At 49.4% G+C, this 120,334-nt stretch overlaps 6 protein-coding genes and 2 pseudogenes across 14 annotated transcripts; 4 read left to right on the forward strand and 4 right to left on the reverse strand.

Annotated features, from left to right (window-relative positions):
* Positions 1-1,005: 1,005 nt before the first annotated feature.
* Positions 1,006-9,151, reverse strand: NYAP1 (neuronal tyrosine phosphorylated phosphoinositide-3-kinase adaptor 1). 2 transcript variants are annotated; one of them, XM_065924946.1, is made up of 7 exons: positions 9,024-9,151; positions 7,668-7,819; positions 5,853-6,211; positions 3,864-5,378; positions 2,799-3,014; positions 2,489-2,598; positions 1,006-1,996 (listed from the first exon to the last, which is right to left on the reverse strand). In XM_065924946.1, the coding sequence occupies exons 2-7, from the start codon at positions 7,733-7,735 to the stop codon at positions 1,739-1,741; spliced, it is 2,526 nt and encodes an 841-aa protein (XP_065781018.1). In that variant the 5' UTR covers positions 7,736-7,819; positions 9,024-9,151; the 3' UTR covers positions 1,006-1,738. The 2 variants fall into 2 exon arrangements, with proteins under 2 accessions (XP_065781018.1, XP_065781019.1); XM_065924947.1 differs by lacking the exon at positions 9,024-9,151 and having other exon boundaries at positions 7,668-8,848.
* A 2,424-nt stretch (positions 9,152-11,575) lies between these two features.
* SPACDR (sperm acrosome developmental regulator) lies at positions 11,576-26,694 on the forward strand. Of its 3 annotated transcripts, XM_065924949.1 has the most exons (6): positions 11,576-12,224; positions 12,728-13,841; positions 16,115-16,281; positions 21,369-21,417; positions 24,072-24,398; positions 26,243-26,645. In XM_065924949.1, exons 2-6 carry the CDS (start codon positions 13,002-13,004, stop codon positions 26,474-26,476), a joined length of 1,617 nt encoding a protein of 538 aa, XP_065781021.1. In that variant the 5' UTR covers positions 11,576-12,224; positions 12,728-13,001; the 3' UTR covers positions 26,477-26,645. The 3 variants fall into 3 exon arrangements, with proteins under 3 accessions (XP_065781021.1, XP_065781020.1, XP_065781022.1); XM_065924948.1 differs by lacking the exons at positions 24,072-24,398; positions 26,243-26,645 and adding an exon at positions 21,853-22,537 and having other exon boundaries at positions 11,598-12,224; XM_065924950.1 differs by lacking the exons at positions 11,576-12,224; positions 12,728-13,841; positions 16,115-16,281; positions 21,369-21,417 and adding an exon at positions 23,393-23,791 and having other exon boundaries at positions 26,243-26,694.
* Positions 26,695-38,390: 11,696 nt separating this feature from the next.
* On the forward strand, positions 38,391-39,193 carry LOC136158594 (small ribosomal subunit protein eS6-like; annotated as a pseudogene).
* A 3,093-nt stretch (positions 39,194-42,286) lies between these two features.
* PPP1R35 (protein phosphatase 1 regulatory subunit 35) lies at positions 42,287-43,553 on the forward strand. The gene is made up of 4 exons (XM_065920413.1): positions 42,287-42,632; positions 42,713-42,965; positions 43,046-43,182; positions 43,289-43,553. Exons 1-4 carry the CDS (start codon positions 42,390-42,392, stop codon positions 43,460-43,462), a joined length of 807 nt encoding a protein of 268 aa, XP_065776485.1. The 5' UTR covers positions 42,287-42,389; the 3' UTR covers positions 43,463-43,553.
* A 598-nt stretch (positions 43,554-44,151) lies between these two features.
* Positions 44,152-49,365, reverse strand: MEPCE (methylphosphate capping enzyme). 3 transcript variants are annotated; one of them, XM_065924952.1, is made up of 5 exons: positions 49,197-49,365; positions 46,575-47,231; positions 45,144-45,362; positions 44,857-44,983; positions 44,152-44,741 (listed from the first exon to the last, which is right to left on the reverse strand). In XM_065924952.1, exons 1-5 carry the CDS (start codon positions 49,236-49,238, stop codon positions 44,689-44,691), a joined length of 1,098 nt encoding a protein of 365 aa, XP_065781024.1. In that variant the 5' UTR covers positions 49,239-49,365; the 3' UTR covers positions 44,152-44,688. The 3 variants fall into 3 exon arrangements, with proteins under 3 accessions (XP_065781024.1, XP_065781025.1, XP_065781023.1); XM_065924953.1 differs by lacking the exon at positions 49,197-49,365 and adding an exon at positions 48,765-48,781; XM_065924951.1 differs by lacking the exon at positions 49,197-49,365 and having other exon boundaries at positions 46,575-48,660.
* A 275-nt stretch (positions 49,366-49,640) lies between these two features.
* Positions 49,641-72,169, forward strand: ZCWPW1 (zinc finger CW-type and PWWP domain containing 1). Of its 4 annotated transcripts, none has more exons than XM_065924957.1 (17): positions 49,641-50,124; positions 57,120-57,181; positions 57,932-58,182; positions 58,661-58,739; positions 59,580-59,673; positions 59,969-60,126; positions 60,326-60,448; positions 65,038-65,154; positions 65,852-65,972; positions 66,812-66,887; positions 67,296-67,400; positions 68,597-68,680; positions 69,291-69,357; positions 69,769-69,869; positions 70,692-70,752; positions 71,197-71,355; positions 71,916-72,169. In XM_065924957.1, exons 2-17 carry the CDS (start codon positions 57,154-57,156, stop codon positions 72,155-72,157), a joined length of 1,866 nt encoding a protein of 621 aa, XP_065781029.1. In that variant the 5' UTR covers positions 49,641-50,124; positions 57,120-57,153; the 3' UTR covers positions 72,158-72,169. The 4 variants fall into 4 exon arrangements, with proteins under 4 accessions (XP_065781029.1, XP_065781027.1, XP_065781030.1 ...); XM_065924955.1 differs by having other exon boundaries at positions 50,112-50,244; XM_065924958.1 differs by having other exon boundaries at positions 50,112-50,244; positions 60,329-60,448.
* LOC136162111 (U6 spliceosomal RNA) lies at positions 64,534-64,633 on the reverse strand (annotated as a pseudogene).
* An 18-nt stretch (positions 72,170-72,187) lies between the features above and the next one.
* PILRA (paired immunoglobin like type 2 receptor alpha) lies at positions 72,188-86,931 on the reverse strand. The gene is made up of 7 exons (XM_065924959.1): positions 86,754-86,931; positions 86,061-86,450; positions 77,581-77,781; positions 74,789-74,819; positions 73,722-73,771; positions 73,469-73,500; positions 72,188-73,295 (listed from the first exon to the last, which is right to left on the reverse strand). Exons 1-7 carry the CDS (start codon positions 86,803-86,805, stop codon positions 73,152-73,154), a joined length of 900 nt encoding a protein of 299 aa, XP_065781031.1. The 5' UTR covers positions 86,806-86,931; the 3' UTR covers positions 72,188-73,151.
* Positions 86,932-120,334: the final 33,403 nt, after the last annotated feature.

The following is a 120,334-nucleotide window of genomic DNA, read 5'->3' on the forward strand; positions in this document are numbered from 1 at the left end:
TAAAGTTTTCCAAAATGTTCTTCATGTCACTTAAAAGACATCTCTGGTATAGGTGATAACAAAGCTGAATATTTGCCGTTGTTTCAGAATCAACATTCTTCCCTCAAAGTCCCTCTCAACCCGGCTTTCCATGGGTTGTCAAACTGACCATTTCCTCAGTCATCTGAGTGCCAACCTAGGGCTTCATGGATTCCCCCTGCAGCTCCCTCATCTCCAACCAGAGGATGTTTTCTTTCCACTGCATCTTGCCATCTGTCCTGTGCCCTCCATTCTTCCAGACTCTCTGTAATCCTCCTCCCTGGATTCCTTCTTGAGGACCAGCCTCTTGGGTTTTGAGGCCCCTCTTTCTGCACCAGCTTCATCAAGGTTGACTCACTGCCATCTGCATATTTAAACACAATTGCTGCCCCCACCCCAATCCCACAATCATGTTGTGAGCATGGGACTTTCTCCCCGCTCATCCAAACCTTACCTGTACTTCTAGGTGCACTGTGCAGGAAGCCTTGTCAGAAGAGTCCAGCCCTCTCCCTCTCTTAGTCCTGGAGCATTGTCTAGTGTCAGCTCAGGAATCTCATGCCCCTGAATAGACTACAAGCTGCTGGAGGGCAGGCTTCTGTCAGAATGTTCCTGCTGCCTTGGCGCAGGGCCAGCACACATCAGACACTCCGTTAATGTCTGCGGAGTCAGTGCACGGGGGCATTCCCGAAGACACCTCCAGCTGCACCTCTCCCGCTCCTTTGCCACAGTAACCCTCCCTGCTCCCACCAACCAGGGGCCAGAGGGAAAACAAAACAGGTGTTTAAAAAAAAAGGCGGAGCGCACTGAAATATAAGAAGCCACTTCTAGGATCGTTAGTCTTTTAATATATTATTTCTGAAAAGAAAGGAATTAAAAAAAAGTTCCTGACATCTCTTCTGGGTTTTTTTTTTTTTAATTTAAATAAATACCCTGCCCACCCCCCACCCCCCTCCACGAAAATGCCCCTCCTTCCCCATCACCCGCCCATCCCTGGTGCTAGACCCTCACCCTGGAGCTAAATAAGATGCCCGGTTCAGAGAAGGCCAAGCTCACTACCCAATACTGGCGACTGGTAAATACTGTGAATGAGCCCTCTGGCCCTCCCGACTCCGACTCTCCAGTCTCAGAGGCCCTCCCTTCTGCGGCTCCACTGCTCTCCAGACCAGTCTGTCCCTGGCTTTGCGGGGAGTGATGGGGCGGGGAGGGCACAGCTGGATGGCGGGGCCTCTGGGTACTGGGGAGAGTGCCAACTTGGTTCCCTTTACTTGCCCGAGATTCCTCACTCCTTGTTCAGGAGTGGATCAGACGAGCCCAGAATTGCCTTCCAAACCGAAATAAACAACAAAATAATCACCACCTCCCCCACTCTCTAAAAGAGCCCCTTCTACCTCTCACTCTGTCCCTCGCTGACCCGCCCCCCTTTCCTCCCTGACCCTTCCCTCCTCCCCCATGCTGACCTGGGGTGGGGAGGTCTACTTTGCTCAGAGGGGAGAGCAGCAGGAGGACCTCACTCCCAACTTCAAGCAACCCCTCCCTCACCTTTCTGGGGTTTGCGGCTTGGGACTCCAAGCCCGACTGGCCCGGCCGATTCCCCGTCCGGGGGCAAGGGTTAGGGTGGAGGGCAGCGGGGGCTTCTCCCCGGCGGCTCTCTTTCACCTGGTCCTTCAAGCGTCCCTCTTTCGAGGCCAGTCTCTGGGAGAGCCGGGGCCCCCCGCCCCCCTCAGATGGCCGTGTCCCAGAGGACCGTGTGCTGCCGGCGGCAGGGCGGCGTGCCGGACTTGCGGGGCTCGGGCCCGCGCCGCCAGCTGGGGAGGATGGGCATGCTCTCCTGCTTGCAGAGGCCGCGGTCGGGCCGGTGGCGCGCCTTGATCTCCTTGCACACGCAGCGCTTGCGCTCGATCACCTCCAGCAGCTTGCCGTCGCGCTCGCGGGCGGGCTGGGGCGGCAGGGGCAGCGGCAGCGGCAGCGCAGGCTGGGTCTGCACCCCCTCCTCCCGCCGCCGGCCCCCAACGGGGTGGGGTGGGGGAGGAAGGAATGAGGGGGGTCAAGGACCTCAGAGTCACCAGGCCCCGTCCCCATCGCCGAAACCCCACCAAGATCAACGCGTCGCCCAGAAACGAGTCTTCTTTTGACCCCAAGGCCTCTCGTCCTCTCCCCCTGCGTCCTGGTGCCAGGCAAGGCCTGTCTCCTCCAGGAAGAGCTTGCCTCATAAAAACCGTCTTCCCAGTAGGACGAATCTTTCCACTGCGAGAAGTCTCTTTCTAAAGGCACCAAGGCCCTCATCAGCCAGTGGTGCCAGCCTGGCTACCCAGGTTCTCCCCCACCCCTCGCTCTCCATCCATCCGGCGGGGTCCGCCCTGAGTCCGTGGCAAGGCCCCACCCTGACCTCTCGCCTTTCCTCCCACACCCGGGCCTTCTTCCCTACCTGCTCCTTCCCAAATAAAAAGCCCAAGCCTGTCTCCCTCCTCACCTGGCTCAGGGCATCCCTGGGCTGGCTGCAGGGCCGGGGGGTGTGGAGCGCGGCCTGCCGAACTCCGGAGGTGGAGGCCGAACGCCCCAGGCGGTAGCCTCCAGTAAAGTCTGAGGCAGAAGATTGAGGAGTGAGAAAGGAAGGGGGCGCCAGGTTCCCCTCCCCAATGACCGAGGACAGGAGAGGCCCCATCAGACTGAGCCTAGCCTCAACGGAGGGGGGATGGAGACCTGCTATTAGGAGGTAGGGCCCGGGCCCTGGGAGATTCCCCCAGCCCACCCCATCTGTGTGCTGGGGCAGACAGTGTCACCTCCGTTGCGGTGGCAGGCGGGGAACGTCTGGCAGGGTATGGGCAGCGCCGTGCGGCCTCCTCCTCGGTCCCCTCCGTGGTGGATCCTGGCCAGCAGGCCCTCTGCCCCCTGGCTCCTCACGGGGATCCCTGACGCCATAGGGCCTCTGTCCTCACGCTCCACCTTGCCTAGACCCTCAGCACTGCCATTCCAGGCCCGGGCACTGTCCTCGATCTCTGCTGGGTGACAAGGAGAGCTCAGAAGCTGCACAATGTGAAGGGTCTTGCTGTCCCCCCAGCTACACGCACCACGACCTCGCTGGACCAGGACAAAGACTTGCCCCATTGCAGGTCACAGCTGGGAAGGGAGGGCCCTGACATCACACTTCACACACACACACCGGAGGGATGCCAGTCCTGGCACCACCCCTGGGCTGAGAATTGTAGCTATTTACTGCTGCCAAACCCTTTCCCTGTTCAGAGGGGTCTCCCCTACCCCACCTTTAACTTCAGAACCCCTCCAGCCCCCTACAGGGCCAGAATGATCTCAAGCGGAGAGCAGCAGGGGCTCTTCCCTAGGCGAGGGGAGAATCCCAAATTCTGAGCTGGGGGAATGTGAAGGGGGGCCTTGGGGGAAGGGCTGCATGTGAACTAAGCTCATCTCTGAGTAGGCCTGGCAGAGCATTGCGTTGCCAGGCAACCATAGGGGCCTCCCTCTCCTCTCCCTCCTGTCTGGATGGGTTGCCATGGTAACAGCTGGGAGGCAGCTGTGTTTAGCTCCTCATGTGCGCACACTCACAAACACACACACCCCTGCAGCCCAGTGGAGGGAGGGGCGGGGAGTACAGCGGGACAGGACAGGAAGAGGAGACCAGGTCCTACCCACTCCCTGCTCCAGGTCTTCCTGCCCTACCAGTGCACCACGCGGGGACCTCACCCCTTCAGCCTGCTGCATGCCCCCATCCCTCCGCTCTGCCAGAAAAGTTCCCAGTTCAGGACAATGGGCTGTGGCTTCCAAGTAACCCCTTCGACACCTCCCCCAGATCATCGAAGACATCCCTGGGCCCGTTCTCCCTCCTCACTCACTGTCCAGCTCTTTTGCCTTCCTCCCTCCATACAGGACCTTCCGCTGCAGAGCCCAGCCTGCCCCAAACGTCGAGGCACCCATCTCCTCTTCCTCCTCTGGCGTCCCCGCACTGGCAATGACGTGGGCACAGGAGATGCTGGCGAAGGCCCCCCCGTCCGTCCCTTGCTCTTGCAGCTGGATCTTGACCATGGGGGCCGGAGCTCCCATCCCACAGCCCTTATTCAGCACCCCCCCGGCCTTGAGGCTCTCATAGGCAGGGGGTCTCTTGAGCCCAGCTGCTGCAGCTGGGTAGGTCCAGAGGGGGGTCAGGGGGCCTGTGGTTGGATCCGGAAGGCTGTGTGGGGAGGCCAGGCAGGCGCGGTGGTGGAGAACCCCAGCTGCTGCACCCAGAGCCCCGCTGTGGGGGCTGGACTTCCCAGGCACAGGGGGCCTCGAGCTGGTGCACAGCATCCCATGGAGGACTGCAATTTCCTTCTCCGTCTTTGGCTCCCCAGCACCCAGGGGCGGGCCAGTTGGCAGGACGGAGTGCGTGGTCACCTTGACTGCTGAGTACACCATGGTGTAAGACACGGCCTTGTCCTTGGGGGCGCTGGGGAGCAAGGCAGCCGGGGCAGGAGGGGCTGCTGGCGCCCCTGCCGCCTTGGGGCAGATCATGCTGTGGGAATTGGGGAGCTCCCGCTCCCCCCGGGGCTGGCCAGAGCCCTGGGGCGGCAACGGTGTTGAGTGGCTCCGGGCTCGGCCCGAGGGTCCCAGCAGCAGCAGGTTGGCAGCGGGAGGCGGAGGCGGTAGGGGAGGCGTCTCCCGCTCCCGGGCAGGCACTTGGGGAGCTGGGGTGGAGCCAGCTGGCTCCTTGGAGTGGCAGAGGACCGGTAGCCTCGAGACCCCGTCGCCGGGGGTTCGGGAAGCAGACTTGGCTTGGGGGAAGGCCAGGAGCGGAGGCCGGTGCTGGAGGAGGTTGGGGAAGGGCGGGGGAATTTCACAAGGAGTGGTCTTAGTGGGCGTGCCATCCCTTCGGCTCGGGAGGGCTGAAGCTGGCCGGCGGTGGGTGAGGGGCTGAAGGGCGTGAGGCTGGTGTGGCGTGGAGGCTGCGGTCAGTGCAGGGGCCCCATTGGCCCGGCCTTCCCCGGCCTCCTCGGGCAGCGGGTACTTCATCTCCTCATAGATGGCCTCACTCTCGTCCGAGTCCGAGTCAGCGCCAGCGGGAGGGGTCGGGCCCCCACCCACCAGAGGGGGCCCTGTCAGGCCTCCTCCACTCCGCCCTCCTCCCTTGAAGACATCGCCCACCATCTCGATGTACACAGGCTCTTCTTCCTGGGCGCCCGCCTCAGGATCCCCGGCCACACAGGAGCCCCTGCTGAGGCGCTGAAGGGGCAGGTTCCCCCCTCGAGGGGAGGGGGCTGGGGGACAGGACTCATCGAAGGACACCGACAGCTGGGTGTTGGGGCTTCGCCTGGGCTTCTGCGGAGGGACCTTCCGGCCGGACTCGCGGCCCTCGGGGGTTGGCTTCTGAGAGCCTGGGCAGAACAGGAAAGAGAACGAGACACCAGGCTCTCAGTTGGGGAAGGAAACCGGAAGACCCACTGTGGCCTCTTGACTCACCTGCAAGGACATTTCTGCCTCTTCATTTCCCCCAGCTTTCCTCAACTCACAGCCCCAGTGGGTTCCTTTCCTACCAGTTGGCCTTGGCGCCTTCTAAAGAACTTTCCAGAGTCTGCAGCTCGCACCCTCAATTCTGCCCACCACCCTCAAGGCCCTTCAAGGCCACCCCTTTCCCGAGAATTAACTTTTCAAGGAGCTTTTCCCTGCCCTTGAATGGTTCATCTCAGGCCCTTCCAAAAAATAACCCCTCCCCCCCACATTCCCTGTGAGAATGGAACCTTCCACTTCCTGGGTTCTTCCCCAATGAACCCTCCAGGCAGGCCTCCCGTGGCCGGCAGTGGATCCTCCCGGTTCCCCCAAGCAGGGACGGGAGGAGGGGGGGGTCTCACCTGCTTTCTTGCTGGGGGGCGTCTCTGCCCCCGACCCCGCCATGCTAAGCTTGGTGCTGGGGTGCCTCCGGGGCTTGGCCGGGGGTCTTCGGGTGCCGCCGTCCTCAGCGAGGCCCCCGCCGCCCGCCCCAGGCGCGCCCCCCACGCTGTCCATGCTGCCCACCGAGTGGCAGGACAGGGAGCGGGGGGCCATGGCGCTGCGGCAGGGGTGAGGGGTGTGCTCCTGGGAGGCGGGCATCGTCATGAAGCCCATCCTCAGTGAGCGGCGCAGCGAGGCGATGTCCCGCACGCGGACGCCTGGCCCCGGGCCGGCCCCGGGCCCCGCCGCCGGGCCTGCGGGAGCCACCTCCTTACTGGAGCTGGGGAGAGAAGACCCAGGGGGAGCCGGGGTCGGGCCTCAGGCCTGGGCCTTCCGCTCCTCTTCCACCTCCCAGGGAGGAGGGCGGGGGGCCGGGGTGGGGATGGGGAGAGGCCGAACCCCGAGGCCTTGAGAAGGGGAGGAGGCCGGGGACAGGGATGAGAGAAGGGGTGAGCCCGTGTGCAGGGGAGCGTCCCTGGAGCTGGCGGGCCCCAGCGTGGGCACCGCACATGTGGACAGCTCGGCACACGGAGAGGCAGGCCGGCCCGGGCAGCCCAGCCCTGCGTGGCACATGCACCTGCCGCCCGAGCTCTGCTCCTTCTCCCCCTGACGCGGGCCCACGCCCGGCCTCTGGCCGCCCCGCGTGTCCGGCTGCTGCTGTGGCCTCCGCTCCCACACCGCGCGGGCGCCTCCTTTCCCAGACCCAGGCTGTACCGCCTGCCGCATCATCAGAGAGCCTCCCCCGGCTGATCTCTCTTTCCTCCCTGCCTCTCTCTCTCTTTCTTTCTCTCCCTCTCCCTCCATTGCCATCCTCTCTCTGTTACCGCCCAGGCTCACCCCAGTTCCCATTCACTGTCCCTGAGCTTCTGTGTGAGTGAAGGGGGTGGGGGGCGGCTGGCGGGGAAGAGGGGCGAGTCTCTGTAGGGTGGGCTCTCATTAGGGCCCTGTCTACTAACCCTTCATTAGGGAGAGATCACTGCAGCGATAGCTCTGATTAATCTAATTAACAACAAGAATTAAACTCCACAGTTTCGAGGGGGGAGAAGGGAGCAGGGAGGTGGCTCTGACTCAGGCTCCAAGAGGCTGTGCCCTCAATGGGAGTGAAAAACAGAAGTGACAACACAGGGGAGGCCAGGCGTCAGGTCCCCGGGGGAACGAGGGGAGGGGGAGAGCAGTGGAGGGGCTGGGTGTGTGTGTAGGGGGTCAGTTCCAAGCCCTGGCTCTTCTGCAGGGCCCAGCCTGCATGTCCCCCACCACACACACACACACACACTCACACACAATCCTGTCACTGGGAAGGGCCAAGTGGATCATCTCTGGTGCCCCTCAGATGACTCCATCCTGGACCATGAGGGCAGCAGGGCCTGCCCCTTCCAAGGTCAGGTGACAGGGGAACCAGGAGCCAGCCCCACACTGTCAGATAGGAGATCACAGGCCAGAGGTGATCAGGAGGGAGTGACCTGGGCCTCTGGGGATGGGCAAGAGCCAACAGGGGCCCCTGAGCTGGAAGCCCCCTCAGAGGCCAGGGCAGGGGCTGGAGCCAGGAGCTACGAGCAGGACAGAGACAGGGCGTGTGCAATTCCAGCAGTTTTGTACTGAGCACAGACTCTGAGATCAGACTGATGACCAGGCTGCTGGGCTCAGGAAGGGCAGAGAGGGATGTGGCCCGGCCGGGCTGGGGTGGGGGAGAGCAGAAGTGGGACAGGAGAGGGGGCGCTCTGGGGCTGCAGCCTTACCTCCTCTTGGCCTCCTCTTCCTTGTGCTGCCTCCACTCCAGCTTGGTTTTTCGGTAGAGGAGGTTCATGTCGTGGGGCAGGAGGTGGGGGCTGGGGGGCCCTGCTCAGCGCCACCAGGCCCGGGGGGCGACCCTCCCTGGGTCCCGGATCCACTTGGTGGAGAGGGATGGAAAGGAAAAAAAGAAATATGTGGGGTGGGTCGGGGCCAGGAATGAATGAGAGAGAGAGAAAGGAGCAGAGATGTGACTCGGGTCCTCAGAGAAAGGAAAACAGATGGAGGCACAGAAAACCCAACTCTGCCTCCAGGACCCAGAGACAGACAGACAGGTATAGAGTCATACACCCTGACAAAGGTGTTCAGGGCCACAAACACACACTCTGGAGTGATCAGCCTGATACAGATCCCCATCCTGGAAATCCAGCCTGATCCAGCACACGGACAGGCCCCACAGACCTACAGCAGCCTGCAGGCACACAAACACACATTCAGACACACCAACCACCAGGTCACGGACCCATCTCTACAAACAGAGGGCCAGACACACAAACTGACATAGGTAAACACAACCTAGAGCAGCCAGACACATAGACATAAACACCCCGACACACCCACAGCACACACAGACCTCCAGATACACACAAATCGGCTGCACCGGAGTGGACGTACCTATAGACAAGGAGTTATGCCGGGCCTACTTGGCTACACTGCACCCGGCTGGGGAAGGGGGAGACAGTCAGACTCTCTACCCCCTCTTGGGACCTGAGGTTGGTGGGGGGTGTCATGGGGGCAGGGCGGGGACATTGGAGAAAGGGTGAGGGCACTCTGAGTTGGGCACCTACAAGACCACCCATCCATGTCTCTCCATTTCCTGCCGACCCCCTCGCCAGACCTTCGCCTGGGCCCTCAGCTACCGTCCCCGCCTCCCTCGCTGATGGCCCAAATCACCTTCCTGCTCCAGGGATCAGGGAGGCTCCCGGCTTCCTTCTCCCAGTCTCCGCCCCTCCCTCTCACCCAGGGGTCTCCAGTCTGGCCCCATAGCTACCTTCTGAGCTCCGGCCTCCATACCTGCTCTGGTTTCCCTTCCCCCAAACACACTCTCCTCTGCGCCTTCAGCCTCACCTCTCCTCCTAGGCGCCCCTCCTCACTGCCGTCCTCTCCCTTCCCGGTTTGTTCCAAACCTGGTCGGCTTCATCCCCCTCTCCATCCGAAGGCCCCAGGTTCCCGGGCACCCCTCCCCTTCCCCTTGTCCTGCTACCCTGGGTTTCTCCGTCTCTCGCCCCGCCACTCCTCCCTACCCCTTGTCCCCCCATCCCACCTCCCCGCACCAAGCCTCCCCAATTTCTACATCACCGTACCTGGCCTGCCGGGCGCCGGCCCCCCCATGCCGGGCTCCGCCCGGAGCAGGAGGAGGGAGGAGGAGAGACAGAGACCGGGGGGAGCCGAACAGGGCCCTGCCGCAGAGACAGCCCCGCCTCCGGGTCCGCCCCCAGACCCGCCCCCGGCCCCAAACCCACCCTTCCACACCCTCCAAGGACGGAGTGGGAGCGGCGGGGCCGCGCTGTGCCGCTAGGCTGGGGTGGGGGGCATGGGGCCAGCGGAGCCCGCGGGGGCACTTGGAGAAAGGTCGTGGGATTTGGGGGACCCGGAGCCAGCCCGCCCCCGCTTTGGGGCGTCCGCTCCTCGCCGCACCTCGCCCCTGCCCCGCCGGGCCGCGCTGGGTTCGGTGTCCAAGGCCCCGGCGGAGCAATCGGGGGTGCGGGGTGCCGAGCGCAGCCGCGCCCCCCAGCGGCGGCCAGGGGCCGGCACACACGCGCGTACCCCGTGCGCCCGGCGCTCTCCGGGTGCGCACCCCGCGTTCGGCCGGGGCGAGGCTGCGGCTGCGGGGCCCGGAGTGCAGTGAGGCGGCGAGGCCGGCAGGGGGGGTCGGTTTCCGGGCGGAGGGGCTCTGAGAGTCGGCAGCCGGACCATCCGCGTCTTTGTCCAGCAGGGGGCGTGCTCCCTTTTCCGCGCGGCGTCTTCCAGCCGCCCCCCAGGTACAGGGAGGGCAGCGAGGCTGTTTCGCTGGCTGCTCGTCGCCTTATCCCTGCAGCTTCCCAGGAGTCCAGACCTTGTTTCACCACCTGGACTAACGTCATCTGCCCATCCGCCCCCATGGCCCAAGTCGTCCTCCCAGTAACCTTTGACTCCACCAAATCATGAATACAGCTTTGTAAGTCGTAAATTGCCCCACATTTAATAGAAGGCATTATAAATGCCCCGGGAGAGTTAACACATCAAAAATACATAACTATGGTTTCATATTTACACACCTTGGTGTGAATAAACTTTTATCTATTCACTCAACAAACATTTCCACAAAGACCATCAGTGTCCCTGGGACTGCAGACACGGAGGAGCCCAAGTTGATGCCGAGTGTCTGAGTTGGTGGGAAGGGGAGGATTCAAAGATAAGTTTGAATAGTTTGTAGCCAGTCATCACGGAAGGAAGGAGGCTCTGGGGGCGGAGCCGCGGGGCTGTGTTGTGAATTTTGCCAGAGGGGAGAGAGTGGGGTGAGGGGTTGTGTGGGAGGCTGCTTCCTGGACCTCATCACTTGGGAGGCCTCGGGATTTGGCTACGGGATCTGGCTGTGGTAGCCGTTGTTGCCATGAAGAGAGAGAGAGAGGAGTGCGTGTTAACAAAGAGATAAAGAAGAAATATATAAACCGGGGGGAAGGGGGTTTGTTTTGTTTTTGCTTAAAGGGTGATTAAAAATTTCCATGAGCTAACCTGAGGAAGGAAGGACGGGTCAGCTAGTCTCAATGGCATCAAACGCTAGCTCTGACGCCTTGGGCAAGTAACCCAAGCCTCAGTTTCCTCAGCTTAGACACTGGAGCTCAAAACCCACCCCATGTCTGCCCTGGGCTGTTTTGAGAATCCATGAGCTAATTATGTGAAATGGACAAATATGAAGAATTTTAATATGCTTGGAAAGAGTTCCATATGACGAACCTGGGAGTGACAGCAGATGTGGTCATTAAACCCTGCTTTTGCTAAAACAGTTCCCCTCAGAATGCTGCCAAGCATATGAAAGTGAAAGTGTTAGTGGCTCAGTCCTGTCAAGCACACAGTAGGCGCTAATGAGTGTGCGTGGATTCTCCATAGTGAGCAGGGGATGGGAAGGGTGAGAGGTGGGGGTGAGGGAAAGGGTCCGGGTTTGTGGCCAGCCAGTTTCCTCCTCCAGGCGGGCACATCTGTATGGGTGCTGGTGTGTTAACAGCGGTTGGTAGAGAAAATGCAAGTCAGCACCTTCCTTAGCGCGTCTTCGTGGTGTCTCCCTATCTAGGGAGCCAGACAAGGACACACCTGAGTGAGAACTGTCCCTGCGCTACCACTGACAGCCTTTCTGAACCTCCTGGGTCTCCATATCCACATTTAACAAGAGGAACTTGGGCAATGGTTGGGGTTTGATTCAAATCCTCCAGCACAATACCACGAAAGATTTTGAGGATATAGAGGAAACAAGGTCGGCTGTGAGCTGACAGTTGTTGAAATTGCATCTCGGGTCCTTTAGGAGTTCCTTTTATCGTTCTCTCTACGTAGAGTCATGTTTGAAAATTGCCACAAAGTTACACTTGAAAAAATAAGAACGGGAGAAAAACGGTATCTCCCTCGTTCGGTTACTGTGAAAGCCAGCGAAGATATGACAATAGCAGCTGCAGCAGCACCACAACCATTTACTGGGCGCTGATGGGGTAGCAGGCACCCGGCGGAACCCTGGTTAAGTTCCTCCCCACTCCTCCGCGCGTTCGTAGGCCAATGGCAGCAAGTGCCTACAAGTAAGGGAATCCCTGGCTTCCCCGCAAACTCCTCCCGCCCTTTTTCTCCGCCCTCCGCGGCCCCTCCCTCCGAGGAAGTGCTGGGCTGGGGCCCAGCAGGTGTGGGGTTAAGGCAGCCTGTCCCGGGCCCCCCGCAGCAGCGGCAGCGGCAACTGCACCAGCAGTGGCGGTGGCAGACCTGGCCCCGGGCCAGCTGGCCGGGAGCCCCAGGAGAGAGAGAGGGCGGAGGAAGGGGAGGAAGAGGGGAAGGAGGAGGAGGAGAGGAGCAGTCAGCAGGCCCGAGGAGGCAGGACTTCCTGGTGTGGGGGTTGTCAACAGCCCAGAAAGAGAAAGACCGAGAGGAGCGGAGAGAGACCCATCGGTGCCACGCGGGAGGAGACTTGGGAGGGCCCGTCGCCGCGACGACCACCGAGGCGGCAGCACCTGCGGGATCGGGGGGAGGGGGCTGAGCCGCCCCCCTCTCGCTTCAGTCGGCAGAGCCTGGGGACCTCAGAGGCCGCGCCTGAGCTCCGCCAAGGAGGCGGGAGTTCCTTCTTTTCTGGATAGCAAACTTTCCGCGGAGATGCCTTGCGGGGCGAGGTGCGGCCCCCGAAGAGAACCTGACAGCCTGTGATCGCTGCCTGCGTGCCCCCCCCCCCCGCTACCCCGAGCTGCTGGGGCCAAGGAGGCTCCAGGGAAGGGACAGCCCCACACCTTAGGCGGCCGGGACCCCCGACCCAGCTCGGTGGCCGCCGTGGAGAGGTAGGGCTCTAGGCTGGGCGGGGCACCGGGGCAGAGACTGCCCGGGGGATGGGGGAGCTGGGGTGCCGGGGGCTGGGGGGGCGCTGCTGGGGGGGGGGGGCGCTCGGATGCCCAGCACAGGCCTCCCCGCGGCCTGGCCGGGCTGAGGAGCAGCTTCACCCCTATTCACCCAGACCTTGGAGCTCTTGCTCTTGCAACGACTTGGGTTCGCACGAGTTTGAATCCCAGGGAGAAATGCCCAACTTTGGGTCTGGGCTGCCTCTTCCTGCTCTCTGCTCCCGCCAGGATCTGCTCGGGTTCTCTGTCTTTTCTGTTTCCTCTGTTCGGGTCTCTGTCATTTCTGTCTTTGTCTTTGGGCGTCTGGCGGTTTCCCCTTCCTCCCCCATTCTGCTCCCCAGAGAGGAAGCCCCAGAGGTGGCCTGCCCACTGCTTTCTCATACACACACACACACACACACACACACACATACTCTCTCTCTCTCTCTCTCTCCTTCTCTTTCTAGTTTGCAAACTCAGCTCTGGAGTTCAGCAACGACAGCAGCAGGAAAAACCTGCCCCTGCCCCCCCACTCCCGCCGCCTCCCCTACCCTGTTCTCCCTTCACCAACCAGGCATCCCCCAGTTCCCGCAAGGCCCTCCTGCCATGTCGGACTCAGACATCCGCAGGGGCCCTGATGTCCCCGCCATGTGGCCCCCCTGCTCCAGGGGAGCCTGAGCCCCGTAAAGAGCCACCACCAGCTCCCTGCCCACCTTGGCCCAATCCTGAGCCCCAGGGACCATGAGTGGGGGCAAGAAGAAGAGTAGTTTCCAAATCACCAGCGTCACCTTGGACTACGAGGGCCCGGGGAGCCCCGGGGGTTCAGATGCCCCTGCCCTGCCGGCCCCCGCTGGGCCACCGGCCCCTACTGGGCCATCAGCCCCCGGCCCCGCTGGGCTACCAGCCCCGGCCCCCACCGGGCCCCCACCCCGCCTGCCCAATGGGGAGCCCAACCCCGAGCCAGGGGGCAAGAGCACCCCCCGGAATGGCTCCCCGCCGCCTGGGGCCCCCGCCTCCCGTTTCCGTGTGGTGAAGCTGCCCCAAGGCCTGGGAGAGCCTTATCGCCGAGGCCGTTGGACGTGTGTGGATGTTTACGAGAGAGACCTGGAGCCCCCTAGCTTTGGCCGGCTCCTGGAGGGTATTCGAGGGGCCTCAGGGGGCAATGGGGGCAGATCTTTGGATTCCAGGTTGGAGCTGGCCAGCTTGGGCCTGGGCACCCCTACCCCACAGCCAGGCCTGTCTCAGGTCCCCACCTCCTGGCTCCGCCCGCCCCCCACCTCCCCTGGACCTCAGGCCCGCTCCTTCACGGGGGGACTGGGCCAGCTGGCAGTGCCCGGCAAGGCCAAGGTGGAAACACCTCCGCTGTCGGCCTCCCCACCCCAGCAGCGCCCCCCAGAGCCTGGGACCGGGGATAGCGCGGGCCCTTCCCGGGCTGCCACGCCCCTGCCCACCTTGAGGGTAGAAGCCGAGGCAGGAGGCTCCACGGCGGCAGCAGGAGCGGGGACCCCTCCACTGTCCCGTGTGAAGGATGGAGCCCTGCGGCTGAGGATGGAGTTGGTTGCTCCAGAGGAGATGGGACAGGTAAGAGCTGGGTTTCAGGGTTTGGGCAGACACCTGAGGGGCAGTCCTTGGCCCCCAGTTCCACACGGACCTCTGCCTGCTCCCCGGTCACCTGTCTGTCAGATCAGACTGCCCGTCTTTTTCTTCCTGCCGTCTCTCTTGGAAGCCCATTCCTGCTCCTTACGTGGCCCTTGTCTTCTCTCTTAGGCTCCCTCTTCCCCACGTTCTGTCCTTTCTTTCTCTTTGGCCTTCCATGTGTTGCCTTTGACCTGAGCGTCCATCTCCACGTAGCCCAGTTCTGTCTTTTGTGGAGATGTGGCCTTCACCTTCTATCTTGGTATCACTTCTTCAGGCTTTGAGGGTGGAGGCCCCAGGTAGGGCTGGGGTAGTTGGGCCTCTGGGAGCTGCTGAGTTTGGGGGAGAAGAGAAAAAGTAGGCACTCCACTGTAAATCTCTCCTCTGCAGTCCCCTCTCTAGCTGGGGAAGGGGATCTTCTTTCTTTTCACGAGCCACCCTCCCAGCCCCATCTCTAGCTTCGTCCCAAGACATTGAGAATTGGGTGGGGGTGAGGGAACCTATTACAAGGACAGGACTTGGGCTGGTTTGCCCTTTCTACCCCCAGCTGTCTGTCTCCATTTCCCGTGTCTGAGCCTCTCCAAGATCAATCACTGGGGGTGGCCACTGTGGAGCAGGAGAGAGGTGGGAGGCGGCCGAGAAAGGGCTCAATCCTTTGCTTATTCTGCTTGCTGCCTCCAAAAGAGGAACAAGTCTGGGCTGGGAGGCAGGATGCCTGGGTCCTTGGGGGTGGGAGGAGGTGGGCAGCCAGGGGGTGTTGGATGCATCTGTCCTGAAGGAGAAAATAACACCTTGGACGCAGGACGAAAGGCAGGGAGTGTGAGGATGAGAACTTTTCCCCTTCCTGGCCTTGGGCACAAACCACAGTATAAAAATAACCTGAGACTGTGTGTCTGGGCCTTGTCAGGACCGGTCAGGACTGGCTCCCCCCACCCTCTCCTGGCCTCAAACTCACATCTCTCATGCTACCCCCCCCCCATTTTTCTTGAGTTCTTTCATTTATTTCCTACCCCAGGGGAGAATATGTGTATCCTTTACTGGTCCCTCTCCCCACACGCTTCCAAAGCAAGCCCCCTTTGCCCCTAGTCTCGGCTCGCTCTATCCTTAAGCCCTGCCTGAGCGTCCCCAGGGCCCACAGACCCTGCCCCTCTCCCCTCTACGCCCCCAGCCCCCTTTGCTTCCCCCACACCCTGATCTCTTCCTGTGTGCGGGTATCCGTGCTGCTGTTTCCCTGCCCCCAAGTCTGTCTCCATTTCCACTCCCCCCATGCCTCTTCTCCCTGGGTTGCTTCTAACAGGGGCCTGAAGGAGGGCCGGGGCACCACCTGGGCCCCCTTCCTCTGTTGAGCCCGGCCAACCACCTTGGACTGTCTGTTCTTGACTTTTCCGAGAAGCTGGGCCTCCTGGGGCCTCACAGAGGCGTCTTGTTCCTGTGGCCCCCGCCCTTTTGCAGCCACCTCTAGCGCCTGTTGGGCTGTGTGGGTCCACGCCCGGGCTCCGCCTCCATCCGTCTCTGCAACTTCTCCCCCCACCAGCCCCCGAGAGCCAAGCTCAGGAGCAGGACTTCACCTGAGTCCCTAGAAGTCTGAGGAGAGACTGAAATGGGCAGAGGAGGGGTGAGCGGGGAGGAGGCGGAGGACCAGTTTCTGAGGATTCATTCATTCTGCAAATAGCTATTGAACAAACTATAAGCTCTGCCCTCTGGAGCTAACCTTCCAGCAGCAGAGAGGCAAAAATACTTTTATTCCAGATAATAGTAGGGACTACTAAAAAAAAAAAGATAGAACAGTTTAGTGGAACTCACGAGTCAAAGAGTGCAGAAATGCCCCTCTGAGGAACTGATGTTTGAGTCGCCTTAAGAAGTCAGGTGACAGAAGGCACACTCTCTGACTAGCCTCTGACTAGCGGTCCTGGCTTAGGTTGGGGAAAGATACTGGAGGGTAGACCAGAGCCCCTCTGTGATACCCCATGAGCCACTTTTGGAAGCCAGTCAACCCAGCCCTCAGGATGGTCCCTGTTTCCCTTGCCTCTAGTACCTGCCCAGTGCCTTCCCCAGAGACAGGGGAAAGGAGGTCTGAGGGGGAAGGACACCTGTGTCCTCAGAAGACAGAGGCAGTGTGTGGGGAGAGCTGGGGAGGGAGGAAGACTACTAGGCAAGTTGTAAGGTGGCTGGATCCTTTCTCTTGCTCAATGTGACGGCTCCTACCTGTCTGTCTCTAGGTGCCCCCGGTCGACTCTCGCCCCAGCTCCCCAGCCCTCTACTTCTTCCCCGATGCCAGTCTGGTTCACAAGTCTCCAGACCCCTTTGGAACAGCGGCTGCCCAGAGCCTCAACTTCGCCCGATCCATGCTGGCCATCAGTGGCCACCTGGACAGCGATGATGATAGGTAGGTGGGCTCCGGCTCCCCCCACACCCAGCACCTGGGATAACTGCGGGGAAACTGCCTGATAGGTGTCTTTCCCCCCAGCTTGAACTTGGAGAGGACTTCTTAAACAGAGAAGCCCAGCCTGGGCATGAAACTGGGCAAAGCTGATTTGAGACCTACTCCCCTCTCTGTGGAGAGAGCTGGGTGGGACTCCCTGGCTTAAGACTGTCAAATTGTAGACTTTTTTTTTTTGAGTTTGAAGGGAGTCATTGTTGTCAAATTCCAGAGCTCTTGCAGATTTAGCGATCATCTGGCCAACCCTAAGAATTTACTGGCAACTGTGCAGGAGAGCAGAATGGGGAGTCGGTCTCCTCCCCGTTTCCCCCCCTCACTCCCAAGGGCAGTGGGACTCCTGGCTGTGGAGGTGACATCCTCAAACTCCGTGCAGACTACTTTCGGGTCCCGGGACCTCTGGTACCAAGAAAGCAGGTCCCTAAGTTTCTCTTCTCTGCACTAGGATCACCCTGGGCTCTGAACCCTTCCCAGAGGCCAAGGCCAAGCCCGAGCCTTGGAGAGGCTGGCTGTCGGTCACAGGGAAGGCACAGGAGAGCAGGATCTGCTGGGGTTTGCCCTTCAGGAGAGAGTGTCCCGTTCATGGCACGGTGGGCAGAACTTCCTGTTTCGAGGGCCAGGTTTCAACACAGGAATGTCAGCAAACCGAAAGGGGAGGGACAAAGTGGCGAGGCAGGTGGTCAAGCGGCTGCCTTCTGGCTGTGGACTGACAGGAGCCCGGGAGAGGGGCCGGGGAGCCGCCACTTTCATTTCGAAGGGAGGAGTGGGACTTCCTGTTTGAAGCCCTTGGGGGGAGGGACTTCCTGTTTGGAGGCCACCAAGGGGCAGGGCATTGTGGGTGCCAGGGGACTTGTTCCAGAGGGGAGTCTCTCCTTCCTGACTTGGACTCAAGTGGTGCCCCCTTCTCCTTGAATCAGGGACTGAGCGTTTGAGGTGGGGGCAGAGAGGAAAGAAAAGGGGTGATAGCCAGTGGGATGGAGGGGTGAGGGGCCTGCTGGGGGCACCTGGAGAATGAGGGACAGAGCAGGGGTGGGCCGGCCGCCTCTAGGTTCCCTGCTCTAGGGAATGAGTGAGGTGCAAGGTCGGCGGGAGAGTCACCTGCCCCCGTGGATGCTATTCTCTGTGCTTCCTACCCGCTCCCCCTCCCACTCCCACTTGGGAGGTTTGCTGGCATGAAGGGCTCCCTCCCCTCCTCCACCTCTGTCGATTTCAGAGGCCAGCCTCCTACTTTCTCTTAGCAAGTTCTGCTTCCAGAAGCCTCCTGAGCTCTATTCTTTTGGGCTGTTCCTCCCTCCCTTCCTCCCACTGTCCCACCCCCTCAGACACCCCAGTCTGACCGAGTCTGACCGGTCTGCCTCCCAGCCTCCACTTTACCCTGCTGAGCTCCAAGCCTCTGGGGCTCAGGCCCAGCCCAGCCCCTCCTGCTCCACCCTGCTGGGCCAGCGGGTTTGGGTTGGGCTACCTCCTTGGCCCCCTGGAATGGGGCGTGTAGCCCCCGCCTCATTTCTCTGGTGTGCCTGGAGCTGGCAGAACAGGGTATATGAGTGGCATGGGATCTCCCTTTTGATTAGGGAGAGTGGGCTGGCATATTAAGTGCCTGAATCCCAGGTGGGGAGTTGGGGGTGCCTGACCATTCTAGAAATCTGGGGATGGGAGAACAGAGGGTGCATGGTGAAATCAAACTGTTCATGTGCTCCTGAGTTGCAAGAACCTTCCGATCTCCAACAGGGCCTGGAGGTTGAAAAGTACTTGAATAAATGGATGGATGGATGGATGAGGGGATAGGTGGATGGTTGGGTAGATGGCCAGCATGGGGGATCTGAGTATTACAAGGAATAAACTCTAGGAACTCAGGAAAGAAATGGTGCATTTGTTTATCTACTGCTTCCTTGGGGTCAGATGCTACTTCTTATCTCACATAATTCTAAGAGCAACTCCATGATCCCTCTTTCTAGATGAAGAAAACTGAGACTTGGAGGAGGAAGGTTTTAGAAACTTGTCCAAAGACACCCTGCTAGTAAGTGGCAGGCCTGCTGTCGGAGCCTGGGTCGGCCCCCAAAGCCACTTTCTCTCCACTCTCCTACTGAAATGCCTGTGTCCCAAGAGGAGAGGCGGAGACAGCCATCTCTGGGATGCACTTTCTCTCCAGGACAGAGGCAGAGACCGCTCTCTCAATCTGGGTGAGGAGCCATCCTCCGCTCCCTGGCCTGGCCCCACCCCAGAGGCACCACAGATCTGGGAGGGAGTATAGACAGGGCAGCCGGATGCCACTTCATTGGCCTCTGGCCTAGCCCCTGGGGGCTCCTCAAAACACGTTGAGGAAGCAGGGTTGGCCCTTGTCCTCAGCATCGGAAACCGCCCCCCACCACCACTCTCCTAGATGTCCAGTTTCTTCCTCCGATCCTCACTTTGAGGCCGTTTTGTTTGACCTTCAAAAAGGAGGACTAGCCTCTACCACTATCCTTGCCCCAGGACCTGAGAGTCCCGGAGGGCCAGAGTCCCCTGTTATGTGCTGCACAACTCCAGGGGGCGCCACTCACGCTTGAAGTCATGACAGTTTTCGAGAAGATGGCGATAAGTGTCTTGAAAGATTTTATTCTGACTCACACGAAGTTGCTTTAGGGGCTTGTGGTGAAGCCTGAGCCCATCTGATCAACCTCAAACTTCCCACTCCAGACCCTGATCAGGAATTCCAGCACAGTGCCAGCGGTCCCTCACTCGGGGGTTTTCAAAAGGAGGGCTTGGTTTGCCAGAGTCCTGGTCCCTTGAAATGCTAATGTTAGAAATTGCCAGTGGAAAGTGCTGTCAAAACCTCTCTAGCACTAGACACACAGGAGATAATCATCTATCAGCCAACAAATGTTTATTGTTGTATTTTTCCTTTATTTCTGGCAAGAAGGAACAACTTACTTGGCATCTTTACCGAGTGTCCACCAGGCAAGGCCGGTGTTCTATTCCCGTGGAGCTGCGCCGCTTTGGTGTCTGAGTGTCTGTGTGTACTGGTGGGGGTGGAGACTGGTGGCCCAGTCTCCACCCAGGTGTCTTGGTTTGAAAACACCTCGAAAACTGCTTAGATGCTCCAGCCGGCTGGCCCTTCCTCTGCTCTTAATCTTGTCCTCTCCCCGCAAACCCCGCGTGTCCTTCCTAGGTGTCCTAGGTGTCCTTCCCCTCCCTCATCCTATCCTGCCCTCGCAGGCCTGGTTCACCCTGTTGGTTACTCCACCTGTCAGCAGCTTCCGCACCCAGACCTTGGATGGGAAGTGGAAAATTCCCAGTGCCCTCATGCGCTCTCCCTGGCTGCAGGGCCCCATGCAAGGGTCACCTTGGGTTGAGTGCTAATTCCCCCCACGGGGAAGCAAGTTGGAACTGACAACCAGGAGAGAGGGCTTGACGCGGGAACACAGGGGCGAGGCAGTCAGCACGTGGGGTACTGGGGCCACCTTCGCCTGAGAGGGGAGGAGCTGGGGGCCAGAGGGCAGGATCGGGGCTCCTGCGGTCCTGGGGTGGAGGGCTGGCCTCAGGGCTGAGGCGGCTGAGGCAGAAGCCTGACGGGGCAGGTGGTGAGCCACGGGGCGAGGAGAGGGAGCCTTCGAGGAGAGGACAGGGCGCAAAGGACAGCTCAGGCCCTGGGCCATGGAGAGACCAGCTTGGGGGAGAGCCAGACCCTGGGACCCGGAGCCTGACCCTGGGAACCACTGAGCCAGGCTTGAGTCGCCCTCTGGTGGCCACTTAATAAATTGCAGCCAGACCTGCTCTCCCCTCCCTGCCGTCAGCTCCCAAGAATCTTCAAAGCACCTGCGCCTCTTCCCCAGGATCCCACCTCCATCCTCCTCTTCCCACCTCTTCTTAAGCTCTCGCTCCCTCTGAGATCCCAGATAGCAGACCCGGGTTCCGGGTCCATAGGCTGGTACTTGTCTTTCAGGCTCTTTCTGTTGCTATGGTAATCTTTCCCATTCCTCCTCACCCTCACCCTAGGAGGTGTGGGGCACCCTCTGGCTGGGCCCCAGGGGCCACCCCTGATGTGGCCTTAGTGCTTCAGGGAGGTGCTTCTAGTCCAAGGGAGACCACACACACGTCAGAGATGCCCCTCACCCCATCACCTCCACTCCCTCTCTCACCTCCCAGCCGAGAGCAGCTGAGGCCTTGAGGCCAGTGTTCACCTGGAGGGGGCAGGATAGGGTCAGAGGTGGGAAGAGGCCTCCCAGGGCCAGGCTCCCCCTTCACACCCTTCACAGCCCTCCCTGACCCAGGCTTCTGGCCCCGCAGCCCCTCCCCCGACTCAGCCCACCAGCTGACTGTCCTCAGCCGGCCCCCTCCCCTCCGTGCTGGGATTGGTGCCAGAGTGAGAAGGGGACACTGGCACTGACCGTGTCTGGGAATTCCCGCCCACCATGGAGCCGGCGGGAGGGGGTCCCCGTGTCCCCGAGGAGCCAATAGCAGCCAGGCTTTGCCCTGGGGGGTGGTGTATATCTTTCACGCCAGCACCCCCTAGGCACTGTCTCCCTTCTGCCTGCCTGGCACCAGCCAGACTCTGCTCTGCCCGGGGGGCTTTGAGCCCCCCAGGCGGTCCTTCTGCTGCAGCCCTCTCCCTCTGGGGAGGCCTGAGGACCGTTTCCCCTCGGGCATGGCCCAGCCAGGGGTGTCTGTCAAGTCCTTGGTGTCCTCCTATGAGACCCGAGTGGTGGGGATGGCTCCGGCACCTCCCCGGAAAAGGGGCTGTGTCTCTTCTCCTTGCTCCCCTCGGGGAGCGTCCCCCATCCGAGGGGCATCTGGACCCCCACCCCACCGGGGCCTAGGGGGGCCCGGGCAGCGGCCCTCACCCCGCCGGGGGATGGACAAAACCCTCCTGTCCCTGATTCTCTACTGTCACAGGTACAGGCAGGGGTCTGGGTGGGAGGCTGCGGCAAATGGGGCTCGTGGAGGAGGCCAGAGCCCACACCGAGGAAGCACCTGGAAGACAGTGGGCTGGGGTGTCCAGACACCTGGCCTGGCCCCTCTTCCTTCTCCTCACCTCTCATCTCCCTGTGTCTCTCCAGTGGCTCCGGAAGCCTGGTTGGCATTGACAACAAGATCGAACAAGCCATGGTAAGAGAAGCCATCTTGATCCTAGCAGGTCTCGGTTCGCGTGCAGATGCCCAGGCCCCAGCCCCAAAGCTCCATCCCCTCCGTTATTAGGGATACTGACTCCCAGCTGCTCGACTTGCTCCCAGCTGGGTTCCCTTGGATCCTCTACCCCTTCTTGTCTCCATCTGAACCCTTGACATACCTTGGTTCCTAGCCTACTCCTGGCCACCATCTCTGTCTTTGAGCCCCCACCTTGCCTCTGTCCAGCGTCCTTACCCCCCCCATCCCCCACACCCTGCCCCTTCCCTGGCTGACTTCTTCTTCCCCAGCACTCGCTGTCATCTGGGAGCAGGGGGATCTCTTAACACCCACCTCCTCAAGGCACCGGGCAGGGGCTGAGGGTGGGGTGGTGGCCTGGGACCCCTGACGCTTCTTTGCCTGTTCCTGGAACCCCAGGACTTGGTGAAGTCCCACCTCATGTTTGCGGTCCGGGAGGAGGTGGAGGTGCTGAAGGAGCAGATCCGGGACCTGGCGGAGCGGAACGCCGCGCTGGAGCAGGAGAACGGACTGCTGCGTGCCCTGGCCAGCCCCGAGCAGCTGGCCCAGCTGCCTTCCTCGGGGGTCCCCCGGCTTGGACCCCCAGCGCCCAATGGGCCCTCAGTCTGAGCCTCCCTTCCCTCACAATGTGCCTTTGGGGGCCACCACAGCTGCTAGGCCTTGTGCCAGCTGCCTGCCCCCCTTCCTATGCAGCTTTAATGCCCCCTGATCCCTGGGGATGGGAGTCGAAGGCTGAGAAGGGGCCTGGCCCCACCCTTCCTTGATGCCCGGGGACTGGGCTGGGGCATCCCTGCACATTGATGGAGGAGGAAATGCATCGGGACGGGACGTTGGATGGAGCCCCCCTCCTCCTTTCCCAGCCATCAGTGTTCCGGGACCCCCATCAATAGATGCCTTGGGGGAGTTGGAGGCTCCCTGGCAGCCGTCCCCACCTTGTTCCCTGGAGCGCGCCCCCCCCCACCCCCTGCCTCCTCTGCCAGGGGAGGGAGACGGACAGTGTATCTGGAAGTTCTGGGATTCAGGTTGTTATTGAAATAATAATTATAATTAAAAAATCCGAAGAAACTTGAATCTGGAGGTTGGCATCTTGTTGCTTGCGTCCAGATGGGGGACCGGCACCACCAGTTTCCACTTGTGGGGGAAAAACTGAGGCTGTGGGCTTCTCTGAAGCTCTTGCCCGAACCGGGGAGGGGAAATGTGGCTCAGCGTGGAGATGTGGGAGGAAGAGGGAGCCCACGGCCTGGGTCCTGGGAAGGGGCAGGCAAGGCGAGGCTGAGGGAGTGGGGAAGGGGGGTTGTCGGCCCACGTGCTGGTGGGGGACAGGGGAACAATGGAGCCTTTGGTGATTGTGCAGGATCCTTCCCCCCCCACCCCGCCCCCAGCTTCCCAGCGTGTCCCCTCTGCGGGCTGGATCCGGGTGGCTGCTTGGGGGCGGGGTGGGGGGCCCTGAATGGGCCCCTTGTCTCAGTGCTGGGTGTGGGCCAGGCTCCCCGGGCACACTATGCCCTCGCCAGGCCTGGCCAGCCTCCGTGGCCTCCACCCCCAGCTGGCTGACGCTGGGCCCCTGCGGGTGAGCAGGCCCCTCCCTGACAGCCTCAGCTCCGGTCCCAGGCGGAAGAGGCAGGGGAGAAGGACCCATCTAGTGGGGAAGCGGGGAAGCAGCAGCCGCCACTCGGGACCGAGAGAGCGGTCACCGAGAGCGGGATCCTGGGGGCTGACTTGGGGTTTGGACTCCCCGCCCTGTGGCTCCCTAGATTTATGGCTTCGGCAGGCTCTCCTGGTTTTCCCAAGTCTCAGCTTCCTCCTGGGTGAGATGGCCCTGACAAGAATACCTACCTGAAGGGCAGCTGGGAGGGGTTACATGACATCATACATGGGAAATGCCCAAGGAGCACCAGGTGTTCATGTGAGTTTCCCTTCCTTGGATTTGGGGGAAGGAGGGTTGAGAGCACCGGGATTGGTTCCGGGGGGTCCTGGAAGGGCCTCGGGGGTTGGGGTCAGGGCCAGGCAGACTCTCACAATGGTCTAGAACTCTCTCTCCCTCTGGGTTCTCATCCACTTTTGACTCCTCTCCCTGTCTCAGGGAGGGGAGGAAGGGCCTAGGATGAGTCACTGGGAGGATCTTTCCTCCTGGATTCCCTATTTCTTTCTTCACGGCTGTGCCTGAAGTTCCCCAGAGACCCCTCAGGTGGCGGCCACTGGCCCGCAGCCTCTCCCCCTCCGCGTCCCCACTGAACTAAATGCTGGTTTTGCCCCTTTCTTGGGGCTCATGTAATTGGCAGAAATGGCAGTGGTTATTAGGTTCTTCCGATGGATTTGGCAAAAGATTAGCCGCTGGGTAAGTTTCAGAGCCCCCTTTCTCCCGACATGCTGGGGTAGGAGATGCTGGCCAGTGACCTCCAGGTCACAGAAACCCCCCACTTCCTCACCTGGCGTCCTGCCCCTCCTGGCCTCCGGTGGCCAGACAAGCTGGGGAGGGAGGAGGTGAGGGATGGGGCAGCTGGGGAGGAGGCCGGGACACTCGCTGCCCCTTCCCCTCTGGGCCTTCTCTTCTCCTGACAGTTTTCTCTTGCTCTGCCTCCTCTCTTCTGTCCCTCCTCTCCCTGTCCGGTTCGTAGGTTTTCTTCTGGAAACACAGATCTAAGTCAGTCGTCATGGATCATACTGACTCCAAGAAAAATGAGTTGAAGGCAGAGAAGGCTTTCAAGGTGTCTGAGACTTTCAAGTTGGTTGAGCCCCCCAAGGAGGCTAAGGTCTCCAAGATGGATGTGTCCCACAAGGTGGTTGACCCCTGCCTGTTAGCCAAGACCACCATGGATGGGGCTGCGGTGGAGGTGGGTCGCCATCGGAGATCACTGTTGCAGCTGCCCCAGGCGGCCATCAAGTCCGTCTCCATGCTCATGGCCTCCGCCTTGCAGTCTGGCTGGCAGATGTGCAGCTGGAAGGTTAGCACTATGTCCCCTTTGTCCCCAACAGCCCCTGCCTTCCCTCCCGGGTCCCCCTTGCTCATTCATGCCGATGGGAATGTAAAATGGTGTGGCCGCTCCGGAAAAGTCATTTGGTCACTTCATATCAGACTAAACATGCAATTATTGTGTGGCCTGGTGATTGTACTCTTGGGCATTTATCCCAGATAAACGAAAATTTACGTTCACACAAAAATCTGTAGATGATGTTCATAGCAGCTTGATTCATAACAGCCCAAAACAACCCACCTGTCCTTCAAGGAATGAGTGGTTAAACTTCACTATTTCCATACCCTGGAATGCTGCTCAGTCATGAAAAGGAACAATATTGATACATACAACAACTTGGATGGCTCTCAAGGGAATTATGCTGAGTGAAAACAAATTCCAAAAGCTTATCTATCTATCTATCTCATATGATTCCACTTACATTATATACCATTCCAGAAATAACATAATTAGAAAAATGGTGATTTGAGTAGTGGTTTAGTGGTTTCCAGGGGCTGTGCTACAGAGGGAGAGTTGGGGGAGGTGGATTGGTTATAAAAGGGCAACATGAGGAATCCTTATGTGGATGGAAATCTCCTGTATCTTCACTATGGTCGTTGGATACATGAACCTGCACATAGGATATAAAATTGGGTAGACTCCAACACACAAAAACACACAAGTGAGTGCAAGTAGAACTGGGGAAATATGAGTAAATGCAGATCAGTGGATTGTATTGATGTCAATATCGTATGAACTAGAGATCCGAAAGATTTTACTATTGAGGGAGAATAAAGGGAAAATCTTTACAAAATATTTTACTATTGTAAACAGAATAAGGAATCTATTTCTCACAAGTACATGTGAGTCTACAATTATCTCAAAGTCAAAATTTTAGTTTAAAAAGGGAAATGTCTAGCTCACCATCAAGTCAATTTATTTTGGTTTTGAATAATGTTTTACTACATTAATAATAATTTTTAAAAGTCCACCTTGGGAATTCACTGGCAGCCCAGTGGTTAGGACTTGGGGCTATCACTGCTGAGATCTAGGTTTGGTCCCTGGTTGGGGAACTAAGATCCCACAAGCTGCTCAGCGCAGTCAAAAAATAAAATAAAAGTTCACCTGGTGCCCTGTGGAGGGAGGTCAGAAGGGGCCAGGAGCAGAGAGGCAGGAAGACCCACTGGAGGTGCTGCAGTTCAGGTCAGCAGGGAAGAATGTTCTGGATGGGGAGGGAGGCATCAGGTAGAACAAATTAATGGGTTGGAGGGATATTTAAGAGGTAGAATTGTTGTGCCAGGTGCTTGATTGGGTGGTGGTGAGGGGAGAGGGACAGACAGAGGTCAAAGCAGGCTGGAGCCATTCACTGGGAGCAGAGCCGACTTAGGGAAGAGAGTGACGAGTTTAGGGCGTTGGGACAGGATAAGTTGAGGTGTCAAAGTACATCTTTAGGGAGATGTCTAGGAAGCAGTGGGAAATACAGGCCTGAGGTCAGGAGAGAGCTTTGGGTTGGAGACTGTCCTTCATTTCTCCATGGAACTCTAGTGGGGACTCAAAGGTAGGTCAGACATGGTCCCTGGCTTCCAAGAATTTGCGTGCTGGTATTGAAAACAGATGAGTCCACAGAACAAATTGTGTATAAAACATGGTATAACAGGGCAAACCCCAGAGTAGAGACAGCCCCAGAAGGCTTCCTGGAGGAGGCGGTACCCAAGCTGTCGCCTGACAGAAGAGGAGGTATTAAACAAGCCTTGCTGTTTATCTGCAGGTGTTTTCACCAGCAGTTTCTCCGTAGACCACACTGTTCATCTGTGCTCATCTTCTCTCTTTCACAGTCATCTGTGAGTTCTACCTCAGTTGCCTCCCAAATGAAGACCGGGTCCCCCCTGGAGTCGCGAGAGGCTGCGATGCTGCGGGAAGTGTACCTGGTGCTCTGGGCTATTCGGAAACAGCTGCGGCAGCTGGCCCGCCGGCAGGAGAGACGGCGCCGGCGCCACCTCCGGGCCCACATGGGCCCCCAGCCCGACCCGGTTCAGGGTCTGACACAGGATGCCCGGAGTCCCCTCTAGGGGGGAACCCCACATCCTCAAAAAGCCCCCACCTCACTCTTAGGTAAGGTTGATGGGAGAGGTTAGAGCAGCAGGCCAGGAGTTGTGGGTGAGGAGAAGTTGTCACACTGTCACCTCTCATCGAGACCTGGAGGCCTGGCCGGGGGGTCCCACGTACACTCCCCTCCATTCCTTTTATTCAATTTGTAAAAAGAATTATCAAAATGTTGGGAAATAATATCAGATATTTCCGAGTAGATGTAGAGTGTGTCTGTGGGTGAACGAGGGGAAACGGGGTGGGATATGTGAGGGCGGCCCGAGGCTCCAGCCTGGACACGTGTGGGAGTAATCTCTGGACCTGTTGGGGGGGTGGGGGGTGGCGGTGCAGGGGGGTCTGGCCCTGGGTCACATGCTTCTCAGGGCAGAAGGCCTTTGGGGACTCTGCCCCGCCTGTCAGGGTACCAGGTATGGGCACGGGTTCATTGAGGACACGCTGGGAACCAGGTGCTGAGCCCGCGCTCTCCCTGGAAATCCTGCAAGACGGACTGTTGCAGATGCTACGAGGCTCGTTCAAGGCCCCTCGCGGAACGAGACCGCGCTGAAATCTCCGCCTCCGCAGCTAGCCCACCGCTCTGCCTCTCCCGGCCTCCTGGGCCGGGCCACAGCGAGGATCAGGGTCGCGCACCTGGCGGCCGCGGACGTGCATCAGGGCCAGCGGACCCCTCCCTTCCCGCTCCCCCCGAGAGCTGCCGAAAACTACATCTCCCAGGGTTCCCGGGGGCGAGGTTGGGCCGCCGCGGGGAGAGGGCCCGGGTCGGGGACCGCGGGGTCGCGGGCGGAGGACTAAGCTGGATGTCCACCTGGCGCCTCGGGACCAGCGGCGGGGGGAGTCCGCGGCGATCTGACGCGAGGCTGAGGCGCGGGAGGCCGCGCGAGCGAGGGGAGGCCGTAGAGGCGCAAGTCCCCTCTCCCTCCTTAGGTTGCCCTCTTGCCGGGCCACGCGAGGGCGCAGAGGTGGCTCCCCAAGGAAAAGCAGAGTATTTTGCAAGGCGGCAAAATTCAGGGATGCTTCCCTGGTGGCTCAGAGGGTAAAGAATCCGCCCGCAATGCGGGAGACCTGGGTTCGATCCCTGGGTTGGGAAGATTCCCCTGGAGAAGGGCATGGCAACCCACTCCAGTGTTCTTCCTGGCAGAATCCCCATGGACAGAGGAGCCTGGTCGGCTGCACTCCATGGGGTCGCAAAGAGTCCGGACGCGACTGAGCCACTAGACGCAGAGTCCCCAGGCCTTGGAGGTCGGGGAAGGAGCAAGGGTTGGCGACCGCGACCGCTCTAGGGGGCAGCAGAGGCCCGAGGACCGGCGGAGGGACGGCTGTGAGGCGGCGCCTCCCTCACCCAGAGGTTAGCTGTGAGGAGGAGGCGGTGGGCGTGAGCAAAGCTGGGAGCCGGAGAGGAGTCCCAGGAACCGTCTGCTGGAAGCACCGAATTCACTAGAAAAGTCAGCAAGCGCCTCCTGCCCCCTCCCCACCCCCGGCAGCTCTGGCAAAGTTGGGCTCCTTGGCGGGAGAGTGGGTGGCCTCTCCCAAAAGTCGGGAGCAGCCCCGGGCTGCCCTGCCCCGTGTCTTACGGCCCTGCTACCCCGAACCTGTTAGCTGGGCACCACACCCCAAAGTTTACAGCCCCGGTAATGCCACCCACCCCTTATTAAACACCCACTGGGACTATTCTTATGTCTTGTTCTAGGTGATTTTCACAAATGGCTGTTGTGATGACATATTATCACTTCCATTTTTTAGAGAGGGAAACTGAGGGACAGAAAGGTCATGTTTAAGGTCTTGTCACTTTCATTCATCCAACGGAGTCTCGCCCACAGAGGAACGTGTTACATGCAAGTTACACACAGGTACATGTTACATAGTAGGTGTTCCATGTGTGAATGCCCTGACTTCTCTAGGCGTGAGTCCTGAGTTTAGCCTGAAGCCAGGCAGGGGCTCAAAACACTAGTACATAGTGGCTCAGTTCTGGGGCTCTCATCACATCTCCATTATGTGCCAGGAACTGTTCTGGGGTGGAGCAAGCCGTGATAGGTCTGGGTCCCAGGAAGCCTGGAGGTTTAATGGGTCCCAGGGCTCTGGAGTAGTCCCTCACTGTCTAAGGTCCAAAATCTGCCCTCCCACCCCGTACCCCACCACCCCCAAATCCTTAGAGATGAGCTCCTCCTCCTACTGGGGATCTAAGGTTTCAGGGACGGGGGGAGGATGAAGGACGGTTGCCCCTGAGGATCACTGGTAAATAGCCTTGCAAGTACCTACAGGCCAATTGCGGCTGTGGGAAGGAATGCTGCTCCTGTTCTTCTGTCTTTAGAATGTGAGGGGAGGGAAGGAAGAAGGTGAGTTCAGCCAGCAGCCAAGGGAGCTGCCGGCACCTCCCACTGTCTCTCCTTCTCCAGACTCGATGGAGTCCTGTCTGGGCTTGGCCAAGCGGAGGCAGGAGACTTGTGGGAGAGAAGGGGGTGGGATGGAGGGGGAGAGTCCATGGAACTGACTTTTCCTCGATGTCTCAGTGCACTCAGGCAGCCTCCTTCCTCCCCACCCCAAGTAATCCAGTCCAGAACCATGGAGAAGGCCTGTGTTGGGATGTGAGGAAGAAGTCCTCAACTTGAGGGAAGGCATACAGGATCTCCTGGGGTGGAGATTTGTGTTGGGGGTGGGGGGTGGGATTCTTACCCACTCAGCCCTTTCCTGATAGAGAACAGTGGGTAGCAGTGTGACCCCTGGAGAAATCTACCTCCTGGTGAGAGTCTTGAGCAAAAATCTCACCTTGGTCAAAGAAAAGAAAGAAAGAAGAAAAAGGGACTTCCCTGTGGTCCACTGGTTAAGACTCCGAGCTTCTATTGCAGGGGGTGTGGGTTCAATCCCTGGTTGGGGAGTTAAGATCCTGCATGCTGTGTGGCATGGCCAAAAAAAGAAAAATCCCACCTTGGACACCTTGCCTTCTTGTCCCCATCAGACCCCAGGCACTTCACCTTCCCCCAGGCTGTTAGACTCCATGAGGCAGAAGTGGTAGGGCTACGGATGGCCCCAGTGGGGACCAGGGGTCTTTATTTTCAAAGCCCTATGAGATTGACTCGATGGTATCATTGACTTAATGGACATGAGTTTGAGCAAACTTCAGGAGACAGTGAAGGGCAGGGTAGCCTGGCGTGCTGCACTCCATGGGGTCGCAGAGAGTCAGCCACGACTGAGTGACTGAACTACAACCCATCATATTAGAGAGGGGGCGCCCTGGAAGTGTGGGGAGCAAAGGAGATTGCTGGTCCCAGATGCCCCTGCTCTATTCCCAGTTCTGCCCCATCTCCCCTCCTCCCTTCATCCTCAGACTTCCTGAAAATGTTGGGTCTTTTCTTCCCTGGGATCCCCCTATAATCTACTCATTACACAGCAAAACATGTCACTCTCCTACTTAAATTCTCCAACGGCTTCCCATCACCCTTGGGAAGAAGCCCAAACTGTCCCCTTTGTTTACAATGCCCTTCTCTCAGATCCTGGCCTGGTGGGCTCCTTACACCTCTGGACTCAGTACAAATGTGGCTACATCTTCGTGGACTCTTTAGAAATCAGGAGAGAGTCACTGTCAAGGTCGTCCTCTAGCTCTCACCATGTTTTATTTTTTCACAGTACTTATCAGTATCTGAAATTATCGTATTGATTTGTTTACCAGTGTACCAGGGTGGCAGCGGTGGATTGCAGTGGTTCAGAGCATGGGAAGTGGTTTATGCGAACACTTCCTGGACATGCAACCTTGAGTAAGTTGGTTAACTTCTCTGAGCCTTGGTTTCCTCATTTGTGAAGTGGGCATGGCAGTAGTGCTTGTGTCATAGGTCTGTCATGAGGGTCAGGGAGATGACTGGCACGCAATAAGGGCTTAATAAATGTTACCTGCTATTATGACGCTATTGGCTACGATCTACAGTTTATGATTACTATCTCCGTGGCCTAATACAGAGCTGGATGAACCAGCAAGTAAACCTTCACCTAGAGTGAGGGAAGTGAATTGAAGTGAAGTCACTCAGTCGTGTCCGACTCTGCGACCCCATGGACTGTAGCCTACAAGGCTTCTCTGTCCATGGAATTTTCCAGGCAAGAGTACTGGAGTGGGTTGCCATTTCCTTCTCCAGGGGATCTTCCCGACCCAGGGATCGAACCCGGGTCTCCCGCATTGCAGGCAGACACTTCTACTGTCTGAGCCACTGCTCTCTGGTAGAGGGAACACCACTTTTGGAAGTGACAAAGAATGCCCCGTGCAATGAAGAGCAGAAAGAGCGTTTGAGCGAGAGTCAAGAGACCTTGGTCCTGGGACCTCCCTGATGGTCCAGCAGTTAAGACACCATACTCCCAATGCAGGGGGCCCAGTTCTATCCCTGGTCAGGGAACTGGATCCTGGATGCCCCAACTAGGAGCTCGCATGCCCCAATGAAGAATCTGCCTTCGACAGCTAAGACCTTTGTTGTTCTGTTGCCCGGTCTTGTCTGACTCTTTGGGACCCCATGGACTGCAGCACACCAGGCTTCCCTGTCCTTCCCTATCTCCCAGAGCTTACTCAAACTCAGGTCCATTGAGTTGATGATGCTATCCAACCATCTCATCCCCTGTTGCCCCATTCTGCTCCTGCCCTAAGACCTGGTGCAGCCAAATAAGTTAATTTAGAAAAAAAGAGAGAGACCTTGGTCCTGGTCTCAGTATTGCTGCCACTTTGCTATGGGGCTCTATTGAGTCCCTCTACTTCCGTGGGCCTCAGGCTTTTGAAATAAAATGATGGGTTGAACTGACTGATTGCTCAGCTCCCTGCCAGCTTCCAGGAGGTCCAGTCAGGTTCTGTGCTCCCTTTATCCACTGCAAACTTTTCAGAGTTGGCAACATGTGATGCCTTCAACTCCCTCAGCTCTGCTTCCTAACAGTTCAAAGTTCAACGGGAAGAGTTGACCTGGGTAAAAGATTCTCGGTTTAAGCCTTTGAAACCAGAGACAGCCTCAACCCTGGACCTCAGATCTTTCTACCCCTGTTCTTCCCTCCCCTTCAGCCTCATCCATTTGTGTATTTGAGCCCCAAGGCAGGGAGGGAGGAGAGCCAGCCCTGCCTGAGCCACACGGTGGGCTGGAACGCGCACGAAGGCCTTGGCCTGAGACGGACAGACAGGGTGTGTGTGCAGCTGTGAGTACACACGAGCATGTGCCCGTGCATACTGTGGGTCTCTGTAGTTATATTTTAACTTGTTCTCGTTTTCCTCTCATGAGTGGCAGGACTTTGATTCACTAGAGGAAAAGGTAGTAGAACGGCAGGGCTGGCATTCTATACCCTCTATTCGAGGGAAGAAGTCACCTGTCAAATGAGATGTTAGTCTCTGGGGCTGTCGTGGGGCTAGCTTCCTTGGTCTGCCCTCCCCCCGCCCCCCAACTATGCCCGTAATCCGCCAGGACGTGAGGAGGGAGGGGGATGGGAAGGGTCACCTCTGGGACCCAGAGGGCTGGAGCTTTTGCATGGGGCCTGGAGGGCGGCAGGCTTGGGAGCAGATGTTTCTGGTGATGGCTTCATGCTGAGTCAATTTGCCAGTGCTGTCCACTCCTCCTGGAGCTGCCTTTCTGCTCACTGGGTCAGTCCGGGGGACTGGGTAGGCGGCTGGGAAGATCTCCAAGGGAGGGGCTCTCCCCTTCCCGTCTTCATCCTCTTTGTTTCCGAAGCTGAGCCCACCCACCCCACACCTGTCTCCCAGCTCACCTGGGATGCCGTGTCTATCCCCCTATTAAAGCTCAGGCTTGGCCTTCTGCCCGTCTCCCTTTCCCTCAGTGCCTCCTGGAGCAGATGGCTGTAAAGGGGAAGGTTCCAGAAGGCGGGGCTTGGTCTTTTCGAGTTGAGGGAGGAGTCTGTGCCTTGTGTAATGAGGTGTGGCCTGAGCTGGGCTTGTCCCAGCTGGGCAAGGTTGGTTCCCTGGATGCAGAGAGGCCTGCACCTCTCTTCTCTGATTTCTCTCCTCTTAAGTTGAAGACCCCTTGCTTTTCCTTTACTGTTTATACGCGCTGACAATTCTTCCACTGGGCTGTGGATCCTTGCTAGAGACCTGCAGAGTTTGAGTTTGTATTCTGGAACCAGACTGCTGGGTTTTGAATCCTGGCTCTGCCACTTACTAGCTCTATGGCCTTGGGCAAGTTGCTTAACCTGTCTGTGCCTTAGTTGCCTCACCTATAAAATTAAGATGATATGGGAAGAATTTTTCTTTTAGAACGAGAATTTTAAAATATATTTATTTCTTTATTTGGCTGTGCTGGGTCTTAGTTGCAGCATGTGGGATCTTTTAGTTTTCTTCTGATCTGTATGCCTTTTATTTCCTCTTCTTGCCATTTTACGCTAAGACTTTCAGTATAACATTGAATCAGGGTGGTAAGAACAGACATCTTGCCCTTTCCTTTCGTAGGGGCCAGGGCTCAGTTTTTCATCATTAATTATGTTAGCTATAGTTTTTTTGCAGATCAGCTTGAAGGAGTTGATTTTTACTCCTAGGTGGCTGGAAGTTTTGTCATGGTAGATGTTTTGTCATGGTAGATGTTTTGTCAAGGTTTTTCTGCATCTATTTATATCATTAAGTGATTTTCTTTCTTCAGTTTTTAGTGTGACAAATTACATTAATTGATTTTTGAGCCACTCTTGCTTTCACAGAATAAACCCCACTTGATTGAGGGGCATTATGTTTATTGCTGGATTTGACTTGCTAATATTTTGTTGAGGATTTTTTAATAAGTAATGGTCTGGGTCCTATTTTTTTTTTAAATAATTTTATTTGTTTATTTTTGGCTTGATGGGTCTTTGTTGCTGAGGGAACTTTTCTCTAGTTGCGCCCAGCGGGGGCACTCTCCAGTTGCGGAGGGCCGGCTTCTTATTGCAGTGGCTTTTCTTGTTGCAGAGCAGGGGCTCTAGGGTATGCAGGCTTCAATAGTTGGGGTATGCGTGCATGTTAAGCCGTTTCAGTTGTGTCTGACTGTGTGACCCTATGGATTGCAACCTGCCAGACTCCTCTGTCCATGGGATTCTCCAGACAGGAATACTGGACTGGGTTGCCATTCCCTTCTCCAGGAGATCTTCCTGACACAGGGATTGAATCTGCATCTCTTATGTCTTCTGCATGGGCAGGCAGGTTCTTTACTGCTTAACCACCAGGAAAGTCATAGTTAGGGCACATGGGCTCATTGGTTGTGGCTCGCAGGCTCCAGAGCATAGACTTGGGATTTTTTTTTTTTTAGTTTCAGCACGCCAACTCTTAGTTGTGGTGTGCAGGATCTAGCACCCTGACTAGGAATCGAACCTGGGCCCCCTGCCTTGGGAGTGCAGAGTCTTAGCCACTGGACCACCAGGGAAATTCCTAATGTGTGAATTTAATGAATTAATGCATCAAAGATAAAACAGAACAGTACTCGCTACACATTATATGTTGTATACATGTTGGTTTTATTAGTATTTATCTGGAAACGCTTTATATGTGAGGGACATCAGCCCTTTATGATATGAGTTGCACATATTTTAACACAGTCCTCCATTTTTGTTTTTAATATTTTATTTTGAAATTATCTGGATTGGTATGCAATCATCAAAAATAATGGAACTCTTGTATACCCTTCATCCAGTTCCCACCAGTGGTAACATTTTGCATGACTGTAGCTATATCACCACCAGGAAACTGACATTTATGCAATCTGCTGAACTTTTTTACTGGTCCCATCTCTTTAAGAATTTTTCAGTTTGTTGTGAGTCACACAGTCAAAGGTTTTAGTGTAGTCAGTCAACGAAACAGAAGTATATGTTTTTCTGGAATTCCCTTGCTTTCTTTATGATCTCTGTGATCTATGCCATCTCCTGCAATATATATATATATGTAATACTTTGTATGTAATATATATATATGTAATATTTTGTTGGAGATGTCATTTGCAAATATAATCTCCCAGTCTGTAGCTGTCATGTCATGGCCAACACTTGTTATTTCTTGCTTTTTGATTATAGCCATTCCAACAGGGGTGAGGTTGCTTATTTTTTTTAATGATGCAGATATATTTTTTTAAAAGTTTATGGGGTTAGATAGGGATTTTAGTGTAACTCGGCGCATATCATCTCTCCGTTTAAGATCTTCTCAGGGCATCGTGTAGCATTTAGGATGAAGTCCAAACTTCAGTGTCTGCCCTGCTGCCTGGCCTCAACTCTCCAGGTGTCCCTTGTGGTCACTTCCGCTGTGCTTGGCTAGTCTCAGTTCATTTCCTCTTGCAAATGCGGACTGTTCTGCTTTGAAAGTGGTTCCGCCACATTCTTCACTAGCTTGCTCTCATTTCTCCTTCAGATTTACTGTCTACCTCAGAGAGAGGTACCTTCCCTGAATCCCCGCCGCACCCCGTCCCCAGGCTTTGTTCAGGGCCGTGTCCCAGGGCTCACCTGATGCTCCAGGCAGTAGTGTCTCGGGTAGGGAAGGAAGACTCAGGCGGGAAGGACATCCCCACTGCGTCCTAGCCTGCCCACCCAGAGTTCAGACTCCCTCCCTCCCAGGTCCTGTCTCTGGCTCCCCAACTATACTCCCTTTCCAAGCTGTGCTCCCCTCCCCAAGGGAATGGTTAAGACCCAGGAGCCAGTGAGGAGAAGCAGAAAGCTGGGGGCTGCGAGGAAGAGACAGAGGACAATGAGCAGTGTCCTGAGGGAGCTGCTGACCTCCGATCTCTGGCCCACTCCATAGACGTGGGGGTTAGGGAGTGACAAGGGAGAAACCCAGGTCTGATGTAGACGGGAGTAGGAAGTCCGGAAGGGACTCCTCATCCCTAACAGCGCACCTAGATTCGTTCTTTTCCTCACCACACCGCCCTTCACCTGAGGCCCCCACTGAGATGTGCTGCTCACCTCTCTACCCCATCAGCAGCTGTGACTTGACCTGTCTATCCTTGCCCTCAAGGACAGGCTTCCTCAGGGGCCTGCCTGGGCAAAATCTTCAGGCAGCACTGACCAGGTGCCCGGGCACCTGTGTGGTACCACCTCTCCTTTCTCCTCTGTAGACCCAGTGGCCCTGCCTCCTTCCTGCTCTTCCTGCAGCACCCAAATGTCCTTCCTTCTCCTAGTCCCCGGGGGTCATCCAGGAGACCCTGGAGCCAATCAGTGAGTCAGGGGAACCTCCACTCCAACGTGAGGGACAGTGGAGAAAGGAGGGGTCAGGTCAAAGTGAAAGTCGCTCAGTCATGTCTGACTCTTTTCGACCCCGTGGACTGTAGCCTGCCAGGCTCCTCTGTCCATGAATTTCTCAGGCAAGAATACTGGAGTGGGTTGCCATTCCCTTCTCCAGGGGATCTTCCCAACCGAGGGATCAAACCCATGTCTCCCGCATTGCAGGCAGATTCTTTACCGTCTGAAGGCAGGACCACATGAGGAATGGGCTTCTCTAGCCTCTCTTTATCAACTCTGGGCAGAAAAGCTGGTACCCAGCAGATTACTGGTTCCCAGAAAAGCCAGTCCCCTGAACTCAAGCCAGTGTGGGAGGGGGAGCTACAAAGCCCCATCCTGCACCTCTCAGGCTTCAGAGAGTGCCTGGTTGACATCTAGAGACAGAACAAGCCCCTGGGAAGGGATAACTAGCAGTGCACAGGGTGCCGGGCCAGTCGAGCCTTTGGATTCAGAAAGACCTGCCCTTCTTGTCTATGTGACCTTGAGCAAGTGAGTTAACTTGTCTGAGTCTCACTTTCCTTATCCTGAGAATATGGTAAATGTTTATTTCACACAGCGGCATGAATGTGAAGTGCCTTGCACAAGGGCTTGGTACCCCGTGAATCAACAACAGGTGGAAAGTCTTCTCCAGAATGTATCATTAAAGAAGTGGTACTCCGAGTGTGGTCCTAGACCAGCAATCTCAGCATCCCCAGGGAAAGGGAGAAATGCAAACTCTCAGACCCCACACTCCAGACCTCTGGAAATCAGAAACCCTGAGGGTGGGGCCCAGCAACCTGTTTTAACAAGCCTGCTGAAGTTTGAGAACTCCTGCCATTTGAATGGGAATGTCAACAATCAGACTCTGAAGCCTAGGAGACATCAGAACCACCTGGAAGCTTGTTAAAAGTTCAGATTCCTCGCCTCAAAGTCAAGGGTTAAGGTGGGACCTAGGAATCTATATTTTAACCTGAGATGAGTTTGATGGGGGACCTGGCACCAGAGGCTGCCCTGGGGGGATCTCGGAAAGCGTTTCAGGTCATAGCCGGCTTCAGCCTGCGGAGCTGAGGGCTCCCCACGGGTAGAGAAGGGGGATTTCTAGCTGGAGAAGGGAGGAATCTGGACTTTACCCTGAAGTCATTGTGGAATGGGGAGGAGGAGTGTCCAATAAGGGAAGGTCGTGCCCTACGTGGACACCTGCCCAACTCTGACGTCACCCTGAGAGGGCGACGCTCTGTCCGGAGGGGCGTGGCCTCTGGGAGGCGGGGTCTCTCCCACCTCCGCCCCGGGTCTGGTGGGACGTGCCTCCTCGTTCGGTGGGTGTGGGTGGGAAGAGGCCTGGCCAGAGGGAACCCAGCGCAGGGTGGGGGCCTTGCGGGGGTGGGGGGAGCACGGGGGCGACAGAGGGGCGGCGGTGGAGCCGGAGCGCTGGACGACCGGCCACCCCGCGGTCCTGAGCTCCAGGAGGCGCGGCAGTGCACGGACGCCTTTATCCCTGCGGCGCCGTCATCGCCCTCTGGCCGCGCCTTCCTGGGCCTCTGGATTAAGAGTTCGCTGCCTGCTGGCAGGGATGGCGTCGGGGGTGGGGTTTCGTGGCGGTGTCCACGAACAGGAAGGCCTACCTTCGTGAACCCCTGAGCCTGGACCGAGGGCCTGTCTGCTCCCAACCCCAACCCCCAGCCCCGACGTTATTAAATACTCCGGCTCACCCATGGTGACATGGGCCACTGGCGACACAGGTTCTACAGGACACTTAATTTCTAGTTAAAACAGCTCAACAAGCTAGTGAAACCATGTCCGTGGGCCCGGGAACAGTTGGCCTCTCTGTCGGCTCTCCAGAGTCCCGCTACTCTTGCCAGGTTCACCACCATTGAGGCACTTGTCGAGCGAGCTTTGCGTCGCTTTATTTAATCCTAAGGGAACGTCAACTCGCCCTAAGAGCATCCTCCCCATTTTCCAAATCAGTAAGCGGTGGCTTAGAGGGGCTTAGCAGCTCCTGCAAGTTTCCAGTTAGTGACACTGGAGGGGAAGCAGGTCTGCCAGGCGCGTGCCTTTGTCACGGACCACTGCTTTCACCACCTCTCTGACTGGACCCCGGGGTCCGTTTTTGTCTCTCTCAGCTTCCTCCTCCACCCCTCATGGCCACCCCTTGCCACTGTGCAGGTTGTCTGCTGCACAATTCTGCCCACCACTATATAGAACCATTAGGGCAGTAAAGAGCTTTGAGGAAGGGGCAGTGTTCTCATTTGCACAAAGTAGGCCTTGGGACTGGCCTGCTGTCCTTGTAGCCATCTATCTCCCCAACGTTTCTTCCACTCCCTGGCATACAACTTGTTGCTGGCAGAGGATCTGACCTCTTCCACTGCTTAAGCTCTCATTGCACCCAATTTGTGCTTCTAGGACTTTCTCTCCTGCCGAGGAGCAGCTAATCTTCAACATCCAGCGTCCCCCAGATCTGCCATTTCTGAGCTGTATCAGGACACCTGCTGCTTCCTAGTGTGTCTGGTAGACCTGGCTGTTGTGGGCATGCGCTCTCTACCCAGTTATCCTGAGCTCCTGCTGCTGCTGGGAGTGAGGCTGGAGGGGGCTGGATAGGGAGGCCACCTTGGCAGAAGAGGGCAGATGCTGGCGTCCTGGGGAGACGTGGGAATCCTGGGTAGGAGAGAGGAAGGGGCTGGCTGCAAGAGATGCCAAGGAACTCTTTTTCGTGGCGCCTTGGAGGCTGTTGGCCACTTCAGAATGAAGCTGAACATCTCTTTCCCAGCCGCTGGCTGCCTGAAGCTCATTGAAGTGGACGATGAACGAAAACTTCGTACCTTCTACGAGAAGCGTATGGCCACAGAAGTTGCTGCTGACGCTCTGGGTGAAGAATGGAAGGGTTATGTGGTCTGAATCAGTGGCGGGAACGATAAGCAGGGTTTCCCCATGAAGCAGGGTGTCTTGACCCGTGGCCGAGTTCGCCTGCTACTGAGTAAAGGGCATTCCTGTTACAGACCAAGGAGGACTGGAGAGAGAAAGCGCAAATCTGCACGGGGTTGCATTGTGGATGCCAATCTGAGTGTTCTCAACTTGGTCATCGTGAAAAAAGGGGAGAAGGGTATTCCTGGACTCACTGATACTACAGTGCCTCATCGCCTGGGTCCCAAAAGAGCTAGCAGAATCCGCAAACTTTTCAATCTCTCTAAAGAAGATGATGTCCGCCAGTATGTTGTGGGAAAGTCCCTAAACAAAGAAGGTAAGAAACCTAGGTCTAAAGCACCCAAGATTCAGGGTCTCGTGACTCCAAGAGTTCTGCAACACAAACACTGGCATATTGCTCTAAAGAAACAGCGTACTAAGAAAAACAAAGAAGAGGCTGCAGAATATGCTAAACTTTTGGCCAAGAGAATGAAGGAGGCCAAAGAAAAACGGCAGGAACAGATTGCCAAGAGACGGAGGCTGTCCTCTCTGAGAGCTTCTACTTCTAAGTCTGAGTCCAGTCAAAAATGAGATGTTCTAAGAGTAACAAATAAATAAGATCAGACATCAAAAAAAAAAAAAAAAAAAAAAAGATGCCAAGGAGAGGGGACTAGCCCCAGGGTGGTGGCAAAGGACTGAAATAAGGTGTGTGTGTATGATATTGGGGGATATTGTCTGAAAACAAGCTGCTCAGAGATAAACTAGTAGAGCCTTCACCATCCACCTCCCCGCCCCCCCATTTTACAGATGAGGAGACTGAAGCCCAAAGAGGAGAAAGGGGATGTTGCTGGGCTGGGGGGTGGTGGGATTCTCTGACCTCTGACCCCAGGCCCAGTCCTTTGTGGGATGTGAGTCCTTCCTACTCCTCTCTCTGTCCCACCGGAACAGACTTTGGACCTGGGACTGTGGAAGTGGTCTGAGTGCTGTGGTCATAGTATACTGGTCACTGGCATCAAAGGCCTCTTTCTTCACCAAGTTCACTTCCTGCTGGACTAGCAAGTCCCTGCCTGCAGCCCCCTCTATGCCTTCAGCCAAGAACCAACCCAGCCTCAACCCTTTGTTGTCAAAGTAAACAGTGTTTCTTCAGTCTGGGATGCCAGTAGGAAATGTACTAGATGTTGAGGGGTTTTCTCAGGTTGAAGGACTGGCATTGTGTGTGTGTGGAGGAAATAACTTGTGGGGAGGGGGCTGGGTCCTGATTCCTAGGGCTCTCTAGCAGCTTAGGTTTTAGGAAACCTAAGTGCTAAGGCCTCAGTTTCTTGAGTACCCTTCTGGGTTGCATGACAACCTGACACTCGTTGAGTATGATTGGTGACCAGCTAGGTGGTCAGACTCAAAACCTTAAGATCTTGGGGGCCTCTGGATGGGCATGGCTAGACATAACCTTCCCTGTCAACCTCTCTACACAGCATGCCTCCCCATGGCCACCTCTCCATCTGTACTGTCATGGCTCCTGCTTCCTTCTCCCCACAGAGGGACCCACAGTTATTCCTCTGTGATCCCAGTACCAGGCTTCCCTCCCCAGTGCCTCCAACACTCCTCCTGTCTCCCACCACCCAGGCTTTCTCCTCCTGCCTTGGCCCTGGTTTCCCTTGGCAATGCTCTGGGGCCTGGAGAAGGCCTCAAAGGAAGGATGGTCCTTCATGGCCAAATCTTTCCCACCATAGAGCCTCCAATCCTAGCCCCTGAGGAATGGGGATGCTCTAAGAAGGTGTGGATGAGATCCTGAGGGACGGTGGTCTGAGCCTGAGGTGCAGCCCAGACCTTTTCTTCAGCTGTATTAGTTTTCTGGGGCTGCAGTAACAAATTGCCACCAACTTGGTGACATGCAACAACAGAAATTTATTGTCAGTGCTCTGAGCACATTGAAGGTAGGCTAGGCTAAGCTATCGGAGAAGGCAATGGCAACCCACTCCAGTACTCTTGCCTGAAAAATCCCATGGATGGAGGAGCCTAGTGGGCTGCAGTCCATGGGGTTGCACAGAGTCGGACACGACTGAAGCGACTTAGCAGCAGCAGCAGGTTAAGCTATGATGGTCAGTAGCTTAGGTGTAATATATGTATTTTTGACTTATATTTATCTCAACATAACCCCCTCATAAGTGGAGGAAGATCTGCAGTAGAGGGAATGGGCCTACTTTCTTATTCCTGACTTTAGCTGGAAATCCTCTAGTTTCCCCATTGAGATCCTTGAAAACTTTTGTAAAATATGGTAACTATCCATTCTATCTGATCTTCCGCAGCGTTTCTTGGGAAGATAATGAATAGGAAAACAAATTAAAATGGTACACAAACATTTCTGTTGATTGTTAACCCATTTTGGGAGAGCCTCAAAAGTCATGAACACAAATTACTTTTACCCAAGAAGAAACAGGCTCAGAGAACTGAGAGGGTCTACCTCGAGGAACATGAGGGAAGGAGGTGAGAGCTCCTGTCTTCTGCCCTGCAGTCCAGGGGTCCAGGATAAATCCCCTGAGCCTTTTTTTTAAAAAATGGTACTCAACATAGATCTTTATTTTTTATATAGATGATTTTTAAAAATTATTTATTTTAATTAGAGGCTAATTACTTTACAATATTGTAGTGGTTTTTTCCATACATTGGACATGAATCATGGGTGTACATGTGTTCCCCATCCTGAACCCCTCCCACCTCCCTCCCTATCCCATCCCTCAGGCTCATCTCAGTGCACCAGCCCTGAGCACCCTATCTCATGCATTGAACCTGGCCTGACAATCTATTTCACATAGAGTAATATACATGTTTCAATGTTTTTCTCTCAAATCATCCCACCCTTGCCTTCTCCCACAGAGTCCAAAAGTCTGTTCTTTATGTCTGTCTCTTTCGCTGTCTCACATATAGGTCATCGTTACCATCTTTCTAAATTCCATATATGTGTTAATATACTGTATTGGTGCTTTTCTTTCAGACTTACTTCACTCTGTATAATAGGCTCCAGTTTTATCCACCTCGTTAGAACTGATTCAAATGCATTCTTTTTAATAGCTGAGTAATATTCCATTGTGTGTATGTACCATAGCTTTATCCATTTGTCTGCCAATGGACATCTAGGTTGCTTCCATGTCCTAGCTATTGTAAACAGTGCTGTGATGAACACTGGGGTACACGTGTCTCTTTCAATTTATAGATGAATATTTTAGTGGCCCTTCAAAGAGGAAAAAGTCACAAAGGGCCATTCACCCAGGCCACCACCTAGGAAGGACCCTGGCTGGAGTCAGCGAGCCACGCCCTCACTCACACTGGGTCTGGTCAGAGTAGGGAAGCGATGGAACACCCAGAGATGCCCTGGAGGCACGGAGTAGGGAGGTCGAGTGCAAGGGCGCTGAACCGTTAATTAAAGGTGTCCCACTTAGTGCCCTGGTAGGGAGGACTGGTACAGTCTGGATTCCAGCAGTGGCCAGGTGGTGACGACTGGACAGGGCGGGGAGGCTGTAGCTCGTTTCGAAATGGAAATGGCCCTAATGAGGACCCGTAGGGCTTCGGCGGGTTTGCACTCTAAAACGCCGGCCTGGGGGCGGGGCGAGGCGGTGCAGGCGGAAACCCGTCAGGAGGCGAGGGAGGAGGCAACGGAAATGACGCTTAGGCGCACCAATAGGGAGGGTCAGGAGTTGTCTCCCCGCCCCCTTGGGTAGGGGCTGACGGTTTCCGGTAGCGGCGTCTGAGAGGGCGGGGGAGAGGTGGCGGTTCCGTGACCCTTGGCCCCCAGCGACCCCGCACCGCTACAGACGCCGCAAGATGATGGTCTGTGACGAGTCACAGCTGGAGTCGGTGGAAGGGGGAGAGGCCGTGGCGGTCCCAGGGCCACCCCCAGAACCCCGCGCTCCCGAACCCGGAGCCCCGGTGCCAGAGCCCGGCTTAGACCTGAGCCTGAGCCTGAGCCCGCGGTCCGAGAGTCCCGGACGTGGACGGCCCAACTGCAGCCCCGGACGGCGGAAGGGGCGGGCGGACCGGCGGGGCGGGGCCCGCAAGGGGCGGCAGGTGAGCTCGGGGAAAGCTTGGTCGCCAGCTCGCTGACGACCCCCGGCTCACCCCTTCACTGCCCCGTTCTCTACTCCAAGGTCCGCTTCCGCCTGGCGCCGCCTTTCCCGGTCCGGTCCGAGCCGCCGCCGGGCGCCGCCACATCGAGCGAGAAGCCCGAGGCGCCGCAGGACTTGGGGGCGCCGGTGCAGCAGAGTAGCCTGGCCCTGAGCCTCGAGCTGCAGGCCGCGAGGGCCGCAGCTGGGGGCCAGTTCGATGCCGCGAAGGCCGTGGAAGAACAGCTGAGAAAGTCGTTCCAAACCCGCTGCGGCCTGGAGGAGAGCGTGACCGAGGGTGAGGGGGGCAGGCGGCCGGCCGGGCGCGGGAGCAGGGATGCGCGGCGCCGCTCACCTCCGCCCTTCTTGCGGTCTCAGGGCTGAACGTGCCGCGCTCCAAGCGGCTCTTCCGAGACCTGGTGAGTCTGCAGGTGCCGGAGGAACAGGTTCTGAACGCCGCGCTGAGGGAGAAACTGGCGCTCCTGCCGCCGCAGGCCCGAGCCCCACCTCCAAAGGTGAGGTACCTGGACTGTCTCCCCTACCGCTCACCCCCCTCCCCGCTCCCAAATGCCAGGGATTGAGTTCCCCTTCCTGAGTGCAATCTTGTTTGTGCGCCAACAGGAGCCACCTGGGCCAAGGCCAGACATGACCATATTGTGTGATCCGGAAACATTATTTTATGAATCTCCACACCTGACCCTGGAAGGTCTGCCCCCACTCCGGCTTCAACTCCGGCCCCGCCCTTCAGAGGATACCTTCCTTATGCATCGGACACTGAGGCGATGGGAAGCGTAGACCGGGGGGGGGGGGGGGGGGGCCTCCCTGTATTGCTAGTTCGTATTTTTTGGTGTCGAAACTATCAGAATAAAGTGGTTTTGCTAATAAATGGGACTCTTTTTGGGAGCCTTAACATGGGGTCAAGACTCAGGTTGGAAGCGGCCAGAAAGTCAACGTTTTGGCCCCCTTTTAAAGAAACTTGGTAGTGATGAGAAGCAGAGCAGGCAGATTCTTGCTAAGTCGTGTCCGACTCTGGCCCTAAAAGTGCCGTCCTTCTGGTTCTACTTCAACTCCATGGTTAACTCTTCCAAGGTCAGCCTGTGCCCAAAGCTTCCACAAAACAAATTTTGTCAGTGGGTTTTTTGGGGGAAGGTAGATGGATTTTTCAAAATTCACATTATACTCCCTTTTCCTGGCTTAGGGTTCTCTATGTGTGTAAATGGCAACCCACTCCAGTCGTCTTGCCTGAAAAATCTCAAGGACAGAGGAGCCTGGTGGGCTACAGTCCGCGGGGTAGCAGAGAGTGGGACAACACAGCACACATGCAGAGACGGGCCCACTGGCATTCAACAGTCTTCCCAACCGCTGGAAAAAAGCCTGTTCTCTTCCTTAAGACTATAGTTTGGGCGGAGAGGAAGCACAGGTTCTACCAGGAGCCACCATCTATGCCCCCTCAAACTACAATGTGCCGAACACAGGTGTGGGGGCCACTGCCCTAAATATCAAGTTTATTGTGCTGTTCTCACATTCTGAACCCAACCACCTCTCCCAGTGGGGGACAGCAGAGGGAAGGATTTTCACAGTACCTGCATGCCTCCCCACCGCTGTCCCCCTCTTAATCCTCAGCCCATCTATCCGTGGTCCGTTGAAACACAGCTGAGGACAAGGGCTAAGGAGAAATGAGTCTCTCTCCTTGGTAGAACAGGAGGAAGAGGCCAGAGAACTTGATACCCCCCACCTCCCATGCCCTAGGAGAACAGAGGTCAGCAAACAGTCCATGCCATCCAGCCCAGTGGGCTGGGGGAGAGGAAGATGGTGGTTCCAGCACAGCTGGGCTTGCTGCTTAGGCGCCAGAGACGTAGGGAAGAGGCTGGGGCAGCAACACAGGAAAAGCTTTCTCTGCAGATCCAGGAGAGGAAACTATTTTTGGAGCCAGAAAGGAAAGACCTTGAGATATTTTCCTCTCCCCCTAGGTCCTTTGGAGCAGCAGGCAGCTTCTTCACACTTTCTGTTCAGGGGGCCACTTAGTGGCTGGGGGACTGGGCCTTGTGGAACAGGTACACAGGACGCTGGAAGCCTGAGGGAAGAGTGTGCACTCAGGAGGGGCTGGCAGGGCCTACAGACCCCACCACCGGTCTGCACCCTGCACCGGCACTGGCTCCCCTTCCCCTGACAAAAGAAGCCAGCCTTACCTCTGGAGGTGTTGTTGGGTGTGGCCACGAGCTCATAGCTGGAGAAGCCTACCTCTGGGGATGTCAGGTAGGAACTGAACTGCTCTGGCTTGAGCTGAATTCGAAAGTAGTTTTTGTAGATTCTTTCCTAAGGAGAAAGGTAAGGGACCACTTCAGCTTATTGCCTTCTCGGCTGGTGAAGGATAAGGCCCACCAGGGGGGGGCCTTTTCACTTTCTTCAGAAAGTCTGCTTCCTTGCCTCAACTAAAGGAAGGACTGCCCCAGTTTCCACAGAAGCCCCCACTCACTGTGAGAGTCTTTCTCCGGCCGTACGAAGACCAAGGCTGGGGCTCCAGGACTAGGATGCCCCCAGGACGCAGGTGCCGATAAATCCGGCGAAACATACGCTTCAGCCCCTCATCTCCCCAGTTGAGATGTACCCACTTGGTGAGGCTGAGGCAGAGCACCACATCATACTCGGGTTTCTGGGCCTCCACCAGTTCATCTCGATCAAGCACATAGTTACCCTGAGGGCGAGAAATAGGGGTGAGGACAACAGAGGTGAAAAAGAACCACCGGCCCTTCACAACCCACTGTGCAGCCTCACTTTAGTCCTTGGCCAGTCTTCTCTGACACTCCTCAAAACAACTCCCAAGTGGTACCCTCTTGGTCTCATTTTCTTGCTCTGTATTGGTGGTAAGCCAATCAAACATAGAGGGAGCCTGAGTGATTTTAAATTTGAGCAAATTATCCACAAGGTAGTCAAAGCTAAGGTCAAATTACAGAGAAAGAATGCTGGGTTCTCCGAGGATCCTGTTCAGTACTTATTCCCACCCCACAGGCATTTAAGCTGAGAGAGTCAATGTTCTGCAAAGGGCCCCAACTCAGGTTGAAAGGGAGACCTGTGGGTTCCTTCCCTAGGTGGGACTGTCAAAGTTTCAGGCCTATTCTTTTTTTCCAGAGAAATGAAGACCTCCATCCCTCAGGAAACCTAGATGATTAGCTCATTACCACCCCTCTGCAAAGTCCATTCTTACCGGTGTGACTGAACACACTGCCAACTATTCCTGTAGGTGGACTAACTAAAGCATTTCATGGGGGCCCATGTGCAGTCAGGTGACAGATACTTAAGACTTGGTACTCTCCTACACGCCCCATCCCACCATCTAGAGTCAGTGTGGTAATGATCTAAGGCCAAGTCACTTGGGTTCCTGGCTACTGACAATCAATTCTGTGTGTAACACAAATGAGGTCCCTATCAAAGGACAGAACATAATTAGCCAGCCACTACCCTAATCCTCCTCCCTATCCCAAGACATTCAGTGTCTGACACCCATCCCTTCAGGCACCTACAGAAGGCTGGAGGACAAGTTTTCACCTGGACCACATCCCCCAGTGAGTATGAGCAGCAGGCCCCAAAGGAAGGTGGATGGGTCTAGATTACAATGGATGGGTCTAGATACTGCCCAGGAGCAGAGCAAAAGGAACCTGCCCTTATCCTGGGGCTTCTGATCACGAGCAAGGACACCAGGTACAGCCCCTGCCTTTCCAAGTTATAGGAGGGCAGATACACCAAAACGGAATCAATTGCAGATTCAGACCATTCTCTTGAGGACCTGGCTTCTCCAGGGAGGGGTCATGCACAGGAACCCTCTGGGTTATAACCCCCCCTGCCGTGTTCTCATTCACTCTCATCTTCATGCCTGACCCCTATCCCAGGAGCCTGGGGGCCCTCTTACCGTGACGAAGACAACGTTGTTGGGGAAGACCGCTGTGTCGGCTCCATCCAAGGGCACTTGGGGTGCAGCGATGGGACCACGGCTGGCTGTCAGTGAGGCTGGGAAGTAGCTCCTTTTTCGGACGGCTGCGGTCCCTTCCTCACTCTCTGCTCCTGGGCCCCCCTCAGAAGTCTGGGATGGCAGACGCAGCTCTTCAGACAGGTAGTGTCGGATGTTCTGGCGGGCTGAGTGGATGAGCTGCGCATCTATATCCAGGCCCACCATGCGGGATGGGCCCCACTTACAGGCAATGCTCAGGGTTAGGTGGCCCACATTGCAGCCTAGATCGAGGACGTCCCGACCCCGAAACCACTCAGGCTTCAATACCCGAAGGCGCCCATCCTCGCAGGAAGGATTGCGGTACCCATAGTACTTGCAATAATTCCCATACTGGAACTTGCACTGTTGCTTTTTGAAGGTTGCAGCAGGGAGTGGCTGGGGGTGGTGGCGGCCCCCCCCACTCCCTCGGCCCTTTTCCTTGGAACCCTGGCCTCCACCCCGAGCCCCTGCCTCTGACTTGCTGGAAGTCCTGCGTCGTTTGCGATGTCGTGAGGAGGAAGACGGGGGCGCAGAGGTAACTGAGGCAGCTGGAGGGGCCGAAAGGGAGCCTGAGGGACCCTGGAGGGCAGATGGAAGGGGAGACACGACCTCATCCCTGCAGTTGATGGCTGTGTTGAGTTCATAGGGTTGGGGGGCGTCCCGGTTCTGGCCCCCATGCTGCTGCGTGCCGCCCTCCCCGTGGAGTGAGGAAGTGGGGGGGGCTGTGGGCAGCGCGGAGTGGCTATCATTCCCTCCCGCTGCCTGCTGCTGCTGGTGGTGGTGCTGTCCCCGGTGTCTATGCCGCTTCCGACCAGTCTTGAGTGGCGAAGCAAGGACAACTTGGGCCTCATCAGTGCAAGTATTGAGACTGAGAGGGTCTGTAATATCTTTGGGGATGAGGATCTCCACTGGATCTCGCCCCTTGGCCGGAAGCGGGGATGACTTAGGGGTCTCCGCATTGAGTGCACGGCTCACTTCCTCATCCAGGAGACTATTCAGGTTCAGGGGATCAAAGATATTGCCCCCCAGGAGGAAGTTGGAGGGTAAGACAGAGTCACAGTCCGAATTAACCCGCCTGCGTCTCTTAAAGGCCGGATGTTTGAAGCCTCCACCACCTCCCCCTACATGACAGCTATTTCTCCTCTTGCCCCCACCTCCCCCAGGGGGCCGGTGGGGCTGATAGCCATTCCGGGGTCGAGGAGGAGCAGGGGGGCCCAGTTCTGTTCCGCCTCCTCCCCGTCGCTCCTCCCCCACGTCCGGGGGAGCGGCTCGCCCGTGCGGATCCGACAAGCAGGCCTCCCCGTGTGACTGCGCCTGGGGGCCGCCCCCTCGTTGCTGCTGCTGCTGCGACTGACCGCCTCGAGGGGTGGATGCAGCCCCGGGGCTCTCCTTGCCCGCCCCAGAGGCCGGGGATCCCGCCGAGTGAGCGCGCGGGCCCGGCGCACGCTGCGTCCCGCCGCGGAGCTCCCCGGAGGCGGCCTCTCGGTGCGATTGCACCGTGGGGCCGCCCCCTCCGCCCGTCTCATCTTTGAGCGGCGGCGGTGGGGCCGGCACCAGAAACGGCTCCTTCTCCGCCGCCATCTCGATCATTTCCTCCCCTTATTCCGTTCCAGTCGAGGGCAACCGGGGGGGGGGGGCCGGGGGCTTAACCCCCCTTCCTAGACCACGCTCCCTTCCCCCCCTCCTTCCCCGAGTGCGCGCGCAGTGCTGCTCGTCTCCCCTGGTCTCGCGCCCAAGCGCCTCCCCGGAAAGCTCGCCCCACTCGCCCGCGAGACCAAAACAAGATGCCCGCGAGACCCGAACAACTCGAGGACACAACCGCGCGTGCGCCGACCCCTTTCTCCTCTACCACTACCGCTCCGGCGCGAGCGCGCACGGCTGGGGCGCGTTCCTCGGTCCCTGGAATCACGCAGGCGCACTCCGCCACCACCCTGGTTGCGCGCGCATCGAAGTACGAACCAACTTAACGGCTCCGGGAGTTTAAATATAGCCCTTCTCAGCCCGCCCCCCACCCCCAGAAGCCCACCACCCCAAACTGACACCCTACTTCCCTTCGCAGCTATGTCCGTCCCTACTGATATCCTTTTGTCTCTGCCGCGCGATCCCACCCACCGTAGGCGGGGGACGGGGAGCTGGTGTGAAAAGGTCTCCTTGACACCCGACCCTTGTTCCTGAGGAATGAGTCTCAGCGGTCTCCGCCCGGCTCTAAACCCAGCAACCTCCCCACCCCGCCTCCTTCCTCCCCCTAGCGAGCAGCGCCTGCGCACACCCTTTTGGGCTTGCGCGGGTAGATGCAGCACGTGCTGGAGATGACGCCCCGCCCTCCGTGCTAGGGGCGGGGACTGTTACGTTACTTCCTCGGTTTGGAACACGCAACATGCGTCAGCACGATTCGGAGGGGCGTGGCTGAGGGGCGGGGGCTGTTCTCATGAATTATTCATGATCCGGTTTCCACCCCCCCGGTGACCACCTATTTAGAAAGGCTTCCGAGGGAGCGGAGGGGTGCACCTAAAAAGGAGAGGGGAAGGAGCGGAGCATACTGACCGTCTTCCTACGAACTGTTCTCAGTATAACACGATACATCATTTTAACTCATCCCCCCCTGGAAAATAGTCTCTGCTGAACTGGAAAAAGAAAAAACAAGCACTAAGACGATGTTGTCTAACTTCCTCTTCCCCTTAAACGGCCGCGTCGTTCTCTCGCTCCTCTGCTGTACCCCCGATCGCGATCACCTGGGGACACCACGCCCTCCTCTCCGCCTCCACACCCACCTCCCGTACACCAAAGCCTCCGCCCACCACCCGACGCTTGCGCACGAGCCCCTCCCCCAGCCCGCGGACAGCTATCCGACGCCCACTACAGCTGCCAATAGCTGCAGTACACCCAGCACCGCCGCCCCACCTTCCCCCACTCCGCACGCAGGCTTTCCCGAGCACACGCTGCGGCTCCGGGCCGCCTTATATAAAAACGAATGTGGGCGGGGAAGAGATTTCGGTCCGCTTTGGGGGCTCCCTGCCTTAGCCTATGGGGAGGAAGCTACTGGACGGCCTTCCCACTGGGTGTTTGGTGGCTTGATCGCCTTGCCAACAGCGCTTGGGGTGCGGGTCCTGTGGCTGAGAAAAGGGAGGAAGAGGCGAGAATGGGGTTAAGGATAGATCTCAAATAAAATATCAAAATAAGGGGATGAAGGATACTAAGAAGAATGCGAATGAGGGCACGAAAAGAGGATGGAAAAAGCAGTCTGGGGCAGAGAGAGAAGTCAATAAAAGGAAGACGTGCATCTTGAAACATCAGGCGCTACGGCTGCCGCCTAAAAAAAAAAAGCGAGGACAACGGGGATTATGGGATTTGTAGTTTTACGGGGTATTCGGTTGGAAGATGGCGGCAATAACTGCTGCGCAAACGCAGAAGCGGCCTCCAACTGCGCATGCGCATTAGCCCTTCGAGCACGCCGCCGGAGGAGGTGGAGCTTGTGAGTGGCCTCGCGCCTTTCCTTGGTGGCGGGAAAGCTGGTTGAAGGTTCGCGCGGCTGGTAGAATCGCTGCAATAACTCTGTCTGCTCCTCACACTTAGGTCCTCTACGCACCAGAAGGTAGTTGGTGTTTTTCCGCTTGCACCTGAAGGTTCTCGGCTTGACCAGTCTTGGCACCTGTCGCCTGAGGAAAAGTTTTCTCCTCAGGGTGATGTCTTATCCCTCTCCTCAGAATGTCTAACCGCAGACTTGCTCCTAAGAGAAAACCAAAACTACCTAAGTATTATGGTGGGCAATGTCGAGCTGAGCTAGAATGAGGATCCTGGTGCTCTGTGGGTTGGGGGTGGGAATGGGGAGGGGGAGCTGAGGGGAAATTGTCTCATGGGGGGTTTGTTGATGGAGAGGAGAGGTTAGAGAGCCTCTGTTTTACCCTTAGAGAGGAGTCATGGGCTTTGGGCTCAGTGGTACCTCCGGTCTGAATTGCTGTGCTTTTAAGAGAGAATTGGTGAGAAAAGAGAAAAAATGGGGGTGTCTCCAAGTTCTTCCCTCTGGTTTTTAAAGTGAGAAAAGTGAGATTAGGTCTTTTATTGTTCCAAATCTTGGCACTCTGTGAGGGGAAATGGTGCAGTGGTCTGGGAGTTAATGGGCATGGCCCCTTGGAAGGCAACACAAAATGGCTTGTTTGAAGTTGGCATTATTCCAGGCACATGTGGAAGCTTTTCAGCGGTTAGATAGAAGGGGTCTGAACCAAGGTGAGGGTACTGAAGAGTCTGTCTTGGTGATAATTGGCCGTGTCTCTCTGCTTCCTTGCACTCCCTGAACTTTAAGCTTTAGTCACCATTAATTTGTGAGATTCCGTAAAAGGTTTTACTTCAAGTAGTTATGACAGTAAATGTCTTGTTTCGTTGCTAAGTCGTGTCAGACTTTTTTGCAACCCCATGAACTGTAGTCTGCCAGGCTCCTCTGCCCGTGGGAGTTCCCCTGCAAGGATAGTGGGTTTCATTTCCATATCAACTCACCTCACCTGCATTGGCAGGTGGGTTCTTTACCACTGAGCCATCAGGGAAACCCCAAATGTCTTGTTAGGCAGCCTAGTATGGGTAATAAGGTTAGCTGGAATCAGTTTTTTTTCCTTTTGTCTTGTTAAAAGTTTAGACTCATGCTTGCTGAACTCACATGAGAGAAGGAAGGAAGAAAGAACAAACTTACTGATGGAGGCATGAAAATAAGTAGGAATCTACATACCATCAGACATTAAGACAAAAAGAAATTCAACTCCAGCTTAAAGGAGAGTTAAAATATAGTCTTTATCTTATTATTTATTTTTTTGAGAGTTATGTTTTATTTGGTGGACATACTGAGGAACTCAAGCCTGGGAGGCAGCATCTCAAGTAACCCTGAGAAAAGTGCTTCCTCTGAATGTATAATCTTTTTTTAATTTGCAATATATATATTTACATGTTTTGATCATTGTCTAACTACTCCCACTAGAATGTCAGCTCAGTAAGAATAGAAACTTGATCTTTTTTTTCTTTGCTCAAAATATAGTTTTTAAATACAATTTTTTGAGGCTCACAGAGTCTGTGTTAGAGGGCAATTCTAAAGGGTTTATTTTTGTCCTCTTAGACCAAGGATTCCAGGGACAACATAAAGAGGGAGTAATTGGATACTTGGGAGAAATTTGTGAACACATTCCGAGTGGGAGGAGGAGGATTAAGGCTTTTTGAAAAATACTGACAAGACTGAATTAAGTTATTTAGCTAAGTCAGTTCTCAAACATTTTGGTCTCGGAATCCCTTTATTTTTAAATTAAATTTACTTATTTATTTTTGTCTGTTCTGGATCTTCATTGCTGCACAGGCTTTTCTCTGGCAGTGGTGAGCAGAGGCTACTCTCTAGTTGTGGTGTGTGGGCTTCTCACCTAGACAGCTTCTCTTATGGAGCAGAGGCTCACTAGTTGTGGTGCAAATGCTTAGTTGCTCTTCCGCATTTGGGATCTTCCAGGATCAAGGATTGAATCTTAGACTCCTGCATTGGCAGGCAGATTCTTTACCACTGAGCCACCAGGAAAGCCCTGGAATCCTTTTTAAAAATTTATTTTTAAGTTATGTTTTAAAAGTTTTTTTTGGTTGTTGTTGTTTGGCTGCATGGGGTCTTTGTTTCTGCATGTGGGCTTTCTCTAGTTGGGGCAGCAGGAGCTACTCTCCAGTTGTGATGCATGTGCTTCTCTTTGCGGTTGCTTCTTGTGTTGCAGAACGTGGGCTCTGGGGTACCTGGGCTTCAGCAGTTGTGGCTCTTGGACTCTAGAGCATGTGCTCAGTAGCTGTGATGTATGGGCTTAGTTGTCCCACAGCATGTGGGATCTTCCCAGACCAGGGATCAATCCTGTGTCCACTGCACTGGCAGGCAGATTCTTAACCACTGAACCTCTAGGGAAGTCCTCTGAGAATCCTTTTATACTCTTAAAAATTTTGAAGGACTCCAAAGATTGGTTTATATCTCTTTACCTGTGCTATGATACTTAAGTATTAGAAATTAAACTGAGAAAAATTAGTCTATTGACTAATTTTAAAATGATGATAATAAACCATTTAGATAATGTTAATGTAGATAACATTTAAATGAAAATATATTTTCCTAAGTGAAAGAAAATTTAGTATGAAGAATGGTGTTATTTTACATTTCTGCACATCTCTCGCATGTCTGGCTTAATAGAAAACAGCTGGATTTTCATCTGTTTCTGAATTCAATGTGTTGTGATATCTTGTTTTGGTTGAAGAATATGAGAAAACCTAACACAGATAAATAGTTGGAGATCTGGTGAGCTAGGTGATTTCATTTTCTAATCAGTGTGATTATTTTTGGTGTTCTAAATGAAAGAAAACTATTTTTTGGAACACCTCATTCACCTTCCCTTGGGTCCCTTTATTACTTCTAAGTTATTTCCCCCTCCTTATTCACCTTTCTTTCTTATGTTAGTTGAAGAGTTAGGATCTGGTTATGGAATTTCTTTTACTTTAACATTTAAAGCTTTATTGGATTTTTTCCCAATATTTTTCATCTAAGGTAAGAAAAGAGAAACTAAAATCTCAAATGTTATTCCTGGGTTTAGAGCCCCCAGTCATTTTGTAGCTGGCCAGATAAAAGTTGGTGGTATTTTACATTTATTAACTATCTTTAAAATTGTCTTACTCTCTCTGAGGTGAATTTCAGTATTCGTTATTGTGGAAGAAAATACTTCATCTGAAACAGAGGATCAGAGACTTATCAGACAGTGACTTCCAAACTTTCCCTTCTCTATTGATCAGGATAGAGATTTTCTTTAAAAGTAATGTTTTTCATCACACCCTCACTCTGCATGCGTGTTCAATCATGTCTGACTCTTTGGGACCCTATGGACTGTCGCTTGGCAGGCTTCTCTGTCTATGGAATTATCTGAACAAGAACACTGGAGTGGGTTGCCATTTTCTTCTCCAGGGAATCTTCCTGATCCAAGGATCGAACCCACATCTCCTTTGTCTCCTTCACTGCAGGCAAATTCTTTACTGTTTGAGCCATAAGGAAAGTTTATATATTTACTACATCTTATTAACTCAACAGTGATCACAATTTTATCTAGTTGGTTGGGGCTTCAGTAACACACTTTGGCCTAGAGAGGTCAGTATAGGTTTAGATAATGATTTACCTACTTGCTTTTTCTTTCACTGTCAAATAAGTTTGGGAGTTGGTGGTGAAAACTTAAGATGAAAACTGTGATAAAATGCGCCCCTTAGATTGGGCTTTCCTGGTGGCTCAAATGGTAAAGAATCTGCCTGCAGTGTGGGAGACACAGGTTCGATCCCTGGGTTGGGAAGATCCCCTGGAGAAGGGAATGGCAACCCACCCCAGGATTCTTGCTAGGAGAATTTCATAGACAGAGGAGCCTGACGGACTATGGTCCATGGGGTCACAAAGAGTCAGACACAACTGAATGACTAACACACACTAGACGAGTATAAACGAAAAAGAATTACTGCAAACCAGCACATATCAATTATTTGCATTTATGGAATTAAGAAAAGGAGCAGAAAAATACTAAAAAAAATCTTAAAAGACTTTATATTCAGCCATGCTGTGGCCACACCAAGTCAAGTCCCCAGTAACTTTTGAATTCATCTTGGAATCTGGAGGGTGGAATTCTACACCCTGAGCAACTGAGTGTTTAAGTTGACCATTTGAGGGTCATAAAATTTTCAGCCCCTTTAGAGAGAAAAATTTACAAATCCAAAGATCCATTTTATGCAACTTTTGGATCTCTTTTTTATTATTACTTATTCATTTTCTTTGTTTCTTTGTCTTTGTTGTTGCTCAGACTTTTCTCTAGTTGTAATGAGCGGGGGCTACTCTCTAGTTGTGCACAGGCTTCTCACTGTAGCAGCTTTTCTTGTTGCAGAGCACAGGCTCAAGGTGTGGGGGCTTCAGTAGTTGCAGTGCATGGGCTCAGCAGTCGTAGCCCCCATGCTCTGGAGCACAGGCGCAATAATCCTGGCACATGGGCTTAATCGCTCCATGGCATGTGGGATCTTCCCAGATAAGGGATTAAACTGATTTCTCCTGCATTGGCAGGCAGATTCTTTACCACTGTGCCACCTGGAAAACCTCCTGGATCTCTTTATAGTGGGAGATAGCAGAGTTAAAGGATTGGGTTTCAGGTCCAAGGCCTTCAAAGTACTCAAAACCAACTGCCAGAAATCAGATCACTGAGAAGAATAGACATGTTATTAGAATTTAGAAGCCAAAGACCTGGATTCATCTTACTCTACCATGTATTAACTCTGAGGTTTTGGCAGACCACAGCTGGGTAGAAATAATATCAGTAGTAGAAAGTGAAAACTGGAAAATGTGTAAGTTCTTGGAACATCATAAAATGAGTCTTGGCACCGTACTGGGTCACAAATGACATAGAGCTAGAGGTATTAACCTCTTCAGCCTTTGGTGTGGCTGGAGGCCTCCCTCTCCCATCCCTCAGTTGTCTATGGCTGTGAGCAGCCTGGTCTTTTTACCCTAGAGTACCTAGAAATATTTTCTGTGTGTTTCAGTGTTTACTTTTAGTGGAAGCTTTACATGTGTGCTGTGATGTTAAAATGGGTGTGAAGTACTGAACTACTGAACTAGACTACTGGGATGTACTGTAGCACAGTTCATGACACAAACATAAATCAGACAGATTCTAATCCTGATTTTACCATTTATCAATTACTTAATATCTCTAACTCCCTCTAAGTGTGTGTCAGTTTCCCCAAGTGTAAAATGGCATCAATCTCATAGATTTATTGGGAGAATTAAATGAGATGACATAGTCAAGGATTATAGTCAGTGCCCAGTAAGTGTATTTATTATTAGTCACAATTTTGGTAGAAGTAATGAAACGTACAGATGTTGTTTAGAACACATCTGAGTGGATAACTACAGATAAACTATGGATATAGAATGAATATGCTAGATTCTTATTACTAGCTTCTCTGGAGACCTCTGTGTTCAGTCACTAAGTTGTGTTTGACTTTTTGTGACCCCATGGACTGCAGCATGCCAGGCCTCCCTGTCCTCCACTATCTCTTGGAGTTTGCTCAAATTCATGTCCATTGAGTCGGTGATGCTATCCAAATATCTCATCCTCTGCCACCTCTTCTCCTTTTGCCTTCAACTTTCCCAGCATCAGAGTCTTTTCTAGTGAGTTAGCTCTTCACATCAAGTGGCCAAAGTATTGGAGCTTCAGTGTCAGTCTTTCGAATGAATATTCAGGGTGGATTTCCTTTAGGATTGACTGGTTTGATCTCTTTGCTGTCCAAGGGACTCTCAAGAGTCTTCTCCAACACCACAGTTCAAAAACATCTGCTGGTTACTAAATATTTCTGAGCCATGAATAAAAATTATTAATACGAGAATCTAGCACATTGGGAAATTTATTGGACTAGAAGATCTAAGTAAAAGGAAAATAATACATTATAGTGATGTTAAAAGGGGAGTTCTCTATGCATAGGGATGTCTGAAATAGGTAAGTGAATTTACAGTGTATTTGTTTTGAGTATTTAGAAGAATCTTGTGAAAGGTTATTGCTCTGAAGAAAAATCTCACTGTTTAACTCCAGGACTGTCTACACCCTACTGCTGCTACTCTACTACTACTTTTATTTCTGGCTGTTAAAAACACATCTTGTTTTAATAAGAGGCACCAAATGGGGTTGCTTATGCTAAGCCCCTTGTCACTAAACCAAGACAACTTAATTACAGTTTTGACTCTCTCAGAAATGGAATCTTAAATCAGTCAGTCAGGAATTGCCTGATCAGCACTAGTTGGGTAATCTGCCTGATAGACCCCAGTAATTCCTTAAAGGAAAGTAACCTTGTATAACCAATTTGCTTTTTTCTTTTTCTTTCTTTCCTTTTTTGCCTAGTATTACATCTGTGTTCCTTATCTCTTCTGCCTGTAAGAGTGTTTAATTTTGTATAGCTCCTTGGAGCTTCTATCCTGGTAGATTCAATGCTGCCCAATCATGAGTTGTTGAATAAAGCCAATAAGATCCTCAAAATTTACTCAGTTGAATTTTTTTTTAAACAAATCACTACCAGTATCATTTCCACCTACTTATAAGTGCCTACCTCATGTTGGACATAGTTCTAAACACTTAAAACACTAAGGATTGTTGTTAATCTTTAAAACAACTTTCATTATCCTCCAGCATGGCACTGCCTGGGAGTAGAATTGTAGTCAATAAGGCAGAAAATGTAGGTTAGGCATCCCAGGCAAAGAGACCCTGAACCCAAGAAGGCAATAAGAGGAGAAAGTTTAAAATCATGTTTGATCAGTACTGTGTGTGTATATATATATATACACACACACACATATATTTAACTGAATCACTTTGCTGTGTAGCAGAAATTAACATTATAAATCAACTATGCTTCAATAAAATAAATTTTGTTCAATCAGAGCATAACAGTTCATTTCTTTTTCAGCAGAGGCATAAAGAAAGTGTAGCTTCTGATCTGAATGATGCCAACCTTGGAGAGTAAAGAAAGTGAGTTAAGAGTCATTCTCCTCTTCTTTCTCAGTCTTAGGTCATCTGGACACCTTTCCCACCAAAGGGAAGCTCAGTTCATATGTATTTCATGTTCACTTTGTTAGAGTTACTGCTTTTCTAGCCACTTTGAGTGAAATATATTTGACTTAGAACAGTCTTACTCTAGAAATGTATGAGCTTGTAGGGAGAGAAGAGCCATTTAAATATTTATAAATAACTTTGAATGTGGCAAATGCCACAGGATAGATACAAAGTATTATGGAAGCTCCGAAGAAAGATAGATTTCTTATGCCTGGGAGGATCAGTACAATTTTCATTGCATCCTTTGTAGATTTTGACTAGTTTTTAAAAATTTTCCTCTAATTTCCCATAACACTTTGTGCAAAGCTTAAAAAAAACAAATTTAAAAAATTTCATGTTTGAATATTTCAGTTTTCCGCATACTTGTTTTTATCGCTTTTGAATTACTCAGTGTTCCTCAACCTGAAGTGCATCTGAGTTAGCTGGATAGCCTTATAAAATTACAGATTCTTGGGTCTCACTTCAGACTACTTTGTCAGGATCTTAGGGCAGGGTTGAGAAGGTGGGGGCCTGGGGAAGTTTGGTAAGGAGAGGTCTAGGAATTTGAATTTGTTAAAAGGTCTCTCCAGATAATTCTGATATTGTGAGTCAGTGGGCAATGTTTGGCAATTTCTGTGTTAGATTCCATGTTTCACAAGTTACATTTGATGACAAAATTTCTTTCAGAATGTGGGAAGGGACATAAAAATACCTTTGCCCCACCTGCACAAAAGCTGCATAGCCTGATGCTCTCTAACCTTAACTCATCAAAGGAGGAGATCCTGGAGATCAGTTCTCCACAGGCAGAGGTCAGGCCAAGCCTGCTAAAGGCCGGGTTAGAGAAGAAGAAGGAGAAAGCAACCACAGAGAATGGTCCAGTCAGTGGCCAAGAGATAAAAGGAAAGGCTCAAGACAGCAAGAAAGCAAAGAAAGAAAAGGTAAAAATCAAAAGGATGGCTGTAGTGGGATAGTTTCTCCTCGTCATCCAGCCTGGGCAAATAGGATCTTTCCATTTCAGAAGATATTTAAATATTTATAACATAAATTTGAATGTAGTAAATGCCACAGGGGAGATTTATCCTGTAGTTTCAGTTTTTTTTTTCTTGTGTGGGGGTGTGTATTTTCTTCTCAAAGAGGTAAAAAATGTTTTAATGAAAGCATTTAGCAGGGAATACTGGGCAGGTAGGGGCTGAGGTTGGATGTAGGTAAGAGTAGAAGTAGAGACTATCAATGTTTTCTTTTTCTTTGACTTCTTACTCCCAGGCGATCTGTGATAGAATTGATGGCATCTTTAGGTTGAATTCATGCTCTCAGTTTTGTGAACTTGCTGCCTCATCCAAAGGAGGCTTCCTCCTTCCTAGAGAGGAGGAATGGGGAAAGACAAGCAGTTTTTCTCCCCTACCTTTCTCTCTGCAGGAAAAATCAACTCTTACGAGTGCAGAATTTGAGGAGATTGTCCAGATTGTGCTACGGAAGTCCTTCCAGGAGTGCTTGGGTATGGCTTTTAGTGAGAGAGTTTCAGTTAGGTAAAGAAATTATCTGAAGGGTGGAATAAGTTAATAGCTTCTCTCCTTCTCTCCATCTTTCTACATAAGGAAATGTTAGGTGAGACTTTCAAATAGTTTTAAATACTCATCTTCTATCAACAGGACTATAGCTAAACCATCTTAGACAGAAGGTATAGACTTTTAGAAAAGTAGATTACATTGACTTCAGAATATAAATATAGGCTCATCTAGATTTTTTAATGTAATTTAAATTTATTTTTATATGTTTACAATTTTCATAGAAAAGATAAATTATTTTTCCCAGATTTGAAGACCTTAGTTTCTATTTCTTGTATATTTCTATTTCCAATACTGTTTTAACATATGCTCAGGAATTTGATTTTTAGAATAAGAAACTCTATAGTATAGGCCCTGAAGCCTTCCTCCATAAGGTCTTGAGGCTAAGGACAGTGGTTTGACATTTTCAGCTTTTTTTAGGTATACTTCCACTTCTAGAGAAAGCTTGAGGGACAAATGATATAAAAGACGATACCTAAAATATCTGTTATGTACACAAAATTAACATTATCTGACTATCCTAGAATAGGCAAATCCATCTGGAAAAGCTTTCAGCAAGATACACATTTGTGGTTTTTCCTGAGAATTAAAAAACTTGCAAGTTCTATGGTATCGTAAAAGTCTAAAGGTAGGTTCTTCCAGGCAACTGATGGGAGATATGTTAATGAGAGGTTACAGTTTGGAAATAATGGAGTAGTTCTCTTCTTTAGTTGCTTCTCTGCTTATAGTATTTTGTTTTGGGAGGACGGAATCTAGCTTTGATTTTTCAGAGACTTCCTGTACCCAGCCTACAAGATGTACCCAATTAGGCAAGGAACCAGGAATTGCTTCTTCTAATACTTCTGATAATAATAATGCTGATGGGTAAGTTTATCCCAGTGTGACGAGTTGATCACAGGGTAGACTTAATACTGATAAATGATTATCCATCTATCTGTCTTTCTATCTAGATGTTTTTCTTATCTTGGTAGATTTCTCTCATCTCAGGAAAAATACTTGAATTGGGAAAAATAGGCCAGTAAATGGATAAAATGACCCCAGGAGGCCATGGAGAACTTGCAAGTCTTCTGTCCTCCTAAATTTTACCCTTGGGTTTTTTCAAAAGAGAGGTACTACAAATTGCCCTTTTCTATCTTTTAATTAAAAATCTTATTTGCAGAGACAGAGTAGTGGTACCTCCTATTCTAGAGATTTCAGCCTTTCAAGAAGATGGAATAATCCCTGAGATAAAGATATCTAAGCCAGGCCAGCCAGATTCTGCATCCTCTGAGAAGAAATTCAATAAATTCTCCTTAAGCAAAAGAAAGAAGGAAGCTCGTAAGTATAATCCGATATACTTTGATATCTGGCTCAAGTACTTATTCCATGAAATTAGGGAATGGGACAGTGGGCATCCTGAGAATTTTCAGCCCAAGACTTAAAACTAATGAACTGCGATTCTTCTTCCTTCTTTTTACTATCTACAAAGATTCTCTTCATCTCCTAACCCTACAATGTTTTTCTTTTATCTTCCCAGAAGATGAGAAAATGGAGACAGACCAAAGTGGACATGAGCACAGACAGGATGACCAACAGAAGGAAACCATTCAGGATCATTCCCAGAACAGGGACCAACAAAAAGGAGAAGGAAGTGGTTTTGGTAAGTTCAGCCGTGGTTTGACAAACCTACTTGAACTTGAAAATTGGAGGTGGAGGAAAAGGGTAACGACGTTAGGATGTTAGAGGAAATTCTGCAAAGACTATAGTTTATCTCACACAGCTACTTGTTGAGAGGATATAGTGCTGAGGAAGAAAGAGAGCTATTTCATTCATTCAGTTATTCAGTCATGTAATCCATAGTTGTTGGAGGAAGTTTGTTTTTTGGCAGTGCTTGTGGGTTGAATTGTGATTGTAGCGAGTGTGTAGGCCTCTTACTATCAGTGAACCACCCTTCCTGTTTTTTTACAGTTGCCGAGGAGAGATGGGTGCTCCTGGAGTAGGAAGTAGAAAGGGAGTATCCAGGAAATAAAATTTGCTTTAAGTTCTGTGAAGGGAAGGAAAACAATGTCCTGAGAGGAAACGGTGGAGATCTAATTAAGATAGGGTCAGTCAGAGAATGCATTTGGAAGGAAATAACATTTAAGCTGAAACCTGTAGGAAGAGTAGAAGTTAGCCAACTAAAGTGTGTAAGAGAAAGTTTTAGATAAGGTGAAGTTTGGCTTACTCTGGATGCCAGAAGAAACCTGGTATAACTGGGATTCAGGGAGCAAGGGAAGCACGGCTGCAAAGTGGCTCTAGATAAATGTAACTGTTATAGCCACGTGTTCTGGGAAACAAACTCACTCAGAAGGACAGCGCAGATAGTGGAGTGCAGTTTGTTACACCAGCGGGTCCAAGGCAGAGTCTCCCCTTAGCCAAGGACCCCAACCAGTTTTTGTGAAAACCTTATATACCCTAAGTGTATGTGCCCAAACCCACCTCCCCAAATTCCCTGAAACTAGTCTGAACAAAGGAAAAGAAAGATACAATCAAAGTTAACCCTGATTCATATGCCTTAGGCCTAGTTAACAGTGGACAATTATCAACAGGCCTGTGGTCATACCCTAGTAAACATAATGGAATGTTTGATTCTATTCAGTTCCACAGTTAATTAGGGTATTCTTTTAGGGAGGGAGAGTCTAGGTATGAGCCCTGGGGCTCTTCCATCCCGGGGCCTGGTTTTCCAGTTGGTATGTCGTTTCCATAGATACTGGGCATAGAGCTCAAAGTCCACAGTCCGGCCCATGGTGGAGTCCTGTTTCAAGAGGGAGCCTGTTTTGTCTGTTTACTCCTTCACAAGGAGGTAGCAGTGGCTAGCTCAAAGACCATGTTACAAAGTGAGAATTTCATCTTAAGTATAGTGGGAAGCCCCTGGTGGGTTTTAACCAGGGAAGTGACATCCTCAAACTGATGTTTTAAACAGATCCTTTTGGTGATTAATTGGAGAGTGGAGTATGAGAAGTCAAGAGTAGACCAGTTAAGAAGTTAGTGCTCAGATTAAATATTTTGGTGGCTTGGATTAGGATGATGAAGGAGACAAAAAGCAAATGGTTTTAAGATATGTTTTGGAGGTAAGGTTGTCAGAACTTGGTGAATTGAATATTGGAATTGAATATTGGAAAGTGAGAGAGAGAAGAGGGTTTGAGCAGTTGTGTGAAAGGAGTGGATAAAAAGCAGTTCTGCATTGGGTTTGAGATTTTTGTGAGACCTCCAAATACAGATGTCAAAGAGCGAGGTGGCTATAGGAGCTGGGAGCTCAGAACAGAGGCTACTGGCATACATCTCTGTGTTGTCAGGTATGAAAATGTGTTTCAAACGGAGGATATGGGTGAGCTGACCTCAGGAGAAAGTGCAGCATGGGAGTGAAGACCCATGGTTAGGCTTTGGGACTCCAGTTTAGAGACTGGACAGAGAATGAGGTGAACCCAATTTGGAGACTGAGGCAGGAGTTACCAGAAAAGTGGGAGGGAATGGGGGAAAAGGGAGAGTGAGGGATCACAGAACCCAAGGAAGCTAGTGTTTCAAAAATTAGTGGTCAGCTGAAATGCTCTTGACCTGTGTCTGTGACATCAGCCTTCATTAACACAGAGCCACATCTGAACTTCAAACAGTTTTCTAACACGTCTTTTCTTCTTTCTAAGTTGTTGGAAAGGAAACTTTAAGGAACTGTATGTCTTTAAAACTGTCATAGAAATTTCATCCTAAACCATAAATATCTAGTTTTATAGCATTAGGATGATTTTTTCCCCCACTCATTTTCTCACGAATATTTATATTTTTACAATCACCATTTATTTTCTTGATCTCTGTTCTCTTTTATGGTCCCTGGCCCTTTTTCCCACTCTTTTTTTCTAGCCTTGCCAGGTCACCTCTGTAAACATCTAAAACTGTCAGTGGCAACTGTCATTTCAAACTAATACATCATTCCCAACCAGTACTTCTTCAAAATAACTGAGAAAGTGATATATAATATGAGATTTTTTTTTTTTTTTTTTAATATGAGATATTTTGAAAGGACCCAAATGTAAGTCATCTACTTTTCTGAGTAATGATTTTGGTGGAATGGAGGGCATCCCTTATGTTTCAGCATTTAAGGTAAGCTGACAGTGTGAGAGTGAACTTACTAGAGAAACATATTGGTTGATGTCGTTAACTGAATATATAGTGTACCTGGTCAGTGATTTTCTCTAGCAAAGCTCAGTTGAATGAGTGTAGGCGCAGAAAAAGAGTCGGTTCATTCAGAATTGTGTTTGCCAGCTGAGTGGGGGGAAGGACAGAGGGAAGGGGAGTTGGTGATGTCTGCAAGAGAATCTAAGGAAATCAAATGTTTGTAAATATACAGAGTGAAGAAAAGAGGTTGCTTGCTACTAGTTGAGAGGAAGGTGGGGCCAGTGGCTTGGAGATCTAGATAAAGTGAAAGTTGCCATGGGTTCTTGGAGCAAGGTGGGCAGATGGGGCATTTTTATCAAAGAAGAGTTTAGATAAGTGATTCAGGGGAGTGTGTGGTCCCTGCAGATGACTGGGGGGGTGGCATGCAGGATGGGCATGGGTTTCTGAGGTGAAGGGGCTACTGAGCTGGCATGAAGGAGAAGGTGTAGGGTGTTTGTACATTACCCTTGTGGATATATGGTAATCTATGAGGGCAGGAGGCAGAGAGAAGGAAAAGACTGGACCAGATACCAGCATTGTCATTGCAAGGGAGATGAGAGGGCAGTGTAATCTCATGGCATGGACCTTAAGGGAGGGAGTGTTTTTATAGAATGGAGGATAGTAATGGTCTGCAAGTGTCAATGGGAGGTAAGGGTGATACTGACCCCACTTTCTGGTCTGGGGGATGTGAGAAGGACAGCCTCTGCTTAGAGGGCTGCATGGGTCAGGTGAGATCGGGTTGAGGCAGCATCACCAGATTTCAAAAAGGAGGCAGTGGTTCAGAAAACAGGTTGAAGATATGTGGGTTTTAGTTGCTCTTGCCTGGAATTCCAAAGAATATTAATTTCATTTTCATTTCCAAAGAATATAGTGGAAGAGTTTGGGAGGGAGAGAGGAGAGGCTGTGTGGAGCTTTGGGTCAACCTAGAAGATGTGGGGTAGAGAAAGGTGGGGATGAGAGTTTGGAATGTAATGGGTAAAAAGAATGTTTGGCCTTTGAGCAGGGCCTGAAGTAAATAGCTGACTGAGAAACAGTAGGCTTGAACCTGTCTTTTGGTGAGGGGTGAACTCAGAGCTCTTAGTCCCAAAGGCTGCAACTTGGTGGTTTGGTGACAAGTTAATTCAAATAAGGCAGGTTAGTTCAGACAGGAACTCTGGATGCTGTGCACAAGAGAGCTGCTGTCAGTCCTTCGGAAGAACTTTTTTTGTTTTTTAATTAATTAAATTTTTTATTGAAGGATAATTGCTTTACAGAGTTTTGCTGTTTTCTGTCAAACCTCAACATGAATCAGCCATAGATACACATATATCCTCTCTCTTTTAAAACTCCCTCCCATCCCACCCCTCTAGGTTGATACAGAGCCCCTGTTTGAGTTTCATGAGCCATACAGCAAATTCCCTTTGACTATCTATTTTATATATGGTAATGTAAGTTTCCACGTTACTGTTCCCATACATCTCACCCTCTCCTCTCTTCTCCCCATGTCCATAAATCTATTCTCTATGTCTGTTTCTCCATTGTTGCCCTGCAAATAAATTCTTCAGTACCATTTTTCTAAAAAAACTGGAATGCTTCACGAATTTGCGTGTCATCCTTGTGCAGGGGCCATGCTAATCTTTGTATCGCTCCAATTTTAGTCTATGTGCTGCTGAAGCATACACAGTCCTTCAGGAGAACTTTTTAGTAGTGACATGCCAGCCAGGAAATGAGGCAGTAGCCAAAAAGATGTCAGGCAGCCTTTTAAAGAAATGTCAATACAGGAAACACTTCTTTCTGCCCTGGGGGAGAAGAGATGATAGCATGGTTCAGGAGAAAGACTGGGATGTGAGACCTGGGTTCTAAGTTCAGCTTTGCCAACAATGTAGACTGATCTTTAGCAGTCAATTATCTCCTCCAAGCTTTTGGTTTTACTGTTTATGAGTCAGGGCTTGAACAAGTTGATCTCTAGGGCTGTGTGTTTCTGGCAGAGGTGGTGGTGGCAGGGAGTATATTGATTTTAATTAAATAGAAGAAGGAAGAACATTTTTGAGTCTCTTATTTCAGGTTTCTTTGCTGTGACAGGTCAATGTCTAGTCTGGGTCCAGTGTTCCTCCCCAAACTGTGAGAAATGGAGGCGGCTACATGGGAACATTGACCCCTCAATCCTCCCAGATAATTGGTCCTGTGACCAGAACACAGGTAAAATGGAAATTTCTTTTCAGTTTTTTATATTCCTTTCTTTCTTTCCCTGCTTTCATGCTTTAGATTAAATATGACAAAAGTATAGCTATAACTCCAGGGGTCCTTGTAGTTAGTGTTTGGGGAGAGGTGGGGATCTTGCTGTCTTTTCAGAATGAATTTGGCATAAAGGGATAGAGGAAGACACTCTGAAGAGTAGGGAGGATCCTGGAATCTAAATGATTGTTCTGAGTAAATCTAAACAATTGTTCTGAGCAAAAGTTTGACTAGACTTTTGGTATTGGGTTGGTATGGGATATATGAGGAAAAGCCGGTGAGAGAGATTCAGTAGCTTAGAAGTCTAGAATGTTTGAAACTACTTAAAAAAGATTATGAAGATCTAGTCTAGCCCAACTATTTTACAGGTGAGAAAACAATATTGGAGAGATTATCTTCATGATGTTACACAGATGGAAGCAGGGTCAGACATGTGGGATCTCTTTCTACAGAACATAATGAGCCAACACTCCTGCTTCTCCTAGCTCTAGCTGCATTTCTTTTATGAGCCGTTTTTCATCCTCCAAGCCCGTCTCCCAGGTGTCCTTTTGGTCCTACCTGCTGCACATAACAGTGTCTTTTTGACCTCTCCTCTGCCCTCATCCAGATTTTCACCTCATGAGGCTCTTTCTTTCCCTGCACTCCTCCTCTCTTTTGGCAGACTTGCAGTATAATCGCTGTGATATCCCTGAGGAGACCTGGACTGGTCATGAAAGTGATGTGGCCTATGCCTCCTACATCCCAGGATCCATCATCTGGGCCAAGCAATACGGCTATCCCTGGTAGGGTGCCATGGTAGAGTCAGAGCATCCTTCATAAACTTGAGAGTGGTAGATTCAGGCAGAGAGGGAAGAAAATGAAAGGGGTTTATAATGGAAATGTTACCTGCCTAGAAAGAGCATGGGTGAGGGAGAATATAAAGTACTAATCTTGGAGGCTTTGAAAGAGTGATTTCTAGAGATTTCATGGTGGACGTGGTATCTCCCTGGGAAAAGGGGTCAACCAGTTCTACCCTGAATGGGTAGAAAGAGATGAGTGACTCTAAGATTTTTTTTAGACATTAGGAAAGGAGAGATATACAAAGTAAAGAGAAAAAAGGGAAGGGTGGAATAGTTTCTTCTTTGGAGATATCCCAAGTCAGAAGATTTTTGTTCTCAGGGTTGCCAGGAGGCCTAGAAGATAAGATATTCTTTAGTAGGAAGATTCTGAGCTTCTTTGTACATTGATGGAAGTTACCTCAGTCATTTGGTAGTGACCACTGTGGAGGGATGACAGAGGGTCTATTTTGGGGATCCTTTATTTGCAAAACGTACTGCTGTTTTATGTGCTAAGTCACTTCAGTTGTGTCCTGACTCTTTGCAACCCTATGGACTGTAGCCCACCAGACTCCTCTGTCCTTGGGATTCTCCAGGCAAGAATACTAGAGTAGGTTGCCATACCCTCCTCCAGGGGATCTTCCCAACCCAGGGATCGAACCCAGGTCTTCAGCATTGCAGGTGGATTCTTTACCATATGAGACACAAGGGAAGCCCAGTGCCCTTTTATGTACATGTATATTGATGAGTTTGTGTTGTATTCATCTAACCCCTTCTCTTCCATCCCCTACACCCATCTTCTCCAGGTGGCCAGGCATGGTAGAACCTGATCCTGACCTAGGAGAATATTTTCTTTTTGCTTCTCATCTTGATTCCCTGCCGGTGAGTTTTCCTGGTTCAGGGTGGGTCAGTGCTCAGGGCAAAGTAATGAACAAATCCATCCTAACAGATGTACAGAGTTAGAAATACAGACACAGCCAGCAGACACAAGCAGAAGGCAGATACTTAGCTAGAGTGACAAATGGATATATAAACAAACAAATATCTAATTAAATATTTATTAATTACTAGGACATTTGTGATTTTGACAAATAGGCTTTGGTTAGGAAATCTGAGGTCAGGATGGAAGAACAATGGAATCAGGTGGGATAGGTGGGTCAGGCTTAAAGGAACAGACAAGGCCTAGCACTTCCTTTCTTGTGAATTCTCAGCTCTTCTGCCTTTTCCTGGCTAGTGGGTCAAAGCAAGAAGAAGGACAAGAGGCTATAACAAAGCTATCTTTTATTACAGTCCAAGTACCATGTGACATTTTTTGGAGAAACAGTCTCTCGTGCTTGGATCCCAGTCAACATGCTAAAGAACTTCCAGGAGATGTCCCTAGAGCTAAGTGAACTGGTAAGCAACCTCCAGGGATCAGTTGTGATGTAGGGAACTTGAGAAACAAAATCTTCCCTTTATTAAATGTGATTTTTCCCGGAGGAAGCTATGCCAGGAGGAAGTTGCATGTCTGACCAAGTATGCCAGGGTGAGGTTATTCATGAGGAACACTTCTTTCTACCATGATTGCAACAGGAAAATGATTTTTCTTAGTTTCATTCCCTGTCTGCAGATAGAGGGCCTTCATGAAGACCATGGTTTTCTGCAGGTTAGCTCAAGCAAGAAATGAAGGCACAGATTAACTCAGGGTTTCTCAGTCTCAACACTATTGACATTTTGGGTCAGATAATTTTCTATTATGAGGGGCTGTCCTAGGCATTGTAGGATATTTAGCAGCATCCATGGGCTCTAATAGCATCTAGCCAGTAGTAGCCCTCACCCTAATTGTGACAACCAAAAAATTTCTAGACATTGTCAAATGTCTTCTGGGAGAAAAGTCTCCCCTGGTTGAGAACCACTGAAGTAACTAAATGATATTTCCTCCTGGAATTCTCCAGGCAAGAATACTGGAGTGGGTAGCCATTCCCTTCTCCAGGGAATCTTCCTAGCACAGGAATTGAACCCAGGCCTCCAGGAACTGAATCCAGGCCTCCGCATTGCAGGCAGATTCTTTACGATCTGAGCCACCAGGGAAGCCCAAGAATACTGGAGTGTGTTGCCTATCCCTTCTCCAGGGGGTCTTTCTGACTCAGGAATTGAACCAGGGTCTCCTGCATTGAGGCAAATTGTTTACCAGCTGAGCTACCAGGGAAGCCCATAATCACTTTGGGCCTTACCAATAATGCCTAGGAGCTCAGGGACCTTAGATAATCAGGCCGTGAGTATTAAATCTAGCAGCTGGATATAAAGAAACTTGTGAAAAGCTTAAAAGTGCAGTCATCTGAACTTCTTTAATTTTGCCTTTACAAATTTCCACGGGCCTTACTTTGGAGAGGATGCCAAAATGTTGGTTGAAAATATTGCTAGAAATTGAGGAAAGGTTTGTTTTGGTACAAGGGAGGGTTGTGTTTCTGAGCTCAAAAGATTAAGAATAGGAGTATCATATCAATACCAGGAAGTAGAAATAAATGTAAAGATAACGTCTGGTGAGTAACAGTATGTTGGAGTCAACTTCCCTAATGTTTATCACTGACTGTAATCTTCTTTTATTTCAGAGAAAGTGCAAGAATAAGGACTGCATCCAGAAACTGGGGTTAGCCGTGATGATGGCTCAAAAGGCAGAGCAGATCAGTATTCAGGTGGGAAAGTTTAGATCACGTACCTCCTTCTCTTTGGGACTTGGGACGCAAAACAAGTCATACAGTCCCTCCTGTAGAAAATTGGCTCTCCTTCCCTCTTACACAGTCTTAGTTCTAGAACTAGTCTTTGGTTCCCAGGCCAAGTTCCCTTGACTCTTTAAAGCATCCATTGTTTTCCCTACCCTTGGACAAATGGAATTTTTTCTCTGCTCAAACAGAGGCAGTTTGTGGTAGAGGGAATAGGGAATACCACCACCCATTTAACTTCAGGTCTCAGGTGTATGTACCTTATTCTGTGGGGTTAGTTTTTACCCGCAAATCCTGCCTTTGGGTAGGGGGTGGAGAATAACAAACAGTTAATTTCCTCTTCCCAGCTATTAACTGAATTATAAACAAACTGGAAAAAGAAGTTATAATAATATTGTATAATGTTATAACATGGTATAGTAGTTAAGCTCTACAAAAATTTAGATAAACCTAATGTGAAGTTTCAAGTGAAAATGGTGTGGAATATGAATACAAACTCTATAACTAGAAACCTTGAAGACAGGAGGCAAAACTAGCCCCTGGGAGACTAGTGGATGATGCTTTTGTTTCTTGGTTCCCTCAGGAGCGGGTTAACTTGTTTGGTTTCTGGAGCCGATACAGTGGACCTGACGATAATGGGGAAGAAAAAGGTAGGATAAGTAGGAGGCTAAGGACCAGAGAGGGATGGAAGGGATTCCTTCATGAGGGCAGCTACTGAAGCTTTTATTTTATATCCAGTGCCGTCAACCTAGTTCTGGATTCTATAATAGGAGGCTTTACATAAATGCTGTTGAGCAAATGTCTGGGATGGATGGATGGACACATGGGTAGTGAGAGAAATGGAGAAAAAAGGGAGTAGGGAGGGAGAGTGCATGTTGACTAGTGAAAGGACTTGGAAGAGGGTAGAACCGTGATAATCTGGCATCAGATTTTATGGAGAAATTTTGACTTGGATATGAAAGACAGAGTTGGAAGATTGATTTTCTGGGATTAGCTCCACTAACTCATCACCTACTTTATTAGATAAATTATTTAACCTTTCCTTCCTATTCCTGTTCTAGACTTACTGCTCTCTGGGGCTAGCAGCTTAGATTCCTACTTGGAGAAAGAAAAGAAAGAGCCAGAGTTGGAGGAGGATGAAGACGAGGAGCAAGATAAAACAGTAAGATTGATCTTGGAGATTCCTTTGAGGAGATTGCTTTAGGGCATCTGATTAGCATGGATTTGTATTTTCTAAGGAACTGTCCTGTACCTGCATCAGGGTAGCCCTCATGGACTGGTTTTCTGTCTTAGGACTCTTCAGGGAAGAAGAGCCTCTGTCCTCAGTTATTCTAATACTTCATATCTCTAGAAACTTATTTTTTGATGATAATCTCATTTCCCACTGTAGTTCTTTGGTTCTTACTGGAGCAATTTTACAGAATAGCAGTTTGCCTCTCTTTACTTTCTTCCCTGTGTGGACACTTAGGATATTCATTATTTTATTTCCTTAGTCTCTTTTCAGTCATATGAAATATAGATATTTTTCATCTTTAAAGACTTTTTAAGAGCAGTCTTAGGTTTGCAGTAAAATTGAGAGGAAGGTACAGAGTTTCCATGTACCTCCTGCCCCCCCACATGTATAGTCTCCCCTGTTATCAACATCGTCCACCGGAGTGGTGCATTTGTTTGCAGTTGATGAACCTTTTCAGTCCATTGACACATCATAATCATGCAGAGTCCATCATTTACATTAGGATTTTCTCCTGGTAGTGTATATTCTATGGACTTGGACAAATGTGTAGTGACACGTATCCATCATTATGGTGTCATATACTGGTACAGAATAACTTGCTGGGATTTTGACTGAAGTTAGATAGATTCTGTAGATCAAACTGGGTAGAATTAGCATCTGGAACTTCCTTAAGTACACCCATCATTTCTGTAGCATCCTACTCTATTAAATCACAATTATATGACTTCATTTATATTTTATTTTTCTCAGGATCCAACTTTGCCTAATTCCAAGTCAGCCAAAATTCAAACAAAAAAACCCAAGGCAAGAGGTAAGCAGGATAATTGGAAATGAGACATGTTCCTGTGAAGGCAGGGCAGAAGCAGAAAGTGCGAGGGGTCTGCAGGTGACGGGGTCTTACTGACCTCTCGGCTCCAGAACCTGAGAAAATGGGCAAGACTCATGCTAATGTGATCAGGAAATCTGTAGCTTCTCACTTCTGTGAGTTGAATTACAAAATCTTAGGTTAAAGGTGGAATGAATATTTTAAATTCTTAGCCAAGAAGGATGACTTCTTGGAGAAGGCAGGTTTTGAGGTGAACTATAAAGAGAAGAAGACCCAGGGGGAAAGAAAAGAAATACTTGGGGGAAAAGAAAGGAACCAGAAGGACTCACTAGATTAAAAATGAGCAGAAGACACAGGGCAAAGACTGAATGTTTGGAGTTTGTGGACCCTAGCCACACTGTCACTCAGAAATAAACCAATGTCCTTCAGGATTGGGGGTTGGGAGTGATGCCGGTGGAGCAGATGGACAAGATGGGACCCTGAAAAGGAGAACAACAAAGAGACCTCTGTTAAACGAACCTGCTCCTCCACCTGTGCCCATAATAGGAAGGAAAAAAGGGCATGGAAATTCAGGACCTGAGCAGCCGGGTAAGACTCAGACTTGGGGACTGTGGGGAGGGAGGCTCACGTCTGCAGGTTTCCTCCTTTGATAGTTCCTTAAAACTTCCACAGCTTTCATTATTTTGGAAAAAAAACAAAAACGAAACAAAAAACACCCAAAAGTTTGGCCAAAAGGGCATCATCTAAATCACAGAATACAACACACACTGTAGAAACATCTTATGGTTATTATTTGATTTTATTCAGGGACATACAGGGACACAAGAATGGTAAGGAGGTAGAAGTAACATTTATTGGTGTTTTTGTGGGCCGGCCTTCTACACACCATCCCTTTAGTTCTTTCAGTGTCTCTGTCACTGGGTATTTACCATTTTAAAGATAAGGAGACTGAGGTTCAAAGGGTTTAAAGTTTTCGCAAGGTCCATGGATCCAAGTCTTTCTGATTCCAAACCCCATTTTCTTTCTATAAAGAAAGGTCATCTTTTCCCAGAGATTGTTTTGGAAATAGAAAGTTTAGGAGTTGGACTTATACAAGGTGAGGACAGATGACCTGATAAGACTCTCAGTTTTGTCACTTTTTCATTTAGACCCTAAGAAAAAATTTAAAGCTCCCCAAAGCAAAGCCCCAGTAAGCAGCCTATCTGAAGAAAAAGAAGCTAGACTAGTGCCCGAAGTCCTGACCCCACCAGCTGCTCGTGGGGCCTGTCTTGTTGGGGGAGAAGAAGGGCCTGAACCCCAGGATGCTGGAAGTGTCCCTTCTGATGATGGAGCCTCCAGTGACCTGGATCTGGACCAGCTCATGGAAGATGTTGGAGAAGAGCTGGAGTAGAGGGAGGAGCCACAGCACAGAGCTGACACAGGGGAGCTCGCTGTGGCCTTCTGTGAGGAATAGCTGTGGACTTGTGCCTCCTTCCTGCTCTGTCACTCCTTCCTGGGTGAAGAGCCTCTCAGGATCCCCAAGAAGCTGAGAAGTATTGGGGTTGTTCATTGGCTGTGAGCTTACTTGGCTAAAGTCAGAGTTGTGCAGTTTATGTTAATAAACCAGGTTACTGGTTTACTTGGTTTGGTTTGTGTCTAACCACTTGGTCTTTTTTGGCTTCTTCCTCTTCTCCATGTCACTGGGCACATGGTGCCTTCTGGTGGGAGACCTGTCAGTATAGGGATCTGGGAAGGCGATGACACCTGAGCCTTAGGAGAAGGAGATTGAGAGGGCAGGTCTGGGTTCCCAGCCTGCCTCAGCCACTTACTGGTAACATGGCCTCGGGGAAAGTGCTGTGACCATTCTGGTTCTTGTTTTCCTGTCCCGAATGGTGCATCCAGTGCCATAGAGAGTGGCTGATGATGCTGAAATGAGGCCATGCACGTAAAGCACGAACACGACACATGCTAGTTATTGTCCTAAGCAAAGTAGAAGGGTTAGATTAGGGGGACGGACCTTGGTTTCTGGACTGATTACCAGTCTTTGGAGATTTATTGGTCCCTGACCTGAGGCAGTCACCGGACAGAAGTAACAGGGGAGGGATCTGGGTGTGAGCTATCTATCAAGGTTCATTTTTTTCAACTTCCGGAAGGACAGAAGTTGAAGGTGACGTCAGCTTTCTCCGCAGATGCATTCAGGCAGATTGCACAGGTCCTTTTATTTTTGTGGTGAAAGGCTGGGGAGGTGAAGAGGGAATCGGGGTGGGGGCTGTGTGACTCTCAGGTCCTTGGTGGCCCCGCACCTGCTGGCCTCTGAGCTGTCTGCGTCTGGCCGAGGAGATTATGAGGAGCTGAGATCCCTGTGCGCCGTTGACTCGAAGGAGGTCCCCACTCTGTCCCACTGCTTAGGCTTTTAAGACAGAGTATAGGGTCTCTTCCTGGGGGCCCTCTTGGGGACGGGGCAAGGGAGGCACTGCTGTTGCTGGCGAGTTTAATGTAGAGAGGGTGAGGGAGGCATAGAGGACTCCTCCGCTGCCACCACCATCATCCTGGGGGAGAAGGGAAAGGGGAAGGAGTGAGACAGGTGAAGGGGCGGGGAGTCCCATCCCAGAGCCATGATCCCACAGCTGATGCCCTGACTACACCGCAGTCCCTCTATTCTTCCACACCCCTTCTCCAGACTTCCCTCTCATCCTTTCAGGCCCTAATCTGAGCTGCTTACCTTGGCATCCGGCTTGGGGTCTACATGTTGTCCTAGAAAAAATCAACATGTGCCAGGATCAGGTGACCAGGCAGCCAAGGTAGAGAAATGGGCAGGGGCTCCAGCAGTGACGTCATCTCTAGGTCAGGACCAGGGTCTCAGGGGAGGGTGGGTGAGGCAGGGGAGAGGAGGATGTTGAGGGAACCTGTGTGGGAATGGGGTGTGGGGAGAAGAAGCCCCAGGTGAGAGCGAGGATGATGGCGGCAGGACTTACCTTTACTCCCGGTGTTCTCGTAATTCTCTTCTGAGTTTTGGGAGGACTCCCTGAGTGGGAACAGGAGGGCATTAATGTGTCAGAGTCTGGTCAGGAAAGAGCTGCCACCTGCCTCGGGCCGCTTCTCTCAGTGGGGGCTCTGTGACCTGCCTGGTCACACTCAGACATGAAGGCAGAGGTTTGGGGCTCTCAGGAGGAGGCTGCCTGGATGGGGTTGAGGGGCCGTTTGCAGTGTAGCCCCGTCCCTGAGAGCTGACTGGGGTGGACTCTTGCAGAGAAGCGGCTTTATTGAGGGGCTCAGGGAGGAGATGCAGGAGGGGGCGCCTGTCCTCTCTGCGGCAGTGCCTGGGTCCAAACTGGAGCATGAGAACCAGGGAGCTTCTCTCAGGTCCCCTGGGCGGTGCTCAGGCCCTGGTTCCCAAGGAGACGCCCTCCGGGGAGGGGTCCCGGGAGGACACCGTCAAGAGTCAGGAAGGCGAGAAAGGAGGGAGGGGCTGTGAGAAGGAAAAGCCTGGACGTGGCAGAGAGGATGAGAAAGGAACGCGGTGGGCAGTGAGGAGGGTGAGTGTCAGGGAAGGAAGAGGAGCCGGGACTAGAGGAGAGGGAGCCAGGCTGGGGCCGAGAGGAAGCCGCTCTGAGGAGAGACAGGCCAGAGCCGAGTCACAGGGCAGAGGACAGACTGGATGAGGAGTAAGAAAGGGGACAGAGCGTGGAGGGGGTGGGTGTGTTCTGGAAGGACAGTGTTCAATCGGGAGACAGACCAGGATGAACAGGGGGAAAGGTTGAGACCTGGGGATGGAAGGAAGAAAGGCGGGTGCCAGAGACAGACAAAGGGATATGTTCTGGGAGAGAGTCAGAGAAAGAGCCGGTCCACTGCTCTGACTTTCTAAGGATCGGGAGCCTCAGGAAGTGAAGAGCCTGGCCTGTGGGGACTTTGGAGGATGTGGATGGAGGTCCAGGAGGGGAGGCCCGTGAAAGGCTCCCTGGTGCTGTTCTCGGGAGGAAACTTCTTGCTCATAAATAGCCCCGTCCCACCGCACCCCCCATACTGGAGGACAAGCGCTCACCTGGCTGGGGTCCCGGCTTCAGTCTGCGCACCTGTAGGAGGACCAACAGCGTGTCACTGAGCTGTCCACTTAGGCCTGTCTCCTCCCCGCCTTCTCTGCCCCATCCCATCTGAAGCCTCCCTGGGAAGGGCTCAGGACTCAGAGCCGCCACCCTGCAGGCACCCTGAGGCTGCCCACACCTGTCCCGCCTTGTCCTCACCATCAGTCAGAAGAGCAGTTCTTCCCTGCCCCCTGTGCCCTGTCACCCTCTGAACAGGTTGGACTTATCCACCTCCCCAACTCCATTGACCTCGGTTCCACTCAGTCACATCCTGGACTTTTTTTTTTTTCACTGGGACTAAGAACTCTGACATAGTAAACACTGGTATCATTTTTATGCTTCAACTTTCCTTCCTTCCGGCTCTCTTTGGTCATCATCCCTCTGTACCTGTGCGTGACCTCACTGCACTCTTTTCCTGACGATCCGCTCTCTCTCAGGTTACCCAAGCCCCCCACTAAGCCCTCTCCTCTCCACCTGTGCCCTCTCATGGGCTACCTGACCCCCTGGGTCCCCCTGTGCTTCTGGCACACTTGCTGACACATCTCCAATCCTGGCTGTGCCCTCGGGCAGAAGGATGCTATTTGTTTGCCCCATATCCATTCCCTTCTTCTTATTCAGTTACAGAACCTTGATTTTATTTGGAGTGTCAGGGTACCCCCCCTACAGGCAGATGTGGGACCTATGGTGAAATCTAGCTGATGATGTATTAAAATAAGGGGAAGTTGTGGGGAGGATTTTTCAGTTCAGTTCAGTTGCTCAGTCATGTCTGAATCTTTGTGACCCCATGGACTGCAGCACATCAGGCTTCCCTGTCCATCACCAACTCCCGGAGCCTACTCAAACTCATGTCCATCACATCAGTGATGCCATCCAACCATCTCATCCTCTGTCCTCCCCTTCTCCTCCCGCCTTCAATCTTTCCCAGCATCAGGGCCTTTTCCAGAGAGTCAGTTCTTTGCATCAGGTGGCCAAAGTATGGGAGTTTCAGCTTCAGCATCAGTCCTTCCAATGAATATTCAGGACTGATTTCCTTTAGGATGGATCTCCTTGTAGTCCAAGGGACTCTCAAGAGTCTTCTCCAACACCACAGTTCAAAAGCATCAGTTCTTCGGTGCTCAGCTTTCTTTATAGTCCAACTCTCACATCCATACATTACTACTGGAAAAACCATAGCTTTGACTGGATAGACCTTTGTTGGTAAAGCAATGTTTCTGCTTTTTAATATGCTATATAACTTGGTCATAGCTGGTCTTCCAAGGAGCAAGCATTTAATTTCATGGCTGCAGGAATTTTAGGAAGACTCTTTAAAAGGACAGACAGCTGGAACATAGTCTTTTTGTCTTTTCCTCCTACGTCCTACTTCCTCTTTAGATTCACTAATCTGGCAACCTAGCAGCTGTCTTGCACATAAAGCAACCTTCAGGATAGAAGTCAGTATCCAGGACAGTGAGCAGACCAGTAGGAGACTCAGTGTCTTAGTATTCTCTGCTTTCTGCCTCCAGATCCTTTTAGATGAGAGGAAAAAAAGTCCCCTCTGTGTTATTTGCCCACTGTTACTTCTGTTCTCTGATGCTAGCAGATGAGCACAATTATTTTTTTTTTTTGGCCATGGCATAACTTATGGGATCTTACTCCCCCAACCAGGGATTGAACCCAGGCCCTAGGCAGTGAAAGCACAGAGTCCTAACCACTGGACCACCAGGGAATTAGTTCTTAATCAGTCATTTCTAAAGGTTTTAGTTGAATACTGCTGAAAAAAAACACAATCAAATACAATGATGCTTGTACAGATTTATGGCTTCTCATCTAAATTGATCATTAAATACCATATTGCATTTTCTCAGTGATTACATCACGTTTTTTTCTTCATCTCATACCCTCATTCTTAATCTCAGGACACAACCACTATGGTTTTTGCTCTGCCAAATAAAATATCGATTTCAGAGTGACCCCAGCCTGGCCTCTCCACCATAGACTGTGTATCTGCAAGGCCAAGCTGAGGTGGCCACTTCGCTGCTTCATACTGTTTCTGGGGTCAGAGGCTCTGAGATGTGATTTCCAAGGTCGTCTTTTCTCATCTCCTGGCTCTTCCACAGCCCTGAGCCACCTCCAGTCCCTAGAATGCCTTCCTTCCCCCTGGAAAGACAGTGACCTCTATACCACCCTCACCACCTGCCTAATTCTTCTTCATTCTTTGATAGTTTTGCACCTCCTCTTGGACATCTTCCTTGATGTCCCTTCCTTCCTCCCAATCTACCACAGCTCTTTCCACATGGGGCTGTTAGCCCTTGAAGCAACTGCTCCCCTCTTCCTCCTGGCCCCCAGATCCTTGAGAGCAGGGCCTGTGCTTTATTTACTTTTGCATTTCCAGTTACCAGCCAGGCTCTGGAAAATCGGTGTCCAACCAGTACTTGCTGAGTGGAGCCACCTTCCTGTCCCTTCTTTCTCTCTCTTCTATGTTTCCCAGGACAGGCCCTCCCTCCTTGTGAACCAAACGGGAGACTAATGAGAAAGGATTAAGTCAGGAGACAAGAACTGGAAATTATCAGGTTTGTAGAGAGGGATTGGTCTTGAGCGGTGAGTCCCAAACTTGATGACACAAATACCACATGAGGAGGTAAAATGCAGATTCCCAGGCCCAGAAGGAATTTGCATTTTTGCTGAGCAGCTCTGGTCATTCTGATGCAGGAGGGTTCTGAGAAATACTTAGCTGGGAATCTTGGGGAGAGCTTGAAGGTCCTGGGTCACTTACTTTTGCTTCTCTTGCATCTAAAGTACACAATCAGCCCCACAATTGTGGTTACGAGCACAGCGCTGGCCAGTGCCAACCCGACTATAGCTTCCGTACTCTGGAGCCAAGACCACGAACTCTTTCCACTCTCTGAGTTCTTAAGGCCAGCTGTAGCAGTGGTGGCAGCCGTGGTGGTGGGGTTCTGGGTGGTTGTCTTGCTGCCTGGGAAGACAAGAGAAATATGCAGATTATTCACTGAAGGGCTAGAAGTATCTGGGTGAAAACTGTCACATCTTGTTCCCCAGTTTGGGGAATGTGGGGAGTGGGGAGCAACTCTCTGAAGCTCTCCCACAGAGAGGGGAGTAACAAAGAGAGATTCTGGAAGCTCTGTATCTTCTTCACTCTGTTTGAACCCTGACTTTACCACTGATCAGTGCTGTGATCTCAGAACCTCATTTCATTACTTACATATAGGGAGAAGTAAATCACAGGATCAAAACCAATTTTTTTTTATTGTGGTAAAATCCATACAACACAAATTTACCATTTTAACCATATTTAAATGACATCAAGTCGATTCACATTATTGTGCAACCATCATCACCATCCATCTTCCGAACTTCATCTGTCCAAACGGAAACTCTGTCCCCATTAAATTCTGACCCCGCAATCCCCCTCCTCCCAGCCCCTGGCATTCATTGTTCTACTTTCTGACCCTAAGTATTTGATTGCTCTAGGTACCTCGTAGAAGTGGATTCAAACAGTGTTTTTCATTTTACATGATTGTTTTACTAACTGAGAAAACATCTGTAAAGCACCTAGTATTACTGGAAATACATTACTGTTAAATGAATATGTATTGAACTTTACATACTACAAACAGATGCTACCTTTGTAGATGTTTAAGGCACCATGAAAAAACTGGCATAATACTAAGCCACATACAAAAAACCCAACTCCAGTAAAATCTTGTGTGGACTGAATTCTCTGTCCACTTAGTAGAAATTAATAATGAAAGTATGAATCCTGTTTCTCAATTGAGACAAAAAATTTAAATTCTTAATCAAAGAAATATATATAATGACATGCTATTTAGAAAATAAAAACAACAGCAATATATATGTATATTTTAAAAACTCCTGGAATATGCTGCTGCTGCTAAGTCGCTTCAGTCGTGTCTGACTCTGTGCAACCACATAGACGGCAGCCCATCAGGCTCCCCTGTCCCTGGGATTCTCCAGGCAAGAACACTGGAGTGGGTTGCCATTTCCTTCTCCAATGCATGAAAGTGAAAGTGAAGTCGCTCAGTTGTGTCCGACTCTTAGCGACCCCATGAACTGGAATATGACTAAAGCCAAACTCTAAGCTAAATTCATAGTATTAGATGCTATAATTATTTAAAATGGAATGAAAGTTTTGCAATGAATGAATGATGCTATAATTATTTAAGATGGGATGAAGGTTTTAAAAAATCAATTTCCAAAGAAAAAAGTTACCAAACAGAGAGGAACTAGCTCTAAGGAAACTAAAAGTAATGAAAACCTATGCAGGAATAAATGTTTTTAGGAAACAGGACAACAGAAAGAATAATAAATGCAGAAAGTGGTTAGAGGGGAAAAAAACAACGACAAGGAAACAGACAAGACTCTTGTAAATCGAACAACAACAAAGAGTATTAAAATCATGAGTGAGTGTGTGCTCAATTATAGGTTGATAATTCTAAAAACCTCTGTGAAATGGATGATTTTCTGAGACAAATAATAATTTTTAAAAATGCATTTAAGAAATAGTAACCTTTAATGGATTAGACAAAGAAGAAATTGAGAACACTATTAAAGAACTATTTTTCATAAAGATTTCAAGTTCAGAAGATTTAATGGAAAAATTCTTGTGAATATTTAAGGAACAGATAATTCTCAGAAGATTCTAGAACAGAAAAATATGGAAAACGGTACAATTCTAATTCATTTCATAAAATGATAACATAATTCTGATGCTAATAATCATTCATAACTTTTAGAAATATAGATTAAAAGGATAAAGGCTATTTTTGTTTTAAACTGACCTGAGTCAGGGGAAAATACCTAGTATTGACACAACGGGAGTACAGGTTGGCACAACCTTTGGGAAGGGTTTGGGTGTATCTGTAAGATATCCGAGCACGCCCTTAAACTCAGTGATTTCTGTGCTGGGAAATTACCCGATGGACGTGCTGGTACAAGTGTTCAAAGGCCTGTGTTTGAGGGTGTTCACTGCAGCTTTATTTGTGATTTGGTAGCAGCCTAAATGTCTTTAAATATGAGACTGATTAAGTGGACTACAATCCATTGCCACAGTGGGAAACTATGCAGTCATTTAAAAAGAAAGGCGTAGATGTGTATGTGCTGAAGTGGAAAGATACTTCAGGTCAATGAAGTAAACATAGCCAGCTGAAGATCAGTAGAGTGTGCAGTTTGAGTCTGTTATGTTCCATCTCTTGTACATCTGTATCTGTATCTCTTATCTGTGGAGAGAGCATTTCTGCAGAAAGGGGTAGTAGCTGAGAGATAAAAGCGGAGAGGAATGTGTTTTTCGTTTGATTCCCTTCTGTGCTGTTTGACTGTTTTTAAAACTATGTGCAAGTATGTATTACCAGTACTTTTATTTTTAAAATGTAACATCTATTTTTATATAAGTTGTATAGGCACATAATTTAAAGCATCAACAAACTCCCCACAGGTTGTAAAAACAGCACCCCCTCCTCACTCCTTTCCCACTCCCCAGATTGAACTGTTTTTAGCACCTCTTGCTATTTTTTAGCATTAACCTCACATTTCTAAATCACAGGCTTATCTGGTAAGTGAGTGTAGAGAGAGGAAGTCCCAGGACTGAACCCTGGGACTTCCTCTCTCCACACTGGGATAATCTCTCTACACTTTCACAGAGACACAGAAATAATGTCTCAGCAACTGTCTGGCCGTCCCTCAGCCAGTCAAATGGACACAAAACTCTCTCCCCAGAGGCCACAGCTCCTTTCTAGGTCCCAGAACCTACCTTCCTCCCCCTGCTTCTTAGGCCTGTGGCTGGTCCCAGGGGTCTCACTGTCCCTGACTGGTTTCCCTACCCTGTGCCCTCCATCAAAACTCTCAGTTACCCTGTTGGAGCAGCTGCCTCCTACCAGGACTCTGACTTATGTCCCAGCGGCCTTCCTGTTCCATCTGAATAAAGCAGCACCCTAGCACCTCTAGCCACTGATTCTGCTTCATTTTCCTGCTTTTCTCTTCACTTCCACCTGACACACACATTTAATTTTTGTGTGTGTGAGATATTCTTTCTACAATCAAGTGTTACGTTCCATGGTTAAGGACATTAATGTTTTGTTCTGTATTGTCTTAACTGCTCTTTCCTCAGTGCCCAGCTTAGGACCTGACACATAGCAGGCACTCAATCAATATTTGCTATTTGATTTGTTAAAGGATTAAACAAAATAATTTTCTCTTGGAGATTCATGACACTCAATCGTTGCCTTTCACTGTCCTCTATTGCTATTGAGACAGCCAAGTCACTCTAATTCCTGACTCTCTTTTCTTCCCTCCTTGGAAATGTATTGGATCTCCCTTTATCAGATATGCAGATGACATCACCCGTATGGCAGATAGCGAAGAAGAACTAAAGAGCCTCTTGATGAAAGTGAAAAAGGAGAGTGAAAAAGTTGGCTTAAAGCTCACCATTCAGAAAACTAAGATCATGGCATCAGGTCCCATCACTTCATGGCAAATAGATGGGGAAACAGTGGAAGCAGTGACAGACTTTATTTTGGGGGGCTCCAAAATCACTGCAGATGGTGACTGCAGCCATGAAATGAAAAGATGCTTACTCCTTGGAAGAAAAGTTATGACCAACCTAGATAGCATATTAAAAAGCAGAGACATTACCACAAAAACCATTGCCAACAAAGGTCCGTCTTAGTCAAGGCTATGGTTTTTCTAGTAGTCATGTATGGATGTGAGAGTTGGATGGTAAGTCTGAGCGCCGAAGAATTGATGCTTTTGAACCGTGGTGTTGGAGAAGACTCTTGAGAGTTCCTTGGACTGCAAGGAGATCCAACCAGTCCATCCTAAAGGAAATCACTCCTGAATATTCATTGGAAGGACTGATGCTGAAGCTGAAACTTCAATACTTTGGCCACCTGATGTGAAGAACTGACTCATTTGAAAAAACCCAGATGTTGGGAAAGATTGAATGTGGGAGGAGAAGGGGAGGACAGAGGATGAGATGGTTGGATGGCATCACAGACTCAATGGACATGAGCTTGAGTAAACTCTGGGAGTTGGTGATGGACAGGGAGGCATGGCGTGCTGCAGTCCATGGGGTCGCAAAGAGTTGTACACGGCTGAGTGACTGAACTGAACTTATCCCTGGTGTATTGAAATTTTTATGTTGCAGTACCCCAGGGTTGGTTTTTTTATTTTTACTCATGTTGTTGGGTTCTTTCATTCTGGAAAATTTCTGTAGTAGTTTTGTTGATATTTTCTTCCCCATGGCCTTCTTTTTTCTCTGCTTTTAAAACTTCTGTTGTTCAGAGATTGGAACTCTTGGACCAATTTTCAATTTGTCTTATCCTTCCTTATAATTCCTATATTATATTTCTAAGGCTGCTATGACAAATTGCTGCAAACTGGGTGACTCTAAACAATAGAAGTTTACTTGCTCACAGTTCTGGAGGCCAGAAGGCAGAAATCAAGGTGTCAGCCAGGCTGCATCGCTCAGGAGGCTCTGTGCGGGGGGGAGTCTGTTCCTTGCTGCTTTGGCTTCTAATGGCTGCTTCACCCCAGTCTCTGCCTCTGTGGTCACATTGCCTGCTCTTCCATCTGTGTCCAGTCTCCCACTGCCGCTCTCTTATAAGGACATATTTATTAGCATCTAGAGTCCACCCAGATAATCCCAGATAACCTCCTCATCTCAAATTCCTCAACAGAATCACATCTGCAGCCATATAAGATGTTATTCACTTGTTCGGGGGCCACTGTTCAAACCACAACAATATCCAGCTCTTTGAAGTTTCTTGAACTACAATATCCAGATCTTTCAGTTTTCTCCCACCTTTTAAGGTATTTCCATGAACTTCATCTTTCAATCATATATTGACTTTTCCATCTTTGCTAGTATACTTCTAATTTCTAAGATCTCTTTTTTTGTTTTGAAAGCTCCTTTGCAAAGCATTCTATTGTGTCATATACATGAAATTCTTTAACTTTATGAGGATGATGGTTCTTTGAAAATTTTAATCTCCTTTCATTGTTTTGGATTCTTCTAGGTTCCCTTCCCCTTTGATCTGCTTTCTGCATCTCATGAGACAAGCATTCCTTAAATGTTTAGTTCAAAGCTTTTAAAAACAGACCCTCTACCTCAGGCATCCTGGGCACAGCTGAGGTGAGGGTCCAGTCCTGACTGCAGGGGATTTGGTGCAAGGCCAAGGCCCCAGCCACCCTGTCCTCTTGGCTCCCAACATGCACAAAGCTGTGATTGTGTTATAGCAGAAAGTGCATCTCAGATCACTTTACAGTGAGTAGGACAGTATGACTCACTCTACAATGAGTAGAGTGATCTGTTAGATTTCTAGATCTTTCCAGGCCCATCAGATAGCTATTCCGGAGAAGAGTTTCCTGATTGTCTGCCCTTAGTGGGTGTGGTGTGGGAGTACCAGCCTGGCTGTCTGCGTCCTGCGAGGCCTCTACAAGGGTCAAGGTATTTCAGGTCTCATCAGTTCACCAAATCTCTGAATTTAAGAACTGAACCCTTGTCCCCAGTTATGCCCCAGGGTACCCCCCCAAGACTCCCTGTGGATTATTGTTTCTAGAACCCATATATCCAGTCTTTTGCTGGGGTAAGGTGTGAGGGTGTGGAGGTGTCTCTGCTTCCTAAACACATTTCAGTTAGTCCTCTAGTTTTCAGATCCCCTCTACGCCCAGTGTCATGGGTACTAGGAGCTGCTATTCCTGACCCTTTAAGGGGTTTGCAGTGTGAATTGCCTTCCTTCTGGGTGTCCCCACTGTTGACTTAGGGTTTAAATCCTCTGGTCTCTTTCCCGCTTCCAAAATTTTGTTTTTGTCCACCTAACTTGCAAATGTTTTTGTCCCTCTGGGTTTTTGTCTTAAAAAAATTCCCTTTGCTGTCATTTTAGTAGATTTTTGGAGGGAGTGGAGGTAAACATATGCATATAACCTAGCATCTTGGCCAGAATTTATGCAGTACTTTTAGAGTGAAAATTATATCAAGTACACATTTTTTAACATATTGCTCATTAATAATAAAAATAGAGAATATGAAAAGTTTTATGAGACACATGATCTTTGGAAGAACACTACAAAGGTTTACTTAGGGATATAAAATAGGACCTGTTCCTCACTGAAAAGATTGTGGGTTATACTGATTTAAATTTCTGTGTTACTTTATAGATTTAATGCAATTCTGATTTTAAAAACCAACAGGAATGTTTTTCTAGAAACTTGGCAAACTTATTCTCATATTTGTGTGGAAGAATAGGCAGGCAACACTAATGAAGTTTGAGAAGGAAGTAATGTGGTTGTGATGGAAAAAGTCTTAACAGCCATTGAAACATGATAAAGTTATAATAACTAAAACAGTGTGGTACTAATACAACAAAATATAGGGACTTCCTTGGTGGTCCAATGGCTAGGACTCTGCGCCCCCAATGCAGGGGCCCCAGGTCCCACCCCTGGTCGGGGAACTAGGCTCTGCATGCCACAACTGCATCCCACACACAACAAAGATCCTGCGTGCCATAGCTAAGACCCAGCACAGCCAAATAAATGAATACTAAAAAAAAAGAAAACATAGACTAGTGAAACAGAATAGACAGACCAGAAATGGACGCTATTCTACAAAAGAACTTAAAAGCTTAGGCCTATTAATCAGTGGAAAAAGGAAAAAATATTCAATAAATAAAGTGAGAACAGTTGATTTGTTTCTTGGTATAAGGATCAACTTAGTTCTTTATTGCACCCCATTTACCAAGATGAATCTCACTATATATAAGAGCTTTTGTGTGAAAAGTAATCAAATCTTACAAATATTAGGAAAAAATATTTTAACTCTAGTGGGATGTGGGGTTTTGGGTTTAGAAATAAAAGAGGAAAAACTACAAATGAGAATATAATTAGATTTGGCTACATAAATAAAACTACTATTTGTTTAAAAATTAATAAGCCACTTTCAAACTTATGAGTTATATTTGCTATATATATTCCTCTGGCGTGATGTTTTGCATGGTGGTACTTCACTTGGATTAAAAATATTTCTTTTTATTACTTCCCTGTAAAAATGAACATGACCATCCCCACCGGGAGCAGAAATTTTTCACTGATACTGCTTAGAATCACCAGCACAAGTGATTGCAAAAAGCAAACAAATGTAATAGATTTTCAGTTTTCAAAAAAATTATCTACAGATAACACACTCTCTTATTGCCTGTGCCTAGAAGAGAAGCCCTCCTCTCTACCCTGGAGTCAGATATACTGTTCAAGTTCCGACGCCCCACTGAGTGACAGATGCTACACGTCCATTATTAGGTTGAAAGTAGTCAAGACAGCAAGATGACAGGTCAGGAGGTGAGGCCACACAGCTCATGCTTAAGAAGGGAGGCCCTGGAGTTAAACTGGGGTCAGACCCCACCTGCACCAGGAGTGACGGGGCAGAGTGACGTCTGCTGTGTGAGCCTCGGTCCCCCTTCCTGTGACGGGAGGACGGCAGCAGGGCCGCTGTACTGGGGGTCCTGGGGGAGGTCAGCTGGGCCGGTGCTGCCGAGGTGTCCCCCCGGGATACAGGGCACAGTCAGGGGAGCTGCCGGGACTGCTGCCTCATCATGACCAGGACAGGGGCAAGGTCAGGGTGGACACGGGGACAGGGTGACCGGAACCACATGGGCGGGGGGGAGGCAAGGAGGTAAAGAGGATGGAGGGAGGAGGAAAGAGATGGGATGGAGGCGGGGGTCTGGAGACTCATATTCTGGGGGTCAGAGCAGAGAAGGAAGGGGAGACAGGAAATCAGGTGATGGGGACACAGGGCCCCTCGGCACCTGCTGTGTGTGCGGGTTGAGCTCATGGCTGGGGGGGACAGACATGGGGTAGCTGGGGCTCCACACAGGACTCAGGGCGAAGGGCAGGAGCCGCACCCCGAGATGTCAAGTCACCTGGAGGACGTGGGGCGCAGGCAGGGGCCGGGGGGAGCCCAGCTTGGAGCGGGAAGGGAGGACAGCTGGGAGCACAAAGGCTGCGGGGGCCAGGGATAGGGGAGGGGCTGGACCTGGAGGGCAGAGAGGGGGATGGGCAAGGGAGGCAGCTGATACCTAGGGAAGATTAAGGTAAAGTTGGTAAGGCTTGGGGAGGAGTAAGAGGGGGAGGGAGAGGAGTTTGAGAAAAGTCAGGAGGAGGGGGCCTGGACCAGGCGTGCTTTACAAGGTACCAACAGCCTCCAAGAGCCTCAGGGACAGCTGGACTCACCGGGGGTGACGGTGAGGTTGGTCCCCTCGATGGACTGCCACATCTGCTTGCCGTCTGTCAGTGTGTCCAACTGCACCCGGCAGAAGTACACAGACTGGTCCTCCCTCCGCAGGTGTGAGATCCGGAGGGAGCCGGTCTTCTCAGACTCTCTCCAATTCAGGAAGAGCCGATTCTTGAAATTCTCATGAATGAATGGAGGGGTTGTCTTGTAGATGTACTCCCCATGGAAGTGTTTCCATCTCCAGGATATTCTCACATTGGGATCCTTGGCTAATTCCCAGGGGTGAAAGAAGGAGAAGTGGATGAGGATGGAGCCACCCTCGGGGGCTGAGAGATGCCTCGGTTGCTTCATCCCAAAGAGAGGCTCTGGATTTATTTGTGCCCAGTGACCTAGAAGAGGGAGAGAGAGACTCTGAAGCCACCAGGAGAGACACAGAAGGTGACCCCAGACCGTCGGGCACTCTCACCTGCAGGGGGATGTGTGACGGGGGGGAGGACTGGCCCTCTGGCCTGGGTGATCCCCTTACCAGGCTTGGGGCAGGCAGGAGGGTGAGGGTTGGGAGACCCCGCACTGTGGGACCCCTTCTGTTTGTTGGGGGCCTGGCCGGCTACCCCAGGGGACCCTTCTACACACACCCAGCCACAGCCCCTCCCCGGGGTCCCTGGCAGAGCAGGACACGCCCAGCCACTCACCAGCCTGCAGAGACGCCAGGAGCAGCCCGGGCAGCAGCAGGGGCAGCCCCATGGCCTTGCCCCCGTCCCGGTGAGAGGACAGACAGAGCCCTCAAGGCCAGACGGGAGGCCTGTGGGAGCCCTGGGGGAGACTCAGCACCAGGAGGGAGGACCAGGCTCCTCCAGAGGACGGAGGAGGGTGGGGGCCTTCCCCAAACCCGCCCACCCGACAGTGACGGGCACTTCCTTTATCAACCTGGCTTCTTCTTTTCCTTTATTACAAAAGGGCCTCCCTGTGTTCAGTGCAGAGGGAACCATGGTCTGGGGCTCCCCGCCCCCATCTTCACGCTGGGGGCTGGTCCTGACCTACGCTCGCTGGGCCTCCCCCCTTCAGCTCCTGTCTCCCGCCTCACATCTCCCTGGCTAGCCGTCTCTGTGTCTCTCCTGGTCTCTGCTTCTCTGAGTGTCTCTCCTCCCAGGGGAAGGGGCGGCAGCAGGACCAGCTCAGGCTCCTTCAGGGAGAGGTGGGCCCGTGTCCCCGCCCAGCTACAGCCCCTCAGGGAGGAGCAGGGGGGAGCCGCTGGTGGTCACACTCAGCCCCCCTCAGACACGGGGGCACCAGCCTGCTCTGGGCCCCTCTCCCTCCAGGCAGGGGCTCCCCTGCAGTGTCTCCCCCTCTCAGTCTTCGGGCAGAACCAAGGCCTATGTCCAGGACTCAGCGGTGGGACCAGCACTTGAGCTCCAGTCCTGCTGAGCCCACAGAGCCTTCTGCTCCCTCTGGAAGCTTCCTCCTGGTCGCACCTCAGACTCTCTGGGCCTCACCCTCTGAGTGCAGAGCTCTGGGAGGTGACCCCTAGGAGGCTGCAGTTAATAACACCCCATCTATCTGCAGCTCTGAGCCCCTGGCTCATCCAGGACCTTCCCTGGACAGAGAGGAGGAAGGTCAGAGCAGTTATGAACCTTCCTGGTGACAGTCCCTGGGATCATCTCTGAGGGAGACACTGCCAGCTGTGACTGGTGCTGGGTGGGGTGAGAGACTGGGGGCTGGTGATCTTGGTGACCCCCAGGCCGGGCTGAGAATGAGGCTGTTTGAGCCTCCGCAGGCTGAGTCAGCATTGACTTATTGAATGGACCGTGGGGGTGGAAGGACATGATTTCATCACAGGAAGGGGCCTCAGTTCTAGAGGTGGGAGTGAGCAGAACGACGTCTTTTCTCCCATTTAGTTTTTCGTCCAACCCTAGTAGTTTTCTTCTATGCTTCTCCCATGGCCAGCCAAGCAGCCCCTGCCCTCCATATCTGCTTTTCTTACCCCTCCTCCCAGGCCTGAGAGGAAAGTTTCTACATTTTCACGGAGCCCTCTTATCCGAGTCAGGCCCTACATCTGTTTTCTCTTTTTCAGCTTTACAACATTCTGTGGTGGATGTATCCTTGTCTCCATCTCACCCAGGGGATACTGAGGCATAAAATCATATCATACAGTCTTTTGGGCTGTGAAAGGTGCTTGGGCTGAATTCTAACTGTTGGAAATGTGTGCAGAGTAGGACAGGGACCTGCTGGTTTCTTGGCAGTGCCTTCAGAGAGTACCTGTAGGGGGGTGATCCCTGGGTTCCATTTTGGCCTCACCCCACTGGCTTGGGACTTGGAATGCCTCTTGCTTGCCTGGCTTTCAGAGGAGGCAGCTGGATCCTACCAGGGGGCTCCATGGCCTACTCTGACAGCACAGAACTTTTACAAAAGAGGCTCTGGGTAACTTGGCAGAGCACTGACTGTCAGGTGCCCTTAGGCCCTGTTGCTTCCACATAAAGTCTCCTTGGATGCAAGTTGAACATCTTACATCGTGTTCAGGCTCTTAGACACCAGTTGGACCCCCATGAGTTGAGGGTTTGTGATGTGTGGTTTCTGCTCGGTGATGGTGTGTGGTCATCCTCCTTCCTCCTAACAGGAAATCCAGGGCCTGGGATTCTGCCTGGCACTGTGGCTCTACTCCCAGAGGAGGAGGGGGAGGAGAAGGGCCTTGTGGGAGGGAAGGGCCTGGAGTTGTGTGATTTAAACATGAGCAGGACCTAAATGCAGCCCTTTAGCCCAGCGGGTGGCCCTGAGGGAGAGGCCAGAAGCTGTGTGATCCGCAGCAGGGACAGGTGAGGGCTACGAGCCGTGGACCACAGCACGAGACCCACTGCCTCAGGTCTTCCTCACTCTCTCCCAAGCTTCCATCCTCCTTTCCCCATTGACCATGTCCATCACTGCCCCACCCCTTCCCCTCCATGGCACCTCCTGTTTCCCCCCAAGGTTAAGGAGCAGGCAAAGGCATCTGTTCTCACTACCTCCATTCATTGTGCTGGAAGGTTCTAGTTCATGCAATAAAATAAGGAACAAATAAAGTTGTTCTAACCGTATTTTTTAAATATCTAAAAAAATTTTTTTTCTCTATTTTTCTGTTTGGCATACATTCATCACAAGGTCAGTTTTGCTAACTGTATTTTATTTTTTGTGTTTTTAATGCTCTCACAGCTGGGGCCTAATGGACCAGGGAGTTAATGCTAATTCTTAGAGATGCCATAGAGATTCCTAGGAGCGTGCCTTTCATTATACAAACTAACCACTCCAGAGCTCATACTCTAAACCACCTCCCTTGTCTAACTCTCATACACCAACCTAGTATTTCTCTTGCCTTAAATCAATTCATGACCAGGTACCAGGCACCTATAACCCAAAGCCAACCAGAATCATTCCAACTACCCAATCCCAAACTGTTTACCTCTCCTGCATTGCTTTTCCCACAGAAAGCATAATAAAGGCTGTGTTTTCTTTATCTTCATTCTTGTTTCTGCTTCTTGAATGACTCTGGTGCTTCCCCACATATAATGGGTGGTGTACCTTATAGGTAATATTCCCTTTGGGAAATGTAAGTAATGAAAATCTTTCAGTGGCATTAACCTCTGTGAATCATCACTCAGTCCTCTCTATAAATTAAAATCCTGCACGTACAATAATTGAGACAAACAGATTGGAAAGGAAGAAGTAAAAACTGTCTTTATTCACAGATGACTTGGTTGTCTATGTAGAAGACAGTGGGATCCACAAAAAAGCTACTAGAACCATTAGTGAATTAAGCAAGGTTGCAGAATACAAGATCAATACAAAAGAATCAAATGTATTTGTATATACTAACAACAAAGAATTAGAAACTGAGATAAGAACAATGCTATAATATTATCAGTGATATAAAATATGTAGGAATAAATATGACAAAAAATGTGCAAGATCTGAACACTGAAAACTATCAAATATTGCTGAGAAAGAAGACGAATAGGCGGATACTTCTTACATGAGAAGACTCAGTACTATTGAGGTCAATTCTCCTCCCAATAATAAGTAGATTTAACATAATTTCAATCAAAATCCCAGTAGGTATTTTTTTTTTTTGTAGAAACTGACAAGTCATTTCTAAAATTCCTATTGAAATTCAAAGTACCTAAAAAAGCTACAAAAAACTCTGCAATCAAAAAATGTTGGCGGATTTACCCTGACTTTCAGACTTCTTATAAAGCTATTGTAATCAAGACATTTTTCACATCAAGGAAGACAAATAAATCAATGGAACAGAACAGAGAGGAAAGAAAGAGGCCAGCAATTTATAGTCAATTAATTTTCAACAAAGATGAAAAGGCAATTCAATGAAGAAAATGTAGTCTTTTAAACAAATGGTACTGGAACAATTTGACTTTTATTAATATATTTAAAAAATCCTTTAATCCATACCTTGCACTATATAAAAAAATGAACTAAGTGAATCATAGGCCTAAATAAGTCCTAAAATTATATAACTCAAGGAAAAACATAGGAGAAAAGCTTTGTGATCTTGGATTAGGCAAAGATTTCTTAGATTCAACACCAAAAGCATGAAACATAAAAGAAGATATTTAAAAATTGGAGTTCATAAAAATGAATAACTTCTGTTCTTCAAAAGATATTATCAAGGAAATGAAGGACAATATACAGACAAGAAATACTTGCAGGTCATGTAAATGACAATGGACTTGTATACAGAATGTACAATGAACTCTCAAAATTTAACAGGAAAACAAAATTCCAATTAAAAACATGAGCTAAGGATGTGAATAGATACTTCATTAAAGAATATATGTAGGTAACAAATAAGCACATGAGAGGATGTATAACATCATTTGTCACTAGGGAAGTGCAAGTGAAAACCACAGTGAGATACCAACATACATCTATTAAATGGCTAACATTAATAGACCAACCATACTAACTGTTGGCAAGGACATGGAGCAACCAGAACATTCATACACAGCTGGTGGGAATGTGAAACGGTATGACTACTTTGGCCACGCCTTTAAAAGTTGAAGATACATCTACCGTATGCCCTAGTCATACCCCTCACAGGTATCACAGAGTTGACCAGCAGCATCAACCTGGTGGGAAATGCCAGTTCTCAGGCCCCAGCCTGACCTGCTGAGGTTTGAGAACCACTGCCCTGGGGTTTGCCTTGTGTGTTACCTTTCCTTTTCACAGCAGTCCTGTGATATGAAGGAATTTGATTCCCATCCATCAGAGGAACAGGCTAAGGCTCAGAGGGGTCACCTCACGAGCTCTCATTCCCTCCAGGACAGGACCTGGACCACACTCATGTCCGTCTGCCTTGTGAACCTGGCTCTTACCCAGATTGCCCCTCCCCCACCAAGCACCCCCAGTTACCCTCCCTCACTTCCCCTTCCTCCCACAGCCCAGACTAGAGGAGATCATTCATTATACTCCATTCAGCTGGCCACTGCTCAGGGTCTGGGGAAACAAAGGCAGGAGGGATGTGAGCGTGGTCCGGGCCCGGGCGAGGCAGGACACACGAGGCACAGAAAGATGACGAGGGGTTCTCGGAAGGACAGGGACAGAGGAGAGAGGAGGGTCAAGGTCTTGGTCCCTCCTCTCTCCCATGGACAGTCCACGGGCCTTTGCTGACATCAGCACCCTTTATTTCCTCTTGTTTTCCCTGGGAAAGGGGCCCAGAGAAGGCTTGTCGTGCCCTGGTTGGGTGCAGGCGTGCAGTGAGCCCTCCAGGACCTAGCGTCCAGCTGGGAAGGGAAGACCCACAGCATGAAACAAGCAGAGACCCAGGCCCCACAAAGTTAATGTTGAAACAGGCAGGAATGGCACCTCCCACTTACTGTGTGCTGGGTGTCTTGTATCCACATTGACTGTGTTATCTTATTTGCTGTATTCTTGATGGTCTGACATCTGGGGCCTCAGTGACCAGGGAGAGACTGTCCCTCCTAGGCTGCCAGTTCTTAGAAGAGCAACGGACGTGCCCAGGAGCTCGCCTGTCAAATGCAAACCAACCAGTCCAGAGCCCACACTCCCCACCACTTCCTCCGTTTGGCTCTTACACTCCACGAGGCCCATATTCTTCTGCCTTATTCACTCCAGGGCCAGGTACCAGGTTACCAGTGACAGCCCCTAATCCCCAGAGCTTGTAGACATTGCTCAAACCAGCCAATCGTAAATCTCCCTGCTCTCCCTTGCCTATCTTTCTCAAAGAACATACAGCAAAGGCTCCTACCTACGATTCCCCCTTCCTCTCTCTGCTTCCTGACTGATCCTGGTGCTTCCATGCATGGAGTGATGGGCATCTCATTTTTAAGGAGTTGTAAATATAAACTGTTTTCTTTCTTCATAACAGTTATTTGTATGTCTGTCTTATAATACCTGATTAAAATAAATCCAGTTTTTTGTAAATATAAAAATATATTAGTATTTTAATAATATCAATGTAAGTCCTAAAATTATACAACTGAAGAAAAAAAAAACAGGAGAAAACCTTTGTGACCTTCGGTTAGGCAAAGATTTCTTATATTCAGTGCCAAAAGTATGACCCATAAAAGAAAATACTTAAAAATTAGAGTTCATCAAAATGAACAACTTCTCTTAACTCTCCCACCAACCCCAGGAGGCAGGCAGGGTCTATCTTGATCCTCATTTTGTGCGGGAATAAACTTGGGCCCCAAGTGAGACTATGAGATTCAACAGAAGTCACATTGCATGTGAATGTTGGTGGTGGTGTTGGGTCTGAATCCAGAGCCCATGCTCCCGACCACTTCCCCATGCAATGACAAAGGTCAGCAGCCCTCTGGCCGTATTAACAACCAACGCTTCCCTTTTCTGTATTGTCTTCCTGCTACACAGGGAGATGCTTGAGGATCTAATGGGACAGTGGCTCAGGGCGCTTTGGGTCCTTGTCACCCAGCACAGGGCGTGGGATAGTTGGTGAGGACCTAATGTGTATGGAAAGGAGAGATCTTTAAAGAATGGGTATCAGTGTGATAATCCATGTAGGTATCCAGGCCGTGTGCAGAGCCCTCTGTGTCATCCTGTCCTCACTGGGCCCCTCCAAGGGAGGTACTGTTATTACCCCCACTTTGCAGAGGAGAAACCAGAAGCTCAGAGAAGGGAAGTCCTCTGCCCCACAGTTGGCTCCAGAGCTTGCATCTGCAGTTCCTGCCTCTGTCACATTCACAAGGTTCATCTTTGTGTGACTAGGTTTCCTCACGTCACTAGGATGCGTTTCAGCTCCTGATCCACCTGACAAATGCTGATTAGGCTTCCAGGACATGAGAACAGAGGGCAAAGAACTGGGGAGTAAAGGCTGACCCCTGACCTTGCTGAGCTCCCGGGCTGGGAGAAGTGAAGGACAATCACAAGAGTGGGACCAGGGGATTGTTGTCTGCACTTCCCCTCAGAGGAGTGTGCTGGTGAGTGTTCGCCAGTTTTCAGAAAAGGTGTCCTGATTTGTAGGTTTTTACAATTTCCATGTGTAAACACTCCCACAAAGTCAAGTTAACTATTGTGTGGACTGTGTCCCCCCTCACCCCAAATTCATATGTTGAGCCCCTAACCCCTCAGTGTGTCTTTGGAAATGAAGGCCCTAAAGAAATACTGGAGGTTGAATGAGGTCACCAGGAGGGGGCCCCGGCCCAATAGGATCAGTGTCCTCATCAGAAGTGAGCCCAGAGCACCGCCTACACTCAGAGGCCATGTGAACACATGGCAAGAGGGCGGCCGCCTACACACCCAGGGGAAGAGGCCCCAGAGTGAAACCTGCCTTGTGAGCATCAGAGACTTGGGCTTCCCAACCTCCAGAATTGTAAGAAATCGATTTCTCGTTTTTAGCTAACCTGTCTGTGGTATTTGGCCCTGGCAGCCTAAGCAGGTGATACAGCTACCGATGTGAAGTCACTGAAAGTGAGGCGGGAAGAAATGTGCAGTACGTGCCGCGTGCAGTCTTCCCACCATGCAGGTGCAGTAGCACAGCAACCGCGAAAGCAGAGAAAGTAGTGGACTATGATGAAATAAGTAGGCAGGGATGCGCGTCCCTCATTTTTAATTTGATTTATTCAATTGTAGGGCTTCCCAGGTGGCGCTAGTAGTAAAGAACCCGCCTGCCAATGCAGGAGACTTAAGAGACGTGGGTTTGATCCCCGGGTCAGGAAGATCTCCTGGAGGAGGGCATGGCAACCCACTCGTGTTCTTACCTAGAGAATCCCATGGACAGAGGAGCCCGTTGGGCTACAGTCCATGGGGTCACAAAGAGTCGGACAGGACTGAAGGGTTTAGCACATGCACACATTTAAGTTCATATTTTTTTCTTGGTTAAGATTTTCAATTATGTAAAATATACCTAACATAAAATTTATCATTTTCACCAAGTGGCATTAAGCCACTGTTGTACAGGTACTATTTAATTTTTAACAAGACTGTATTTAACAACTGGCTTGCAACATTCCCCCAAATTTAACAATCAACTCCAGCACATCCCTGTCTATGTGGTCTCCCCACCAATCCTCAGGTTGGTCAGCAAATTTAGGATAAAAAGCCATGAAGTGATCTTATTCGTGTGCATTTCAAAGATCAAATTTATATTGAATTATGATTGACATAAAAATCCTCCTTTTTCTTCCTCTTCCCCCTTTCTTCCTCCGTCTCTCCCACTCCCTCCTTCTTTCTTTACAATATCTTTTTAGTAAACACTCATCCTGAACAGCTGAGTGAGAGTTGCTTACAAGGCCTGAATTGGCAAATAGATCTCAGCCAAGGTCCTGAACCCCAGATACAGTTCATCTCAGCCCACAAAACGTAGTGTTACTGCATGTCACTGGCCCCTCATATTTATCTGGTTTTGGTTTAAGACAACAGAAATGTGTCCGTCACAATTCTGGGGGCCAGAATCCACAATCACAAGGTTAGCAGTGCCATACACCTCCCAACGGCATATGGGAGGAAGATGCTTCCCAACCTTTTCCAGCTGCTGTTTCTTCCAGCGTCCTCAGCATGCCTTGGCTTGTAGATGCATCGCTTCAATCTCTATCTCCCATGTCTCCTTTTGAAATTATTATTGTTATTATTTGACTGCTCCGTGTCTTTGTTGGGGTGCACAGGCTCTTCCTTGCTGCATGAGGGCTTTCTCTAGTTGCAGCGAGCAGGGGCTGCTCTCTAATTGCGGTGCACAGGCTTCTCATGGCAGTGGCTTCTCTGGACACGAAGGTGCTCGGGTCTCAGTAGTTGCTGCCCTCGGGCTCTAGAGCGCGGGCTAAGTACTTGTGGCACTCAGGCTTAGTTCCCTCACGCCTGGTGGGCTCTTCCCGGACCAGGGATAGAACCCGTGTTGCCTGCACTGGCAGGAGGATTCTTAACCATTGGACCACCAGGGACGTCCCCATGTCTACTCTTTCGTGTTACGACTGGGCTCCATTGCGTTCCTGGTTCACAAATCTGGATCAATGGCTCTAGCGTGATCCTCTGAAGGGCAAATCGAAATTCTGAGGAAAATAGTTAACACTGAACTGCAGACAACACAGGCATGTGAGAGTTGATGAGACCTGGGGGAGCAGGGAGGGAGTTTGTTTCTGCAGAGACGAGTGAGTGAGGGCAGCAACAGCAGGACCAAGGGAGAGAAAGGCTTCTCCGAAGTCCAGGGATGATGTCTGAACGTTGGGAAGGACCCGTGAAGTAGCCCCTCCCATGGCTCTCTCTCTTCTCCGCCCCTTAGGACGGCAGGTATAAAAGCAGACTTGCTGACCTGGCCGTGGGCCACCACCCTGTCTCTCAGCGTTCCCAGGTGGCTCAGTGGTGAAGAAGCTGCCTGCTTATGCAGGAGACGCAAGTTTGATCCCTGAGTCAAGAAGATCCCCTGGAGAAGGAAAAGCAGTCCACTCCAGTATTCTTGCCTGGGAAATCCCACGGACAGAGGGGTCTGGCGGGCTACCGTCCATGTGGTCGCAGAAGAGTCTGACACAGCTTAGCAACTAGACAACAATAACACCCTGCCCGCCCCCTTCTTCTTTAAGCATCCCTTTCTTCAGCTCTCTTCCAACTGCCTTCATCTGAGAGAGCCTCCTGTTTCCGCCAGGAACCCCCAACTTCATGATAGAATCTGAATTCACCATTGGCCAGGGTGTGGTAGATAGAAAGAGAGGTGCTTACGACTGTTGTCTCATTTATTGCTGAAAACCCCTGCTGCATGAGAGCACAATGTGGACTGGAAAATGTAGGCAGGGAGGAAAGGGGACTGGAGTCTACTAAAGAAATGGCGACTGTATTTCTTCATTCTTGGACCCGGAGTGCACGTGGTAAGGTAAATCCGTACGACTGTGTAACAAACAGCCCAAGATGCGGGTGGCTGAACACAGTGGGTGCTCTGTCCTGGGTCCTGTAAGGTTCCAGTGTGGACGCTCCTGGTCACAGGCTTTCAGGGCGTCTCTGCTCCCATCGGTGATTCAGGGGCCCCGGCTCCTGCCGTCTCACCTTCGCAAGTTCCTTCATGTCCTCTCTGTTCACCTGCAGATGGGTGACGGAGCTCGGAGGGCTGCTCGAGGGGGTTTGACACCACTTCCTGTGGAGGTTACATGCTTCACTTCCCTCCACACTGCATCAGCCAGGGATCAGTTGCCTGACCCCAATCTGTGTGTAGAGAGGCTGGGAAAGGTGTTTAGATGTGGGAAGAGGATTAGGGTGAGGCAGGCGGAGCACTCACCTCAGACTGAGGGTTTCAGGGGATGCCAAAGAACTCAGTAGTACTGTTTTGAGTGTCTTATTGATGCTTGCATCCATTAAAGCCAGGATGTCAATAAATTCTGGTTTTGTTATAAATAGAATCTTTAAACTTAAAATAGTGTTGTGAGTTTTAATAGACCTTTTCAATTTTTCAATATTTTTTCAACTCTTCGGTATTCTGTTAAAAATTATCCATTAAGAATACATGATGGACTTCCCTGACTGTTCTGTCGTTAAGACTCCCCGCTTGCACTGCAGGGGGTACAAGTTTGACCCCTGGTTGGGGAACCAAGATTCCACATGCCATGGGGTGTGTCCAAGAAAATAGTTTTTAAAGCACGTGAAAGCAGGCACCTCAAGGCCCACACCTCAGTGTGTCTGGTAGGAAAGCGAGCTAGATCTTTAGGAACACATAAGAGTCTCCGCCAAACCCCCACACTGTGTTCTCATCCTTTACCTATTTCACCTTTCTCCTTTTTTATTTTTTGGCCTCGACTAACCGCATGTGGGATCTTAGTTCCCTGTCCAGGGATGAAACCCACATCCTATGCATTGGAAGCACAAAATCTTAACCACTGGACTGTCAGGGAAATTCCTCCTTTCTTGTTTGATCACAAATACCTTTAACTCAGGACACTTTCCTCTGCATACACACTCATTGTGGGCAAGGTTTTGGTGACATGTTGTCCTTCTTATTGCCTCCTAAGAGGTTTGTTATTTCCCTTTTTTCCTTTTTAATCCAAGAGTTATTTAAGAGTGCATTACTTCATTTCCCGGCTTCCCTGGTGGCTCAGCAGTGGAGAATCCACCTGTGAAGGCGGGAGATACAAGAGACATGGGTTTGATCCCTGAGTCGGGAAGATCTCCCGGAGGAGGGCATGGCAACCCACTCCAGTATTCTTGTCTGGAAAATCCCATGGACAGAGGAGCCTGGCGGGCTACAGTCCATGGGTCACAAAAGAGTCGGACATGACTTGGTGACTAAACAACAAGAACAACTTCATTTCCAGTATATGTAGTTAAGATTTTTTGTTCCCATTAAAAAAAAATCAGCCTCATGTACAGTGTATGGTTCTATAGTGTTGGTATATTACATTATTAGGTTTTAATACTTGTGGTAAAATACACACAGCATAAAATTTTACGTTTTAACCCTTTTTTAGTGTAAAACTCAGTGGCATTCTTACACTCACAATGTTGTACAACCATCACCATTACCTTCTTATAAGTTTTCCATTACCCCAGACCTAAACTTCCTTCTTTTGCATCTAGGTATCCAGTTCTCCCAGCACCATTTATTAAAGAAAACTTCTGTAGTTTTTTTAGTGGTTGCTCTAGGATGATAATATGTGTACTTACTTTTTGTGTGTGATAGTATGTGTACTTAAGAGAAAACCACCTCTTCTATTCACCTGGATAATTACCATTTCTGTTGCTCGACCTGCATCCCTGAAGCACTAAGGTTCTCTGGGGTTTCGTTTCTCTTCCCTGTGAAGAACTTCCTTTAGCATCTCTTTTAGAGCAGGTTTGCTGGCCATGAGTCCATTCAGTTTTTCTCTATTTGAGAACATCTATTTCGTCTTCATTACTGAAGGATGTTTTTGCTGGAGGTAGAATCTGGGTTGACAGCGCTTTTCATTCAGCACTTTAAACATGCAGTTCTGCTGTCTTCTGTCCTCCATGGTTTCTGATGAGAAATCTGCAGTCATTTGAATCATTGTGCCCTGTGTGTAGTGTTTTGTGATTCTCTGCCAAGATTTCCCTCTCTATCTTTAGTTTTCACTGGTTTGATTATGATGTGTCTGGACATGGTTTTCTTTGAGTTGGTCCTGTCTGGAGTTCACCGAGCTTCTTACATCTTTAAATTGATCTGTTTCAAGCATTTGAGAAGTTTGCAGCCATTGGTTGTTCAAATGTTTTCTTCTGCATTGATCCCTTTCTCTTCTGTTTCCAGAATTTCAAATTCCCTCAGACCTTACTTCTTCCTGTTATTTTTATTTTGTATGGAAATGGCTTTATTTTGCTAGTGTTCTTGAAAACAACTTATCTGGGTACATGATTCTAGGTGGACATTGTTTTTTTTTTTAAACACCTCAGAGATGACATTGCAATCTTTTGGGTTTTGTAGGCAGCTGGTTCATTCTGTACATACTGATTTTTCATTTTGCCTGCTATTAACATCTCCTTTGTCTTTAGTATTTTACAGTTAGACTAGAACGTTTCTGGTTGTGGAATTATTTTTATTTATTTATTATGCTTGGAAGTTATTGGTCCTTCCTGAAAATTCATTGTCTCATCAAATACTATTTATTTCCGATTTTCTCTATACTCTCTTTCTGAAGGCATATTATTAGACACATCAGACTTAAATTTTTTTTTATTGGAGTATAGTTGATTTACAGTATTGTGTTAGTTTCTCGTATACAGCAAAGTGAATCAGTCATACATAAACATATATCCACTCTTTTTTAGATTCTTTTGCCATGTGTAGGCCATTGCAGACTATTGAGTAGAGTCCCCTGCCCCGTACAGTAAGCAGACACATCCCACCTTTTTACTCTTTTATGTTTGACTCTTTTTCCTTCACATTCTCCCTCTCTTTGCATCCAGGCTGCATTCTGACAATGTCTTTGGACCTATCTTAAACCAACCATGAGTTTTTATCTCCAGCTATAATTAATTTGCTGTTTAACTTATCCATTTTCTCTTTTATTTCAATTTTCATATTTTACATTTGAAGAGTATCTATTTGTGTTTGCCCCCATCCCCCCAAATCTGCCTGGTCAGTTTTACATTCTCTTCTTTCATCATGTTTCTAATACTTTTTTATTTCTTTACACCTATTTGATTTACGAACAGTGTCAGATAACACTAATATCAGTGGTCTTTGAAGGCCTAACTTTACAGTTGTTTCTGCATTTTTTTTTTTTTTTTCTGCTCATGATCACTTGTTTTGTTGTGTTTGATGGTTTTTACCTTGATATTACATCTTACTTGGAACTTAGTTCATGGGAATTCTTTGAGGCCTTGGGGTAAGTGCCTTCGTCCAGAGATGATCTGTGTTTTCATCTGCTGGGTATAGGTGTACACCCATTTAGGGTCACTTTATTTATTTTCATTAATTTGTTTAATGTGTTTATTATTTTTGGTTGTGCTGGCTCTCCATGGCTTCATGTGGGCTTTCTCTAGATGTGGTGTGAGAGCTTCTCATTGCAGCGGCTTCACTTGCTTCGGAGCACAGGCTCTGGGGTACGCAGGCTCAGTTGTTGTGGCACATGGGCTTAGTTGCTCCACAGGAACTAAGAGATTCTATAGAATCTCCCCAGACCCAGGATCAAACACGTGTCCCCTGTATCGGCAAGTGGATTCTTAACCACTGGACCACCAAGGAAGTCCTCCTTAAAGTCATCTTAAAGTGAAAAATTTGGCTTTGTATTTTTCAAGTCTCATAGGTGTTGTGGATTCTGGCCTAAACCTTGTAGAGTGTGGGTGAGAATTAGGGATACTCTGGAAGATTTTTTCATTCTTTTCTCTAAAGCTGTTGCTGAAGAATCCATCTCTACTTCCTCCCCCTTCAGGCAGTTCTTTTTCTGTTGCCTCACTGTCTGAGGGTCAGTGATTTAGGGGTCTCAGCTTTATGCAGAAGTCTTGTCTGATCTCCACTCTGCTCTGGTTCCCCCTTTGTCTCTTGTCACCAGGGATTGGGAAACTGGTTAAAAACAAGGCTTTAAATATCTTTAGGCCCCTGGGGATTGGATGAATGATGGTATCTCCCAGAATATATTCATCTGCAACTTGCCTTTTATTCTTACAATATTGTGATTGATAAGAAATATATATTTGGTTATTCAGATGACCAGAGCATATTTCTCATATTTATTTGGTCTTCGTTCACAGTTCCCCAAACCCTTCATTTACAGAGCTCCCCAAACCATTGGAATTTCCTGAGCCATAAAAGCAATAGGAGCATCTTTTGTTATAAAATTTGGTCTCTTATCCTCATTTCTTGGAGAAGGAAATGGCAACTCACTCCAGTATTCTTGTCTAGAGAATTCTGTGGACAGAGGAGCCTGGTGGGCTGCTGTCCATGGGGTCGCACAGAGTCAGACATGACTGAAGTGACTTAGCATGCATGCATGCATTGGAGAAGGAAATGGCGATCCACTCCAGTTTTCTTGCCTGGAGAATCCCAGGGACAGAGGAGCCTGGTGGGCTGCCATCTATGGGGTCGCACGGAGTCGGACCCAACTGAAGTGACTTAGCAGCAGCAGCAGCAGCCTCAGTTCTTATTGTTTCAGAGCCATAAAGGTGAAATGGGCCTCTTGTTATTCACAACAAGCCCCTTTTCACCATAACTGGGTTTGTGTTGATGAGGTGCCTTTTAAAAAGCATATGAGGATGGGGACTGGTTGCCAAGGGAACCAATCATGACCACATCCCTTGATTTCTGTAGTGGGCATAGAGGCTGAAGTTTGAATTAATCACCAGTAACTTACTCAAGCATATGTATGTAATGAGGCCCTCCCTGGTGGCTCAGTGGTAAAGACTCTGCCTGCCAATGGAGGGGACTCAGGTTTGATCCCTCCTCTGGGAAGATCCCACATGCTTCGGAGCAACTAAGCCCGTGAGTCATAAGTATGGAAGCCCCTCCACCTTGAGACCATGCTCCCCAACAGAAGCCACTGCAAGGAGAAGCCCACACACCACAACGAAGAGTAGCCATTGCCTGCCCCAGTTAGAGGGACGCCTGCTCGCAGGTTGAAGCCGGCGCAGCCATAAAAATATACATATTTCCGTGTGAATATTTACGATGATCTACTTATTCATTCTTCATTCTCCTGTTCATGGACACTTAGGTTATTTTCAGTCTTTGGCTTTTGTAAATAATGCTGCAGTAAACATTGTTTACATGTTTCTTTTGGTATGTGGAAGCATTTCTCCAGTGTATATTCCTAAAAGTGGAATTTCTGGTTCACAGAGTTTGTGCACTTGAACTTTCTGAGATTATATTTAATTGTTCTCCAAACAGTAGCAAGACAGTCTTCCACCACTGTTCACATTGCCTCCAACAATCTATTAGTCACATTTAAATTTTTAACCAATCTGATGTGTGTGAAAATGGCCTTTTTGTTGACATGTCTTTGATTGCTAGAAAAAGCATGCGTCATGTTTTCACCATTTTAGTCTTCTCTTCTGTGAACTGCCTCTTTGTATTGTGTATGTGGAAACCCAAGGTGATTATTAGTTAGATCCGTCACACCTGCCCACATTGAGCAAGCTCATTTTGTTGTTACAGAAAGTTTGCATGTCCTCCAAGCTTCAGGTAGCCTATAGAATAAAGATGTTTGCCCAAGTTGGTTTTTTAGTAACTTGGAGTCATCTGTGTCCAGTTTGAGCTTGAACCGGTTACGACTGTTAAGACCATTGACTCTCTAACTGGGCATGTTCAGCGAGTGACCACTCAGGGACCTTTAGATGACAGAGGGCCCAAGCCGCACCACCTCCCCCTACCCCGGTGTTTTCTGCACGTGTGCCCCACGAAGCAGCCTTGGCTACGCTATGCCTGCGCAGATGGATGACTGCCTCACCCTTTTCTCTCCAATCACGTTCCCCGTGTTCCCCAGTCCTCAACTTTGTCCCATCAGTCTCCTGAGCCTCTCCCGTTCCCGGAGGCAGATTTGGGATGTTCTCCTTTCTGCTGGCATGGCTGCCTCGTGAAGATGCTTTTTCTCAGCTGTAAACCTCGGAGTCTCAGTGTTTGGTTTGCTGCCTGTTGGGTGAACAAACCAGGTTCGGTACTGTGTTTTTCTTTCTTTTTTATTTTAAGTTAATTAATTTATTCTTGGCTGTGCTGGGCCTTCACTGCTGGTCGGGCTTTTCTCTAGCTGTAGCAAGCAGGGTCGATTCTTCGTTGCAATGCTCGGGGCTTCCCATGGCGGTGCAGAGCACGGGCTCTGGGCACGAAGGCTTTCAGCAGTTGCGGCGCACAGGCTCGGTAGTTGTGACGCACAGGCTCAGTAGTTGTTACGCACAGGCTGAGTTGCTCCCGTGGCCTGTGGGATCTTCGCGGATTAGGGATTGAACCCATTTCTCTTGCATTGGCAGGGGGATTTACCACTGAGCCACTAAGGAAGCCCGTTTTTCTATTTTAAAATTGGTTTGCCAATCATTAGGTATTTGGAATTTTAATTGTCAGTCGTATGTGTTCAGTGTTACAAATGTCCTCTTTCTGTCGGTTTCACTTATCTGACTTTTGAGCTATAGAAATTTAAACCTGATCTCAGGTTCATCCATATCTCTTTATGTGTCTTTGTAAGAAATCCTGTCCTACTCTTAAGGTCATAAAGACAGTCTCCTCTATTTTACATTAAAGACTGAAAGTTTGCTTTTTTTTTTTTTAAAGTTTATTTATTTATTAGTTGGAGGCTAATTACTTCACAACATTTCAGTGGGTTTTGTCATACACTGATATGAATCAGCCATAGAGTTACACGTATTCCCCATCCCAATCCCCCCTCCCACCTCCCTCTTCACCCGATTCCTCTGGGTCTTCCCAGTGCACCAGGCCTGAGCACTTGTCTCATGCATCCAACCTGGGCTGGTGATCTGTTTCACCATAGATAATATACATGCTGTTCTTTCGAAACATCCCACCCTCACCTTCAAAGTTTGCTTTTCATATTTAAGCTTTTCATCCAGTTAAAACTAGTTTTTGTGTAAGGTGTGAAGTTGTAACTTATTTTTTTTTCCCCAGATGAATAGCCAGTTGTCCTGGTCATCCCTCCCCATAGAATTGTAATGCCATCTCAAAGTTTCCAAAAGCACGGGGATCTGTTTCCAGGTTCTCTTTTCCCATTGCTCTGTGTGTCTGTCTCTATGCAAAGCCACATTTTGTCTGTTTTTATAAATTATTTTAAAAATTTATTGAAATACAATTGATTTACAATGTTGTGTTAATTTCTTCTGTACAGCACAGTGATTCAGTTGTTGTTGTTCAGTCACTAAGTCATGTCTGACTCTTTGCCACCCCGTGGACTACAGCATACCAGGCTTCCCTGTCCTTCACCATCTCCTGGAGTTTGTTTAAATTTATGTCCATTGAGTCAGTGATACCATCCAACCATCTCATCCTCTGTTGCCCCCTTCTTCTCCTGCCCTCAATCTTTCCCAAAATCAGGGTCTTTTCCAGTGAGTCAGTTTTTTCCATCAGGTGGCCAAAGCATTAGAGCGTCAGCTTCAATCCTTGCAATGAATATTCAGTATGTATATTCTCTTTCATATTCTTTTCCATTGTGGTTTATCACAGGATATTGGATATAAGTCTCTGCTATACAACAGGACCTGTTGTTTATCCAGTCTTCATATAATAGTTTGCAGGTGTTAATCCAAGAGGGCTTCCCAGGTGGCCCTAGGGGTAAAGAACCCACCTGCCAGTGCAGAAGACATGAGCGATGTGGGTTAAATCCCTGGGTTGGGAAGAGCCCCTGGAAGGAGAGCATGGCAACCCACTCCAGTCTTCTTGCCTGGAGAATCATGGACAGAGAAGCCTGGCAGGCTGTGGCCCACAGGATTGCAAAGAGTCGGACAGGACTGAAGAGGCATAGCATGCATGCATAATCCCAAACTCCCAATCCTCCTCTCCCCGACCCCTTCAACGCCCTTGGCAACCACAAGTCTATTCTCTGCGTCTGCAAGCCTGTTTCTGTTTTGTGAATTTTCATTTGTATCATTTTTTGAGATGCCACATATTAATGATATCATACAGTATTCGTCTGTCTGTGACCTACTTTGTTTTTATTGGTATGTCCTTGATGGCTAGAGAAAAGAAGATGTCTCATGTTTCCCCCCATTTTATTTTTCTGTGAACTGTCTCTTTGTAGTTATCTTGTTTATACTGGAAACCGAGGGTGATCGTTAGTTAGATTCACTACACCTGTAACCTGACCTCACCGCTCAAGTTCCTTTAATTGTTGCTACAGAAGGTTTGCATGTCCTCCAAGCTTCCCTGTAGCCTAAAGAATAAAGGTGTTTGCCTAAGTTGGTCTTTTAGTAACCTGGAGTCCGCTGTGTCCATTTCAAGCTTGAACAGGTTATAAAGACCACTGACCTTCCAGCTGGGCATGTCCAGTGAGTGTTCACTCAGGGACCTTCAGCCACGAGAGGACCCAACCGCGCCCCCTGCCCCAGCATGGTAACGCCATCATTTTCTGCAGGTGCCGCCAGTGAAGCCGCCTTGGCGTGACTGCGCCTGCGCAGAAGGACGATTGTCTTACCCACTTCTCTCCAGTCACCTTCCGCGTGCTCCCCCAGCCTCAGCTTGGTCGCATCAGACTCCTGAGCCGCTCAGCTTCCCTGCCCGGAGGCAGATTTGGGATGTTCTCCCCTCTGCTGGCATGGCTGCCTCATGAATACACAAACCTCGGAGTCTCATTCTTCCGCCAGTTACCTGTCCAGCAAACCAACCAGGTTCAGTAACATATTTCCCTATTTCTAAATTGGGTTTGCCGTTCACTAGATATTTGGAATTTTAATTATTTGTCAATCTTATATGTTACAAATGTCCTCTTTTGGTCGGTGGCTTGTTATTTCACTTTAGCTTTTTGTTTGACGGGGCTGCGTCTTTGCCGTGCGCGGGTTTTCTCTAGTTGCGGGGAGCCGAGGCTACTCTATAGTTGGGGTGGGCTAGATTCTCATTGTGGTGGCTTCTTTGTTGCAGAGCACAGGCTCTAGGGCGGCGACTGTGGCCCATGGACCTAGTTGCCCCGAGACATATGGGATCTTCCCAGACCAGGGATTGAACCCGTGTCTCCTGCATTGGCGGTCAGACTCTTAACCACTGGACCACGAGGAAAGCCCTTCACTTTACTTTTGAACTGTAGAAATTTAAATCAGATCTCAGATTCATCCGTCTCTTTTTGTGTGTCTTTGTAAGAAATTTTGGCTGCTCTTAAGGTCTAAACACAACCTCCTGTATTTTGTGTTAAAGATGAAAGGTTTGCTTTTCATATTTAAGTTTTTCATCCAGTTAACTTGGTTCTTGTGTATGGTGTGAAGTCGGAATTTAACTTTTTCCAGATGGATAGACAATTGTCCTGGCTATTTTCCCCATTGAATTATAATGCCATCTTATACATGAAGTTTCCATTTCTTGACTCTCTTCTCATTGCTCTATTTATGCCAAAACCACACTGTCTTAATTTCAGTAACTTTAAATAGTATCAGTATGTGAGACCTGGTATTTGAGACCCTCATCTAATTTTGGTTCTTCAAAATTTCATTTAGTCTAGGTGTTTTGTTTTTCTAATTGCATTTTAGAATCTGCTTGTTGATTTCCATGACAAGACCTGTTGGGATTTTTATTGGAACAGTGTGCATTCATGGACTAATTTGAGAAGAATTGATGTATTTATGATATTGTCTCTATCCATGACCATGGTGTAAAATTAAATTTTAATAGTTTCATAAATTTTTCAAAAAGGTCTTACATATCTTTTGATTTATTCATTTTATTGCTATTAGTGTGGTTTTTTTTAGATAATTGTTATCTTTATTAATTCAGATCTGTCGTGTAATTTACATAGAGTAAAATTTATCTTTTTTAGGTGTTGCAATTCATTGAACTTTGAAAAGGTATAAGGTTCTGTCGCCACCATCACAGTCACTACATGGAGAACCCCACGACCCCGAGGTCCTTCATGCCCCTTTGTATTCAGTACTCTCCTCCCATTTCTAGCCTTTGACAATCACTGCTCTGAATTCTGTGTCTGTACTTTTGCATTTTCCAGAATGTCACATAAATGGAATCATGCAGTATGTAGCCTCTTGAGTTTGGCTTTTTTTTCAGTTAGCAAAATACTTCTGAGATTTGCCCACATCTTTGCGTATTGGTAGTTGATGGCTTTTTACTGCTGAGTTATATTCACTGTATGGATGTGCCATGACTTACTGACCCACTCACCAGTTGATCAGTTGAGGGACAATCTTCCCTTCATTGTGAATAATTATGAGTAAACTTGCTATGAACATTGGTGTACAGATTTGCACGAGAACATGTTTTCATTTCCTGGGGTAAATACCTAGTAGTGTGGTTGTTGGGTCATATGATAATATGTATTTACATTTATACAAGGGCTTCCCTTGTGGCTCAGCTTTAAGAATCCACCTGCAATGTGAGAGACCTGGGTTCGATCCCTGGCTTGGGAAGATCCCCTGGAGAAGGGAAAGGCTACCCACTCCAGTATTCTGGCCTGGGGAATTCCATGGACTATATAGTCCATGGGGTTGCAAAGAGTCGGACACAACTGAGCGACTTTCACTCACTTTCACATTTACATTTATAAGAAATTGTCAAAATGTTTTTCAAACTGGTTGTGCCATTCTTCATCCCCATCAGTAAAGTATGAGAATTCTAGTTGCTTTACATTCTCACCAATTCTTGGTACTATAGTCTTGTTTCATTGTGGTTTTATTCTGCATTTTCCTAATGACTTATAATTTTGAACTTCCTTTTATGTGATTGTCATCTGTATCTCTTCTTTGATAAAATAGCTGTCCAAGTATTTTTCCAGTTTTTAAAACTTGGGATTTTTGTTATTGAGTGTTGAAGTCTACATGTTGTGTTACAAGTTCTTTATCAGATGTGTGTTTTATAAGTATTTTCTCCAGTTTGTAGGTGGTTTTTTATTTTCATAATAGCATCTTTTGAGAAGCAGAAGTTACTAATTTTGAAAAAGTTCAGTTTATCAGTGTTTTTCTTTTGTGGACAGTAGTTTTGGTATTGAATCTAAGAAATCTTTGCCTAATTCAAGGTCACAAAGATTTTCTATATAGACCATGGGGTTGCAAGGAGACGGACACGACTCTTTGTGTATCTATGGAGGTGATTGGTTCCAGCACCCACCCTGTGAATACGAAAATCTCAGGATGTTCAAGTCCCTTATACAAAATGGCATAGTATTTGCATATAACCTGCACAATCTTCTCATACATTTTAATCTTAATTATTTTATACTTAAATACAACTGACATACAATTTGTTTCAGGTGTACTACATAATGATTTGACATTTGCATACATTTTGAAATGATAACCTTAAGTCTAGTAACCATCTGTCTCCATACAAAAGTTTTACAATACTATTGAAAGTGAAGTTAGCCATTTAGTCACATCCAGTTCTTTGCAACCGTATGGACTATAGCCTGCCAGACTCCCCTGTCCATGGAATTCTCCAGGCAAGAAGACTGGAGTGTGGGTAGCCATTCCCTTCTCCAGGGGATCTTCCTGACCCAGGCATGGAACCCAGGTCTCTTACATTGTAGGCAGATTCTTTACCATCTGAGTCATCAGGGAAGCATGCCCATGACTTATAGCTGAAAGTATGTACCTCTTAATCTCCTTCCCCTATTTCGTCCCCACCCTCAACCTTCTCTTCTCTGGTAACCATCAATATGTTGTTTGTATCAATTTGTCTTTCATTTTGTCTTGTTTTTTAGGTTCCATATATAAGTGAGGTCATGTGGTATTAGTCTTTCTCTGATTTATTTCACTTAGCGTAGTACCCTCTCCATGAATCCATGTTGCTGCAAATGGCAAGATGTCATTTTGTTATGGCTGGGTAATACTCCATTGTTTAAATATACCACATCTTCTTTATTCATCTATTGACGGACACTTAGGCTGCTTCCATATCTTGGGTACTGTAGTGCTGCAGTGAACATAGGCATTCAAATACTGTTTCCAGTTAGTGTTTTCATTCAGATAAATACGCAGAAGTGAAATTGCTGTATCATATCTAGTTCTGTTTTTTAGTATTTTGAGGAAACTCCACCCTGATTTTCATAGTGGTTACTCTCTTACATTCTCACTAGCCGTGCACAAAAGTTTCCTTTTCTCCATATTTTCACCAACACTTCATTTTTATCTTCTTGATGACAGCCATTGTGGCAGATGTGTGCAGTTTTTGGTCATTTCATTGTGGTTTTGATTTGCATTTCTCTTATTAGTCATATTGAGCATTTTTCCATGTGTCTGGAGGTCATCTGTAGGTCTTCTTTGGAAAAATGTCTATTCTCCTGCCCATTAAATTTTTTTAAATTGAATTGTTTGATTTTTGATGTTGAGTTGTGTGAGTTCTTTGTATATTTGGATATTAACCCCTTATCAGATGTACCATTTGCAATTATCATTTCCTGATTCAGTAGGAGATCTTTATGTTTTGTTGCTAGTTTCCTTCTCTGTAAAATAGTTTTGCAATCCAGTGTAGCCCCATTTGTTTACTTTTGCTTTTGTTTCCTTTGCCTGAGGAGAAAGATCCAAAAAAAAAAGAAAAGAAATTGCCAAGGATGATGTTAAAGAGTCTACTGACTGTATTTTCTACTAGAAGTTTTATGGTTTCAGGTCTTGCATTTAAGTCTCTAATCCACTTTGTGTTTATTTTCATACATGGTGTGAGAAAGTAATCGTTTGTTTCTTTAGCGTGTTACCTTGCTGTTGAGTTTCCCCAGTGCCATTTATTGAAGATTCTGATTTTTCCCCGTTGTATAGTCTTGCCTCCTTTTTTATATATTTATTACCCATATAAATGTGAGTTCATTTTCTGGTCTCTATTCTGTTCCATTGATCTAGGTACCTGTTTTTATGCCAGTACCATACTGTTTTGGTTACTGCAGCTTTGTAGTATGGTTTGAAATCAGGGCATGTGATAGTCAGGATTGCTTTGGCTATTGGGGTCTTTTGTGTTTCCCTGCAAATTTTTAGAGTTATTTGTTCTAGTTCTGTGGAAAAAGTCATGGGTATTTTGATAGAGATGGCACTGAATCTGTAGATTTAGTCTGGTCATTTTAACAATATTAATTCTTCCATTCCATGAGCACAGTGTATCTTTACATTTGTGTCAACTTAAATATCTTTTATCAGTGTCTTACGGTTTTCAGAGTTCAAGTCTTTTAGCCCTCTGGTTAGATTTATTCCTAAGTACTTTATTCTTTTTAATGCAATTGTAAATGGGATTGTTTTAATGTATTTTTCTCATAGTTCATTTTTAGTATACAGAAATGCTGCATATTTTGTTCTATTTTGTATATTGCACTTCACTGAATTAACTTATTCTAGTAGGGTTATTTTTTTGCTATCATCTTTAGGATTTTCTGTATATAGTATCATATCATATGAAAACAATGACAGACTTACTATTTCCTTTCCAATCTTGAATTTTTGTTTTCTTTACTGACTTCTGCAGCTAGGATTTACAATTTACTATGTTGAAAAAAAGTGGTAAGAGTGGGCACACTTGTCTTGTTTCTGATCTTAGAGAAAGTGCTTTTAGTCTTTCACCATTGAGTATAAAGTTGCTGTGGGTTTGTCATATATGGCCTTTGTTATACTGAAGTCAGTTCCCTCTGTACCAACTCTGTGGAGGCTTTTTATTGTAAATGAATGTTGAGTTTTGTCAAAAGATTTCCCTGCATCTATTGAGGTTATCATGTGATTTTTATCACTCAATTTGTTAATGTAATGTAACACTTTGATTTAATGACATTGAATCATCCTTACATCCCTGAAATCAATCCCATTTGATTTTTGGGTTTGATGCTTTTAATGTATTGTTTTTGGTTTGTTAATATTTTGAAGACTTTGCACCTGTGTTCATCAGGGATATTGCCCTGGAATTTTCTTTTTTGTGGTTCATTTGTCTGGTTTGTGTATCAGTGTGATTCTGGGCTTCTAGAATGATTTCAGAAGCATTTCTTCAATATTTTGGGATAGTTTGAGGAAGATAGGTTCATAAATGTTTGGTAGACTCTACCTATGAAGCCATCTGCTCTGGACTTGTGTTTGTTGGGAGGGTTTCTTTGCTTTTATTACTTAACTCAGTTTCATTACTGGTAGTCTGTTCATGTTTTCTATTTCTTCCTGATTCAGTCTTGGGAGATTATACTTTCTAGGAATTGGTCTGTTTAATTTTATTGACATAAATTGTTCATAGTAATCTCTTTTATGATCCTTTATATTATATATTATATCATTTTTGCTCATTTATTTTATGCACAGTAGTTTGTATCTTTTAATCTCTTACCCCTGTCTTGCACTCCTCCCCACTTCCTACTGGTAACCACTAATAACATCTGTGAATCTGTTTCTGTTTTGTTATATTATTTATTTTATTGTTTTAGATTCCTCATACAAATGTTAACACACAGTATTTGTCTTTCTCTGTCTGACTTATTTTGCTGAACATAATACCCTCTATTTCTATCCACGTTGTTGCAAATGGCAGAGTTTCATTCTTTTCTATTGCTGAGTAATATACTGTGATGTGTATATGTGTATGGGCTTCCCAGGTGGCTCAGTGGTAAAGAATCTGCCTGCTAATGTGGGAGATGCAGGTTTGATCCCTGGGTCAGGAAGATTCCTCTGGAGAAGGAAATGACAACCCACTTCAGTATTCTTACCTGGGAAACCCCATGGACAGAGGGAGCCTGGTGGACTACAGTCCATGGGGTCCCAAAAGAGACACGACTTAGAGACTCAACAGCAACTATTCATAGTATTCACTTATGATTTTTTGTGTGTGTCTCTGTAATACTAGTTGTTATTTCTCCTTTCATTTCTTATTTTGTTTATTAGGTCCTTTTTCTTGATGAGCCTGTACAAAGGCTTATCAATTTTGTCTTTCAAAAAAACAGTCTTGTTTCATTGATTTTTTATTTTTCCTTTTGGTCTCTATTTTATTTCCTCTCTGGTCTTTCTTTCTGCCGAATTTGGGCTATGATTATTATTATAATTCCTTTGGATGGTAAGTAAGGTTGTTTGAGAGTTTGCTTGTTTCTTGAGGTAGGCCTATATAGATATAAACGTCCCTCTTAGAATTGCTTTTCTGTATCCCATAGATTATGGAAAGTTGTTTCCCTTTTCATTGTATGGAGGTATTTTCTGATTTCCCCTTTAACTTCTTCAACCCCCCCCCCCCTTTTTTTTTTCCAGTAGCATGTTGTTTAGTCTCCATGTGTTTGTGATGTTCCCATTTTTTTTTCCTGTAATTGTTTCCTGGTTTCATACCATTGTGGTTAGAAAAAATGCTTGATATAATTTCTCCTCTTAAATTTGTTGACACTTCTTTTGTGCCTAGTGTATGATCTGTTTTGGAGAATGTTTCATGTGCACTTAAATGTTGGGTAGTCTGTTCCTTTTGGATATAATGTCCTATAGATATCTATGAAGTCTAACTGGTGTAAGGTGTCATTTAAGACCATCATTTCCTTATTATTTTTCTGTTCGAACAGAATGTCCATTGATGTGACGTGTTAAAAGTTCCCTACTGTTATTATATTGTCAGTTTCTACTCTTAAGTTTGTTAATATTTGCTGTGTATAACAGGTGCTGTTATATTCGATGAATTAATTAATGAATTATTGAATGTTATAGTTTCTCATATTAATCCCTTTATCATTATATAATGCCCTTCTTTGTCTTTTGCTATAGACTTTGTTTTAAAATTTATTTTGTCTGATGTGAGTATTGCTACTTTTTTGTCATTTCCATTTGCTTGAAATATCTTTTTCGATTCCTTCACTCTCAATTCGAATGTTTTCAGCTCTGAAGCAAATCTCTTTTAAAGAGCATATAGATGAGTCTTTTTAAATCCAATCAGCCACTCTTTGGTTGGAGCATTTAGTTCATTGACATTTAAAATGATTTTTTTTTCTTTTTCAGTTCTACCAGTTTATTGCTACCAACCCACCTCCCTCCACCCTCATGCACATGTGCTCAGTCATGTAACCCCATGGACTGCAGCCGGCCAGGCTCCTCTGTCCATGGACTTTTCCAGGCAAGAATACTGGAGTGGGTTGCCATTTCCTTCCTCATAAAGTGACTATTGTTCTGTATTACTTATTGCCACTTGTTCCTTGTTTTCTGGTTATTTTTGTAGTTCTTCTGTTCTGCTTTTAGTTTCTTCCCCTTTGGCTGATTTTCTTTAGTGGTATGGTTGTATTTCTTTCTCTCTAGTTTTTGTGTATGTGTTGTAGATTTTTGACTTGTGGTTACCACGGAGTTCATATATGTTGACCTATAACTAGACTCACTTGTTTTAAACTGGTAGTCATTTAAGTTCACATGAATCCTGAAAGATCTACATTTAAAAAATTCCCGTATGTAGGAGATGTTCAGTGGGGCCCCGCAGCACGGTACCCTCTGGTCACCAGACCTACGTGTTCTGGGGTGCCCCCTGCATACACTGCCTGGGCCCTTCGTCTGCAGCAAGAGAACTACTGCGGGTGTGCTAGCAGCTGCGGCATCCCGGGCCCGCTGGCTACAAGGCCCACTGGAGGGTGGGGGAGCCGTAGACTGTGGTTGGCCTGGCGGCCTGGGGTAGGGCGTGAGGCTGCTGCTGGCCTGCTGCTGGACGGGGCCTCGTCCCCGGTGCTCATAGGCTGGAGGGGGGTTCCAAATGGTGCCTGCCAGCGCAGGTGTTACCGTTGTAGAGTGAACTCCAGGAAAGGCGGCTGCCAGCACCTCCGTCCTTAGGGGGAGACCCAGTTGCCTTCTGCCTGTCTAGGGGGCTCCAAGATCAGCGTGTGAGACTGACCCAGGCTCCTTTCAAGCTGAGTCAGTTGTTTTCTGGTTGTCTCTTGTTTTCTGGTTGTTTTTGTAGTTCTTCTGTTTGTTTAGTTTCTTCCCCTTTGGCTGATTTTCTTCAGTGGTATGGTTGCATTCCTTTCTAGTTTTTGTGTATCTGTTGTGGATTTTTGTGTATCTTGCCTCTCTACTGGGATTCTGTGTGAGGTTTTGGACTTGCCCTTTAAGAATTGAGTCTGTTTCCTATAGCCCTCATGCTCTCCTGAACTGAACTTCCACTGGTTTTCAAAGCCAGATGTTCTGGGGGACTCATCTTCCCAGTGTAGGTCCTCTGGGACTGGGGAGCCTGATGTGGGGCTTGGACCTCTTACTCCTGGGGGAGGACCTCTAGGGTTGTGATGTTTCTTTCATATGTGGGTTGTCAACCTGGGCGTGTGGGTCCTGACTGTACTGCATTTCTGCCCCTCCCATCCATCTCAGTGTGGTTCCTTCTTTGTCTTTAGTTGTGGGGAATTTTTCTGTTCATCTTCAGGTCATTCTCATGGATAGTGGCTCTGTAAGTAATTTAATTTTGGTTTATTCATGGGTGGAGGTGAGTTTAGGGTCTTCCTTCTCCACCATCTTGGTCACCTCCCTCCTGTATTTTTAAAAAATTTTTATTGTGATAATTTCAGATGTATAGCAAAGTGAGTGATTCAATTATATGTGTAAATAAATACATATATATATATATTTTTTACATTCTCTTCCATTATAGGTTATCCTAAGATATTGCACATAGTTCCCTGTGTTACACAGCAGGTCCTTGTTGATTATCTGTTTTATATATATAAAGTGTATCTGTTAACCCCAAACTCCTGATTTCTCTCTCTCCACCCTTCCCCTTTGGTAACCATAAGCTTATCCTCTGAGTCTGTTTCTGTTTTATAAATGAGTTCATTTATATCATTTTTTTTAAAATTCCACATACAAGCACTACCATATGATATTTGTCTTTCTCTGTTTGACTTGCTTCACATAGTATGATGATCTCTAGGTCTATCCAGGTTGCTGCAAATGGCATTATTTCATTCTTTTTTAAGACTGAGTAATATTCCATTGTATATATGTACTAGTTTGCTTCTATGTCTTGGCTATTGTGAATACTGCTGCAGTGAAGCTAGGGGTGCATGTATCTTTTAAAAGTATGGTTTTCTCCAGATATATGCCCAGGAGTAAGATTGCTGGATCATATGGTAGCTCTATTTTTAGTTTTTTAAGGAACTTTCATACTTTTCTCCATAATAGCTATCCCAATTTACACTCCCACCAACAGTGTAGGAGGGTTCTTTTTCTCCACATCCTCTCCAGCATTTAATAAATTTGTAGACTCTTTGCTGTTGTGTACTTTTTTTTCCTCAACCATCTTGGCAACCTCCCTCCTGTACACTTTAAATCATCTCTAGAAAAAAAAATAAATCATCTCTAGATTACTTATAATACCTCATACAATGTGAATGTTATGTGAAGAGTTGTGAACATGTGGCTAATTCAACTTTTGCTTTCTGGAAATTTCTGAAAAAAATTTCCAAATATCTTTGATTCACAATTAGTTGAAACTGCAGACACAGAGGGCTGACTCTCAATATACACATGTGGGGGTCTATTTCAAGACTATTCTGTTCATTAATCTACATCTATTCTTCCCCCAATATTCCTCACTTTAGCTTTACATAAGTTTTGAATTCAATAATATGAGTCTCCAACTTTGTTATTTTTTTTCAGAATTGTTTTGCTTTTTCCAAATAAAGATATACTTGCCATATGATATAGGAATTTTACTTCTGTATTTTTCAAATACAGTGTAAGTTTTAAAATCTGCTGGGCAGTTTCTACATGGTATATCTATAGATATACCATGATCTATAAACATGGTATATCTTACCATTTACTTAGAACTTTTATTTTTTTCCAATATTTTGCATATAGTTCTTGTCCCTTCCTAAGATGCTGCCTGGGCTGTTAGGAGGCACTGACATACCTGCTCCTAATTTGATCTCAGCATCTCAGCTGTCTCAGCTTAAGCTTTTATTGGCCCCTTATCACCCTTTCCCTGGGACGCGCTGCTATCAATCTTCCACTTCAGTGAATGGCATCTCCCCCTACCTAGTTGTTCAAGCTGGAAAACTGGGCTTTACCCTTAAGACCATCCTGATCCCTTCTTTCCATAGCCGGGAACAACCCTCTGCCTCCCAAACACATTTTTAATCCACCACTTCTTTCCATCTACTTTTCACCATACTCGACTCAGACACTCCATCTCCTACTTGGATCATACGGTAGCTTGCTAACTGCTCTTTATTCTCCCTCTCATGCAAGTGTTCTCTACCCAGCACCATAACGATATTTGTATAATGTAGATCTGATCATCTTACTGTTCTGCTTAAAACCCAGCAAGAGTGACTACTGCCCTAACAAAGTCCAAATCCCTTTTTATGGGCTTTGCTTACTGCTCGCTTTCTCTCACCTTGTTTCCTGACCTTCCTTGGGCCATGCTAGTGCCAAGCTCTTTTTAACCACGGCACCTTTGTCTGTACTTTTTCCTGCCTGGAACGATCTCGTCACAATCTTTGCATAGAGCACTACCACTCGTGTTCAGGTTTAATTTTAATTTGGGGGGCGGGTGCTGCACTGTGTGGCATGTGGGATTCTAGTTCCCTAACCAGGGATCAAATCTGTGTCCCCTTCCTGGGAATCATAGAGTCCCAACCAGGGGCCAGGGAAGTCCCTCAGGTTTTATTTTAAATGTCATCTTGGAAATCAAAATGACTATGAGATACCACCTTAACGCCTGTCAGAATGACTGTCACCAAAAGGACAACAAATAGCAAATGTTGGCAAGGATGTAGAGAGAAGGGAACACTTAGGCACTGTTGATAGGAATGTCAATTGGTGCAACCACTGTGCAAACCAGTATGGAGGATCCTCAAAAAATTAAAGATATAATTGCCATATAATATAGGAATTTTACTTCTGGGTATTTACCCGAAGAAAATAAAAACATTAATTTGAAAAAGTATACACACCCCAAGTTCACTGCAGCATTATTTACAACAGCCGAGATATGGAGGCAACCTAAATGCCCATCAACAGATGAATGGATAAGCAAGATATGATACACACACACACAATGGAATATTACACCACCATTTTTTAAAGATGAAAATTTTCTATTTGCAGCAACATGGGTAGATCTAGATGGTATTATAAGTAAAATAAGTCAGACGTCAAATACTGTATGACTTTATTTAATGGGGAATCTAGACAAACTAAACAGAGCCCTAAATACAGAGAACCAATGAGTGATTACCAGAAGGGGGATGGGGGCAAAATAGGTGAAGGGGATTAAGAGGTACAAACCTCCAGTTATAAGTCATGGGATGTAATACACAACATAAGGAATATGGTCAATAATATTGTAATAACTTTGTGGACAGATTGTTACTACACTTAGAATGGTGATCATTTCATGTTATATGCAAATGTCAAATCACTATCTAGTTGTTGTTCAGTCATTCAGTGGTGTCTTACTCTTTGCGACTCCACAGACTGCAGCATGTCAAGCTTCCCTGTCCTTCATTATCTCCCCAAATCTGCTCAAACTTATGTCCATTGAGTCGGTGATGCCATCCAATCACCTCATCCTCTGTTGTCCCCTTCTCCTCCTGCCCTCCATCTTTCCCAGCATGAGGGTCTTTTCCAGTGAGTCAGCTCTTCACATCAGGTGGCCAAAGTATTGGAGCTTCAGCTTCAGCATCAGTCCTTCCAAAGAATATTCAGGGTTGATTTCCTTTAGGATGGACTGGTTGGATCTCCTTGCTATCCATGGGACTCTCAAGAGTCTTCTCCAAAACCACAGTTCAAAAGCATCAATTAGTACACCTGGAATTACCATAATATTTTTCCTCAACTGCATTTCAACTTTTCCCTTAAAAAATGACCCATGTGGTAAATTTTGTATATTTTGCCACAGAAAAAAAAAATTAGGGAAAAAAGGTCATCCCAGAGGAGCCCTACTACTGCTTCTCAGAGCACCCTAATCTTTTGTAATGTCTGTTTGTTTTATCCAAAATAGTTTTCTGACCCATTTCATGGATGCTGAAATGAAGCTGTTGAGGGGTCACTAATGGAAATTCCAGATGTCATGCCCACCCTCAGCAGGGTTTGAGTGGAACCTGAGTTTGGACGGCCTTCCCACCCCTGGCTGTGCCAGCAGACATAGCATCCTGTGCTTTTGGGTGTCCCTGTGTTGGGGGATGGGGCACAGCCTGTGCATTCTCTCTGGGGAGTCACTCCCAGGGGCCTGGGAGAGGCCCAGAGACCAGCAGGGAGACCAGAGGCTCTCCTGGCTCCTCAACTCTGGCCCCTTCTAGCCCCCGGCTCATCCAGGCCAGCCCTCCTCTCTGGAGGTGCTGGGGCTGGTTAAGCCCTCAGGGAGCGTCCAATTTCTGCTCCCTAGGTCCCAGGCCCCTCCCTTCCTTTGCTAAGGTCAACCCCAGTTGGTGGGCGTCTGGACTGGACTAGCGGGCAAGGCCACGACGTTGCCCAGCCCCTACAGCGAACCAGCAAGGGTGTGAGGCTCCCCGGACCCACTGGAAGCCCGAGGTCACACCCTGCAGGTGGTGGTGATGCCCAGGGTCCAGCGCTCCGTCTGGGCGGGCAGCAGCACTGGGCACTGGCAGCCGAGAGTCGGAAGCCTAGAAAAGCCATCGCCGTGGGCTACCCGGAGGGAGGGTGGAGCCGCTGCGGGACAAGTGTGGACGGGGTGGGGAGGAGGGCTCCTGAGCGCTGGGGTTGGGGGCGGTCTCAGGGCGGGGCCGCGGGGCGAGCCCGAGGGTGGAGAGCTTCTGGGTCGCCGAGGCGGGAGGAGGTTGGGGTGCGTCCTCAGGGACCCCCCTGCCCCGCTGTGGTGGGATTGGAGGGGCAGGAGGAGCAGGTGGCCGGGGGTGGCAGGCAGTCTCGGGGAGGAAGGGTCCTGAGGGTTGGGCTGGGGTCGCAGGCTCTGGGGTGGGTTCCTGGGCCAGGTGAGAGCGGCGGCGATGCGGGGCTGGTTAGAGAGGATGGGGGTCCCGGATGGGGGCTGGGCCCACAACTCTGTCGTCGCCCCCGCCACCGTGCCCCCGTCCCCACCCCGAGCGCCTCGAGGACACTCTTCGCTCCGGCTGGCTGGGCGGGCGGCTTCTGCGGAGGGGCCTCCGGGCCGCCTCGCGTGGCCGCACAGTCGTGTCGGTGGCGCCACCTGGTGGCCCCTGCCTGCCCGGCCGGGGTCTCCGCCGCGGTCTCTTTCTGCCGCCCCAGCGAGGCCACTCCCCGAGCCCAGCGGAGAGCGGCTCCCCTCCTCCCGCTAAGAACGCCTTTGCTTCCCAGCTGTGGGACCTGGGGCTCTGGCTCCACATCTGTTAAGTGGGCTGTTAAACACCCCGAGTGGCAGGTGTTTTCAAAGTAGTAAATAGGATGCTCCGAGCGGAGTTGCTTAGTACCTGGGTCTGGTTTACCATCTCCTCATGCCCCTCAGGCCTTAGCTCCCTCCTGTGAGGAGCAAAGTGAGCCTCTTAGAGGTGAATTGAGCCCCCGGGGTCCCCCAGGCAGGGAGCGGCGCCTGAGGTCGGAACCCAAACCTTACCCCTGATCTGCTGAGGGCATGGCCCCAATGCCCAGGGGAGGTGCTGGGGCTGGTTAAGTCCTGTCCCCTGGCGCCAGCCCTCGCCCCTTTGGGCCTCAGGGACCTCACATGTTGAACGAAGACTGGGTTTTGAGGGGGCTGTGCGCAGCCACACCTCACCTCTCAGCCGGGCCCCTCACCACCGCTGGCTCTGCCATGGGGCTGGCTAGGAACAGACCCGTGGCGGAGACCTTCCGGTCCGAGGATGAGGGTTTCATAGCCTCCTGAACTGGCGGAAGGCCTGCTCAGGCCGCGGGTGGGGGGCTCTCCTGGTTCTGATGGGCAGGTGGCCTGGCTGGGAGCCTGGCTGGGGGCCCAGGAGCCCTCAGAGCGGCCCCCTCCTCCCATGAACAGTCTCTACTAGGCAAGTGAGCCTTCCTTGAAGGCCTCCTCTCAGCCTCTGCCCACCCCTCTGTCCTTGGTCTTGACGTCGTCCCAAGGCTGCCTGGCCCCAAGCTCCTCCCTCGCTTACATCTCTCTACCTTGGTTTACCATCGGGGACCTCCTCAGCACCCCCACCTCTTTCCCATGAACCCCCAGTACTACAAGGACCACTGAACTGACCAGGCCAGCGCTGAGGGCTCCTCAGGGGATGCTGATGCCCCTCAACCACCCCCTTGCCTTTTCTGGTTCACCCTCTCCCCTGTGTGGTGGAGAGCTGCTGGCTGGCGGGGCTCCCATGGGTTCTGGGAGCACCATGTTTGAACAATGCCTGCAGGAGTAAGCGAGATTTCTGGAAGATTCTCTGGTTGGACGTAGCCTCTGGGCAGACCCTCCCTGAGCCAGCAGGGGAGGCGGTTCCTGGGATAGAGGTGGCACTCCTGGGGTTTCCCACAGGCAGGACCCAGGAAGGGGCCAGGTGGCAGGTGCCCCCGCCTGGTTGGGTGCTGTCCGAGTCCGGATCCAGGCCCATCCTGCAGCCCCCAGCCCGCCACCCAGAACCCAGCGTGGCCCGTGGGTCCTTGAGTTCCAGGACTCTCACCACGTCTCCTGTGGCAAAGGTGTGAGGAGGCCCAGGCCCAGTGAGGGCCGCTGGGCCTGTTTGCCGGAGGAAAACCACTCCTGGGTGGGGAGCGTGGGTTCAGGCCGTGTCTGAGCAGCCTCTGCCTGCCCCCCCACCCTTCAAGGTGGCCAGTGGGGAGCAATCCTGGTGCCCAGGTAACAGAGAGGAGCCGGAGGAAGCCGCCGTGGGCAGAGCTGAGGTGGGTCCCCTGCCTCTGAGTGTCAGCTCTGGAGGGAGGGCATCAGGGCCCCACCCCC

Source organism: Muntiacus reevesi, chromosome 2 (assembly GCF_963930625.1).
Source record: "Muntiacus reevesi chromosome 2, mMunRee1.1, whole genome shotgun sequence".
Lineage (NCBI taxonomy): Eukaryota > Metazoa > Chordata > Mammalia > Artiodactyla > Cervidae > Muntiacus > Muntiacus reevesi.

Bases quoted from the DNA above. Each gene is read 5' to 3' on its own strand.
- NYAP1 (XM_065924946.1), bottom strand. From the start codon at position 7,735: ATGAACCTCCTCTACCGAAAAACCAAGCTGGAGTGGAGGCAGCACAAG. The intron at 6,212-7,667 runs GTAAGGCTGCAG...TTCTCTCCCCAG, and splicing joins GAAGAGGAGGCCAAGAGGAG to CTCCAGTAAGGAGGTGGCTC. The intron at 1,997-2,488 runs GTGAGGAGGGAG...GAGGGGGTGCAG, and splicing joins CCAGGGATGCCCTGAGCCAG to ACCCAGCCTGCGCTGCCGCT.
- SPACDR (XM_065924949.1), top strand. From the start codon at position 13,002: ATGAGTGGGGGCAAGAAGAAGAGTAGTTTCCAAATCACCAGCGTCACC. The intron at 16,282-21,368 runs GTAGGTGGGCTC...GTGTCTCTCCAG, and splicing joins CTGGACAGCGATGATGATAG to TGGCTCCGGAAGCCTGGTTG. The intron at 21,418-24,071 runs GTAAGAGAAGCC...TCCGGTTCGTAG, and splicing joins ACAAGATCGAACAAGCCATG to GTTTTCTTCTGGAAACACAG.
- PPP1R35 (XM_065920413.1), top strand. From the start codon at position 42,390: ATGATGGTCTGTGACGAGTCACAGCTGGAGTCGGTGGAAGGGGGAGAG. The intron at 42,966-43,045 runs GTGAGGGGGGCA...TTGCGGTCTCAG, and splicing joins GGAGGAGAGCGTGACCGAGG to GGCTGAACGTGCCGCGCTCC. The intron at 43,183-43,288 runs GTGAGGTACCTG...GTGCGCCAACAG, and splicing joins CCCGAGCCCCACCTCCAAAG to GAGCCACCTGGGCCAAGGCC.
- MEPCE (XM_065924951.1), bottom strand. From the start codon at position 48,242: ATGATCGAGATGGCGGCGGAGAAGGAGCCGTTTCTGGTGCCGGCCCCA. The intron at 44,984-45,143 runs GTGAGTGGGGGC...CTTTCTCCTTAG, and splicing joins GCCGGAGAAAGACTCTCACA to GAAAGAATCTACAAAAACTA. The intron at 44,742-44,856 runs GTAAGGCTGGCT...CTCTTCCCTCAG, and splicing joins ACCCAACAACACCTCCAGAG to GCTTCCAGCGTCCTGTGTAC.
- ZCWPW1 (XM_065924957.1), top strand. From the start codon at position 57,154: ATGATGCCAACCTTGGAGAGTAAAGAAA. The intron at 58,740-59,579 runs GTATGGCTTTTA...TTGATTTTTCAG, and splicing joins GTCCTTCCAGGAGTGCTTGG to AGACTTCCTGTACCCAGCCT. The intron at 59,674-59,968 runs GTAAGTTTATCC...TCTTATTTGCAG, and splicing joins GATAATAATAATGCTGATGG to AGACAGAGTAGTGGTACCTC.
- PILRA (XM_065924959.1), bottom strand. From the start codon at position 86,805: ATGGGGCTGCCCCTGCTGCTGCCCGGGCTGCTCCTGGCGTCTCTGCAG. The intron at 86,451-86,753 runs GTGAGTGGCTGG...TCCCTCTTCTAG, and splicing joins CCTGGCGTCTCTGCAGGCTG to GTCACTGGGCACAAATAAAT. The intron at 73,772-74,788 runs GTGAGCGCTTGT...GTTCCCACTCAG, and splicing joins GAAGCCGGGACCCCAGCCAG to GGAGTCCTCCCAAAACTCAG.